Source organism: Pan troglodytes, chromosome 8, assembly GCF_028858775.2.
Source record: "Pan troglodytes isolate AG18354 chromosome 8, NHGRI_mPanTro3-v2.0_pri, whole genome shotgun sequence".
In the NCBI taxonomy this organism is placed as follows: Eukaryota; Metazoa; Chordata; class Mammalia; order Primates; family Hominidae; genus Pan; species Pan troglodytes.
In genome coordinates, this window is record NC_072406.2 from 142,569,095 (window position 1) to 142,713,273 (window position 144,179).

Genomic DNA, 144,179 nt, shown 5'->3' on the forward strand with positions numbered 1-144,179 from the left:
CTAGCAGTTGTTTTCATCAGGATAGAACACAGGGCACCTGTGAACTAGGATGGGGAAAAATCACGTCTTTACGCTCATTAGCCTCTAACTGAAATTTAACATTTTCTTCCCTGTGAATGCAGATCTCAAAGCCCAGTGCTATGAGCAGTGACCTGGGATGGGACTTTGTCCCCAGAGCAGGCTGGCTTCTGGGGGGCGCTGTTGTACCTTTGATCTTACTGAACATTTGAAGCCTTGAACGTCATTAAAATCCATGGGAACAATACAGACCTCTTCCATATCACTTTAGAGTTGTTGCAGATATCTAGAAATCCATTCATGTTCACCAGTGCTTGGAAGTCCTGTGGTTATTGGACCTGCTGCCTGAGAGCTTATTTAGCATATTCATAAAGGAGCTCATATGTTTCCATATCACAAATTTGTTTTCCAAAACATTTGAAAACCATAGTTCATTATAATGGATTTCTATTGCAATCGCGTGTGTGTTTTTCTGCCTTAAAAACTCATTCTTCTGAGAGGGGGGCCTCAGGACGTGGTAAGACCCTTGTCCCCGCTGGGAATAGCTTCTCTGTCTTCTTCTTCAGCCACTTTGATTCAGCCTCATACGATTGCTCTTTAATCTTCCCAAAGCACAATGAGGTGATGCCACCTGCTCTCCCGGTGACCACAGTCTGCAGGATTCAAGCAAGGATCCGCAGCCCAGCATCCCTGGCACTGCCTCCCTGCCATCCCGTCAGCCTCGGCCTTGCACGTGTCCTGTGCTTTATCCACATTGTGCCACTTAGGGCTTCCTATGCGCCCTGCATTTTCCCACCCTCCTGCATTCACACGGCTCCTTCTTCTGAACACTCTCCTCTTTACTTGAGGACAACTTCAAGTAATGTCTCTTCTGCAAGGCCCTGGGAGAAGTCAGTGTGGTCTCCCCTCCTCTCATGATGATGGCTGCCCAGGGTTGTGCAATTCAGATGAACACCTGCCCTGGGCCGAGTCTCATGGAAGGCAGGCAACAGGTGGGGTGGGTGGCATTCTGGGTTAATCCTGGTGCCCACACCAATGCCTTCTGGAATGAAGGCCATCTTCAGGGATGCGAAACTCACTGCCACGAAGCCATTCCTGCCTGGAAGAACCAGAAGCTCCAGTGAGCTTTTGAATAGGAAGCATTCAGAGGCATCGCCACCACACATCTGAAAGGGACCAACAGGGATGCAGTCGGGGCTTGGGGGCTGCAGAAGGCAGAGCTCTGTGCCCTGACGCGCAGTTGATTGAACTGCCCTAGAGCAGGTGATGACGTTGCTGCCCTCATAGCATGGGGACAGCTGTGGCTTTGGCCCACTCGGTTGGAAACTGCAAGCCTTGCTGCCTGTACTGGGCTGGACAGCAGCATGCCCCAAAGTTCAAGTCTGCCAGAACCTTAGAACGTGCCTCACTTAGAAACGGGGTCTTGGCAGATGTACTTAGTTAAACTGAGGTCCTCCCGGATTAGGGTGGGTGGACCTAAAATCCACTGACTGGTGTTCCCGTAGGAAGGCTGTGTGAAGACACCAAAACCCTAGGAAGAAGGTCATGTGAGGATGGAGACAGAGGCTGGAGTGACGTTGCTGCAGGACACACGGATGGCCTGAAGTCCCTGGAAGCTGGGGGAGGGCCTGGAACACATTCTCCCCCTACCCCGGCCTCCAGAAGGAACCAGCCCTGCTGACACCTTGATCTTGAAAGTCTGGTCTCCAAAACATTGAGGGAATAAATTTCCATTGCTTTAAACCATCCAGTTTGTGATAATTTGCTACGGCAGCCGCAGGAACCAACGCGCTTCCAGCCTCTCCTCAGGCCGCACACTGGTGAGCTTCCCGCTTCCTCCTGGCCTTCTGGCTCCCAGCTGCCCTACCCTGCACTTCCTCCACATGGATGAATGTATAAGGCCTCTATCAAGATAGGACAAAACTTTTAGGAGGGTCGATGTGTCAGCCTATGGGCCCAGGCAGGATTAATGACAACCTACAATTTAAAGATTTTTAACCAGCCATGTGCTTGTGTTAGTGTGCCTTTTACTTTTAATTGTTTGGCACATAGCATGTTTCCTGATGCTTTCAATTATCACATATAATTCTTTAGATATACATTTTAGAAATGTCAAATGACTAGTTTCTTGGCAGAAGTAGCTGGAAAAATATAAACCTCTCACATTTAGTGCTCTGTTCCCCAAAGCCTGAGCCTGTCAGATCAGAGCAGCCATGCCCCTGGGTGGTCTGCAGGGCAGGTGAGGGGCCATGGGACCAACACGCATGACTGATTTGACCAATGAGCAGTAACTGAAATCATGCAGAATTCCTGTGGATTTTCATACAGGTCAAGACTTGTACCAGTGTCCTGTGGGGATGTATTTAAGGGAAACATTGAAAACGTCTTTTCTACCTGTGGTAGGGTCATCCCTCATTTCTTGGCCTTTCCTTGGGCATCTTCCATATGCCAGGCGGGGCACCAGGACTGAAGAGCCTGAGTGATTTTGTGTCTCCAGGACTCAGGGAGCTGACCATTGTCTGCAAGGTGTTCCTGCATGGCTGGGTGGCTGGTTGGGGAGGATTCTTATCTGCCCATCGATGGAGATGGTCAGGACAAAAGTTCTGAACTCAATACATCCTTCCTCATCCATTTTTCTGAGACCATCTTGAGGATAAATGATATATAAAAGTCAGTAAAATGAGGTAAAACAATACAAATCCTTCCACTTGAGAATTCGAGAGAGAATTTTGATCATCAGTAGCCACAGATCATATTCTAACTATTCAATGAGATGAGTGTTTCTTTCTTCAGTGGGGTTGAGGCAGGACAAGAAGCCTGGAGCCACGTGAGCTGCCTGTGGTCCTGCCCCTGGCCAGCTGTCAGTGTGGTAGGGTCACAGAGGGGGATGTGGACAAGTCTGTGGCCTTTACTGGTGGATGGAGGAAAGGAGAAGGGGGAAGAATACTCTCGCTGTGAATCAGATGGAGGGTGTAATGGGGAGAGGGCACCTGGGGGAGGGTCACTGCAGGTGCAGCAGCACGAGATCACACAAGGTCAAATGTGCTCCGGTGTTCCTAGACCCTCCTGCTCACTGCAGGGCCCCCTGATGCTCTTCTCAAGACTGAAGCCCAGACAAGGGTCGGAGGCTTCCTGAAAACACTCTCCTCATTTCCCATTGTTCCTGAAAAATTCACCTTTAAAGAACAGGTGGCAGTCCTCAAGGTCACACCTGGGGCCCTGACCTCAGGAAGCAGATGAAGTCCAGGCCTGTGCCCAGGACGGGGACACTGGCCTGTGGCCTGACGTGCTGTGGGCCCTTGACCTCACATCACCCCAGGGCTCCCTTGGGCAGATGTGTCCTGGAGCAAATGTCATTCCCTGAGGCCCAAATCACAAGCCGAAATGCAGTGTCCCCTCAGCACCTATCATTTTAAAGAACAATACTTTAAGATTCTCTCACACATCAGGTTTTAAGTTGTTTTTAGGTTGTGTAGAATGTAAACAATGCTTTCTTGGTGACTGAGGAAACTAGAATGGCCATCTCCCCATGCCATGTGGGAACAGCTCCCACCATGCCATGTGGGGACAGCTCTGAAGCCGTTCAGATGTGCAAAGCCATTCACCTCCACGAAATGGCCCCAGACCATGAGGGCTTTTTTCTCTGCCTAGTTTGTACTTTTCCTAGTGGCATCTGTGGAACAGTGAGAAGAATGTGGAAGAGGATTTGTCTGCTACCAGTGGCAGTTTCTCCACTGGGGAAAATCCCAGTGGGCAAGGACCTGGGTGAAGGGCAGTTCTCTATGGAGTAACCCAGGGCCAGGTGTGTGGGAGATGTTCAGTAAATCTCAGGAATGAATGGAGTGGATACCACCACCATTGAATTTGGCCATTAGAGAAATAGATGTTTGCATACTCTATTCAAGGGAATACAATAAATATTTTCCCTCTTTGTTTTTCTATAAATTATGGCATTCTTTAGTAAGTGCTAGTCCTTGGGCAATGTCTTATATTTTGTACCTGTTGTTTATTTGATTTTGTGCTACATTCCAGAGCTGGTGAATCCACATAGTCCCACTTGAACCTGACTGGAATTTAATTCAAGCAGTAATTATACATTTGTGTTGAAGGCCTGCTTAGTTCAGGGGCCTGTGGTCTCCATCTCTGCTGGCAGATGGAGAGAAGAGGAAGGGAGGAAGAAGGCTCTCCACAGGAATGGGACGGGCAGCACAGTGGCGAAAGGATCCTGTGGGAGGAACGCCATAGTGTGCAGCAGCACCAGGTCACTCACATCAGATAGGAGTGGACATGGTGCTCTCAAATCTCAAAGGGGAGAAGCTGATCTGGGAAGATGGTACCCACAGAATCAAGGATGACTTCAAGGAGGTGGCATTTGGATTGACCCAGGGAGGATGGGTGCCTTTGGAGCAGGTGGAGGGTGGGGCCGCATAGAGAAGGTGGGCTGGCGATGGGGAAAAGCACATGTTTTGGTTCTGTTGGAGTTTGTGCTCTGCTGAGTAGAATCGGGGAGAGACAGAATCAGGCATTGAAGGCCTGACACACAGTCCTGTTCCCTTGGGGAAAGGGTGCTGAATAGGGCAGAGGCTGTGTCACAGAAGCCCTCAGGAGAAGTCATCCAGAATCCAGGTCCAGAGAGGCCTGGATGGGGAGTGACAGGAAGCAAGGTCAGATGTGGTCTCCAGAGAGGGGATGGGGGAGCCAGGGCTGGCATTTAGGGTGGGAAGGTGGGAAGAGGTGCTGAACCCATGGTGGGGGCAGATCAAGAGGTATCCCCGACTACTAAGTGGGTGCTCCTATCAAGTGCAGATAACCGAGGAAACCATAGCTTTCTTGTTCAAAATGCTCCTGTGTTTCTATGCAGTGGGTTTAGGCCTTGGATAAAACTTAATCTCAGGACATCAGGGCCATGACACAATGGCTAAAAAAAGTAACCATTGAGAGTTACTACTCAACTTTCATCTTAGTAAAGCCTTCGGGTGTCAATTGCCCAAGCTGCTGGTGCCTCTGAATATTTGTAGAGGTCTTGCTAAGTCTACTGAATTGGAATTATTCCTGTCCCTCACCAAGCTGTGGTCTCCTGGAGGGAGGGGCCCCTGTCCTGGCCACCCATTGTTCTCTGCCACCCACACAGTCCCGGGCACTGAAGGGTTAGGTGCTCACACACTGTTGGTGGATGAGTGCGATTCATGAGACATCCTGCTTGGGAATCTGCTCCAAAATAAGCTCATGGAAAAAAAAAATCTGAAGAATAGTAATATTGACACTGTTTCGTATCTTCTGTGCTTCACAACATTGGGCAATGTTGTGTGTCCTACTGTAGGAAAAATAGACATTTATTCAAGGTATTGACTTCCTGCAAAATCCAGTTCCATCATTTTATGTAATGAATGAGATCACACTCCGTATCCTCCAAAATATTACATATTACAGCCTTACCGTGCTGATAACTGTAATCAGGGGTGAAAGCGGCTTAATAATCTATTGTGTGCACAGCCAGTGGATAAAAAGCTGTGATTCCAATATTGTTGATGTGTGTGGAAAAGCTTTTCCAGCCAGGTTTGAAGGTTCATCAGCTGAGGAAAGAGAGTATTAGCTGGAAGGAAGAATGAGAAGGCAGCGGTGTTCCCACTAAAGCCCAAAGGCTTCCTGTATCTGCAGCCCCGGTAGAAACCTACACAGAGTATCAGGCAACTAGAGGTCTGAGGAGGGCAGAATGTTTACGGAGGCAACTTAGAAACAGGCCTCAGCTTTCTTGAAAAGCCCTGAACAGTGATGCCCAAAGTTGTGCCATGCTCTGCCTTCCAGAGTCTTTTTTGCCCTCCTGCATCATTCCTGTGTCCAAATAGGCAAGTTTTCCAGGGAGCTGAGCTCTGGGTAGGTGATCACAGAAACTGAGAACTGAATGCTTGGGGGATTCAGAGAAAAGTCAACATGAGCTGGTAAGGAAGGTGGACATAACATGTCACCCACATTCGGAAGTTTCATCTCAGCAGTACGAAACTGCAGGCTAAAAAAGATAGGAAAAGAATTAAACCCTCTCAATAATTTAAACAGTTTTTAATCTTTGTTTAAAAGTTCACTTCTAGGCCTGAGCCTGAGAAGCTTACTATCTAAGGAATCCCCCCAGAAGGCCTTCACCTTGAGGAATGTTTACTTCCAGCACCGTCGGGTCTTCCCAGCCAAAGACCCTGCGGCCTCTGCAGCTGATTTTGCTGCTGGACTACCCGCTGCCTCTTTGTTGGCCAAGTGCTCAGGGTGTTGTGTGCTTGAGCTGTAGAGTCCAAATATCTGAAGACAAAATAACTTTCCACTTTTTCTGTCTATTTTCATACATAAACAAACTGCCCTTTAATGAGTGACACTTCAGGGGTCAAATGAAAAACTATTTCAGATATGTTAGAAAAGGGTTGCATGCAAATCAGAACCTAAATTGCAGCGTTCACAGATGCAACGTGGTCGTGATTGGAAATCTTGACTACACTCGATTCGTTAAGCAGAGGTGATGCCCAATATTTATCTGCACGTTATTTGTAGAACTGCAATAGATGTTTACAATGCGATGAAAATGTGATTTTTTAAAAATTTTTGTTAATGGGTAAGTATGTCACCCACGGTGTGTGCTTACACTGTGATCTATAGAATTTAAAAAGTGCAGTTTGCCTTCTTTGGATGCCTCAGGCTGCTCTTCTGTGCACCCAGCGTGCTATGTGAACACCTCTGTGTGTCTGGGTGGAGAGAGGACATGGGTGAGGAGAGGCAGGGACGACAATGCCAGGAGCCCTGTGTCTGGAGTCAGAGTCTGTACAAAGAGCCCTGCACCTGCTTCTCTCCTTGAGCTGAACAGGTGAGGAGGATCTCATAGAGCACAGATTCCTTGTGTTTGAGAATGAAAATCGCTTCGCTAGAACTTCCATGCACGATGGGTGAGGAGGCCCCTGCTGTATTTTGAGTGGAAGTGGGAGCATGAGCTGGAGGCTGGGGATGTGGGAAGACCTGAAGCCCACAGCCCACGGGCTCTGTGATCACTGCCACATCCTTCATCTCTGAGTCTGGCTAGGACAGGGGCATTGAGTTTTGTTCCCCTAGCCTCTCTGTGTTTGTTTTGGTCATCTGGGGCAGGGATGAAGGCCATTTCCTGAGGCAGGTGTTTCAGGCAGGAGGATTAAATGAGCTCCGCTCATCTCTGCAGAACGCTGAGCACCGCGTCCAGCACGTTGTAGGTGCTCATTAAGTGTTAGCTATTACCTTTACCAGAACTTAAAGGCCATTGGAGTTTTCAATGCCACAGTGAGACATAAAGACAGTGACATGCGGATCCTGTCCCTGCACACCCTGGCTGAGATCAGGCATCTCTTCCAGTGTGGCCTCCTGGGCCTGGGAATTTGGTTAAAGAGGGTGGCTTTTTCAGACACAGGGCTCTTTCTTCCAGCAATGGTCTTTAGTTCAGTTTAAGACCACCCATTTAAGCTGGCACTGCCAGCGGGTCATGCCAATCTGTCTCTGCCAACCCTTTTGGTTGTAGATGATGGCAAGTTTGGAAATAAGCCAAGGACCCTGTGCACTGGCCCTGCTCAAGGCAGCTCAGCTGCACTGGCCCGGTCATGTGAGAGCAGAGGATGGCTCTAGAAAAGGTGGCCACGGGCTGGTGGCCTCAGTGGAACCAGGGCACCAGCCATGGGGAAGGGAAGCAAGAGTGGGTGAGGGGATTGGGGTCACCCAATCTGGTTACACCTCTCCTACCGATCGTGGCCCCAGGCCCTTTCCTATTCTCTGCCCCATTTCATCACCACGTTTCTCTAAGGAGGCACCTCTACTCCCTGCCTTCACATTCTCTTTCCCATCCTGTGAAAGAAAGCATGGGTTCTCCCTGCCCAACTGACTGCCTGCCCAAGGCGCCCTCCACAGAGCTGACCCATCACAGCCTCTCCACATGGTTGGCTTCTTGGCTGCTTCTGTGTTGATGACCCCTAACCTGTGCTCTCAGTAAATGCCAGACCTGTGCCAGCGCCGACAATATCAGCTCCTAGTTACCCACACTGAGGACCTCTAATGCTCACTTTGCCCTTGAGACACCAATACCTTCTCTCCATGTTTGGGATGGGATCCCTGAGGCTGAAGGGTGGCATGGCAGAGTGGCAGCCCAGACCGACGCGGAGACCAAGGTTCTTTCGTGCACTACCAGGTGTCCACCTTGCTGCCACCTGCAGCTGACATCGCTGCCTGCTCTGATCTTGACTGACACGCCACGTCTAAGACTAAACTCACCCAGCTTCCCCCGAGCCCACTGCATCCTGAATTTGCTGCATGTGTCCAGGCTTCCCCTAGCCACTCTCTACTCATTCCATGCAATCATTATCCAAATACTTTGGGTTTCACCTCTGCCCGTTCCAGCATTTCACTTTCACCCCTCCACTCTAGTTGAGGCCTTCTTTACCCTTCTCCCTCTTTCTTTCTTTTAATTCAAACGCCAAGTCTGACGTTGATGCCAGTGGGAATGCATTTGACCTCTGTCTACAGCGTGGCCAGTATCAGCTGCACTGGCTGTTTCAAGAACTGCCACATCACACCTCTGCTCCACTCTGTATCCTCAGCCAACCCCGACTGGACCCTCTGAACAGGCGGGATCTCTGTACCCAGTATCTTTACATCTCAAGGTAAGCTGGAAATCCCCGAAACTTCATGGACTCTCACAAAAGATAAGGTTCCTTAAAGGTAAACATCGTGAACCTGCCTCTCACCTTACCTGTTAACCTTATTGGGACACAAGGAGGCAGAATTGGGAGGAGACTGGACAGGAAATCATACTATGAGGACCTACAAAATATTTATGGATGTTAAAATGCTTAGGATCGGCCCGGTGCGGTGGCTCATGCTTGTAATCCCAGGACTTTGAAAGGCCGGGGTGGGCGGATCACCTGAGGTCAGGAGTTCGAGACCAGCCTGGCCAACATGGTGAAACCCAGTCTCTACTAATAATACAAAAAATTAGCCAGGCGTGCTGGCAGGCACCTGTAATCCCAGCTACTTGGGAGGCTGAGGCAGGAGGATTGCTTGAACCTGGGAGGCCGAGGTTTCAGTGTGCAGAGATCACGCCATTGCACTTCAGCCTGGGCAACAGGAGTGAGACTTCATCTCAAAAAAAAAAAAATGCTTAGGATCCATGCTGGTCACAGTTGTTCATATGGTATGACCCATGTGTCACAAGGCTGAGGAAATCTCTTTTATGTTTTTATAAACAACCTCAATCTCATTGTTTATAAACCTAAGTGGTCAGATCAAAAGTTTCCAATGATTTCCAGGTTTCTAAAGAGAGTTTTTCCTCCATGTGGAATCCAGCTTCTCCTTGTCCTCTCTATCTCATTTGGTTTCCACTTTGACCTCTTTAAGTCCAGCCTCATGCTGCCTTCTACGAAGCTCTCCCTGACGCCCCTCCACCAGAAACTCATGGGGAAACTCCCGTTTTGCTTGGGAGCCCCCATTGCAGCCTTTCCCACAGAAGCCTGTACCCCTCCTACGCCTGGGAGGTAAGTCCACATCCACCTTTGGATCTGCAGCCCCTGGACACTGTGCCTGGCAGAGTCTGTGCTGTAGGAGAGCATTTGCAGGTGGAGAGGGGCTGGTTGGTGTCTAAACAATGTCCACAGAGACCCGGGCTGGCTAGAGAAGAGTTTCGTGCTCTCTGTATGCCCTCAGGATCTTGTGTAGATGGTTCTTTTTCTTGTTAATCCCTAGATGTTAGATGAGTAGAAATATGCAGCACAATGCAAATAAAGCGAGAAGCATCTTTCTTAATTAAATTTGAAATGCCGGTAATTATCCATATTATTAAAGCAAATCGAATCTACCTTATATTGCTGACAGGATTAGTGTTTGGAGGTTGGTACTTCCTGACTTACAATGGTTTAAAGCACATAAAAATTTCAGCCCAAACAACATCAAATGTCTTCTGAGCTTTCACTGCCCAGAAGTGTCTACTTCAAAGCAGGGGCTGAGAAATTTTTTACCGATTTGACACATGTGTGCCAACTTGCAGGCACTGCAGATGTCCTGGTTGGAGCTCAAGGGAGCTGTGGAGCTGTGGTTTTGGTCAGAAGCAGATGGAAGTCTGCAGGGTCTATATAGTACTAGCGAGAGCTGCCTGCCTGCATGGTGGGGCGTTTCACCTCTTGGCAAAGCTGCAGCAGACGTTGGCTTCAGAGCAGGTGGGCCAGGAGAGGAGCTGTGGCCAGAAAGCCATTGCCAAGGAAGGGTCTGGGGCTCATAGGGTGCCACAGATACCCACACCTGGTCAGTTTGTCACAAAGAAGCAGGTGTGAGTGATGCAAAGCCTTGTAACTTTAGAGGTCAAGCCCCAGGGAGAAGTCAACCGTGGATATTTGGAAATGCTAGTGTTTGCTCATTCATGCCTTTTCTGAAGGGAATTGGAAAACAGATTATTCTGATAGTTTAGGCCTGTATTAATCTGTTTTCACACTGCTATAAAGAACTATCTGAGACTGGATAATTTATTAAAAAAGAGGTGCAATTGACTCTCAGTTCTGAAAGCTTAAGAGGAAGCATGACTGGGAGGCCTCAGGAAACTTACAATCATGGCGGAAGGCGAAGGGGAAGCAAGGACCTTCTTCACATGGTGTCAGGAGAGAGAGAGAGCAAGTGAAGGGGGAAGTGCCACACACTTTTAAACCATCAGCCTTGGTGAGAACTCACTCACTATCACAAGAACAGCAAGGGGGAAATCCACCCCATGATCCAATCACCTCCCACCAGGCTCCTCCTCCAATTTGACGTGAGATTTGGGCGGGGACAGAAAACCAAACCATATCAAGGCTCAAAGTGAAATAAAGATGCCTACCTGTAGAAAATTAAACAAATATAACAGTTTTTTGAAACTTGGATTCTCTGGATCATCTCTTCATTTTGTTCAGTGTGTCGGGGGGGGGGTGTGTGTGTGTGTGAAGTGTCTACAATTATCTAATCAACCTTTAAAAACCAATATATTTCTGGTAAAATATTTCTAAAATCTTTTTATTGTCAGTAAATTATATAAGTTTTTTATATGTAAAAATCTGGCACATTCCAGATTTAAATTAAATGATTTATATATTGACATAGTCTTAGTTTTTAGAAATTTTCTCAGGGCAAAGCAGTATTTGAGTGGGAAAACTCAATGTCTGGCAAAATAAAAAAAATAAAGCTTACACAGTTTTTAAGCATACAGATTGAAATAGCACTTTGAGTGCAATAAATTAATTTCAATGTGTTATAACAGCATGCGACTCTTGCCAGCTAATGGATAAAGTGGTTCAGTCCACAGTTTGGCCCAGCTCTCTAAGGACCCGGGTGTGCTCAAAGGCATGGCCAGCACTTTGTGGATTCTTCCATCTCAGCTGCCCGTCTTCTTTGTGACTCTCTGTATCTACAGAAATCTTGGAGAACAAGGTGCTCTCGAGAAAAAACTTGACCCCATTCTGATTAGGTGGTGGCCTTGCCTTTGCCCTCACCCTTGCTTTGGCCCTTCCCTGCAGACAGTCAGGCAACTGGGTCCAGGCTTGGTTCTTTTGGGGGAGGAGAGGTGAAAAGAAGGGACAAGGGAGTATGGAGGCTTTGTGGGCTTTGGTGTAGCTCCAGCCCAAATGAGGGGAAGAGTTGTAGAAGGAGGAAGTGCAACTCAGGGAGTGGGACAAGAGGAGCTTCTCCTAGACCAGCTCATGAGATGTCCCTGGGAGGGAGAAAACTGGGTGCTCCTGGGAGGCATGGCCTGGATTTGGCTTCCCAGAAAGTCTGCATGGAGGGTTGAAGACGTAGAGAGGGATGGCTCTGGGTGCTCCTTGGGAGATGACAGAAGGCCACTGGGAGCCCCAGCAGAAGGTGCTGCATCCCACACAAGACATGGGAGCGACAGGAGTTGCCTGCCTCGAAGGGGCCTTGATGATAGGAAGAGTCAACTCTGGGTGATGCCCTGGTGGGCGGGTTGAACTGTGTTTCCTCCACTCTCTGCCGTCTCTCCCCTCCACTCCCCCTCTCCGTTCCTGACTGTGAAATGTTAGAATGTGACTTTGTTTCAAAACAGGGTCTTTGCAGATGTAGTTAGTTAAGATGAGGTCAAATGGCATTGGCGTGGACTGTAAATCTGGAGTCCTTATGAGAAGAAGAGATGGCACACCAAAAACAAGCTCCTGTGGCCATGGAGGCAGAGACTGCAGTGACGCGGCTACAAGCCCAGGAACCCTGGGAGCCACCAGATGCTGGAAGAGGCCAGAAAGTATCGGTCCCCAGAGCTTCTGGTGGGAACATGGCCCTGCTGATACCATGATGCTGTAAGAGAACAAATTTCTGATTTAAGTCACACAGTGTGTGGTACTTTGTTACAGAGGCCACAGGAAGCTGGTACACCTGCCATACCAGGTGCTAACATACTTCCTGAAACCGTAATGACAGGTGTTTGGTAGAAAGAAAAAGTTCCCAGCAATGACTGAGGTGGAATTGTGATAGGGTGGGGCTGGGCTGGGCCTCAGAATTCATATTGATGCATCTTGTACATCTGAGTTTGTCCAATCTGATTTGTGATTGGTTGGAAGTTCTTCCACTCGTTTTTGTTTTCTTTTTTTTTTTAATTTTCAAAATACTTATTTTTTTTTTAGAACAGTTTAGGTTCACAGCAAAATTGAGAGGAAAGTAGAGATATTGCCCGTGTGCCCCCTACCCCTAAACATCCACAGCCTCTCCTATTATTAACATGCCCCGCCTGAGTGATACCTTTGTTTTTTTTTGTTTTGTTTTTTCATTTTTTTTTAAATTTTACTTTTAAGTTCTGGGATACATGTGCTGAACATGAAGGTTTGTTACATAGGTATACATGTGCCATGGTGGTTTGCTGCACCTATCAACCTGTCATCTAGGTTTTAAGCACCTCATGCATTAGGTATTTGTCCTAATACTCTCCCTCCCCTTTCCCTCCACCCCCAGACAGGCCCTGGTGTGTGATGTTCCCTTCCCTGTGTCTATAGTTCTCATTGTTCAACTCCCACTTATGAGTGAGAACATGTGGTGTTTGGTTTTCTGTTCCCGTGTTAGTTTACTGAGAATGATGGTTTCCAGCTTCATCCGTGTCCCTCCAAAGGACATGAACTCATGCTTTTTTATGGCTGCATAGTATTCCATGGTGTAAAACACACACTGTTGATTCTGTGAGCTCATTTTCAAGGGACTGATTTTTAGTTAACGCTTATAACTTCTTTTTTATTTATTTTTATTTTTATTTTTATTATACTTTAAGTTTTAGGGTACATGTGCACATTGTGCAGGTTAGTTACATATGTATACATGTGCCATGCTGGTGCGCTGCACCCACTAACTCGTCATCTAGCATTAGGTATATCTCCCGATGCTATCCCTCCCCCCTCCCCCCACCCCACAACAGTCCCCAGAGTGTGATATTCCCCTTCCTGTGTCCATGTGATCTCATTGTTCAATTCCCACCTATGAGTGAGAATATGCGGTGTTTGGTTTTTTGTTCTTGTGATAGTTTACTGAGAATGATGGTTTCCAATTTCATCCATGTCCCTACAAAGGACATGAACTCATCATTTTTTATGGCTGCATAGTATTCCATGGTGTATATGTGCCACATTTTCTTAATCCAGTCTATCATTGTTGGACATTTGGGTTGGTTCCAAGTCTTTGCTATTGTGAATAATGCCACAATAAACATACGTGTGCATGTGTCTTTATAGCAACATGATTTATAGTCCTTTGGGTATATACCCAGTAATGGGATGGCTGGGTCAAATGGTATTTCCAGTTCTAGATCCCTGAGGAATCGCCACACTGACTTCCACAATGGTTGAACTAGTTTACAGTCCCACCAACAGTGTAAAAGTGTTCCTATTTCTCCACATCCTCTCCAGCACCTGTTGTTTCCTGACTTTTGAATGATTGCCATTCTAACTGGTGTGAGACGGTATCTCATTGTGGTTTTGATTTGCATTTCTCTGATGGCCAGTGATGGTGAGCATTTTTTCATGTGTTTTTTGGCTGCATAAATGTCTTCTTTTGAGAAGTGTCTGTTCATGTCCTTCGCCCACTTTTTGATGGGGTTGTTTGTTTTTTTCTTGTAAATTTGTTTCAGTTCATTGTAGATTCTGGATATTAGCCCTTTGTCAGATGAGTAGGTTGCGAAAATTTTCTCCCATTTTGTAGGTTGCCTGTTCACTCTGATGGTAGTTTCTTTTGCTGTGCAGAAGCTCTTTAGTTTAATTAGATCCCATTTGTCAATTTTGTCTTTTGTTGCCATTGCTTTTGGTGTTTTAGACATGAAGTCCTTGCCCATGCCTGTGTCCTGAATGGTAATGCCTAGGTTTTCTTCTAGGGTTTTTATGGTTTTAGGTCTAACGTTTAAGTCTTTAATCCATCTTGAATTGATTTTTGTATAAGGTGTAAGGAAGGGATCCAGTTTCAGCTTTCTACATATGGCTAGCCAGTTTTCCCAGCACCATTTATTAAATAGGGAATCCTTTCCCCATTGCTTGTTTTTCTCAGGTTTGTCAAAGATCAGATAGTTGTAGATATGTGGCGTTATTTCTGAGGGCTCTGTTCTGTTCCATTGATCTATATCTCTGTTTTGGTACCAGTACCATGCTGTTTTGGTTACTGTAGCCTTGTAGTATAGTTTGAAGTCAGGTAGTGTGATGCGGGCTCTTTTTTGGTTCCATATGAACTTTAAAGTAGTTTTTTCCAATTCTGTGAAGAAAGTCATTGGTAGCTTGATGGGGATGGCATTGAATCTGTAAATTACCTTGGGCAGTATGGCCATTTTCACAATATTGATTCTTCCTACCCATGAGCATGGAATGTTCTTCCATTTGTTTGTATCCTCTTTTATTTCCTTGAGCAGTGGTTTGTAGTTCTCCTTGAAGAGGTCCTTCACATCCCTTGTAAGTTGGATTCCTAGGTATTTTATTCTCTTTGAAGCAATTGTGAATGGGAGTTCACTCATGATTTGGCTCTCTGTTTGTCTGTTGTTGGTGTATAAGAATGCTTGTGATTTTTGTACATTGATTTTGTATCCTGAGACTTTGCTGAAGTTGCTTATCAGCTTAAGGAGATTTTGGGCTGAGACAATGGGGTTTTCTAGATATACAATCATGTCGTCTGCAAACAGGGACAATTTGACTTCCTCTTTTCCTAATTGAATACCCTTTATTTCCTTCTCCTGCCTAATTGCCCTGGCCAGAACTTCCAACACTATGTTGAACAGGAGTGGTGAGAGAGGGCATCCCTGTGCCAGTTTTCAAAGGGAATGCTTCCAGTTTTTGCCCATTCAGTATGATATTGGCTGTGGGTTTGTCATAGATAGCTCTTATTATTTTGAAATACATCCCATCAATACCTAATTTATTGAGAGTTTTTAGCATGAAGGGTTGTTGAATTTTGTCAAAGGCTTTTTCTGCATCTATTGAGATAATCATGTGGTTTTTGTCTTTGGCTCTGTTTATATGCTGGATTACATTTATTGATTTGCGTATATTGAACCAGCCTTGCATCCCAGGGATGAAGCCCACTTGATCATGGTGGATAAGCTTTTTGATGTGCTGCTGGATTCGGTTTGCTAGTATTTTATTGAGGATTTTTGCATCAATGTTCATCAAGGATATTGGTCTAAAATTCTCTTTTTTTGTTGTGTCTCTGCCTGGCTTTGGTATCAGAATGATGCTGGCCTCATAAAATGAGTTAGGGAGTATTCCCTCTTTTTCTATTGATTGGAATAGTTACAGAAGGAATGGTACCAGTTCCTCCTTGTACCTCTGGTAGAATTCGGCTGTGAATCCATCTGGTCCTGGACTCTTTTTGGTTGGTAAGCTATTGATTATTGCCACAATTTCAGCTCCTGTTATTGGTCTATTCAGAGATTCAACTTCTTCCTGGTTTCGTCTTAGGAGAGTGTATGTGTCCAGGAATTTATCCATTTCTTCTAGATTTTCTAGTTTATTTGCATAGAGGTGTTTGTAGTATTCTCTGATGGTAGTTTGTATTTCTGTGGGATTGGTGGTGAAATCCCCTTTATCATTTTTTATTGTGTCTATTTGATTCTTCTCTCTCTTTTTCTTTATTAGTCTTGCTAGCGGTCTATCAATTTTGTTGATCCTTTCAAAAAACCAGCTCCTGGATTCATTAATTTTTTGAAGGGTTTTTTGTGTCTCTGTTTCCTTCAGTTCTGCTCTGATTTTAGTTATTTCTTGCCTTCTGCTAGCTTTTGAATGTGTTTGCTCTTGCTTTTCTAGTTCTTTTAATTGTGATGTTAGGGTGTCAATTTTGGATCTTTCCTGCTTTCTCTTGTGGGCATTTAGTGCTATAAATTTCCCTCTACACACTGCTTTGAATGCGTCCCAGAGATTCTGGTATGTTGTGTCTTTGTTCTCATTGGTTTCAAAGAACATCTTTATTTCTGCCTTCATTTCGTTATGTACCCAGTAGTCATTCAGGAGCAGGTTGTTCAGTTTCCATGTAGTTGAGCGGTTTTTAGTGAGATTCTTAACCCTGAGTTCCAGTTTGATTGCACTGTGGTCTGAGAGATAGTTTGTGATAATTTCTGTTCTTTTACATTTGCTGAGGAGAACTTTACTTCCCAGTATGTGGTCAATTTTGGAATAGGTGTGGTGTGGTGCTGAAAAAAATGTATATTCTGTTGATTTGGGGTGCAGAGTTCTGTAGATGTCTATTAGGTCTGCTTGGTGCAGAGCTGAGTTCAATTCCTGGGTATCCTTGTTGACTTTCTGTCTTGTTGATCTGTCTAATGTTGACAGTGGGGTGTTAAAGTCTCCCATTATTAATGTGTGGGAGTCTAAGTCTCTTTGTAGGTCACTCAGGACTTGCTTTATGAATCTTGGTGCTCCTGTATTGGGTGCATATATATTTAGGATAGATAGCTCTTCTTGCTGAATTGATCCCTTTACCATTATGTAATGGCCTTCTTTGTCTCTTTTGATCTTTGTTGGTTTAAAGTCTGTTTTATCAGAGACTAGGATTGCAACCCCTGCCTTTTTTTGTTTTCCATTTGCTTGGTAGATCTTCCTCCATCCTTTTATTTTGAGCCTATGTGTGTCTCTGCACGTGAGATGGGTTTCCTGAATACAGCACACTGATGGGTCTTGACTCTTCATCCAATTTGCCAGTCTGTGTCTTTTAATTGGAGCATTTAGTCCATTTACATTTAAAGTCAATATTGTTATGTGTGAATTTGATCCTGTCATTATGATGTTAGCTGGTTATTTTGCTCGTTAGTTGATGCAGTTTCTTCCTAGTCTCGATGGTCTTTACATTTTGGCATGATTTTGCAGCAGCTGGTACCGGTTGTTCCTTTCCATGTTTAGTGCTTCCTTCAGGAGCTCTTGTAAGGCAGGCCTGGTGATGACAAAATCTCTCAGCATTTGCTTGTCTGTAAAGTATTTTATTTCTCCTTCACTTATGAAGCTTAGTTTGGCTGGATATGAAATTCTGGGTTGAAAATTCTTTTCTTTAAAAATGTTGAATATTGGCCCCCACTCTCTTCTGGCTTATAGGGTTTCTGCCAAGAGATCCGCTGTTAGTCTGATGGACTTCCCTTTGAGGGTAACCCGACCTTTCTCTCTGGCTGCCCTTAACATTTTTTCCTTCATTTCAACTTTGGTGAATCTGACAATTATGTGTCTTGGAGTTGCTCTTCTCGAGGAGTATCTTTGTGGCATTCTCTGTATTTCCTGAATCTGAATGTTGGCCTGCCTTGCTAGATTGGGGAAGTTCTCCTGGATAATATCCTGCAGAGTGTTTTCCAACTTGGTTCCATTCTCCCCGTCACTTTCAGGTACACCAATCAGACGTAGATTTGGTCTTTTCACATAGTCCCATATTTCTTGGAGGCTTTGCTCATTTCTTTTTATTCTTTTTTGTCTAAACTTCCCTTCTCACTTCATTTCATTCATTTCATCTTCCATTGCTGATACCCTTTCTTCCAGTTGATCGCATTGGCTCCTGAGGCTTCTGCATTCTTCACGTAGTTCTCAAGCCTTGGTTTTCAGCTCCATCAGCTCCTTTAAGCACTTCTCTGTATTGATTATTCTAGTTATACATTCTTCTAAATTTTTTTCAAAGTTTTCAACTTCTTTGCCTTTGGTTTGAATGTCCTCCCGTAGCTCAGAGTAATTTGATCGTCTGAAGCCTTCTTCTCTCAGCTCGTCAGTCATTCTCCATCCAGCTTTGTTCCGTTGCTGGTGAGGAACTGCGTTCCTTTGGAGGAGGAGAGGTGCTCTGCTTTTTAGAGTTTCCAGTTTTTCTGTTCTGTTTTTTCCCCATCTTTGTGGTTTTATCTACTTTTGGTCTTTGATGATGGTGATGTACAGATGGGTTTTTGGTGTGGATGTCCTTTCTGTTTGTTAGTTTTCCTTCTAACAGACAGGACCCTCAGCTGCAGGTCTGTTGGAGTACCCTGCCGTGTGAGGCGTCAGTGTGCCCCTGCTGGGGGGTGCTTCCCAGTTAGGCTGCTCAGGGGTCAGGGGTCAGGGACCCATTTGAGGAGGCAGTCTGCCCGTTCTCAGATCTCCAGCTGCGTGCTCGGAGAACCACTGCTCTCTTCAAAGCTGTCAGACAGGGACATTTAAGTCTGCAGAGGTTACTGCTGTCTTTTTGTTTGTCTGTGCCCTGCCCCCAGAGGTGGAGCCTACAGAGGCAGGCAGGCCTCCTTGAGCTGTGGTGGGCTCCACCCAGTTGGAGCTTCCAGGCTACTTTGTTTACCTAATCAAGCCTGGGCAATGGCGGGCACCCCTCCCCCAGCCTCGCTGCCTCCTTGCAGTTTGATCTCAGACTGCTGTGCTAGCAATCAGCGAGATTCCGTGGGCGTAGGACCCTCCGAGCCAGGTGTGGGATATAGTCTCGTGGTGCGCCGTTTTTTAAGCCCGTCGGAAAAGCGCAGTATTCGGGTGGGAGTGACCCAATTTTCCAGGTGCTGTCCGTCACCCCTTTCTTTGACTCAGAAAGGGAACTCCCTGACCCCTTGCGCTTCCCAAGTGAGGCAATGCCTCGCCCTGCTTCGGCTCGCGCACGGTGCACGCACCCACTGACCTGCGCCCACTGTCTGGCACTCCCTAGTGAGATGCACCCGGTACCTCAGATGGAAATGCAGAAATCACCCGTCTTGTGCATCGCTCACGCCGGGAGCTGTAGACCGGAGCTGTTCCTATTCGGCCATCTTCGATACCTTTGTTATGACTGATGAGCCTACATTGACACATCATTATCATCCAAGGTCCAAGGTTGTCTTAGTCCCTTTTCTGCTGCTACAACAAGCTATCACAGGCTAGATAGGTGATAAAGACAGGAAATTTCTTTCTCATAGATCTGGAAGCTGGGAAGTCCAAGAGCATGATGCTGGCCTCTGGCAAGGGTTGTCCCATGGTGGGAGGAGAGAAGGCAGAAGCAAGCATGAGACAGAGAGAGCACCAGGGAGTGACTACCTTTTATAACCAATTGCTCTTGTCATAACGAACTCACTCCTATGATAACAACATTAATCCATTCACGAGGCTCCACCCTCAGGACATAGTCACCTCTTAATAGGCCCCACCTCCCAACACTGTTTCTTAAAAAAGTTTGCAATGTATGAATTTGGGGAACACATTGAAACCATGGCAGTAGTTTATGTTTGGGCTCACTTCTGATGCTGCACACACTGTGGGCTTTGAAACCTGTCTAATGACATGCAGCCATCACTACAGTATCACACAGAGTAGCTATCTATTTATCTTCCCTCTACCTCCCCAACTCCTGGCAACCACTGATTTTATCGTAGTCTTCATTGTTTTATCTTTTCCAGTGTCATATCATCACAGTCATACAGTACATAGCCTTTTCAGTTTGACTTCTCTCGCTTAGTAATATGCATTTAAGATTCCTCCATGTCTTTTGTTGGTCTCACAACTCATTTCTGTTGAGCGCTGAATAATATTCCATTGTCTTTAGGTATCACTGTTTATTTATCCATTCACCTACTGAAGGACATTTGGTTACTTCCAAGTTTTGGCGATAATGAATAAAACTTCTATAAACGTGTGTGTAGGTTTTTGTGTGGATATAAGTTTCCAACTTTTTTGGATAAATAGTGATATGGTTTGGATCTGTGTCTCCACCAAGTCTCAAGTCCAATTGTCATCTCCAATGTTGGAGGTGGAGCCTGGTGGGAGGTGGTTGGATCATGGGAGTGAATCCTTCGTGAATAGTTTAGCACCATCCACTTGATGCTGTTCTCATGATGGTGAGTTCGTCCTCACAAGATCTGGTTGTTTAAAACTGTGTGGCCCCTCCCCTCTCTCTCTCTCTCTTGCTGCTCTAGCCACTTGATATGCCGGCTCCCCCTTCACCTTCTGCCATGATTGCAAGTTTCCTAAGACCTCCGCAGAAGCAGATGCCACCATGCTTCCTGTACAGCTTGCAGAACTGTGAGCCAATTAAACCCCTTTTCTTTATAAATCACCCAATCTCGGGTATTTCGTTATAACAAAGGAAGAACAGCCTAACACAAATACCAACCAGTGCAATTGTTGTATGGTATAAGAGTATGTTTAGCTTTGTAGGAGACCACCAAAGTGTTTTCCAAAGTGGCTGTACCATTTTGCATTTCCACCAGCAGTGAATGAGAGGTTCTGTTGCTCCACAACCTCATCAGCATTTGGTGTTGTCAGAGTCCTGGATTTTGGCCATTCTAATAATAGTGTGTAGTGGTCTCTTATTGTTTTAATTTGCGTTTCCTCCTCCCTCTTTCAAAATAGTGTTTTTTCTTTTTCCTTCTGTATGCATCCCTTTAAATCTCTGTGACTTCCCTCTGCTGTTTCTGCTCACTCTCCTCACTGACTGTCCACCAGGGAGATGATGCTGCACAGTGAGCCTTGCCCCTGCCCCTAGACTGCCCTTGCGGCACAGCCTACCCATCATCACTGCAGGGACTGTCAGAAAACTAAACCTGTTGCCATTCCAGCTTGGTAAGGTGAATGTGCCAAGAGCAGGTGAATTTAGAATAAGATTCCTTCTTACCATCTTTAAGAGCCAGGGCTGTTTCCCGTGGGCTCCTGCATAATGAGTTCTCTTCCATGCCCTTCTTACATCCCTTTTCCCCATCTTCAACTGCACATCTTCTGCTGTTCACCTAAAATCTGAGGATGCTCCCCTCTGCTCTGGTATTCTGAAGTTACCTCTGCCTGCCCTGCTACTCCAGGGAGCCTGATAGGGGTCACAGCCTTGACATACCTCCTTAAATGCTTCAGATCAGAGAAGTAAAAAAAAAAGAAAAACAAGACTAAATTGCAAGTCATTTGTTCTTGGCTTGGAGGACTTGCATCTGTGCTAGGCAATGAGGCTTAATAGGATTGCCCCTTGCAGAGGGTGAATGGTTGACTTTGGGTATTCAGAGGTGCTTAGGTGAAGGTCATCATGGTGCTTTCCCTCCTAATAACAGTCTCTTCTTTTCAAAATGTTGAAGAGGCAGCTCTCGAGGACAACCTCCCCGGTTGACCATGGCCTTCCTTCCACAGCCACTTTACTGCAAAACACAGCATGGTGGTGATCATGGGGCATTGGAAGCACTTGTAAAGTAACTGCTGATGGGCAGTAGGGCTGTGGGGTTTGTCTAAGTGCCCCGCCCCAAACCTCTCAGGTTCCGGAACTCAAAGGTCATTGAGGATTCATGGCTTGGGGGTCAGCAGTTTGTATCATTGTCAAGGGAACACCTGGAAAAAGGGGAATGAAGACCACATCTCCCTCCCTTTTGAGGTTCAATGTCATTAGAGTATCTTAGAGCTCAGGACTGAGATCTTTGGGCAGAGATGATCCTCCAAGGGGAAACTGGCTCTGAGAGTGGAGAGGGTCGGGGCAGACACTTACCCTGGGAAAGGGCTGGTTCTGGAACTTCCTCCAGCCCCACCTTGTGCGAGGGCTTCAAATCAATAGCTAAATGTGTAGATGTGAAGTCGAGATGAGATTGGGAAGCCCAGCTGGGCTCTTTGACTTGAATGACCATGTAAATCTGAGAGCAATTGGCAGGGGAGCAAGAGATCTACTGTCCTTCCTGCCCCTTCCCATGCACCCCCATCCCTCTGTGAGTCTGCAGTTTTTCCTGAGATTTCTGGGGGGCTCATATGAGCCTTAAGTATAAGGTTGTGAGTGTTGTGAGTGAGCATTCTGGAAGGGTGAAGTAACCTCTGAGGCAAGATCCCACGGGCATAGTCTATTAGGTTTCTGCTAAGGTGGCCACGTGGAGTAGACCTTTGTACTCTGGGGCAAGGTTTGGGTTAGAGGCTGTGTCAAAACCCTAAACTGCGGTATAGGTCCATTGCTCACAAACATATGGGTTCAAATGACCACTGCACCCCCCTGCACCCCACCACACCATGCTTCCTGCTTTCTTGCTTATAGTAACCATGATGCTGGCTCGCAAGATGGCCGAGATGGAAAGAGCCGGGCTTGGAAACCAGAGACCTGGCTGAGCATGCGGACGCTACCCTCTCCCAGCTGCAGGGCCTGAGCCCTTCTCCAGGCTCAGGTTTGCTTACCTGGTGGGCTCACACCTGTCCTGCCTGCTTCATGAGGTGAGAACATACCTATAAAGCACACTTTCTGAAACTGCAAATCCCCTGCGCGTGGTTTATCATCACCATCCCCCCTCCCGCTGCCTGTTTTGTGGGTGCTGACAAGCAGTGGGAATTTGTGCCTTGTGCAGTTTGGGTCTGGCCTATTCATGAGCCCTTGTGAGGTTTATTTCCCCTGACAACTGGGTCAAGCAGTCCCCAGGGAGGCCTTCTTGGGAGCACGTGAATTGGCTGCTGAGGCACCTTCCTCCATCCCTGCGGCAGCCTTCTACCAAATTTCTTCTTCATGCCTCACGAGTTCAGCTGTAGACAGGGATGCATTTATCTTGCTCATGCCTCTCTTGGTGACAGTATTTAATGAAGAGACATTTCAAGGCATCTTCTGAACTTGTGAATTTTGAGACAAGAATAATAGCTTTACAAAATCATTTTCTAAAACAAATTCTGAACTGCAATTTACTTTACTTAATGAAAAGAAACAGAAAAGCATGGCCTTGCTGCTTGGCCAGATATTTTCTTTCAACACGTCTCAGCTTGTACCCTTAGCGAGTCCCAGGTCTCTAAGCCGAGAGTTCTTACTTTTCAATAAGCTGACTCTTATGTATGTAAAGCCATCCAGCAGGCTTTTGTTATTTCCTTCCAAAATAGGGAGTCCAGACTTGGCATCTCAGTGAATCCCTGCACCGAGTTTAGAAACTGCGCTAGCCAGTCCCTCCCAACTCCTGACAGCATGTTATGCTGCTGGTTATTTGTGGCCTGGTTAGAATTTTCCAACAGATGCAGTGCCTGACATGTGACATCACAGTGCAGAGTGTGCCCCGAAACTGTCTGGTTTCTAGAAGCCCGCTGGACCCGTGCCTGTCACTGTGTGGTGTCTGTGAAGGAGAATGGTTTAGGGGCACATAGTTGAGGGATGTGACTTCAGTTCTAGCCAGGGAGTGTCTCCTTGGAAATGGGTGCGTGCCCTCTGGTGTGAAGGGGTGATGGGAGGGGGCTCAGCCCTTGCTGGGTGCCTGGCTCCTGGGGAGTCCCAAGTCTTCGCATCTGCTCAGCGGTGCCTCCCGGAAATCCAGAGCCACTCCTTGGGGTGAAGCTTTGCCTTGTCACCTGACGGTTCAGGTTGGTGCGTCTGGCCTTGTATCCAACAGCTCACTTAAATATCGACTTCCCTTTCTCACGTCTTGGTCTTCATTTTGTGCTGATGCTCTTGTGTAATTGCCTGTGGCCTGGGTAATTAATTGTTGGTGCTGACTGCGTCCGTTTAGTCCTCATGAGCTTGGGAGACCCCAGTGTTGGGAAGGTCTCTGAATTGGATTTCCATCCATTTGGCACCGTCATTGTTAATTATGGGAGTTGAGGTGAGGCTATTTTGGAAATAAAAACACATTACCCTGACTTCCAGGCATACTGGATCCCATTAAATGTCTCTTTCAGCTGTCATGAAGATACATGAAGACAATGGCTTCAGATTCCATCTTGGGATCTACTCAGAGATAGGATTATGCCCTTGGAGGCTCCTGCCAAGGGTACACATGAGAGATGCCTGGCACTTCTGCCCTGGAAAACAGAAAAGAGAGGCAGGCCCTGGCAGGCTCGGCATGGCCACATCATTGTAGGTAGGGGTTGTGGTGGTGAGAGGCACCTGTGAGATGGACTGTTTGAGGGTCTCTCCCAGGCCCTTCTATGCACAGCGTCTCTCTGTGCTCCCTGAGCACACCTGGCTCATGGGTGCTGTAAGCACGGTTTCTGGACTGTGTTGATTTCCCTGCCTGACACCACCTCCTGGAAGGACAGGAATCCCATTTCGACTTTAAATCCCCCATGTCACGCACGGTACCTCCAGTAGACAGGAAAAGGACTCCCCAAATGTTCATGTCCTAATCTCTGAAAACTGACTCTATTGCCTTACGTGGTAGAGGGGACTTTGCAGATGCAGTGACATGAAATATCCTGAGAGGGAGAGATCATCCTGAATTACCTGGCTGGGCCAATGTCATCACAAGAAGAGTCCTTACAAGATAGAGGCAGACCCAAGGCAGAAGAGGAGACACGGCGCTAGAGCACAGGCTTCTTCCGCCAGCCGGAGGGATGCGCCCTGAGGTGGAGGGGAGGAGTCTCGAGCCAGGGAGTGCAGATGCTCCTGGGATCTGGGGAAAGTCAGGAAACAGACGCTCCCTTAAAGCCTCCAGACGGAACTTAGCCCTACTCGCGCCATGATCAAGTGTCTGACCTCCAGCGCTGGAAGGGAGAATCTTCAGAAGAGTATCTATTTTCTAAAGCCACTGAGCTTGTGGTAATTGTTTACAGCTGGAATAGGAAACGGATCCAGCACCTGATCCTCCCAGCATGAGGAAGCGTTTATAGAGAAAGAGAGAGCTGCAGCAGGCAAAGCCCCCGAAATGCGGTTTTCATGTGAAATCAATTTCAGAATGAGTGCTGGTCAGCTCTCCCAAGTCTCCTCCTCACCGCACTCCAGTGAAGACCATTGATGGTGTTTTGCTGCAGGAAGTGGAATATGCATATGCACGGAACGATTCTGGCTAAAAGCAGCCTATGCCTCCCAATTGCAGCACCGCGTAAAACGCCCATTAAACGGAAACCTACGGGTTCCTTTCATGAAGTTTTCATGATGTGTTTAAAGTAAAAATTGTGAGAATGTCACCCTATCATCTTTTTCAAAGGTGCAGGGAAAAGGTAAGAAAAAAGGAGGAGTAAAGTGATGTTTCCAACTTTTGAAGGCGTCATTTTTCTGAGCACTCAAATTCTCCATGGAAGACGTAACACACAGCTTTGGTCTAAAAGGATGCTTTGTAGTTTTACGTTTCTTTTGTCCTCTCTATTTTATATCTCAGCATGTCCTTTCTTTGTGTTCAGCGTGTTGTCTTCATTTCAATTAACTAGATGCCAAATATATCTTCAGAGAGGTTTCCGAGGGGGAGGGACGTATCCTGAGTGAGGGTCCTGGAGAGCCACGAGTATTCTGTGACCTGGGTACATCAGTGCCCTGTCTGCATCTCAGTTTCCTCTACTGTAAAATGATGGGTCGGATGAGATAGTCCCTAGGGACACTTCCCTCTGAATTCTGGTACTTCCCCTGCCATCTTGAGAACGGATTCAGTGGGACTCACCTCAGTTCCATTCAGCTAGAGATTTCCAACCAGAAAGTCTTTAGAGGCGTGCTGACCTTCTGGGATTTTTTTTTTCTTTCAATAAAAAAACCCACTCAAACAAATAAGTTTCTAAATATGTTAATAAGCTACCCAAAGACCACCATTCATCATTCTGATTGAAACCTTTTAAACTGCATAATTGTGCTCTGCTTTTCTCGGTTACCATAATGAAGTAGCTTTTGGGGCAACAGTGATTAACTACGGGCTTGATAGAGTATGAGGCATTTGTGTTTAGGTGTCTGCTTTTTTTGGTTTTACATTTATCTTAACTCTCTATATACAGTGAATTGGATAGGCTGCTAGTGCTGCCGCAGGAATGACAATTATTGCCTCCTTAATTACATCTAAAATTAGCAAATGATGATGAAGCTCATATTTTCCCTCCAAATGTGCTGAATTTCCCCTCTTCTTTACTTATGCAAAAGCTCATGGTCGTGCCGCTCTTCATTGATCTGTGCTTTGAAATGAAGTCTGCAACCTTATAAATACCATTTTTTTAAAAGGTTTAAAGTATGACTTCTTTAAAGATTTATGAGGTTCTGTAACTAGATTTTGTATAAAGAAAGTACAGATCCTAAATTTGGTGTTTGTAATAAGATCAGAGGGACTGATTCATGGGTTTTTTGTACTTTATAGGAAGTCGATAAATACAGTTCTTCAACCCCTGTGAGACGTGGTCCTCCATCAAGTGAAAATGTACATTAAGGGTAAGATTTCTTGTTGAAATGGTTCAGAAAATGCGTAATTCAATAACCTTAACTGGCAGTCCCTGAGATAACTCACTGTCTCTGATGTGCACAATATGTAACCCCCATTCGAATTCCCAGACTGAGAATATGGTTTGCAATTCCACAGGTCAAAGAAGCGTTCTGAGTCCCTTAATGGTAAGTCATAAAGGGAGAGATATGTAGAAACAATTGCTTATGGTTTGGGAGGCAGTCAGGGAAAGCACGCTGATCCAAATGAAATAAATAGGTTATGAGATCTAAGAATTATCTGCTCTAGCAAACATGAAGTGGGCGTAACTCACCGTGTGATAGCACCCCCCATGTGGAGAATAAACCAGTGAGTCAGACAGTAAAAAGGCAGGCAGATGAAGGGCCTGCCAATGTAGGTGGCAATAAAAAGGGCTTTTTTCGCTCTTTGCCATAAAACTGACACTGTGCTTAACAACATGACCTCGGAGCCAGCCTGTCATCCTATGGTTGTTCCCGTCCTGCTTGAGAGGACTTGTGTTGAGAGCAATGATGAGGGAAAGGCAGAGAGCTGGACTGCAGGTGACACAGGACGTCCTGCTCTTCTGCACCCAGGCGAGACCTGCTGACCTAGGGCCACACACACCATGTGCTCTGCAATCCCAAGGCAGCCATCAGCCACGTGGGATCCTCACAACGAGCTATGGTTCCTTCTAAGCAACATTTAGGCATCAGTCCTAGAGTTAATTTTCTTACACCTGCAGAGGAGCAGGGAGGCACCCTGCACCCGGACTGACTTCATGCTCTTCTCTCAGTATGATCAAAAGCATTGCAGATCTTTTATGAGCCATTAACATTTTTCATGAAAATCACACAAGTGATTTGAGTTTTTCATAGAATGTAAGAATACAAGAATATATAGATATTTAAAAAATGAATACAGATCACCTATATTCCTAGCACCTAAAATCAACCAAGTATCAGTGTTTTGACGGATATTCTTCTAGACTTTTTATGTATGTGTGCATGTATGATAGTGGATTGCACCTTACCTCCTTTCTTTTCAACTAAGCTGCATTTATATATGCTTAAGTACACTAACCTGAAGCATATAGTTTGACACAACTTTCCATAGGTGTACTCCCACATAACCACCACCCACCTCACTTAATGGTGAAGTTTTAAGCGAACAAAGTTCTCAATGTTAATATGTTGAATTTATCAAGTTTTTGCTTCTGTTAATGCTGTTGTGATAAGAAATATTTTCCTACTCAAGATGATGAAAATACATTTCTGTGTTTTCTTTTGGAAACTTTTTTGTTTTACCTTTCGCACTTATATCTAAAATAAATCTTGAATTAATTCTTGGTTATACCTTGAAGCAGATATAGAAGTTTATGGTGTTTTTTCCCTCCACGTGGATATTGATTTGCTTTATTACCATGTATTAAAGAGACTGTTCTATCCCCACTGAATTTAGGTAACTTTTTTCATAAAGCAAATGACTGCATAGGTGTGTCTGTTTTTGGTCTATTTATCCATCACTGCAGAAACACCTCAGGTCTTGATTACTGTAGCTGTATAGTGTGTCTTAGGTCTGAGAGTTTAAGTGATTACTGTAGCTGTATAGTGTGTCTTAGGTCTGAGAGTTTAAGTGATTACTGTAGCTGTATAGTGTGTCTTAGGTCTGAGAGTTTAAGTGATTACTGTAGCTGTATAGTGTGTCTTAGGTCTGAGAGTTTAAGTGATTACTGTAGCTGTATAGTGTGTCTTAGGTCTGAGAGTTTAAGTGATTACTGTAGCTGTATAGTGTGTCTTAGGTCTGAGAGTTTAAGTGATTACTGTAGCTGTATAGTGTGTCTTAGGTCTGAGAGTTTAAGTGATTACTGTAGCTGTATAGTGTGTCTTAGGTCTGAGAGTTTAAGTGATTACTGTAGCTGTATAGTGTGTCTTAGGTCAGAGGGTTTAAGTCTTCCCACTTCCTGTTCTTCAAAATGGTCCTGAGTCTTCCAGGTCCTTTGCATTTCCATACAAATTTTATAATTGGCTTGTCAGCGTGCACAAAAATTCCTGCTGGGATTATGATTGGAATCGCGTTAAATCTGGTGATCAATGTGGAAAGGGTTGACATTTTAAAAATAATGAATTTTCTAATCTGCAAACAAGGACCATCTCCCCACTTACTCATGTCTTCTTTAATTTATTTCAGTAATGTTTCATAGTTTTTCATGAAGAGGTCTTGCATTTGAAAAAAATAAATGTATCCATAAGTATTGAATTTTTTGATGCTATATGAATCAGAATTTATTTATTTTTCTAATTTTTGTTGCTATTACATAGAAACAAAGTGGACTTGTTATATTAACCATGTTTCCAGTGACCCTTCTAAATTCATCTGTTAATTCTAATTTGTTGATTATTTGAATTTTCTATCTATGCAATTGTCCTTTGTGAATCCTGACAGTTGTATTTATTCCTTTCCAATCTTTATGTATTTATTTATTTTTGCTTATTGCTCTGGCTCAATATTTCCAGCTCAGCATCTAATAGACGTGATGATGATGTGTGATCCTAACCTGCTGGGGGAGTCTGGCTATTTTACTACTAGCTGTAGGCGTTTGAAAATAGACTGTTCATCGTATTTTAGAAGAGCTTTTCTAATCCCAGTTTTCTGAGCATTTTAGTCATGAATGGGTATTGAATGTTAAGAAATGTTTTCCTTCATCTGTTGAGACAATTCTATGGTCTTATGTTTTACACTGTTATTGTGAATAAACATTTACTTATATTTAAATTTAATCCTGCGTTCCTAGAATAAACCCCAATTGGTCATGATATATTATGCTTTCACAGTCCCTAGATTAAAATTGCTAATATTTGGTTTAGGATTTTTGCATCTGTGTTCATGAAAGATACTGGACTATGATTTTCTTTTTCTAGCATCTTTGTCATGCTTTAGTACTGAGGTTATGTTTTGTCCGTGGAATTCATTGGGAAGTAGCCCTCTTTCTTTTCTTCTCTGAAGGTATATTTTCAGATGGGTATTATTTTCAAAGGCTCAGAGAAATTAACCAGTGACTACCTGAGTCTAGAGTTTTCTTTATGGGAAAGTTTCTCACTATTGACTGAATTTTTAAAAACAGATATACAACGACTTACATTTTCTAATTTTCTTCATGCCAGTTTTTTAAGGTTTTGTTCTTTAAGAGGTTTTTTTCTTTTCATCTAAGTTTCCAAATTCCTTAGGGTATAAAATGTTTCATAATACCCTCTATTTTCTTTTTAATGTCTGTAGAATCTTAGTAATGTCCCTTTTTCCCTGAAGATAGTGGTAATTTCCCCCTTTTTGCTTCATGGTTCTTGCCAGGGGTTTTTCAGCTTTATTACTATTTCAAAATAATATAACTTAGCTTTGCCTTGCTATATTGTCTATCTGCTTTTAATTTCACTATCTGCTGTTATCTTTATTATTTATTTTCTTCACTTCAATTTGCTGTTCTTTTAGATTTGGGGGATGGAAGTTTAGAGAATGGATTTCAATAATTTCTTCCTGTCGTCTTTCAATATATACATTTTGGGCTATCCATCAATATCTGTCGAAGCACATTTTAGTGTCATGCCACAATTTTTAATATTTATATTTTCATTATTATTCATGCCAAAATATTTTTCCTTGTAATTTACTTAATCTTCCCCCTTGGGTTATTGTTAAGTTTCCAAACATTTGTGCGCTTTCCTACTATCCCTCTGTTATTTATTTTTATTTTTAGTTCACTGTCATTAGAGAATATTCTCTGTAAAATTTTAATGTTTTGAATTTGCTGAGGATTGCTTTACAGCCCAGCAGATTGATTTATTTGGGTAAATGTTCCATGTACATCTAAAAAGCATGTGTATTTTGTTACAGCTGTGTGCAGAGTTCTGAATATGCCAGTTAGGTCCTATTCATTAATCATGTTCAAATCTTAATTCAAATCTTAATTTTTGTCTATTTAATCAATAACAGAAAATGGTGTACTAAAGTCTCCAATTGTGATTGTAGATTTGCTTTTTTATCCTTTTAGTTTTACCAGTTTTTTGTTTCCTGTATTTTGAAGCTGTGTTTATTAATAATTATGCAGATACATTTAAATTGCTTTGCCTTTACTCCTTCATCAACATGAAATATTCCAAATTTCCTCTAGTAATATAGAGAGTGTTACAGAATCTGACATTACATGTAAACAATCTGACATTAATAGACTCAAATCAGCTTTTTTTGGTTGGTGTTTGCATGGTGTATATTTTCCGATGCTTTTACTTTCACCTAACTCTGTCTTCTATTTAAAGTGTGTCTTATAAAAGGCATGCAACTGGGCTTAAGCTTCTTATCTAGTTTGACAATTTTTGCCTTTTAATTGAAGTGTTTATTCTATTTATATTTAATGTAGGTACTGATATTGTTGTCGGTTGGGTTTAAGCCTATTATCTCACCATTGGTTTTCAATTTGTTCCACCTTTTTCCCTCTTCTTTCTTGCTTTGCTTTGGGTTAATCAAGTATTTTTTTATTCCAGTTTGTCTTCTACAGTCTCATTTTTCTTGGTATTGTTTTAATGGTTACTTTGGAGATTGTAAAATGCCTCATTCACTCATGACGGCCTACCTCAATACGTCTAACCATTCCCTATTAATATTTGAGTGCTGTGGCAGTTTTAATTCTATTTACCCTTTTCCCACGATTGGTGCTATTGTTTTCATGTATTTTACTTCTACATATGCTATCAATTCAGACATTGCTGTTAGTGTTGTGTGAAGCAGGACGTATTCTTGTATATTTACTCACATGTTTACTCTGTGGTGCTCTTTGATGCTTCATGCATTTCCGTACCTGCATCTAGAATCATTTTCTTTCTGCCATTAGAAACTCCCTTTACTATTTCTTGCAGTGTGGATCTTCTAGCACCAAATACTCTCAGTTTTTATTGGTTTGAAAACATCCTTATTTCACCTTCATTTCTAAAGGATTTTTCCCTAGTTACAGAATTTTTAGTTGGGATTATTTGTTTCTGTTAGCATTTTACCATTGCATTCCATTGTCTAAAAAATGTTTGTTCTTATCATCTGAGTTTTCAAATTCCTTGGCATACAATTTTAAAAAACGTCCTTTAGCTTTTAAGATTTGCAGGATTGTAGTAATGTCTTCATTCACGATAGTGGTACTTTTCTCTTCTTTTTTGGCTTTGTTGTTCTTGCTTGGGATCTAGCTGTTAGTCTTGTTATTATCCATTGAAAATTATATATATTTAAGGCATGCAACGTGGTGTTTTGAGATACATATGCATAATGAAATGATAACTACAGTTAAGCAAATTAACATATCCCTTTCTTCACAGTTACTTTTTTTTGTGATAAGAGTACCCGAAATCCACTCTCTTAGAAGATTTTCAGGATACAACGAAATACTATGAACTACAGTCCTCTTGCTCTATGTTAGCTCTCTAAACTTACTCATCTTACGTAAATGCAAGTCTGGACCCTTCAGTCTACATTCCCCCATTTCCCTGACTCTAGTAATCACCTTTCTACTCTCTGTTGACATGTTTTTGACTTTTATGGATTCCACATATAAGTAAGATCCTGAAGTATTTTTCTCTCTCTGCTTTCACTGAGCAGAATGTCCTCCAGGTTCATCCATGTTGTCACAAATGGCAGAGTCTCTTTTTAAAGGCTGAATAATAGTCCACTGTGTGTGTATCTATCTTATCTGTCTATCTATTATCTATCTACCTATATATTATCTATCAATTATCCATCTACCTATCTATTGATTATCTGTCTACCTATCTATATCTATCATCTCATGTTTTCCTTATTCATTCATCCACTGACAGACACTTAGGTTGTTTCCATATCTTGGCTATCATGAGTAATGCTCCAATGAACATGGGAACATATGTAGATATCTCGCTGGGGTGTTGATTTCAATTCCTTTGTGGATATACCCAGAAGGAGAATTGCTGGATCTTATGGTAGTTCTATTTTTAATTTTCTCAGAAAGTTTCATACCATTTTCCATAAAGGCTGTATGAATTTACATTTCCACCAACAGTGTAGAGAGAGTGTAGAGAGTTATCTTTTCTCCATGCCCTTGCCAACACTTATCTCACCTTTTTTTTTATCACAGCCATCCTAACAAATGTGAGGTGCTATGTCATTGTAGTTTTGATTGCACTTTCCTGATGATTAGTGATGCTAGGCACTTTTTCATGTACTTGCTGGCCATTTGCATATCTTCTTTGGAAAAATGTCTATTCAGATCCTTTGTCCATTTTTAAATTGGGCCTTTTTTTTTTGCTATTGAGTTGTTTGAGTTCCTTATATATTTTAGATATTAATCCCTTATCAAATACATGGTTTGCAAATATTTTCTCCCAATCCATGGGCTGCCTTTTAATTTTGTTGATTGCTTCCTTTGTTGTGCAGAAGCTTTTTAATTTAATGTAGTTCCACCTGTTCATTTTTGTTTTTGTAGCCTGAGCTTTTGATGTGATATTGAAAAAATCATTGCCAATGCCAGTGTCGAAGAGTTTGTCATTGACCTATGTTTTTAAAGGATTTTTATGGTTTCAGCTCTTGCATTTAGGTATTTTATCCAACTTTTTTCTGTTTTCTCTAGATTGCTTTGGCTAGTCAGGGTCATTTGTGGTTTCACAGAAATTTTAGATATTGTATTTTTTTTATTTTTGTAAAAAAACCATTGGAAATTTGATAAAGATTGTGTTGAATCTGTTTATTGGGTAGTAAGAACATTTTAACAAGCTTAATTTTTCTAATTCATGTTCTTTTGAAGGTATAAGACTGTTTCCTCTGGCCAATGATAATTTTCTTTTTTTAAAAAAAATCTTTGGTTTTAAGAAGTTTGACTATAACATAGTTTTCTTTGCATGTGTCTCTCTGGTTCTTGCTTCATTGAGGTTTTGAATCTGCGTGTTATTGGCTTTCATCAGTTCTATATAATTCTCAGCCATTGTATTTTCAAATATTGTTTCTGCCCCATTATTTCTCTCCTATCTCTTGGGACTCTCATTACATGCATGTTAGACCATTTGACATGTGGCAGTATTCCACATGTCTCCAATGCTCTGTTCTCTTTTGATTTTTGTTTTGTTTTGTTTTCCCTCTAAAATTTTTAGTTGACATTTCCACGAGTTCCTCAATTTTCTTCTCTGTATGGTCTGTCTTTAAGGCATCCAGTACATTCTAATTTCAAATACCTTATTTTCAGCTCTAGAATATCTATTTGATTTGTGTCTTTTCATAGATGAAATATTTCTCGGCCTTTTCACTCTTTTGTTGACTTTTTAAATTTTCTTTAACGCATTAATTATAGTTATCTAGAAGTCTTTGCATGTGAACTCCAATATCTGGACAATCTGTGGATCTGTATCTATGTTTTTCTTTTCTGAATTCTCGTTTTTCTTTTCTGAATTGTTGGTTACTTTATTCTGCCTCTTCATAATTTTTGAGCGTATTCCAGGCATCATAAATAAAAGAACCATAGAAGCTGAAGCTGACGTTAATTTCCTCTGGGAAAAATTATCTTTTTGTTCTTTTTATTTATTTATTTATTTTCTTCAGGTTGAGCGGCTCATCAGTCAGGAATTGAGCTGAGTTGTTGTTGCAGTAAGACTAACTCCATTCTGCCTCTTTTCCTTGGGCGTGGTCCTCTTGGGCTATTGTTCTGGAGGCTGACAGGTGTCCATCACCTCAGCTCTGGTGCAATGCAGGGCATTCCCTCTGTCTTCTGAGGTTTGATCTTGGGTCTTTAGTGAGTAGGATACTGGCTCTGTGTTTTAGCCAGTTCCTCTTTTTCTAGTGGAAATTCGTCTGTCAGTGCTCTGTAACTGCAGGCTATTTCAGTCTGCCTGGCAAAGGCTTCTGACCCTGGGCCCCTGCCTCTAGTGTTGCCCCAGAACTTAACAAATGCCCTGAAGATTTAAATTGACAGTAGTTTTTTTCCCCTTTTCTAGATTTTGATCATCTTGCTGGCTTGCGTGACTGTCAACAGCTCTGCTGGTATTTCTTTTTCCCACTAGAGTCTGTCTGTGGAGACCAAACGAAATCCTCAGCCTGTACCCCAAATGTGCACATGCCCCTCTGGAGAAGGCATCTGGCAGTCATCAGCCCTTTGAAGGACAAGGCCTGCTCTTGGATAGTTGCTCATCTAGACGTTATTTCTACCATGAGTCTGTGGTATTTTAAGAATATGGATTTTTAAAATGTATTCATTTTTATTCCTGTTGTTACAGAGGGACCCCTGGCTGGTGGCGACCTACTACATCCTACTTGGAATGAAGGCTCAACATCTTGCTTTATAAGCTGTTTTTCCTATTAATATATCAGAAACATTTTCCTTTTAACAAATTTGTGCAAGTAAGTTACACCTCTCTAACATTATTTTAAAAACTGCATGGATTTGAACTAATCTCCTATAGTTGGATCTTTAGGTGGTCTCCTAAACACATTTTAGCCAATCTTACATCCTTGGGATAACTCCTTAGAGATGCAATAACAAAATTAATACTTTGACATGCTTTTCTCAGACAGTGTTGGGTTAGCTGGCACCATCCTTCTGGAGCCCTTTGCCTGAATTTACCAGACAAGGCTTGGGTATTTTTCTTTATAACAAGTTTGCTTCCCTGTCTTGCAAAACCTGTAATGGTTGACACCACTTATGACTGTGAACAATGCCTACGTGAGTAAATATTGTGAATGTACTCACTGGTGTTCAACAGTCCTTCCATTTCCACAGAAATTGCTATGGGCACCACACCACAGAGTGGAAGGTGCATTTCTGTTTACTGTGGGTTGGCTGGCTGCTTCCATTGCCCACCAAACAATGCTTGAGATGACCTTAAACATTCTTCTTTCTTATCCTTGCTCTCGCCTCCCCACTTTCACTGACAGATAAGACTTAGAGGGCTGATCATTGAGAGACAGAGAGGGAGAGAGAGAGAAAGGTCAAGGTAGAGAGAGAGAAAAAGACTCTAAAGCAGTTTGTCTTCAAACCCAGGTGACTGTTGAACTCCCCGGATACCTTGTTTCAAATAAAGATTTCCTGAGTGTGTTCACCTGGAAAATGGGATGGGCAAAGGACTTAGAATCATGCTAGTGGTTGGCACATAGGACATGATCAAGCAGTGCTGGCTGTTGTCCTTGTCATTGCCACCACCTCTACTATGGAATCAGAATCTTCAGGGATGGGGCTAGGAATCGATGCTTTGAATTTAAGCCTCAAGCAGTTCTCGCAATGTCACTGGTCCTTAATCAGTATTTGGAAATAAGCACTGGCCTTGAAGGGGACTGAGTCCCCTCTTCCTCTGGTATTGGTTGATGCCTGTCTTTGCTTTATCAGACAACCTGAAAGATGGGATGTTTTTGGTATTGTGGCTTTGCTTCCTGCAGGAGCTCCTTGAAACATTTCCATGCTGTGTCCTCCCCATTGCTCTAGGACTGAGATGGGAATGGCCATTCGGAACATCCTGGCATCATTTGGAAATGCTGTGAGTGACATACCTGCTCTTGAGCCTCATGTAAAAGGGCTGCACGGAAAGGGTGGAATCTTGAGTGTGTTTTTCCCTCGTCTATATTTCAGGGCTTCTGTAGCACTGCTGTTTAAATTTCATAACAAATTTCTTAATAAAAACAACAGGCATGCAATAAACTGTTCTCAGTCTTCAAGGCTGAGGAGGTATTAGGCAGATAGATACGCTTGCAAGCAGATAACGAGCTTTTCTTGGTTGTTTTGGCGTCCAGGAACCGGAGGGTTCAATGTCATGCTCCAGTTTCCTCAGTTTGTTTGTTTTGAGACAGAGTCTTGCTCTGTTGCCCAGGCTGGAGTGCAATGGCACGGTCTTGGCTCATTGCAACCTCTGCCTCTCTGGTTCAAGCAATTCTGCCTCAGCCTCCCGAGAAGCTGGGATTACAGGTGGATCATGCCTGGCTAATTTTTGTATTATTAGTAGAGATGGGGTTTCACCATGCTGGCCAGGCTGGTCTCAAACTCCTGACCTCAAGTGATCTACCTGCCTTGGCTCTCAAAATGCTGGGATTACAGACGTGAGCCACCATGCCCCGCCTCCTCCATTTGTTGATACAGCCCTCTCCCTCTCACCCCTCACCCGCTTATGCTTGTAAATCTCAACTGGATTTGTGCCTTTGATTGTGAGCTGTTTCAAATGTTTTATGGGATTGGTGGTAGTGTAAGTAATAAATTCATTATAAATTCCAGACCTCTAACTGCAGCTGGGCCAGGGGAGCTGCCTAATAATGTCATTACAATTCTCTGGCCAGTTTATTCTCTTCTCCTGCAATGGCTGTTTCAAATCTGTCCCATTCTCCTGAAATCTCTGGCCGGTCCAGCTTCCACACTCACTCTGAGCTCAACTATCACCCCCCCCCCCGCACTTATGACAGGAAAGAGAACTTGCCTTCTGGAACCTCTTCTTTTTTCGACACCTCTGTGCACCACTCATATCCCTTCTCCTTCCTTCTGTCACAGCACGGGAGGAGCCTGGCCTGGGAGGCTGGTCTGGATTCATCCCACCTGCTTCGGCTCTCTTTTCTCTATGCCACACCTTGGCCTTCTGTCTTTCTTCATGATATTCCATCGAAATGAAAGATGCTCCCTGGCTCCACTTCTACCCAATTTCATGCTTCCTCGTCATTGTCAACTTTCTTGGAAGGGTTTCTGTGCTCCTTTCTTTATCTCTCCACTTCCATGAGCCCCTCGGCCCAGTTCCATCTGCCCCCTGCTCTGCCAGGGTCCCTGGTGACCATCACGTCTCCATTTGAGGGCTGTTTGAATCTTTGCCCTGAACAGAGGCTACACAGCACAGTGACGAAGAAATCACAGTGAGTCTGGACCTGGACCCCTTTGGCTCAGATTCTGGGACTGGCAGGTACAAGGTGGATGATGTTGGGCCAGCCAGCCTCTGCAAGCTTTGCTCTCCTGATCTGCAGTGTGGCAACCTAAGTCATTCTTATCCCAGGGCTGCCATGAGCAAAAAACGAGATAGACACCTCAGGCAGCTGGTTCGCTCACGGGCACGTGGTCGTCCCGCAAGGTCTGTGCTAAAGCTGCTGTTCTCGCCTTTGCTGCGGTGGTCATTGTCACCGGGCCTCTGAGTGGCATTTGACCTTGCTTGCCGCTGTGCCCTGCCGACATGTTCTCTTGGATCTCTCCCTTTGGCTTTGGCTGCAAGGGGGCTCTTGTGCTCTGCACGCCCTCCAGTGCTCCTCGTCTGCACCTTCAGCTGCTCCATGAACGGCCGTGCGCTTTCATCTGTGCTCACATGTTGCTGACCCACCATACCCCCTGTAGGTGAGCAGTGCTCGCTGAGTCTTCGTGACAGCGTTGTCTGCCCTGCAGAGGGGCTGTGACCCTGGGGGTGCCTGAGCCAGTCTGTCCCATTGGAGGTTGCTCAGCACAACCACAGTGCGATGGCCCCGGGCTTTGCCAGCCCTTGCGGGACTCAGTGGTCCCTCTGCTCTGCTTCCGCTGAGATAGTCATGTCTTCCAGAAGTGACACATGCCAGTGAATTCTGTGTGCAAGGCTGGCTCTAGAATCCTCAAGGCTTGGCTCCCTGGGGGCCAGGGGTGTTGGGATCCTCAGCTGCCATGCCCTGGGCTCCTTCCACCCAAGGGCTGTGTCATGGTGAGACTGGGTGTCTGCAAGGCATCCACTGCAAATATCAGAGTCTGGTGTGTGGGAATTCATGTACATGCACAAAAGGTGCAGGGCCTTGCTCCCTGAGGGCAGCTTGGCCCCTTCCAGGGGGAAAGGCAGGCAGCCCTGCCAGCCCGGGCAGCCCCGAAAGCTGTGCCCACCTGAAATGACCTGCAGAATGCCCCAGTATTAGTAACACTCACCCTTGGGTCCAAATCCATGCTGGATTTGTCCAGCAGTGGTGGCAGGGCAGCGTCAAACCCCACACTGAGGCCCCGTTTTCTTCCTGTGATTCTATCAGGTACCACAGTGGCTGCTGTGAAGTCACTTCCTGAGTGACTTTCTGTAGCTGAAGGGGCCCTGTGGGGAGGGTGGTGCTTTATGCTCAGAGCCCTGGGGCTGCTCTGTCTGCCTGGGAGGGGGGGTTCCTCAGCCACAGGGCAAGGCGGTGGCTCCAGAGCTGACCCCGCTCTGCCCCAGACACTTGCAGACCCTGTCCAACTGAAGGGCTGCTGCCACCCCTACCGGATGCTGACTGACGGAGCTCACCCGTGCAATCGATGAGTCTGGTCTCTCCGCTCTCGGTTCTGGAGCCTGAGCCTTGTTCTTCTTTACGTTATATTCAGGGAGCCCTTGGTTGGCTGAGAGTGGGGAAATCGGGTGGATGAAGCCACAATGAGTGGATACTTGCTGTGAAGGGTGCTGCTAGTCATACCCCTGCTGGTCATCCCCCAGGCCATCTCAGGTATCGGCCACACTGCCACGTGTGGTTCTAGGAGAGCTCAGACCTGCCTGATTCTGGCCGTGATGCGGCCAGAGTGTGTGCTGGGTATCCACTGGGCTCCGTTCTGCTCCTGGGGCCTTCTGGATGCTGTGGGAGGCCAAGCGTACCCTGGGGTTGTGGGGAGGTCCCAGTGGGGAAAATGGGTAAATGCTGGGGCCACTGTGCTGCAGATGGGTAGTTCTGGGAGGTTCTGGGGAGCTCTCCCTGCTGCTGGTGGCAGGGACCTTGAGTGTGACCTCTGGGCTTGTCTACCTTCCCTGTCCACGCTTCCCTCTGCCCACTCCTGCTTCCTGGGAGCAGCTCCTGAGGGCCTGTCTCTGTCTCTGCTTTTCCCAACTGAGATAATGACCCACGTGAATATCTGAAATGGAATGTGGCTGTTTCAGAAACTAGTGGAATTTGGGGGAATTTTCTGAAGGGCATGGGGGCTCCAAGTTCAAAAGTAGGTGGGATGTCCTTAGTAGCTGGGGAATTCTTACAAGTCGAGCAGGGTCCTGTCTGAGAGGTTTGGCCTCAAGGTTCTGCTGCACAGTAGCATCTGAGAAAGGGGCTCTGGGACATCCCTCTGCTGGTCCACCCAGAGCCAAGACACATGTGGTTTCCTCGACTTTCTGGAGAGAGGCCCCTGGGCTGGCTCCCTGTGGCAAGAGAGCCCCCAACGCCTCTCCCCCCTGTCACCGGACCTCCCAGATGGCCGTCTCCCTCTTGAGGTCCCTAGGTTCCCACTGCACAGACCTTGAGTGAAAAGTGTATGTGTGTCCCAGGATTCAAGTCCGTGAATAATACATCAGAGAAGACAGCCCTTAGGAAGTCACCTTTGCCTTCCCTCTGACTGTGGCCCCATCGTGAGCCCCGCATCACCAGCCTGATGTCTGAGGGGGTCCTTGCAGGATGATTACAGCTGCGATTCTAGAGGTGCCTGGGGTTTGTGGTGCTTTTTGTTTTCACTCCTACATAAAGCCCTGATTGCTGAATAATGGAGCATCGTGGGCTTCAGTGCATACCTTCATATGCACGTCGCCATGGGGCTCCTGAATGCCAAGTTGATATTTTTGTGCAGTGGCAAGTGAACAAAGCAATGTTAAATTCTAAGATGTTTGCAAAAAAAATGCCATAGGGTTTGTTATGCTGTCGTTGCCTTAACATTTTTGTTGCCTGAGTGCACCTAAAGAAAATATAATGTGTTGGCAGGGTAGGGGGAAGATAAAGACAGTTCATACCGTGTGCAACCAAAGCAGACCAAGCCCGCCCGACTGTGCCTGTCTGCCATGGCGGCTGCTCTGTGTTGACCTCCTGGGTTGGGGTTGTCCATCGAGGGCTGCCCTTTTGGGAGCTTCCTAGAGAGCAAGATGAACAATTAGCAGACGGGATTTGAGATTGACTTTGTCTCTCTTACCTCTGGAAGGGCTCCTTGCACTCAACGCTGAATCGGCCAGTGTGGGCAAGAGACAGTCCTGGAGGGCACATGCTTCTCCATGAGAATGGGATGGGTTTTGGAGACCTTCTTCTTGGGAAATACACATTCCTATATACATAGCATGCTGAGAATGATTGCAGGGTGGGGGATCATGCCCCCACTGAACCTCCCCATGAGTCCCAGATGAAACAAACCCCCAATCTGTGGGAAAGGAGCCTACTGGCTGGACTGTTTTGGGAAAGCAGGGCAGTAGAACCAAGGCCTTGTATAAGCCCACAGATAATTGAAGTCAGTGCAGATTGCGGGCCCCATTGAAAATATTGGCTGATGAGAGACAGAGCGGGCAGATTCACTGCAGCTTCAAGACATAGATTGGCAGAGTGTGGGATTAGTGTGTGCTTTCTGGTTAAACTGCTTTTTATAAATTTCCTATGCAAATAAAATCAGGGCCATTCTATACCATTAAGAGCTGCAATGAAAAGAAAAAGCAAGATAACACCAGCCATCTCCTATTTTTTAAAGGAGACAGAGGCATCTAACTGAGGTCTTTATGAGGTAGCCTGCCCTCCCTTAGAGCAGCACCTGCACCATCAAGAGGGAAGATGACATGGAGGATGGTCAAGGCTGAACCATAACAGATGGCCAAGGGCCAGAAGGAATGGCCTCAGGTTAGGACCAGAACCCAGCTGTCCTTGCTGGGGGAGGGCAGTACTGACCCCCAAGGTGGCAACATTCAGGATAGGGAGAACCATCCAGACAGGTGCTGGATGATCCTGCAGAAGCCACAGACCTGCCCAGGTTTGTAAACGAGAACTGGTGCAGCCAGCTGCTGAGAAGATGACTGCTCTCACAGGCCAGTTGCTCCCTGTGTGATATAAAAAGAGGTATGCCCGTGGAATACTCTGCAGCCATCAAAAGGAATGAGATCATGTCCTTTGCAGGGACATGGATGGAGCTGGAAGCCATTATCCTCAGCAAACTAATGCAGGAACAGAAAACCAAACACTGCATGTTCTCACTCATAAGTGGAAGCTGAACAATGAGAACACATGGACACAGGGAGGGGAACAACACACATGGGGCCTGTCGGTGGTGGGGTAGGGGGAAGGAGAGCATCAGGATAAATAGCTAATGCATGCTGGGCTTAATACCTAGGTGAGGGGTTGATAGGTGCAGCAAATCACCATGGCACATGTTTATCTATGTAGTAAACCTGCATGTCCTGCACACGTATACTGGAACTTAAAATAAAATAAAGAAAAAGAAAAAAAGACAAATAAGCAGGTAGGACAATATAAAGTGGTTAATGAAAAAGAGATGTGCAACTTGGGGGAAAAACAGAGTTTCGTGCATGCCAGTTAATCTCTGTTTTTTATAAAACAGGCTCAGTTTTGCAGCTCCATGATTGGTACAAGTAAATTGAGTTTGTTTTTCTTTTAATAGTGATCAGAGTAAAGGGCCTTGAAAATAATTTTCTTTTTGGAAAAGTTCCCTTATAAGAGACAAATTAAAAATATCCCATGAAACATCCAATCTTGTTTTTTCTTATTTTGAAAACAGTGTGTTTTTGTTTTGTTTTGTTTTGTTTTGTTTTGTTTTGTTTTGTTTTTGACAGAGTCTCACATTGTTGCCTGGCCTGGAGTGCAGTGGTGCGATCTTGGCTCACTGCAGGCTCTGCCTCCCGGGTTCAAGTGATTCTCCTGCCTCCACTTCTTGAGTAGCTGGGATAACAGGTGCACGTCACCATGCCTGGCTAATTTTTTGTATTTTTAGTAGAGACGGGGTTTCACTATGTTGGCCAGGCTGGTCTCGAACTCCTGACCTCGTGATCTGCCCGCTTCAGCCTCCCAAAGTGCTGGGATTACAGGCGTGATTTGTTTGAAAGGTAAATACGAACATGCAGCTTGTTCAAGCAGAATTTTTGAATGTCATCTAATTATAAGAGCTGTTAACAATGTATATTTTATTATTCCTAAGATAATGCACAGTTCCCTAAGATACTGAACTGAAATGGTCCTGAGAAAATTTGAAGAGTGTTACCCCACTTGCATGTTTCCAGAATAATGTTTTCTGGAAAAGTCATCCTTGCTTGACTGGAGCCACATGAAGTAAAGAGGGCTGGCTGTGCTCCCAGCCCAGGAAACTGTCCCAAGTTTCTGGCACACCCAGGAATCCGGGGAAGGGGTCTCTGGGTCACTGCCTCGCCTCCCTCCTTTGTTCTCTGAACAACTTGCTTTGCAGTTACTCATGATTTCTGTGGTTTCTGAGCGGAGAAAAAAGGCTGACCAGCTCTCATTCCTTTTGTATAATTAAAAAAAATTAAAGATTGTTGCACTTAAAAGTTGAAAACATTTGAAAATGCAGAGAAATATCATTAAAAAAAGAGGTATGAATTTTAATCTGAAAAAGGGGAGTTAAGGAAAAGAGGCCAGATGCACAGATGAATGGATAAATAAAATGTGGTCTATCCATACGATGGACTATTATTCAGCCTTAAAAAGGAAGGAAATCCCACTGTTTGCAACAATGTGGATGAACCAGGACCTGGTGCTAGGTGAAATAAGCCAGGCACAGAAGGACAGATACGACAGGACCCCACTAATGTGAGGGACCTAAAACAGTCACACTCAGAGAATCAGAGGGTGGAAGTCAGGAGTCAGTGTGTACTAAGGGTCAGGTAGCAAGATGAGTAAGTCCTGGAGCCCGACTGTGCAGCACAGTGCCTACTGCTAGCAGTGCTGTGTTGTGCACATAAACATTTGCTCCTAGGTGAGATCTGATGTGAAATTATCATATACAATAATAAATAAAAAGGAGCCTTCTGGAGGTGATGGATATGCTTACAGCATAGACTGGGAGGATGGTTTCACAGGTGTGTACCTACCTCTGAACCCATCAAGTTGTACACATTAAATATGCACAGCTTTTTGTATGTCAATCAGACCTCACTAAAGTGGTTAAAAAATTGAAAAGAGACTTGTGAGAAGTTACAAGTCTCTGAGCTCTGGGAGAGAGGGGAGTTTCCTGCCTCTTGGTGCGGCCCAGCAGCTGGACAGGCAGGGTCAGGTGGAGGAGCAGGCGAAGGCTCCCTCAGAGCTGGGGGAGCCAAGCCCAGGGGCCCTTGCTGGTGCTTGTCCCCGCATCCCCAAAGTAAAGGGGCGTGAAACTCCCACCCTGACACAATCCAGACCCAACCAAGCCCAGGGAAGTCAGAGGGGTGGAGGCAGGAGAAGGTGAAAAGGGAGGGGTAGAGGCAGGAGAAGGTGAAGAGGGAGGGTTAGAGGCAGGAGAAGGTGAAGAGGGAGGAGTGTCATCCAAGGTGAAGAGGGAAGGGTGGAGGCAAGAGAAGGTGAAGAGGGAGGGGTGTTCCCCAAGGTGAAGAGGGAGGGGTGTTCCCCAAGGTGAAGAGTGAGGGGTGTTCCCCAAGGTGAAGAGGGAGGGGGGTTCTCCAAGGTGAAGAGTGAGGGGTGTTCCCCAAGGTGAAGGCGGAGGGGTGTCATCCAAGGTGAAGAGTGAGGGGTGTTCCCCAAGGTGAAGGCGGAGGGGTGTCATCCAAGGTGAAGAGGGAGGGGCGTTCCCCAAGTGAAGAGGGAGGGGTGTCATCCAAGGTGAAGAGCGAGGGGTGTTCCCCAAGGTGAAGAGGGAGACGTATTCTCCAAGATGAAGAGGGAGGGGTGTCATCCAAGGTGAAGAGGGAGGGGTGTTCCCCAAGGTGAAGAGGGAGGGTTGTTCCCCAAGGTGAAGAGGGAGGGGAGTTCTCCAAGGTGAAGAGCGAGGGGTGTTCCCCAAGGTGAAGAGGGAGGGGTGTCATCCAAGGTGAAGAGGGAGGGGTGTTCCCCAAGGTGAAGAGGGAGGGGAGTTCTCCAAGGTGAAGAGCGAGGGGTGTTCCCCAAGGTGAAGAGGGAGGGGTGTCATCCAAGGTGAAGAGCGAGGGGTGTTCCCCAAGGTGAAGAGGGAGATGTATTCTCCAAGATGAAGAGGGAGGGGTGTCATCCAAGGTGAACAGGGAGGGGTGTTCCCCAAGGTGAAGAGGGAGGGGTGTCATCCAAGGTGAAGAGCGAGGGGTGTCATCCAAGGTGAAGAGGGAGGGGTGTCATCCAAGGTGAAGAGCGAGGGGTGTCATCCAAGGTGAAGAGGGAGGGGTGTCATCCAAGGTGAAGAGGGAGGGGCGTTCCCCAAGTGAAGAGGGAGGGGTGTCATCCAAGGTGAAGAGCGAGGGGTGTTCCCCAAGGTGAAGAGGGAGACGTATTCTCCAAGATGAAGAGGGAGGGGTGTCATCCAAGGTGAAGAGGGAGGGGTGTTCCCCAAGGTGAAGAGGGAGGGTTGTCATCCAAGGTGAAGAGGGAGGGGTGTTCCCCAAGGTGAAGAGGGAGGGGTGTCATCCAAGGTGAAGAGGGAGGGTTGTCATCCAAGGTGAAGAGGGAGGGGTGTTCCCCAAGGTGAAGAGGGAGGGTTGTCATCCAAGGTGAAGAGGGAGGGGTGTTCCCCAAGGTGAAGAGGGAGGGTTGTTCCCCAAGGTGAAGAGGGAGGGGAGTTCTCCAAGGTGAAGAGCGAGGGGTGTTCCCCAAGGTGAAGAGGGAGGGGTGTCATCCAAGGTGAAGAGGGAGGGGTGTTCCCCAAGGTGAAGAGGGAGGGTTGTCATCCAAGGTGAAGAGGGAGGGGTGTTCCCCAAGGTGAAGAGGGAGGGGTGTCATCCAAGGTGAAGAGGGAGGGTTGTCATCCAAGGTGAAGAGGGAGGGGTGTTCCCCAAGGTGAAGAGGGAGGGTTGTCATCCAAGGTGAAGAGGGAGGGGTGTTCCCCAAGGTGAAGAGGGAGGGTTGTTCCCCAAGGTGAAGAGGGAGGGGAGTTCTCCAAGGTGAAGAGCGAGGGGTGTTCCCCAAGGTGAAGAGGGAGGGGTGTCATCCAAGGTGAAGAGGGAGGGGTGTTCTCCAAGATGAAGAGGGAGGGGTGTCATCCAAGGTGAAGAGGGAGGGGTGTTCCCCAAGGTGAAGAGGGAGGGGTGTTCTCCAACTCTCACGAGAGGGAGGTGTGGGCTCTGAGGGGAACTGCTCTGTGGGGAGCTCACTTCCAAAGTAGAGCCTTCTGACCCCTTCCCGAGGCAGCCAGAGCCTTCCACACTCCCAGTCCTCTCCTGCCTAAATGCATTTTAGGTGTGAACGTGCTCAGCAGGTGGTCACTGCCCCAGGAACATCTCATCATCTAGCATTTATCTGATACACAGAATGGGGCCGTTCAGTGTTGCCAGCCCCAAGTGACAGCTTGTAGGAAGCAGCTACATCCTGGGGGAGCCACAAGGACCAGAAGCAGCAGCACATGGGAAGTCAGGACACCCCAGCTCCCTGGCCCCATCTAGATCCAAGAGGAAATCTCAGCGCCTGGGGGGCTGCGTTGGATTTTGGCAGGACTGCACCCATAATTGGTATTTTATTGCCTTCTATCTACCAATTTACCCAGATAAATTTTATTTCTGTTATGCAAAATTAGGGATATAGATTGGTATATTTCATTCCATTCAATTATTTGGATGTTTTATGCAGTAATTTTCCAAGACTGTAACGTTACAAAGTTCCTATGTCAGCTTCTGTGAGAAACAACAAACTATACCTCTAACTTGGTTGGTGGCCGAAGTTATATGGATATAATCTAAACAAAAATTAAAGACCGGGTGGGGTGGCTCATGCCTGTAATCCCAGCACTTTGGGAGGCCGAGGTGGGCGGATCACGAGGTCAGGAGATCAAGACCATCCTGGCTAACACGGTGAAACCCCGTCTCTACTAAACATACAAAAAATTAGCCAGACGTGGTGGCGGGCGCCTGTAGTCCCAGCTACTTGGGAGGCTGAGGCAGAAGAATGGCATGAACCCGGGACGCGGAGCTTGCAGTGAGCCGAGATCACGCCACTGCACTCCAGCCTGGGCAACAGAGCGAGACTGCGTCTACAAAAAAAAAAAAAAAATTAAAATTGAAAAATATAATGAAAATAATTTGGGATATCTTTTGTAATCTGGTTCTTCTAGAACCCCAATATAATTGTGCAAATGATATGGTCCTACAAAGGTAATCTTAAATTTTTTTTGGTGAAGTTTTAAAAATTGCGACAGATTCATGACCATTACCCTGGTGTATTTTCTGACAGTGCTATTTTTTTGTGATGATGGACTGGTAAAGTATTTGTATTTATCCAACAGCTAAAAGAAACTGGAATGCACACCAACCCACATGAGATAACAGACAAGCAATGATATCACGGCTCATGAGAATGAAGAGTTCAAGGGCGCTGAGTTTATAGTTTTCCTTTCTTTACCATAGCTTCAGAAGTTTTTCTCAATACCCTGTGCCCTGAAGAGGATGGAATTTCATTTTCTTTTAGTTGAAGCTTGAGAAGTGATGACGGGAGGTTGTCTAGACTTTATACTTTGAAGTCCACTCCGGGATGCTTGACCTACGGGTCAGAGACAAGAAAGTGAAGTCTTGCACAGTTTTTGGCATCACAGTAGTTTAAGCCCTTCTTGATGTGAGGCTCTGTAACAGTGTGTCCGAGGCAATGGACAAAGACCAGGGAGTCTAATCAGAAGGAGGAACGAGCATGCTCTCCGATGTGCTTGGTAAACACAGAGATAAGTGGAAAATATCAACATGAACCTGTAGCCTTTTAAAAAGGGAAGCTTGTTCTGCTCCGATGTGACCCAGTCTACTGTGCCCTCCTGGGGCTCAGATGTGGGCTTCTCGTGCCATTCTCTGCTAAAAGGAACCAGGGCTACTTCGAGAGTTATTGACTCCCACATTTGGAGGAAGAGAACTGAAGACAGGCCTAGAACATCTATTCTGAGAAAACAAGGATGCATTCAAATGTGGGGAGGTGGTGACGGTGGAGTCAGATTTGAGGGGACATCACCAGGTCACATGTGGCAATTTCAACTTCAGAAACAAAACCATGACAGGCCCTGGTGATTACAGCTGAATCTGTAAATATCTGTAGGTCCAAGGTGATATTCAAAAGGAGTGAAAAATATAATACATACTAGAAAAAGAATAGAGAAACTTAATGGGAGCCACTGATCAGTTTCAAATTATAGAAACTATACATACATAACCCACAGTTTCTTGACAAATGCCCACTCATCAGATCCTGGGGGATGAAATGAAGGTCTTGGTACCAGCTCAACAGCAAAGCTTGCCAGCTAAGAGAGGCTTAAGTGAGGCACGGGACCCATGGGGAAGGGGGCTTTCTGGGATGCCAGGAAGTTGGAGGTGCTATTTAAAGACGCCCCAGGCCTGACTCTGCTCCCTGGAGTTAGAGGAATGATGCAGGCCTGATGAGTTTTGAGAACTGTGACATTGTTTGAGATCTGCAAGAATTTCCATTAAGGGCAAGATGATTTGCATAAGTCCTTCATAATTAGCGGTACAGACTTCCCAGCATCAAGGAAGCTTGATACAAGAAGAGTTAGGTTCTTCGGTCTATTAAGACCCTAATTTACTAATTTGTGGTGATATCAACAGCAACTGTGTGCCCCTCCCCTAGCCCGCATTAGGGATTTCAGAAACTAAGGAAGCTTGTGCATCTGTTTGTGCACTGGGTGGCTTGATCACCTTCGCATTTCTGTGTCAGGAGCCCCATCTAAATTGAATGCCCATGCATGTGTGTGTGTGCATGTGTGTGTGTGTGGTCCCCTCTCACCAATGCAAAGCCCACCTCCAACATCACAAGATGTAGCTACCTTTGAGCGTGGAGACCCTGTTGAAGTGGACACAGGTGGAAGGCTCCGGTGATGGGCCATGAGGGGTGATGGAGATGCACACTGCAGTGGTGGGGGTGGGGTGGGGTGGGCAGATATTTCTAGAGTAGCCTCAAGGACATAGGGAGGGACAGGGGTGGGGTGGGGTGACTGTGGGTCCTGGCTGGGATGGCTGATGAGAGTGAATGTGTGAACTTGGGGGAATAAGGTGGGTTACTTTTAACGAAGCTAAGGTTCAGGCACCTGTTGGGCATCCCATACATGGTTAGAAATATGGGCCTGGGATTCTGGGAAAGGTCAGGATTAAAGGTGGCAAGATTAAAGATCAGGATCCTTTGGAGGTAATGGTGTGGCAATGGCTAAAACCCAAGGACAGATGAGGTCGCCTGGAGCAGCTGACAGAAGAGGGCCAAGGTCAGACCTCCATGCAAGCCCAACAGCCTAGGACAGGGACACTCAGAGAGATGAACTCATGTGCCCAAGTTCAACTGGGGTCGGTGTCTGTAGATGGTGCCAAGGGCTCCACTCCCCTGTACTGTGCAATGCTCTGGCTGAATGGCTTCATACTCAGGGCCCTAGATTTAGGAGGGACTGTGGAAGTCACCTGGTCAGAACCCTGGCTCTGGTAGGTACCAGCTGAGTAACATCAGGCAGGGAACTTCACCCCTTTAAACCTCAGTTTCCCTATCTTTGTCATGAAGACAATGCCAGTGCCCTCCTCCCACACAACTGGGCAGTCAGGAGCTGGTGCATGGGAAGTGCTGAGCACAGTGCCTGGCCCACAGTAAGTATCTGAAAGTAAGAGTTAGTCAGGTTCCAGCCCCAGCTGAGGTCCGAGGGGAGTGGGTGGACAGAGTGCAGGGAGCTGGAAGAATACTCAAGAGACAGCAGGTAAATGAGATGTGGCTTTATTCAGCAGCTCTCTCATCAGCAGCTTACTCACTAGCAGCTCTCTCATCAGCAGCTCTCTTACACTGTCTGCCTTTATCTTGGCTGTCTGCTCCAGTTCTGTGGCTTCTCTCAGCAGCCGGCTCCCATGCACAGCTGCACGGCCAGCTCTCCCTTGCCTTCAGGGTCAGCAGCTTAACTCTTTCTCTCTCTGGGCATGAGCGCAAGCTATGTCGAGCCATGCCGAGCCATGTCGATCCATGCGGAGCCATGCTGAGCCATGCTGTTCTCTGGCTCCCCTTGGTCCATCTGCAAGATGGACAGCTCTGGTTCTCTCTCTCTTTCTCTGGGTGCCAGCAGCAAGAGCCATGTGGAGTCATGCCCAAGAGCTGAGCTGAGCCCAAGAGCATCTGTATGGCGCAAGCAGGGCAGTTATACCTTTTACAGACAATAGTGGCTTAGAGCCAAGTGATGGCCTTCCGTGTTATGGCTACATGGCTGTGATAACAAGTGGAGTTACACACCTGTGCTCGAAACTCGCTGAGTACACAGGATGTTTACCTTGGCCTATGCCCACTTGGCTGCAGTGCAGCCATGTTCCTTACAGGGTTGTTTTATATTCATCAGTATGCCTTCTGTCTACTTTCTGGAACATTCACGACTGATGGATTTGGCTTAAGTAATTCCCTCTCCTGGACTCCTCAGATCCTCAGTGCAGCACTTTTGGGCAGTCATTTGAGCAAAGCTCATGCTAAGCCATTCTTGCTACCTGTCTGTGTCTTCCTAGGGTCCCCCATGGAGGCTGGGCTGCCCTGGCAGGTGCCTCTTCCTGTGCTGACATCCACTCTCTCTTTATGCTGCCTGGAGGGGTGGGGCCTTTCCTCTGGTGGAGTGGGTAGAGAGACAATGAGGAAAGAATTTTCGCTTGTTTTGAAGAAAACATCCCATCTGCTCTTCATCTGTGTTGACAAACCCAGGCCACACAGGCCTGGGCCGGCAGACAGCACAGAGCTCACTGGAGCCTCCTGCCAGGCCACTGAAGATGCTCTTTCTGGTTCTAAAGTTCTCAGGGAAAAACGCACTGAGTTTACTGTTGAGCTCTACACACAGTATGGTCGGAGCTATCTTCAGGGACACATTAGGACACCGTAATGCAATGAGAATACAAGGAGAACCCTGATCTTGGATGTAGGACAAGGCCATAAACAAAGATTTCCCACACATGTTTATGAAAAATACAACCTAGCATTCTGTGTGTGTCTAAATGATCAATGTTCAATATCCTTTGTTACTTCAGACTATTTGGCAGTTTCTTCCTCCAAAAATGGGTATGATCCCCTTTAAATTAAAATCCTAATCTCTGTGTCTTAGAATGAAGGCATACTGTTCCTTTCTTTTGCCCTGCTAGTCTGAAAGCCATTCTCATTTCCACCTCGTCCAGGGCAGCAAGGGATGGGGGTGGTGTTGGGTTTGCTTACTGACTTCTAGGATTGAATTCTTCCTGCTGACACCAGGAGGCGTGTCCACACGGAGAGCACCTCCATCTCCCCTTTGGTACCTTCTGCCCCTCCTAACTCCAATCCACAGAGGGCACAGTGGGGTGAGGGAGACCTGAGGGGTCTCTTTGAACCATGTCCTGGGGGTTTTCTGTGGAGTAGGGAAGTGGAGCGCTCTGAGCTCAAGGCTCAGGGCCTGAGTGGGTTTAGGGTCTGTGTCTATGGCGTGGCCACATCCCCCAAACGTCTGGCTTCTATTTTATTACTTGAAGAGTACGCCATTACATCAAGGAGTTGATTTCTTGGCTATATGCATGTATTTTAACTACAAAACAGTGTGTTCAAATATGTAATTTTCAGTTTCCATTGTGATCCAGATAGACTCCAGCAGGTTCAAGAATGCTCTGTTGACATTTCTCTCTAAACCGGAAAACATTGCTTTAGCTCCTGCTTGGCTCACAGAAATGCAAATGAACACCTAGTTTCTTCCTCGCTATTAGAGGGAACAGACACACGAAGATGTCAGAGGAGGCTGGGGACAGATGAGCCAGTGGGACTCCAGCTCTTCTCCTTGCCCACGGAGGCATCTCTGGAAGTTTGGGTCCCCTGAAGTTGGCTTTTCTTCCGTGGATGTGCCCTTGACATGGGATAAAATGAAGGTCGTTGTAGGTTAGGTAGTAGGGGCTCTTAGCGAAGGAGTTTCACTTTCAACAGATAGATCCAGTCAATGACAGACACCTATGTACAAGCTAGTCGAAGGTGAAAATAACTAACTTTGGACCAAATAAAGCTTTCTTTAGATTAGATGGTTCTTTGCTTTCCTTTTCTATTCAGTTTTTTTTGTTTTGTTTTGTTTTGTTTTTTGTTTTTGAGACAGGGTCTCGTTCTGTTGCCCAGCCTGGAGTGCAGAGCCACAATCTCAGCTCACTGCAGCCTCACACCTCCTGGGTTCAAGTAATTCTTGTTCCTCAGCTTCCCGAGTAGCTGGGATTACAGTTGTGCACCACCACACCTGGCTAATTTTTGTATTTATAGTAGAGACGGGGTTTCACCATGTTGGCCAGGCTGGTCTCCAACTCCTGAGCTCAAGCGATCTGCCCTCCTCTGCCTCCCAAAGTGCTGGGATTACAGGTGTGAGCCACTGCGCTCAGCCTCTATTCAGTTTTTTTAAAAATGCCTTTCCCCTGTGAGCTATTTTTGGTTATTGATAACTTAGACACAGGTTTCCATTCTTGGGTCCTGTGAAGTCATCGTGATATACCAGCTGCACCAGGGCGTGGGCCGTAGCCTGCAAGCTGGGCTCTGTAGATATTAATACATCCTAGGGCCTGGGTCAAGGCTGCTGTGTGGGCCTAACAGCACCCAGACTGCCAGTCCCTCCCTGCCAACACCTACATGAAAATAACCAATTTAGTCTAACTGCCTCTCCACCATCAAAATCAACAAACTGTAACAAGCAAGCAAAAAGAAACCCTTGATCATTCAATTAAATAGTCAGTTTAACTCAGTTAAAAAAGAAAAACGAAAGCAACTCCAAAACCAAGCTGCCGCTTTGGGTAGAAACATCCCATGTGTTTGCGTGTGCATCCACCCATATGGCATGGCGAGACGCCTCCTGCAGGCCTGCCCCCAGCCCTCCTGAGTCAGCAGCTCTGGGACCTTAGACTTGACATTTTCAAATGTGATGTCATTCTATGTTGCCTTTTTACACCCAAGGTCTTAGCATGGTATGAAGTAAATGACTGAAAACTACTTTTTGGTTTCTTTAACGGGAGTTGCTGCATTGTGGCTTACTGATGGGCACTATGTATTGGATTTAAGAAAACATATCAGTTACTGTTTACAGGTGCATTTCTCCTAAGTATCTGAGTGGAAACGTTTGGCAGTGTTTTTTGCAGTGCAGTTTAGGCATCATCCATCCCTGCATTTGGAGTGGGCTCCTTCCCGTTTCAATCCTGTTCATCCTATTAAACACTGAATCATGTGCCCTTGGTCAGATTTGCCTTCAGGAGATCCTGGAGGCTGCAGTCTGAGCTGGTGGCTGGATTGGGGCATCTTTTAGGAGGCCATTGACTACTGGGAGTTAGAAGGTAAAGGCTTGAAACAGAGTGTTATGTATAGAGATGGAGAGGAAGGGGAGTTTTAGGGAGATACAATTAATAGGATTTGGTACCTGTGTGGATGTGAAGGTTGGTGAGAGAGAAGAAAAGGACAACCTGCAGGATTTGGGCTTGGGTGAGTGATAGGGGAGTGGTGCTGGGAACCCAGGAAGAGGAGCCAGCTGGGGAGAAAGGTGATGAGTGCACGTGAGGGACCTGTTGGTTCTGTTCAAGGGAAGCAGCTGGGCTGGAAGCCCAGCTTTGGGTCTTGAGGTCCTGAGAGTATACAGTGAAAAGAACAGTGATCTCTCTTGCCATCATTTTTCTGTTTTCAAACTATAATTTTTGTGCTTCTCTTTATTACTTTATACCTTCTCCTTCCTTGCACTTGTTCTTTTTCTATTTTCTAGTGGTGGAAGATTAGACGATTGATTGAGACTTTTTCTTTTCTATGTGACCTTATTGTTAAAGCATTGACCTGGCTTCATCCTGCACATTTGATAACATTGTGTTTTTATTTCCATTCAATTAAAGATATTTTCAAATTTTCCTTGTGACTTCCTCTTTGGCCCATATATTATTTAGAAGTGTGTTATTTAATTTAGCATTTTGAGGCATTTTCCAGATATCTTTCTGTTATTGATTTCTAGTTTAACTTAATTTGGATTAGAGAACATACTTTGTATGATGTTTTTTTCCTTTATGTTTGTTGAGGTTTTAAGGTCAAGAATATGGCCTATCTTAATGAATATTTAATTTAATCTGGAAAAGAATGTGATTCCACTGTCATTGTGTGGAACATCCTATAAGTGCCAGTTAGGTTAAGTTGGCTGACGGTGTTATTCAGATATTCCATATTCTTGCTGGTTTTCTGTCCACTTGTTTTCTCAATTACTCAAAGGGAACCAGTGATGTTTCCAACTCTCTTTATAGATCTGTATACTTTTGCCTTTCAGTCCTCTCAGATTTTGCTTCATGTACATTGAAGCTTTGTTGTCAGGTGCATAGACAGTTAGGATTGTTATGTCTTCTTGGGGAGTTGACTTTATTCTCATATAATGTCCTTCTTTGTCTCTGGTAATTGTCCCCATTCTGTAGTCTATTTTTTATGGCATTAATATAAGCAGGACAAGTCTCTTTCTTTTTATTAGTGTTTATACAGTATATATTTCCCCATCCTTTTGCACTTAACATGTGTATGTATCATATAATTTTATACATATATGTATGCTTGTCTATATTCAAAGTGAGTTTCTTGCAGATTGCATATATTTTGATCATACTTCTTTATTGTCTGATCATCTCTGTCTTTTAGTTGTTTTTTAGACCATTTCTACTTAATATAATTATTGATAATGCTGGATTTAAAACTACCCTATTGCTAGTAGTTTATTGTTCTCCTCTGGTTATCTTTGTGTGCCATTTCCTTAAATAATTCACCTCCCTTCCTTTACAAACTCACCAAATTCCAACCCGCTGTGTGTGTGTGTGTGTGTGTGTGTGTGTGTGTTTTCTTTCTGAAAAGTTTAGACATGAATCCAGAATTTCCATGCTCTGTTATCAATATATTTCATGTGTGTAAGTCTTGTCTCCTATTAGATGGTGGGTCCTTGACACTGGAGGCCATGCTTTTGTGTCCCTCACAGCACCTAGAAGAGTAGATGCCTACGGATGGAGTTGACTGCCCAGCTAGGGTGACCCAATCATCTGGTCCCTTTATCATGGAAGATGCTGAATGATATTGGAGGGACAACTGTGTCATTACCATACAGGGGCACTTATCCAGCTGCTATCTACCTTCAGCTAGACCCTTGGTGCATCATGTGTTTCTGATGAGACTTTTTTAGTTTTCTCACCATCTCAGCCCACCCTTCCCCTCTCTCTCACACACTGTGGGTGTGGGAGCTGCATAGATCTCCATTTGTGGTCCACTTCTACCTGAACACCTCTCATCCACTGATCCCAGTGATTTACACCCACACCAGGTGCAGTTCCAACAGAGATCTGTCTTCTGGGCTCCTGGTTGACGTACCTGTCCATACCCTAATGACACCTCAAATGCCACATTTCTCATACTGACCTTTCTCTTTGACTTTCTGTCTTGGATGAGGAATCATATTCCTATAAGACCCAACCTCAACGTCATCTTTGAATTCTCCTTCTCACCCATTCCTTCTCTTCCCATCTAATCAGTCACCAAGTCTTCTCTTTTTCCCAACTTTGTCTTTGCTGTCTGCTCCACCACCATCAATGCTACTCTCTGGGATTAGAACAGTGGCTTGTGTCTGATCTCTCCAGACCTGTGGGCTCCTTTCCTCATCCCTGCTGGTCCCCTGCCTTAAACCACTGCCATCTCCACTCCCTCTGGACCTGCGGGGATTCTTCTTGTCCTTCCTCTAACTTAAGTTAGACAATAACTGCCCGGCCATGTCTTTCCCATCCTGGTCTCTCCATTCTCATCTCAGCGCTTACACCATCTGTCTCACATGGCGCTGGTTTGTCTCCTCCCTTCGAATGGAGGCTTTTTGTGGGTGGAGTCCATGTCATATTCCTCTTGGTAACTCCGATGCCTGGTGCACAGTTGCTTCTCAGCAAATGCTTACACTGAGCAAATCTTTTGTTCTAAACATTTCAGCTTCCCTTGATAATGGGAGTCTTACTACAAATGGCAGAATGACACGTTTGCATTTCTTTTCTGCTCCGGGTTGCTCTGAGGATTCAAGAGTTTCACCTTTTCGATTTGACTTTCTTTCAACTCTCTAAAAGTGGGAACAGAGTTATTCCCTATCCTCTAGAAGAACTGGGTGAAGTCTGAAATCAGAAACAAGAGAAATTCACAAGAGACACCTGCAGCTGTTGGGAGCTCCATCAGTGCACTCGCCTGTGTGTTATTTACACCCCAATCTCAACTTGGAAAAGCAATGCAACCAAATAATGGGAAAGAAATTAGGACAAGAGTTTGGTCGCCACAGGGCTGAAGCAGAGTTTGACCCCATGGAGTTGTTTTAAAGCTATTTCACCACAAAGACTTTTTTCCCCTCTGAAAATGTGTCTCACCACCAAAGACAAGGTTTGTTTTACCCTGTTTAATACTTAATTTCCAGTGGACTGACTTATGCAGTGGAGTCAAGTCTCTTGCGTCTGCCCAGCCACTGACTGGGGGAGAGAAATAGCCTTGTCACATCGCATTAACAGCGATGGAGCAGGCCGCCTGGCGGCCACTCAGCCCCGCCACCATGCTGATCCGTGTGCAGGAAATCATCGCTGACTCCCCAAAGTGCTCTTGATTTCTTGATTTGGCCATTTGTCAGGTTTCCATTGCTTGCACCCCTGGGCACCTGTCTCTGAGGACAAGCAGAGCCTTTAAGGAAAAAGACTGTTTATTCATCTCTGGGAAACATGAGTAGCTGCATTGCAAAATGAAAATGTAAGATTGGAAGTGAAAACGTATGAGGGCTACTCCTTGCAGAAGCCCTAGCCCTAGGTGCTGTCAGCTTCCTGGGAGAAGTGACATGAGACGGGGCTGTCCTTGTGCTGATTAAAGACATGGAGTGTAGGGGCGACGACCTCGGGTCTGTTTGAATATTTAGATCCCAGCTTCTGTGGAAAACATTAATAATTTTATACTAGATGTGAATTTTCTGACCTGTTTTCAACCAAATGTAGAAAAGAAACGTACTTGTAGAGCAGGTTCTGCAATAGGCTCTGCAGTAGGCACTTTATGTGCACTGTCTTAGATCATGGAATTATCTTAATGGTCCTTTTTTCATGAAAAGCCTATGAACAGGTAGCTGTTTTTGTTCTTGAGCTTTCTAGGTTTAAGTGTGTTTCGTGTGTGTGTGTGTGCACGTGTGTGTTTATGTGTGTTTGTGTGTGCACACATGCATGTGTGTAAATGTGTGTTTGCATGTGTACAAATGTATGTGTGTGCATGTTTGCGTGTGTGTGTGTGTGTGTGTGTGTGCTGGGAAGATCCAGTGGCCCGTTGAGCAAGACTGATTGCCTTCTGGTTTGGTGCTATCTGGGTGCTAAGGGACTCTTTGGGGCATAGAGGGACCTTTACTGATCTGCAGTGAACCCCAGGAGTCCAGTGTGAATTTGCTCATACAGTTCATGGGCTTCTGTCACATGGTTTGTGCTGCCCATAGGAAAATGCTGGTAAATGAAGAGGAGTCAGGCTCAGCTGCCACAGAATCTTGGGTGACTTTCCTGCGGTTAACATATCAGTATGTATAAGCTCTCAGAGGCAAACACGAGGTTGGTGTTTCTCTTGGAAACAGAAATTGTTGGGGATCCATCCCCTGTCCACAAGCGAGCCATGGTGGCTGTGTCAGCCTGGGTGCCACTCACAGCTTCCCTGGAGAAGTCGTCAGCCAGAGAGGCAGCAAGTCTCTCCCTGAGTTCTTGGTGTCGGCTGGAGAACTGGGGATAAATGGCGATTTTGAAGGGCTGGGTCTGGGGGCAGGACCAGAGCTTTCTCTGGCTGTTTCCAAGCGTGAAGCAGCTTCCCCAAGGAGATAGTGACCTAAATGGGGAGAATTAGGCTGGATTAAACGACTCATTAAATGTCACCTCCATAAAAGCAGGAGGGACGAGAGCTTGGAGTGCAGAGCCACGCGGGGATCAGCGTGAGGGGTGCAGGTGGAAACAGAGCTTGAAGCTGTCGCTTTCTGCCAGCCACCCCCATCTGGGCTGCTTAACAACAGCCTGGATCGGAGCATGACAGAGGCAGAAGTAGGTCCTCAGAAGGTATTTGTTGAATAAAATGAATGAGGGAGGTGGTGGCCCACCAGGTAACAGGTAACATGCCCATCTGGCTCAGCCTCAAGGTCTCGGCTGGCTCTCCTGGGGGCACAGCCTGCATCCATCCGAAGGGCCCCTGTGGATAATTCTTTTTATTTCCTTTGTACTGTCAGCACAACAAAAATTGTCATCGTTGATAACATCTTATGCTATATGAAAATACAAAGCCCTAAAAATATGTGCAATTTGGAAAAATTAAGGTGAATTCAAACACTTAAAAGGCCCGCTTCAGCTCCATCGTCCAACAGTAACAGCGCTGTGTCTGCACCTCCCCACCACCTGTGCAACCTCCTGCTCCAGCTTGTGGTTCCTGGTGTTATTTTCCAATAACTGCAACCAGGACTCCTTGCAGGGCAACTGATGTCTTTCAACCTTGAGGCAGGAAAAGATGAGGGTGGCTTGGAGCGTCCTTCTCTCTGAACACACCCTTCCTGTTGCCAGAAAGAGACAATCCTTTCCTTAAGGGCAAGGACAGAGTGGAAAGGATGAAGGAGCCAGCTGGTAGGGCATTGCGAGCCAATATGATGGGAAGACGAGAAAGCTGAAGGTTAAGGGACAGAAATGAGTCTGCAAATGCCATGAGCTCACCATGAAGCACAAGAGGAAAAGGTTAACATGGAGTGTGTATAAAGGGGTTTCTCCTAGCAGACAGGAGTGAACAGAGCAGGACATGCTTCAGAAGTGGTGGATTTATGGCGTGTTCAGTCCCTTCTCAGTTATGTTCCTGTCTCTGACGTGTGGAGATGGACTTGTTTTTGTGCAAGCAGGAAAGAAACTTCGTAGGAAAGTGGGAGAGAGTCCAGCAGTCCCGGGCCGGGTAGGAACCATCCGAGGACAAGAGAGATCCATCCAGAGTGGAGGCCATGTGTCATCCCCAGGGGGAAATGGCAAGGGACGTCCACAGCTGCTCACCCCCAGTGGCCACACACAGAAACCACATGGAAGAGAGTTTATGGTATTCTAGGATGGCAAATTATCCCAGTGGACTAGGGAACAGAGCCAACCACTCAGAGCCAGTTCCTTCCTTCTAGACCAGAGGACTCCACACTTCCTTGACCAGATCCATCATTAACAATGCCTTTGACATCAGGATCTGATCACATGTGTGTGCAAATGCACACACACAACATACACTTACTAGAAGAGTGGGTGAGTAGAACCTATGATGGGTAATAGATACACAGAGTGTGCATTTATTCTTTATCTACCTGTCTGGGAAGACAAGGCCCACTGGCCCTCCTGTGAATGTGGCCACCACAGACAGAGGACCCCTCACTGCCTGAGTAGCTGGCGAGTGACCAGTGGGGAAAGGAGGACGAACATGCCATCCCATCTCGGTGCCACCTCTGGTCCCAGAACCAGCCTTCTCGGGACCCACAGAATCAGGGTCTTGGGTGTTACTTTGGGGTTCAGGCTTGGGACGTTTTAGTGAATGTTCTTTGTGGGGGCACCAGACAGGCCAGGGAATGCCAGCGAGGGAGTTTTCCTTTTGAGAAGAGAAGTCTTTGAGGCAAACTCAGTTATCTTGGAAGAGGGGCAGCTTCTCTGACAAGAGAAGATAGGAAGCCACTGTCATCTTTTAAGAGAAACGCAGACTCCGGTACAAGATGTCAAATGGACGGTTGCTGTTCTGTGTAAACAGGAGATAATGTCTCCCTCTTGTCATGAGTGCTTCCTCGGTGCTGGGCTGAGTGCTGAAGACTCAAATCCTCCGTCTTGGGGTCTCGTCATTATTTGCTTCCCTGGTGCTGGGCTGAGTGCTGAAGACTCAAATCCTCCGTCTTGGGGTCTCGTCATTATTTGAGTGCTTCCTCGGTGCTGGGCTGAGTGCTGAAGACTCAAATCCTCCGTCTTGGGGTCTCGTCATTATTTGAGTGCTTCCTCGGTGCTGGGCTGTGTGCTGAAGACTCAAATCCTCCGTCTTGGGGTCTCGTCATTATTTGAGTGCTTCCCTGGTGCTGGGCTGAGTGCTGAAGACTCAAATCCTCCGTCCTGGGGTCTCGTCATTATTTGAGTGCTTCCTCGGTGCTGGGCTGAGTGCTGAAGACTCAAATCCTCCGTCTTGGGGTCTCGTCATTATTTGAGTGCTTCCTCGGTGCTGGGCTGTGTGCTGAAGACTCAAATCCTCCGTCTTGGGGTCTCGTCATTATTTGAGTGCTTCCCTGGTGCTGGGCTGTGTGCTGAAGACTCAAATCCTCCGTCTTGGGGGTCTCGTCATTATTTGAGTGCTTCCCTGGTGCTGGGCTGTGTGCTGAAGACTCAAATCCTCCATCTTGGGGTCTCGTCATTATTTGAGTGCATCCTCGGTGCTGGGCTGAGTGCTGAAGCCTCAAATCCTCCGTCTTGGGGTCTCGTCATTATTTGAGTGCTTCCTTGGTGCTGGGCTGTGTGCTGAAGACTCAAATCCTCCGTCTTGGGGTCTTGTCATTATTTGAGTGCTTCCCTCGTGCTGGGCTCTGTGCTGAAGACTCAAATCCTCCATCCTGAGGGCCCTTCTGCATAGAGGCTTGTCCCTGTCCTGTGGCAGAGGTAGCTCAGGTCGGCCTAGCTGAAGACCCAACTCCTAGTTAGTGGTGGGGTCTGGATTCCATCCAAATGTCTAACTGCAAACACATTATGTTCTCATAATGGCTTCTGTATTGAATCTTCCGACATTTCTTAGGCAGCACGGAGGAGGTGGGGAAACGCATTTCATTCCCAGGGAATAGTAGCTTGATTATTTTGTGCTGCTTAATATTTATAAATACTTTCCAATCTAAGATGTAACTTTTGGTGAAATAATACATGACCTCATGCAGTGAAGGCTCAATTGGCCTTTCTCTACTAAATTATGGTAGATACAATGGTTATTTCGAAATATATCTGCACTTGGCACACAGTCAGTAAACATGTCATCTTAATTCATTATGTTTCCACCCCTGTATCTGGACCTGTCTGACTCATAAATGATCAATTTTTGGTTTCTGAAATGCATAAACATAGAATACTCAGAGGGTGATATTGAAATGAGCACTTAACAGGGAAATAGTCATTATTTTTTATCATTATCATTTAGCTGTTGGTTCCTTCGTGGTTTAGGAGAATGTGATGAAGTCTTGGTTATTGTTCTCGGGGAGGCAGGGAGCCGCTGATGACCCCAAACCTCATTAGCGCCTTTTCTTTCAAGCTCTTCCATGCAATTTTTATGGCAGGTACAAGGAGTAATCTGCATGGTCAGTTTTGCATCTCGGCCTTTTCTCCAGCTTTCTTCCTTCTGTCTGTGCTACAAGTAATGGACGGGTAAGAAAAGCAAAGAAAGAATTGCAGAGCTTGGAAAATTCAGCTGCAAATTCTAAATTCCATTGTCATAAACAGGGCCGTTTGGAAAGGCAACCCCTTTCTCTCCAGGCTCCTCCAGCCCATAGGGGAGATATGCTTCCACGATAATGCCTTAAGAATGCATCTCCAGGCCTGGACCAGTGGCTCACGCCTGTAACCCCAGCACTTTGGGAGGCTGAGGTGGGCAGATCACCTGAGGTCAGGAGTTCGAGACCAGCCTGGTCAACATGGTGAAACCCCGTCTCTACTAAACATACAAAACTGAGCCCGGCATGGTGGTGGGTGCCTGTAATCCCAGCTACTCAGGAGGCTGAGGCAGGAGAATTGCTTGAACCCATGGAGGTTGTAGTGAGCTGAGATTGTGCCACTGCACTCCAGCCTGGGCAATCGAGTGAGACTCCATCTCAAAAAAAAAAAAAAAAGAAAAAAAGAATGCATTTCCACAAAATGTGCCCACCCCAGCCAGTGCAGAACCCACCCACGACTGTGCTCCCCTCACTTGGAGACTTGAAGACTTGGCCTCCACCAAGTCCCCTGCTGGAAGGACCACAGAGTTCATCTTCCGTCTCCATCCACAGGGGCTTCTTCACATGTGAACGGACACAGAAACATCGGCACAGGCTTCCTTTGATTGAAACTCCTACCTGGTGGGTTGGATGTTGGAGGTAACCTCCACCTTCTGTTGTGTCTCAGGCCTCCTTTGGAGGTCATTGTAGCAGGAAACTGTCGACGTTATGCCGTGCTGGGATGTGACGCTCAGCCCCACACTTTTGTAGGGATGACATGGGACATTCCACATACTCGAAGGGTCCCTGCTGTCTCGCTGATACCCCTGTTCACTGTGGGTTAAAAGGAGGCGGCAAGTTCCTTTAGCCCCTGATAGAAGCTCAGACTAGGTTTCTATTTTTTGTGATAATAAACATGTTTCCAAAGTTGTAGGAATGTATCAACATTGTTATCAATTATTCCACTACATTATTTTCTGACCTGCTTCCAGTGGGGGTTGGTGTGTCCGTTCTCTCATGTGCTTCAAAGGGAGGAGCCTGAGGATGTGTTGTTGGCATTCCTGTGGGAGCCTCGGCCCGGATGAAGGCTCTGCAGATGCCTGGCATCCTGGGCCGACACTGGGGAAGTGGCCTCCATCCCTGGCTGTGTGGTGGCATCCCTGCGTCAGCTTGGCAGCTGTGGTGTGGCCACAACTGCGGTGCAGGCCTGGACCTGGCTGTGCTCACCTCATGCTGTGTTAGCCAATTGGATTTCCAGATCTTAAAGGAAAAAAGGAATTGATTAGAAGTAACACAGTCAAGCTCTGAGCAAATATGTGCATGTATTTAACAATGATTAGCCGGCAAACTAGAATCCGGCATGGAGCCCTTAGGGAGGCCTTTGTTCCCCACCACTTCCCCCACCATTGAGACAGCACGCCCCAGCCAGCCTCGGCAGCCCTCTTGCCTCTCCCCTGCTGAGACAGCACGCCCCAGCCAGCCTCGGCAGCCCTCTTGCCTCTCCCCTGCTGAGACAGCACGCCCCAGCCAGCCTCGGCAGCCCTCTTGCCTCTCCCCTGCTGCTTCCCCGTGTCCTCCCAGCTCCTGTGTCCCCTTTTTGATGACCCTCCTGGGCCGTCTGGCCTCAGTCTCTCGTGTTTTCTCTTTGGGGCCAATGGAAGGTTGTGTTATTAGGGCACCAGGACTTGCCCCCATCAGTCCTGCTGGGCTGCTACAACAAAGTCTCACGGACTGAGGGCTTATCAGCCACCAGTGTCACCGTCTCACCGTTTTGGAGCCTGGAGGTCTGAGCTCAGGGTGCCAGCAGGGTCGGCCTCCTCCAGGCTGCAGATGGTCGCCTTCTCCTGGGTCCTTGCTTGGAGAAAAGAGCACAAGAGAGCCCTCTGTGTGCCTGTTATAAGGCACTGATCCTATCCGTAGGGCTCCACTTTCATGACCTGGTCTTCTCCCCAAACCCCCACCTCCTGACACCATCACCTTGGGGGTTGGGTTTCAACCTATGAATTTTAGGGACACAGCATATGGCCTGTGTCGCCCCTAACTGCACCGAGCTCCTCTCTGCAGCTGCAGTCCTTACTCTTATCTCAGGTTCCTTTTTCTTGCCTCTGCCATTTGCTCACGGCAACGACAGTAAGCCAGCCCACCCTGACTGCTAAGCAGGAGGCTCTGTCTCTCTGGGGAGGAAGCCATCATCCCTCTTCCCAGGTAGAGGGGCCACGGTCAGCTCCTGGGAGGGAGGGGCTCTGCCTTTTTGATTGGCATCCTGTAGAAGGCTGGTTTTGCCTGGAAACCTGAACAGACTATGCTCTACAGCAGAATCAAAGGAGGTGTCCACTCCAGGGTGCCCCAGGGCATAGCAGGCACAAGGCAGCCGAAGTTCCTCCCACAATCCTCAGCCTTAGAACCCAAGAACAAAAGTGCAGGACAAAACCCGTGGCCAGGCTGCTGGGGAAGAGGGCCATCACCTGCACATAGCCAGACCCGAGTTAGGGGACGGGGACTGCGTCAGGGCCTCCGATCACCCCCACATGCAGAGATTCACTGGGACTCATGGTTAGGATGGATGATGGCAGCACAGAAGCACACAGGACACACAGCCCGTCAGGAGGGAGGGACACAGGCGGGGCTGGAGGAGTCCACCTGCTGGCTTCCTTCTCCTCTCTTCCTGCCATGCGGGCCACATGGAGCTCCCTCCTCCCTGCAACAACAATGCAGCAGCCTGTGGGGGAGGTTTCTACCAGGGGCTGGTCAGGTAGGCGCCCTCTTCTCAGCAGGCACTTGAATTCCAGACTTCCAGGAGGAAAGCTGATGTCCAGCACCAACCTCATTGTACATGCAGTTTTGGCACAGAGAGTGGTGGGAACCCACCCGAAACCCAAGTGCCCAGATGCAGCTGAAAGCTGACCTTGCAAATGGACCTTTCTCCAGAGAGCAGTCAGGTGCTATGCAGCCCTCTCTGCACTGAGACATTCACTGTTTCCCAGAGAACTTCATTTCCACGGAAAACAGCTTTTTTCAAAAACAAAAAAAAGGCATCATCAGCATCCTTATTTTTCTAACAATGTTTTTCTTTTTTTTTTAATTATACTTTAAGTTTTAGGGTACATGTGCACAACGTGCAGGTTAGTTACATATGTATACATGTGCCATGTTGCTGTGCTGCCAATGTTTTTCTAAACTGCCCTCCAATGTCTGTCTTGATTTCTAGTTCAAAAAGCATGACGAGTTGGAAATACTGAACATTTGCACTAGTGTGCATGAAATTCCAGTGGTTAAGACTTGTGTGCATCCTAAAATTTTATTCACAAACACTGATAAAGCCGCAGAGCATTAAAAGTCAAAAGTAATCCCTTAACCTTGGAATCAATACGATTATTGTGAAATGATGGGTATTGATGATCTGTTTGAGAGATTGTGAGCTTCTGAAGTTGAAAATAATCAGGTGCTGGAAGTATTTGTAACTGCGCATAGATAAGCCTTTAACAGCTCATTAAACCCATTTTTCCCTCATAAGTGAAACTGGCCCCAGTCAGCAATGTTTAATTGAGAGAAAAACAATGAAACTGAATAATGCCATTGGTTAGATACAGAGTTGGGTTTGCTACAACATGTGAAGTTAGTGCCTGCTGAGTATTTTAAGGAAAATGCCAAATTTACCATACACATTTATTTTCTTCATTATAGACCCTGTTTCAATGACAGTTTTTTCCTCAAGTGACCCTCTGAGTCACTTCTCAGGGACAGCCACACTGATGCCATTATTGCCACATGGGGTCTTCCGTCTAAGACTAGAGCCAAGGACATTCCCCAAGCTCAGTGGGACCACAGTGCCTGGAAACACAGCGCTTTTCCCAGGAGTGCTAAGTGGCGGTTTTTGGGCAGCGCAGCATTAAACTTGAGCTCCTTTCAGGGATCATCTTGCAAGAGTCATCCTGCTGCTACCCTGATGATACCAGTCCTCGGAAGACAGTTTAGTTGGAAACTGAAGGGACTTGGGGTGGGAATTCGCTGCTAGGGCCTGAAATGCCTGCCTGTAGGACTTGGCCCGCAGAGCTTTGTCCTCTTGCCTGCCTGTGCCTTTGTGCTCTAACAATAGAGTGGTTGGGGAAGAAATCGGAGAAGGCACTGCCTCGTTCAAGGCGGGGCCTGGGCAGCGGTCTATGGATAGGGTCTGACTGCTCCCAGTTTTCAGAGGCACGTTCAAGCAGTGACTCCCGGTTCCCCCTAGAATGCCGTCTCCATTTAACATGGGAGAGTGAGGGATTGTTTTTAATAGGGGGTAACTTTGCCTATTCCTGCCCTGGCAGATCTACTAGGGCACCTACCTGGCCAGCCCCTAGTAAAAACCTCAGGTAGAAACCTCACTCACTGGCTGGGGCAAAGTGAGCTCCAGGTGGCCCATTGTGGGAGGAAAAGAGGATGAGGAAGCCAGTACGTGGACTCCTCCGGGCCTCGCCTGTGACCCTCCCTCCTGATTGGTTGTGACCCTCCCTCCTGATTGGCTGTGACCCTCCCTCCTGATTGGCTGTGACCCTCCCTCCTGATTGGCTGTGACCCTCCCTCCTGACTGGCTGTGACCCTCCCTCCTGACTGGCTGTCTTCCTGGAATACGCTGCGGCACAACAGAGCTCCCAGGGCATTGGGGGAAGGCAGGTTCTTCCCTGCGTGGGGTGGGATTCACAGGCAGGCAGAGAGATGGCTTGACGTGGTGACTCCTGGTTCACATGGCAGCTTGAGGGAGGCGCTGGCAGGTGGGTGCAGCCTCCCTGGGTGATGTGATTTGAGCCGCTGTCACTGTGTTCCTGAAATCCATATTCTCCTCAGTGCCATCTGGGAATTCCTGACACCAGCTACAGTAAGGACAGCATTTAAAATTGGAGCTGCTTAAGAATAACTGGGGGAGCAGGTTGAGTTGTATCAGAAAATCCATTAAGTGCTTAAAAGATTAGTTTTCATTATGACTGCTAGATAGTAAATATTATCTTTTATATCATTCTGAAAAATGATATGAGTAATGGGAACTATTTAACTTATTTTGGCATAATTTTAAAACTTTAATTATGGTAATACTTTGCATTTTTATTAGTTTTACAAGAGGATTGAAGCAAATGAATCTAGGGGGTTGATTTGTTGAAACAGGTTCTTTTCTGGATCTCAAGAAGTGGATGGTTGTCAGCTCTTGGGAGCAGATGCGGGTGCAGGAGAGGAGTCGCATTTCCTGGGGGTTCCAGCGGACTTAGTTCAGGTGAAATCTCTGTGTCGTGACAAAGGAGATGACATTCTTCCATCTGTGCATGCACTCAGCCAATAAATGTTTACTGAGGCTGAATTTAGAGCAAAGCATTGCCTTGGCCAATTTCCTTGAGCTCCGCGTCAGCTCACACCGTCTGTCCATTGTGCATCCTCTGAATAGAATCACAGCTGTCAGGACAGATCTATGTAGACATAACCTGACATGGGGAGAAGAGCTAGGGTTTGGCCTTGGAGTGGCCTGGAATTCAATCCGGGCTCTAGTGCTTCTAAAGCTGTGTGACTATGAGCAAGTGACCAGACGTCTCTGAGCTTCAGAGTCCTCAGCTATGAAGTGGCGGTAAATAGACCACCCCCTTAAGGGACAGTCATAAGAATTAAATCACCTAAGGGGTGAACAGGGTTTGCCAGCAGCTGGCCCACGGTGGGTGCTCAGCTAGTGCTGCACTCTGTCATTCCCTAGGAGTTGGCTGTGAAGAGCTTTTCCCTGCTCTACGGAGAGACAGAGAGACCCGCACACCATCACACACTGGCCACACATCTCCGTGGCGAGCAGCGCCTCTGCACCCATCTAGTGTCCCAACGCGTGGGCCTGAACCCCCTGAGGCCTGAGCAGGGAGCCAGTATCGCCCTCCTGTCTGATTGGTTTTGCGGGGGAATCGCAGGGCCCCCCAGTCCTCCCCGCTCAGTGCGCCTTTGTGGAATGGGAGGCCAGGAGGCAAAGGGAGGCGCCCAGGTGATCCAGGTACTGGGCATGGGCCCCCACATTCTCCGACTCCCTGTCCGGCTTCCCATTCTGGCACCGGAAGGCACTTTCTGCATTTTGTTTCTGCCTTTGTCACAAATGTGGTGTCCTTGAGAGCTGGAGGTATGTGGCCCCCCTATCGTCCTCGGAAGATGTGACTCCAGCATGGAGGCCAGGCCCCTGACTCATCCCTGGAGACACTAAAAATGCCTCATAGAAATAGGCATCTGTCTTTTAGAAATAGTGACCAAAGTGGAAAAAATAAAATATTTTGGGAGAAAAGAGGAAAAGGTTCTAACCACTGTCTGAAAGTCTGCGGCTAGTGCAGACTCCCAGGAGGTGCAATGAGGGCAGACTTGTTTCCCTGGGAACAATGGGGTTTGTCAGCAGGTCCCCCACACCCACCGGCGGGGTCTCAGCCAGCAGCCAGGGCCACCCCCATGCCATCTTCCTGGGGGCATCGTCTCTGCTGCCCTCCACAGCCCTGCCAGATGTTTCTGCTTCAGGCTCAGCCTGTTTCTCCCCTTCGGGACTTGCGGAGCCTCCCACGACTGTTCAAAGCTCTGCACTGAACACATTTGGGCCCCGTGGTCCCCAGTGCTGCTGAGTCAGGGGTGGCCCTGCCACCAGGGCCCCAGCAGTGCCAAGCTCAGAGAACTCCGCCTGACCAGCACCAGGGAGAGCGCATTAAAAGGACTCATGAGGTTTGGAGAAAATGAACGCCACTGTCTCTGCGCTGCCAGGCACAGGGCCAGGTGTCTCCGGGGCCCTCATCTGCTGGAAGCCGCCCTCTCTGCCAGTGTGCTTGTGGCTGGAACAGGCTTGCTTCTGCTGCGCATCACTGTCTGTGTGGGAACCATTGGTACTGGCCGGCAATGGTCGCACTGAGAACCGGTAAACTGGGGCCAGAGCTTGAATGGAGGCTCAGCCTGCATGGGAACCAAGCACCGTGCCTGGGTGTCTAGGCAGGTGCAGGTCCAGGTTTGCTCGCCTGCAGAGGGACCAGTCCCTGACTTCCTCCTGGCTGCCTGTGTGAGTGGACATCCAATCACCTCTGACTCAGTGTCCCAGCTGGAGAAGCAGAACGGCCAGACTTAGGCTGACTCCACTGCCTCCTCCTTTAAGGGGCCATAAAGCGTAATCATGGTGCAGGAACCATCCAGACCCAGTGCCAGACACTGCTGCCCTAGAGAGAACGTGGCAGGAGGGCACCTCTTGGTCAGGAGTCATTTGGTTATAAGGGACAGAAACCCATTGCGGTAGCTCATGAAAAGGAGGGTTTATGCTGGGGATTCTGCTATGTATGGAATCCTAGGACAAGCCGGGCCAAGAGGACAGGAGCTGGCTTCGCTCCAAAGGGAAACCTCAGCCGGCAGCTTTGCAGGCTCGATCCGGAGCTCGCTCTCCAACACGCCATGTCTCGCTCATCTCAGCCTCCCTGGGATCCCTCAGGCCCTTTTCCCATCCCAAATCCAAATTCTAGGAGGGAAGTCTGTTTGGCGGAGCTCGAGTCAGGGATCCCTCAGGTCCAATCAGCGGATCCAGAAGAGTTGGACACAATTCCTGATGTGTAATGGGACCTGGAGCCTGGTGACACTCAGCTGGCAAATGCAGCGACATTTATTCACCGGTGCAGACTGACAAAATGCCCATGTGCATGCACGTTCACGACAGGTGCCACTCGGCTCACACCCCAGATTGCGTAGACTCTGGCCTGGTTCACGACAGGTGCCACTCAGCTCACATCCCAGATTGACGTAGACTCTAATCTGGGACTAAGCATTTGTTCACAGGCCTTGGGAGGGCAGGGGCCACAGGGCATATGGAGCTGACCAGCAGCTGAGCACCAAGGAGGTACGGACACTGCATAAAGGGGAGGTGTGAAAGGTGGTCCCAAGGCCTTCGGACCCATTGCCGTTTCGAAAAGGCCCTGGGTATTGACAGCGTATGCTACAAGAGAAGGGATGATGAGCTCAGGGCACCAGGTGGGAGTCCCGGGGAGGGGGAGGCACTCTTCCGCCTCTGAGATGTTTGATGCAGTCACCTAGTTCAAAGCTTCTCTGACAAGCTCGCCTCTGATCACTTTTACCTTTTTTGCAGGTGGCATGATGTCATTTTGTTATTAGGCACCACCGTGGGGACTGCATGTTGTCAATGGACCCACTATGCTCATGATGCTCCTTATCGAGTTCTCCCCTGTGCAGCTCCCAGGCCCTGCTCCTGGGGCAGTCGCGTGGGGCCCCTCACCATCTGACGGCTGTCACCGCAGGCTAGGATGTGCATTTTCAACAGCCCAGGCTTCGAGGGCTGCTCCTGGAGTATGATGGATACTGTAGCTGTTTGCTTTTGAAAAAGAAAGACCTGTGGCGAGAGCATTTCCTTCTCTAAGTAAACACCTGACTGGGTCCTGTTCATTGGATTCTGCAATTCTGCACGTGAAAATGTCAAAACACGAAGTCCTCTCATATTCTGAATAGCTGAGAAACAGCCTAACGTGCAGGTCAGTTGCACTGCACTGTGTGTGATAGTGAGGCTGGGACCACTCAGCACAGAGCTGCCCCTTCTTATGCTGAGACCCTCGCTGGGGTCTGGTCACCCCAACCTGCTGGAGCAGCCCTGACATGAGGTTTGTGTGTCTGTGGTCAGGCAGGGTCCTCTGTGTGTGGGGTGACATTGGGGAGGGAGACCAGGGGCTTTTGTCCAGGCAGGTCCCAGTCTCGGGGCAATGCAGTGTCCCCTGCCTCCTGACCATGGTCACTTGCTCCAGCCTCATGGGACGGGGGCCACTTCCATCCCATTAGCTCGCCATTGCGGGGAATACCCTGCCCAGCCCCCATCTCTATCCCCTTCCCCCTGGTGTTTTGGGGGATGCTGCTGCTGTTCTTTTCTTACAGCTCCTGCTGTCCACAGGGGGAGCAGAGTTCCTGGGCTTCGGGAAACACAGCAGGACTTCCAGCCCAGGAGCTTGGCAGAAGGGTGCCCTTTACCTGATAACTTCCGAGGGCTGCGGTGACATAAAGCTCCCCAGCCCAGTGAGCTGAGGTCTGCACGATGGGCCGGTGATGGGGAGTAATGGGCTGGAAAGGCGGGCGCCATTTGGACAGCATATTGTAGGCTCCTAAAGGAGAATCCCGAGCTCTTAGCATGTAGTTGATTTTCTTTGGCATCTTTCCACGGCACTTCAGAGGCTTGTTCCGTTTGGCTTTATTTTAACCTGCTTCATGGTGTTAAGGGAAATGCCACCAAGAAGGTTCTAGGGCAGAAGAGCCCTGTTCAAAGGGGGCAGGGAGTGAGGGGCCTTCTTGGTGAGGGGCTGAGCATAGCTGGACCCTCCGGTGTAGAGGAAACCCTCAGCACCCTTCAGTCCTTAACCCAGACAGGCTAATGGGGAGCAAGCCAGGTGCTAACAGGAAGCCTATGAAAGCCTAGACTCTTCTTCCCTGAACCAAGGGTGAGACACAGGGAGGGTGGGTGCCTCCAGCTCGGGGTTGCTGACTTGCAGGGGGGCCATGTCTGCAGCCCCTTTCCAGGCTGGGCATCAGGAATAAGGTGATCTGGAGGTACAAGGGGAGGGGAGGGGCTGGGAGTCCATGGAGTCCTTGGTCTTATCGAGATCCATGGCAGTGAGGAACTGTCTTTCCCCTTCCAACCTGCGAGGGAAGACTGGGCTCCCAAGCCCCACCCTGGAAGCCAGGAAGTGGCCTGGGGAGGTGTCCTAGAGAAGGACCAGCAGTGGGGCTTGTGTCCCCGCCAGCCCCAGCAGGAGGAGCTCGCTGGCTGCACCTGAGCTGCTCTGGAAGACTTGGACCTGGGACCAGGGGAGACCCTGCAGGTTCCTGTGGCTCCTGTGAGGAACAGGAGCTGGAGAGACTGGCCCAGGCTGCTGAGGGAGGGTCTTGTGTGGTCCCCGCTGCAGGGGCTAAAGACAGCCACCCTGAGCCTCTCGGAGATGATGCTAGACAGGCAGGGGAGTGTTAGTAACCCTGAAACAAAGTACCGTGACTGGGGGCTCGGAACAACAGGAATTTATTGTCTCATGGTTCTCGAGGCCACACGTGGGAAATCAAGGTGTCATGGGGCCATGCTCCCTCCGAAGGCCCTGGGAAGGATCTCCCTCGTGTCTCTCTCCCAGCTTTGGTGGCCCCTGGCGTCCCTCAGAGTAGAGGCATCCCTGTAACCCTCCACCACTGTGTGGCCTTCTCCTGGTGTCTCCGCAGTCCTTCCTCCGTGCCTGCCTTTCTCTCTGTCCCATTTCCTCTTTTTACTGGGACACCAGGCACGTTGGATTAAGGCCCACTCTAATGGCCGCATCTTAATTACCTCCACAAAGACCTGTCTTCGAAGGTCACATGTTGTTATCGAGGGTTAGGGTTCCAACTATTTTTTTTTTTTAATAAATACAATTCAACCAACAATAATGGGTCGGAGAAAAGCTAGATGCCACCCTAGGATGCCACACACCCCAGGTGCACGGCCACACCCACGAGGCAGCAGAGACTGCAGAAAGCCACGCACAAAACCTCCAGCCTGAGACCGGAGAGCCGACCTCACCTGTGCGGTCTCCCTCCAGACCCCAGCCCAGCAGGGTGGGATTGGAGGAACTGGTCAGGGTGTCTTCACCTCCTCCTCCCTTCCATGGAAAGAAGGCCCTAAAGGGCACACCACCCCCACCCTGGCCTGCCAGCCGGCCTGGGAAGGGAGTTGGGGCCCCGCAAAGGTGTGAGATGGAAGCTTTGCGCCGGTGCAGGCAGTTTTCATCACGAAAGACGGTCCCATCGATGGGGCGTGGGCGTGCTCTGTGTTGGTCCCAGCTGGTCCCAGCAAGCAAGGCATTGTTGAGGGGAGCAGTGGGTTCAGGGTGACACTGAAGGCCGGGAAAGGGAGAGTCCGACAGAAAGGGCTGGGAGAAAGGGGGTCTTGCCTCCCAGCTGGGGCCAGGCTGCAATGGGGTGGCGCGGGGGCATGCGTGGGTAGCCATGGTAGCTCTGAAACAGCATAGACGGGGCGGGGTGAAGTTTTGAGAGCTGGGCGCGACTGGAAAGCTGTGGATGCTGCTGGAGAAGTGTGGGCGGCAGTGTCGACAGCGCGGCAGCCGTGGAGAGGAAGGGCTGACTCCCGCTGGCTCCGCTGCCCCCGACTCCCCCAGCCGCAGGCCCTGAGACGCTCCTAGGGAACCTTTCTCTCCACACGTCCTCCCCATGGGGTCTTTCCCTAGGTCTGCCTTCACACAGTGTCACAAGCGAGTGGATTAGAACAACAGACACTTGTTGCCTCACAGCTCTGGGGCGGCATTCCAAATCAGGGTGTGGGTGGGCCGTGCTCCCGCTGGCGGCTGCACCTGGGCCCCTTCTGCCTCTCCGCTCCGGGCGGTGGCCAGCAGTCCATGGCATTTCTCGGCTGGCAGCGGCATCCCCACCCCATCTCTGCCATCACGTGGCCTTCCTGTAAAGACACCAGTCATTGGATTTAGGGCTCACCCTAATACAGTATGGCCTCATCTTAACTCAAAACATCTGTTAAGACCCTATTTTCAAATATCCCATACTGAGGTTCCAGGTGGGCACGAACTTTCCGGGGGTGCCATTCAACCCAGTCCAGGGGAGATAGTTCAGAATGTGCGAATGGGACTGAGCTCTGCTTAGCATCCCAGGCCAAAGGGGCTTCCACCTCTGGCTCGGCTCTTGGTGGCCCCCGGGACTCAGGTCTCCCTCAGTTTTACTGCTTTTCAGCCACTAAGCCACCCTGGGGGCCATGTCTTGTTCTCCAGATGGCCTCACCCCACCTCTGTCATAGCGTTCCTGCCTCAGGCATGAAAGCCGCCACGTGGCAAAGGGTGGACGGCGATCGGGAAAGCAGAGTGTCCCCTCCCCGGGCGTGACAGTGTTCCCTGATCAAATGGAGGGTTGGGCTGCTTATTCTTGAGGCCCAATAATGCGATGCAGATGAACTGGGAAAGGAGGGAGTGTTTATTTCTGTAACTGGTTATAGGGAGAAGGCCTGGAAAATATTGCTAGACCAACTCAAAATTACAAAGTTTTCCAGAGCTTGTATATGTTCGAAGCTATATGTCTGCGTGTAAGTGTGCATTCGTCTAAAGCCGTAAGTGATTAACTTCTTCTAATCTATAACTGGGGTCTGAGGCCTGAAGACCTTCCTCTGGAGCCTCAGTAAGTTTACTTATGCTAAATGGGTCCAGGTGCTGAGGTGATTACCCTTATCTTGTCTCCTGCTAACTCACGGAGGTTTGGGGAGTGTCAGGCCTCTGAGCCGAAGCTCAGCCATTATAACCTCTGTCACCTGCGCATACACATCCAGGTGGCTTGCAGGAGCCAAGAAGCCTGGAGCAGCCAAAGAAAAAATCTACAAAGAAGTAAAACAGCCAGTTCCTGCCTTAACTGATTAACTAAAATTACAACATTTTACTATTGTGACTTGTCCCTGCCCTACCTTAGCTGATCAATCGACTTTGTGACATTCTTCTTCTGGACAATGAGTCTTATGATCTCTCCACCATGCACCTTGCAACCCCCTCCTTTGCTAACAATAGATAACCCCCTTGTACTGTAATTTTCCATTACCTACCCAACTCCTGTAAAGCAACCCCTTCCCCATCTCCCTTCGCTGACTCTCTTTTTGGACTCAGCCCATTTGCACCCAAGCGAATAAACAGCTTTATTGCTCACACAAAGCCTGTTTGGTGGTCTCTTCACACAGACGCACTTGACAGGGAGTTCCTTCAGACCCCCAATCAACTTGCTTGTGGAGGCCTGGGGAGTTTCTTCAGACCCACAATAAAGCTTGTTTAATCCTAAATGGGTCCTGTTAAGAATTCCTTCGTTATTTTGTAACGCTTTAAGGCCCAGGAAAGGCCTAGTAGGCACAGCTCTAGGTGGGCTTTGTTACATTCCGGGCTTTGTTACATTCCAGCCTTTGAATAAGAACACTGGCTCTTTCAGCTTTTAATATTTAACTTAACCACTCAGTCAGTGCTGAAACAGTCGTTATGGAGGCCTGCATTAGTGAGACCTGGCCTGCCACACCAGCCTGCCGCTGGAGGAGCTGACCGCGCGAGGCCCCACTCCAGACTCTAGCGCTTGCGTTTCCAGGGCCCCGTGGCACCTTCCTTAGCCTCAGATCCTTCCAGAACTGTGTTCTGAGGTTGTGCTCTGGTCCAGACAACTGGGAGATCTTCCCAGGATGCAGCCAGACCTGTGAAACCCCCGATCTGATCACAATTAGGCTGCACCAAATATCACTTGGGGAAAAGACCCAAGTCAGGTTGCAGGGCCTTGCTGTGAGCAGACGCAGGTGTGGCCTGTGCTCCCTTGCCCCTCATTTGCCCCTCATTTGCCCCCTTCTGGTCTTCCTGCTACTTGGGTCCATCTTTTCTGAGAAACGGCAGGACCCTTGGGCTCACAGACACATTTTTTTCCATTGTTTAACTATTGAAAACTTTCCCTCTATTTATAGAAAATAAGCTCTTAGTAAATATTTACTGTATCAATTTTGTATTTTAAATATTATGAGAAAATAATTTTGGCTGCACTGTGATATTCACGGGCATACAGTTCATAAGTCACCTTATACTTTTTAATTGACTTTCACTAAAGCATGTACCAGGCACCAGTCACTCTTCTAGGTTTTTGGAGACAGAGGTGCCACCTCCATTCCTGGGGAGTGTACAGATTAGTGAAGGAAAGGGGGTGGATTCCACCAACCAGCCTGTATTCAATCGGTCTGGGGAGGTCAAGTTTCCATAGTCCTAGACCCCACAAGACTCGCTGTCTGAGGGCAGAGGCAGGGGTGCAGACTGATGGGAGAGGCAGTGGGGCCCAAGGGGATTGAGGAAGAGGCAGGACAAGGGCTCCACTTGGAGGTAAATGAAGCCACAGTGGGCAATTTGGGCAACTGGGACTCTATAGGTTTTGTCTAGTGGAAAAAGTTTTATCTTTCGGACTTGACTGTATTTGGAATAATGATCTATTCTTTTCCCTTTTTTTTGAGATGGAGTCTTGCTTTATTACCCAGGCTGGAGTACAGTGGTGTGATCTCAGCTCACTGCAACCTCTGCCTCCCAGATTCAAGCGATTATTCTGCCTCAGCCTCCCAAGTAGCTGGGATTACAGGTGTGCGCCACCACGCCCAGCTAATTTTTGTATTTTCAGTAGAGACAGGGTTTCACCATGTTGGCCAGGCTGGTCTTGAACTCCTGACCTCAGGTGATCCACCCACCTCGGCCTCCCAAAGTCCTGCGATTATAAGCATCAGCCACTGTGCCTAGCCAGATATATTCTCTCTAAAAAGCTAAGCAATAAAGAAAGATATGCATAACAAGGTTAAAAAAGGCGCTCACTCGCTTGCCCATTACCTGTAGTTACTTGGGTGACATTTGGTGAACCCATCCACTGCGCACGGGAGCAGGGAAGCTGGCATAGGTCACTTGCAGTAAATGACGACATGAGATGATTTGATATGTGCCATCTTCCAGCATAGGTACCCATTCAATTTTACATGAAGACAACAACAGAAAGCAAAGCTGAAGTGACTGCTGGATTTCCAGTGCATGTTTCTAATTAGAAGAGATATTAGTAATGCAATGATCCCTCCCAGGTTCTGAAAATAATTGTGAGAGATGGTAAGGGTGGAGGCATACGGTTTTAACCACGTGTTTTCATTTTCCCATTCTCTACTAAGAAAGACACAGGAATGGATGTAGCCACAGTCCCTTTCTCCTTCCCCCACCTTCAATGTTTTGTCAGCCTTGATTCGAATGTTATCAAAGCTGATAGCCCACACAATCACTTTGTAACTTGACTTCCCGTAGATGTTTAGTCTTAGCTCTGTATTTTGTGGACTTGCCCCACCTCACCAGGGCTTTAATGAAGACATCTCCATTCCTAGGTCGTTTTTATTCATTTCATGGTTGGCTAGATTTGTTGCCAGTGATTTTTTCTTAGAAGAACGCAGTGACCATACTCCCCGAGGCCCTGGGAGCGTGGGAACGCTCTCTTCCCATATGCACTCTGCACCTGAGGTGGGCCTTCCGTCCTCATCTCAGCCCTCTCTAGAGCCTCGCCACGGTTTTCTGGCATCCAGCGTGAAGTCCTAGGAAGACCCTTCTGCCGGCTTTCTCATCTCCTGAACTTTCTGACTAAGCAGGTCTTCTGAGAAGGGCCCATGGATATTACCCGGTTCCTGAGTTCTGGAGTTCAGGCAGCTTTGAGAGTGCCTGCTCATTGTCTTTGACGTTGAACGACCTTAGCTGGAGCAAATATCCTGGTGTCTCATGCTCCCTTCCCGGGCGCTTTGCAGCCTTTGCCCTGTTGCCTCCCACAGACTGAGTAGACTTTGGCTGAGGAGAACTCTGAGCCAGTCTGATTGTTTTCAGCCTTGTTGGTGAATTCTTTATCTACCTGGATGGCTCAAGAATCATTTCTTTCAACTTGAAAATCAGGACCTTAACTAGGATATGTCTGGTAGATTGTTCTGTATAATTTTATGCTGATGTCTGGTAGATTGTTCTGTATAATTTTATGCTGAAACGTGATATAAGCTATAGAATCACAAGGCATTTCTTCTATGAATCATTCCTTTTCTCTTGCACGGCCTTGCTTCCACAGGTTGGGCTATTTTGGGGGGAGCCAGTTTTCCTTATGCTTGACTAGCGCTGTCTCTGAGGTCAATTCTCTCTCTTTGCTTCACTCCCTGCTATGTCTGCACTGGCCTCCACTGTGGTGATCACAGCCTTTTCTCTGTGTCACTAATTTGGTGTTGGTTGCGGGTATCCTCTTTCTCAATGTTTTGACTTTCTGTAGGATTCCTGTAATGATGGTGTTTTGGGTCAACTTGTTTCCTGGGGTCTGCAATTTCTGTTTTCATCTTATTTCCTTGTTTGATAATCTTGCCTTTGAGTGACTATTTTTATTGCATTTCTGTTCCTATTATATCCTTCTCAAGCATGAAGTACGCCTGGGAAATTTTCCTCTGATCCTCAGGGGATTTGGTTTAGGCCACTGATCCATCTTTTGCAAGGTGTATTTCTCCCTCTCTCTCCTCCTTCCTGCTCTCCTTCCAGGCGCTCACCTTTGGCCGGCATTGGTAATCACAGATTCCTTTAACAAGGGATTTCTTGGCTGTTGCTGCACATTTGAATTGGGATGCTGCAGCCGGGTGTACTCTAGACCAACTAAATCAGAGCCTCTGTGGGTGACAGCCAGGCCTCTATGTTTCTTAATCTCTCCAGCTATTTCCAGTGTGCAGCTATTGTTGAGAACTGTGGGTCTAATGTCTCAAATTATGTAGGAAAATAAGAAAATTTAACTCCTGACTTAGAAAAGGGGTGACCCTGTAGGAGTATGTTTTGAGTTGGGACATTGCCCTACAGGGCCTTGTAAGTGTCCTACAGCCCAGAGCTTGGTGACTGGGCCCAGAGAGTCCATTGCCTGGGGGCCACTCCCTGTTGGTGGTCCTGGCTACATGCCGTGCCCGTGGCCGAGGCTTGCTTTTTGATTTGGACCTTCCCAGGGGCCTCCTCCTGCTGCCTGGAGGCTTGCATTGGAAGGAGCCTTCCTTTGCCTACCACCTCACTTGCTTTCAAACAATTATTTATTTGGAGGGAAAAAAAAGTCTTTTCTCAAAGGGCCCAGTCTGCATTTTCCAGCTTCTGCCAAAGCTGGAGTCTGAGCCATTACTTTGAAACCAAGCTGTGAATTGCTCATTCCTCACTAATTCCCACATGGGAATCTCAGTGTTTGTTTACTTTCTTAAAAAATTCACATTTAGCCTGAGGCTCAGCTGAAGGAATTTTAAACATTCTTTAAGAGCTCTAAAGATGAGTTGGGAATGAAATGACCACTCAACTTTAACTAGAGCCATCATTTTTTTTCAAAGCATGTCATTAAGTACAGGCAACGCAGTTGTGACTGAGGAATGATCTCCAGTCGCAGGGAGAATGTTAATTTCATTGGACATGTCTCTTGAAATGAATTTGTGGTTAAGGAACCATTTTTGAGCCAGGTAAAGCCCTACGAGAATGAATGGCATTAGAATTCTGTGCACGCAGTGTTTCCTGAATGTTTGATTTGGTCAGGGAATCGTGCTAAGTGCTGGGCGCTGGCTCACCCTGTAAAACCAGCTACTGCTGTGTGGGGACAGATGTCTGGAGAGCCAGGGCTCAGTGGATCCAGTTGCAATGCATTTTCTAAGGTAAATACATTCAGAACAATAAATGCTTCCCCAGCTCACACTGGAAAAACACTCACTCTAGGGCTGGAGATACCGAATTAGGATGTGCTTTATTGAATCCAGGAGCACTGACTTCCTTGAGCATCCTCTCAAACCATGTCCCAGCCCCTCCAGAGTAATTCATAAACCACTCGCAAGAACAAACATCATAAAACGTTTGAGCTTGGAGGAGGAAGAGCAGGACAGCATGGGGTACAGCATAGCCGCTGGGGTTCAGATATCGCCGCCCAGGAGTGTGCTGGTCTCTCCCTCGTTGTCTGGCTGTGGGGCCCTGGGTGCGGACCCTGGGTATGGACAGGGGTGTGGGACACTGTGAATCTTGCATGTGGACACCAGGCGTGGACACTGGGTGTGGACCCTGGGTGTGGTGGATACTGGGTGTAAACCCTGGGTGTGGACCTTAGATGTGAGTTACTGGGTGTGGACCCTGGGTTTGGACACTGGGTATGGACCCTGGGTGTGGTGGACTCTGGGTTTGGACTCTGGGTGTGGACACTGGTTGTAAACCCTGGGTGTAGACCCTCGGTATGGTGGAGCCTGGGTGTGGACACTGGGTATGGACCTTGGGTGTGGGTCACTGCATGTGGACAGTGGGTGTGGTGGACACTGGGTGTGGTAGACACTGGGTGTAAACCCTGGTTGTGATTCTTGGATGTGGTGGACACTGGGTATGGGTGTGGATCCTGGGTGTGGACTCTGGCTATGGGTCACTGAGTGTGGGTCACTGGGTGTGGACCCTGGGTGTGGGTCACTGGGTGTGGACCCTGGGTGTGGACCCTGGGTGTGGGTCACTGAGTGTGGACCCTGGGTATGGACACTGGTTGAGGACTCTGGGTGTGGACACTGGGTGTGGACCCTGCGTGTGGTGGACTCTGGGTTTGGACACTGGGTGTGGGTCACTGAGTGTGGACTCTGGGTGTGGACACTGGTTGTAAACCCTGGGTGTAGACCCTTGGTATGGTGGACACTGGGTGTGAAGCCTGGGTGTGGACACTGGGTATGGACCTTGGGTGTGGGTCACTGCAGGTGGACAGTGGGTGTGGTGGACACTGGGTGTGGACACTGGGTGTAAACCCTGGTTGTGATTCTTGGATGTGGTGGACACTGGGTATGGGTGTGAACACTGGGTGTGGATCCTGGGTGTGGACTCTGGCTATGGGTCACTGAGTGTGGGTCACTGGGTGTGGACCCTGGGTGTGGACACTGGTTGAGGACTCTGGGTGTGGACACTGGGTATGGACCCTGGGCATGGGATGCAGGTCTGGGGCCCCGTGTGGCTCAGCGCTGGCTGGTGTGCTCCAGGCTCAGATCTGCTCTGTGAGTTGGGAAGCCTCTCCTTGCCTCCCCAAGTAGCCTCCTGAGGACTGAGGTCCTGGTTGGCTCCCGTGCTGAGGACTCTAGGATGCTTGATTTTGTTTAATTCTCTTGTGAATCTCTGGATTCCTCCTTCCCTTGTCTGCGGTGAGGAGGCCTCATGTGTGGGTTGATCCCTCTTCCCGCTGCAGCCTGGGGACAGCTCTGGGCTGCTCTGAGCCCGAGGAGCAGGTCGTCAAGTCCACCAGGATGGAATGCTCAGTAGGAGAAATTGCGCTGTGGGGCCATTTGAGGCGCCTGTCCATGCGGGGCCGTCCTGGCCCTTCTGAAGATAAGCCCTCCTCCTTGCACACGCTTGCAGACACTCAGGCAGCCAGTGAGGAAGGAAGGTGGGCAGGGATCCCTCCGCTCATTGGAAGATGGTCCGGGCTTTCGCAACCATGACTGGGCCCAGAGCGCTGAGAAAGGAACGCTTCCTTGAGAGTTAAAAACTGAGTTAAACAAATTTTGTTTGGAAGCTGAGGCTTGCACACTTCATGGAAGGTACCTTTGAGGCATTTGCTAAACTCACGAAAATGATGCCTCAAGAACGCGTCTGTTTTTCAGCGTAATGTTTTGGCGTTAAAATACACACGGCTCTGTTTCTCAGGCTTCTACTGAGTCCAAGGTGCCTCAGGGCCTGAAGACAAAGCTGCGTCCTCCCGCTCAGGAGGGCCCGAGGAGCGGACGGCAGAATCTTGGGGCCCAGCCCATCTGTCCCTCATGGATCTGTGACCTTGGGCTAGCTCCTCAGCTGTCTGTGCTGTAGTGTTTGGAAGTACAGCTAACAATACAATTGCTAATTTTAACTACTGTTCATGAAATGCTTATAAGGTGCCAGACACCGCATGAAGCCTTGTGTGCATTTTAAAATTTAATCCTCAAACGGCCCTGGGAGTGGACATTGTCATCTGGATTACAGGGGAGAAGCGATCTCAGCTCAGCAGCTGGCTGGCCTGACCTCACGGCTTATGTGAGGCCAAGCCAGGACATAGCCCCGGGGCTGGAGAGGACTGCCCGCCTCCACCTTGTACATCTGCTGGCTCTCCGCTTGCCTCAACGGATAGCAGGGGAGAGAGAATAGGAGCGTGGATGTGGGGCGGGGCTGGATCCGGAGTGATGGATGCGAGGGGCTGAGTTGATGCTTTTCTCTACTTTCATGCATGTTAGAACATTTCTATAAGAAGCAAAGTTGAGGCATATTATCATATAGATGGAGAAATAAAGACTGAACTAGGGATAACACACAAAAAGTATAGAAGTATTTTCTGGTTTGAATCAACCTTTGGACGCCTCCCTTTCTGGGGTGTAGAGGGGTGGAGCCTGGCTACAGGGCTGTGCTGGAACACAGAGGGTCAGCATTTCCTCAGGGGTCCCTATATTGTCTGGCTGAGGCATGAGACTTTTCTGACACGGAGGCAGTATCAATTTAGACCCAGAGAAATCTTAGCAATCACGCCACAAGCAGCTGCTTTTCCCCAGAGCCTTGTCTGTATGTGTAGGTATGTGTATTTGTGTGTACCTGTGTTTAAGTGTGCACATACACATGCATGCATGGATTTGTGTGTGCTTGCGTGCCTGTATGTGTTCAGGTGCCTGTGTGTGTGAACATGTGAATTTATGTGTGTACACACATTTGTGTACGTGTGAACATGCACGTGCATACTGTGTGAGCAAAAATGCATTTACTGTGTATATATGTGCACATGCGTTTATGTGTGTGTAAGAAAATAATCATTCTCCAGTGCTAACAAAGAGCAAGCCCAGGGTTTGTTATGGTATGTGGTATGTGATGGTGCTCTGTTCCATAAATACAAGCAACTAATTGTAACATTGGATGGAGGGGCTCATCTGAAAAATAGAGACGGAAGCCTTGTTTCAGCCCTGTAGGTGATGGTTTATGGCTGCCATTCTTCTCTTTACATTTCATTGCCTTTGTTTTGTTTTACATATGATTGCATTTACATTTCATTGCCTTTGTTTTGTTTTACATATGATTGCAGTAAAGAATTAAACAAAAAGTAAAACATGGCCAGGCATGCTTCTGGTATTGCCATAGCCCGAGTTAGGTGACGTTTTGCACAGTTCATGTTTCTTGAGCACCTCCTAGGTGCTGGCCCAGGACAGGGCGCTCTCAATGCTGTAGTGAACCAGCCACGCGGCATCAACCCCGAGAGCACAGTGCTTCAAAATGGCGAACCCAAGTGTGGTAGAGACTGAGCTTGTCTTCTTGGGGCTACTGGCCCATTTAGAAGCCTCCTTCCATGGGGCGATCTGGGGGAGCTGCACCCCTTCCCCCATGAGGACCAGTGAGAAGGCAGTTTGTGGGGAAACCAGCCAGGTGACACAGGGATGCTCAGGGCAGGTGGCAGTGACTCAGTCTGGTGGGGCTTCACTGCTGGTGCTTTCCCAGACACTTGCCCCAGGTGTCTGGCCATGCCCCCTGCATGTGAGCTCAGACATGCCCCGCGGCTGTTTCTTCTCTAGGAGAGGAGCCCAGGCTCTTCAGCCCAGCACTCTAGGAAAGGTGATTGAGTTGGCCATGGTTTGCACGGAGGCCTTTCAGGAAAGTGAAACTGAAGGAAGGATGAACTTCTCCTTCACCTTGGAAATTCATAGTCCAGATTGCCAGCTTTCAGGAACCCCGTGGGCACAGGGTGGAAGCGTGCATTCACACTGTTCCCAGCTGTAGGGAGAAATGCACGGATAGGGAAGGAATGGCAGGGGCAGGAGGGGAGGCTGACTCACACTGGGCCTGTGAGCATCTGTGTCCTTGCCCGAGGTCCCTGCCCAGTCCCCCATGGGCCAGGGTCAGAGGGGTGAGCTGGGTGCATTGCTCAGGGAAAAAGGCTCAAAATTGCAGCCTTGGGGTGGCGGAGCTGGCCTCAGAGTGCCAGCCTGGCCCTGTCTGTGGCTCCTGCAGCCCACACTCTGGTTGGGCGCTTCCAAACGAATAATGGAAAGGAAGGGTGGAAGAAGACTTCTGTCTACCCCTGAATATGCTGTGCACAGCAGCTGCCAGACCCCAGATAATTTATTGGGGTCTGAATTTGGAAATTTTTTGATGAAATGGGTAATGGCCATTTAGCTCTGTTTCTCTTCTCCTCCCAAATCCACAGTTTCCAGGACACGGTTGGGGCAGCCAAGCTAAGGAGCTGCTGGACCTACAGAACTGTGAGCCCCACCATTTCCCCGTGGATTCTGAGTGACACGGTGGCCCTGGCCTGAACTGGCCCCAACATTTCCCCATGGACTCTGAGTGACATGACAGCCCTAGCCTGAGCCGGCAGGACAGTCGCTGGCTGCCTGTGCTCCTGTGAACCCAGGGCCTGTCTCAAGGCCTGCCTGCTCTCAGTCAAGCCTGCTGGTGGGTGTGGGGCCCTTTCCCTACACACGGTCCAATCGTGATCAAAGGAGGATGAGGATGGAGAAAAGTGTCCTTCCAGTTCATTCAGACAGTAACCTTCTGCATGATGACTTACTAGTACACGGGATGGAGGTAACCTTCTGCATGATGATTTCACTAGTACACGGGATGGAGGTAACCTTCTGCATGATGACTTACTAGTACACGGGATGGAGGTAACCTTCTGCATGATGATTTCACTAGTACACGGGATGGAGGTAACCTTCTGCATGATGACTTCGCTAGTACACGGGATGGAGGTAACCTTCTGCATGATGACTTCACTAGTACACGGGATGGAGGTAACCTTCTGCATGATGACTTCACTAGTACACGGGATGGAGGTAACCTTCTGCATGATGACTTACTAGTACACGGGATGGAGGTAACCTTCTGCATGATGACTTCACTAGTACACGGGATGGAGGTAACCTTCTGCATGATGACTTACTAGTACACGGGATGGAGGTAACCTTCTGCATGATGACTTCGCTAGTACACGGGGTGGAGGTAACCTTCTGCATGATGACTTCGCTAGTACACGGGATGGAAGTAACCTTCTCAGTGATGCCTTCATTAGTACACGGGATGGAAGGGAAGGGTTTCCTCTTAAGCCATTTGCAGCATTTCACCCTGTGCCTTTTCTGCATGAATCTAGAATCCCCACACTTGTGGAACATCCAACGAGCTTCCCTCCAAGTTCCTTAGATTCGGGTCTAGGAATTAGATACATTTTATGTATTATCGATGGCATCTTATATAAGTAAACTGCATCACTCATGCAGTCTTGCAATCCGACAGTTTCAGTCTATTAGGGTTTTGTTGCTGGAGGGGACAGCTGGCGGGTTGTTTGAACCCTAGGGCAGAAAAGCACACTGAAAAGGCAGAACATTTAGCTTTCAGTAAACCCGTTACCTCGTTACACTTTATTTATGGTGGTGGTTCCCTCAGACTCTAAAGTTATTTTCTTATTTATTTTGCAGAACATTCTGATGTCTCCATGGATTTTACAGTGTGCTGCACAGACCCATGGCACAGCGAGTAGAAAGTCATCTAAGTGTCTAGTCTTCCTGGGTCAGCAGTATAGAATGCGTTCAGGAGTGTGTGACTCTTGTACACTTCAAAAGCCTGGAGACAAGTGCTTCCCAGCTGTGCTGCAGAAGTGGGCCCTGGGTGCAGAGCCGGAAGCTTCCAGATTCTCTGCATGGCTGACCCAGAGCTGCCTCCACATCCCTGGCTGCTCAGAGAGGCCTGAAGGCCCCAAGAGCAGGTGTCGGGGAGCGGGCGGCTCTGGCCGTATTGAGGCAGGGCTGCTGGCTCCTGTTTCAACCTCTCTGCCTCTGAGCTGGCTGTCCTGGGATGGGTGGGTGTGGGCATGGGCATAGGGGCATGGAAGGGGACCATGTCCTGCAGATGGACGTCTAGCTAATGAGGACGCTATGGGAGCATGTCCTGGGGTCACTCCCTGCTATCTGGCTTTTCTAAGTACAAGCATTCAAAACATTCTGGGATTACAGCAGAGGCATGGCCTCTGACAGGCAAGGATGACATGTGGCCAGACACACCTGGACGTTGTGGGGAGTAGGTCGCTTTAGGAACCCTGTGGCCAGGCTCAGCTTAGAGCTGGGAAGAGGTCCAGGAAAGGTCTGTGGTATGCCTGGCACTAGCCCTGTGCAACCAGGCCCGTGTGGATGGTCCAGGCCATGGCCAAAGTGAGGCTTTTGTCTATTTATCTTAGAAACACAGAGGATATTTCCATTTTTATGCACCATTTTCTGAATCAGCCACATAATCATTGGTTCCTACAGCAAGAATTTCACCAGATTCCGGGTTTTATTAATTCAGTGGGAAACACTCGCTGCCTCCTCTGTGCCGAGACCTGTTCCAGGTTCCGGAGATGCATAAATAATGAGCTGTGGTTCGTGCTCTCTGGAGGTACCTGTGCTGTAGAAGACAAAAAGGTACACGTGCTCAGAGCATGGTGAGATGGTTCATCGGCGAAGGTCTACACCCAGAGATGGGGAGGCTGGTCCCAGATCTCAAGGGATGGTCCCTTCTTGGAATCAGAATCGTCTGCATGAAGTGGTGGTGGGATGCAGAAACCCGGGGTGAGGCAGCGGCCCTGGGGGCTGGATCCAGGAAGGTCCTGAGATGCTTCTGGTCAGGACTCAAACTCCAGGAAGGGATGCCTCAATGTGAGACACTGGTGCCTCCTTGGTGAGGTAGTGATGGGGGCACCACTGCCGTGCCGGCTCTGGGGATAATTCCCCCCAGGGGGTTTGGGCTCAGAGGCAGGGCCCCACCGCATGTTGGAAAGACAGGGTGTGGTGTTTCAGGAGATTGGTCACATAGAGTGAGGACTAGACCTGTGAGCTCACAGAGCAAAGGGCCACAGTCAGGTCCTGGCTCTGCCTCCTTGAGCAGCTGCTCGGTCTTGACCTGCCTCAGTTTCCTCATCCATGAAATGGGAATGTTGGTATTATCTGCCTTGTGGCTTTCTCATGAGGGTTAATGAGGATGTGCAGTGCCTGTCCCACCGTAAATGCTCAATGCCTTGTTTCCGTGGTTGTTCTTAGAGTCTTCCAAACTTAATCTACGGGAAGAAATTATCATTTAACAAGTAGAATTAATCTCTGGGGACATAATTTTCATTTTTGTAAACAATTATGTCTCTTCTTTACTTGACGTAGGTCAAAATCAGAATATGTAGTAAATTTAGCCTCCAAAGTATAGCTAAATACGGTAATACCTGATTACCTAACACAGGCTAATTTTGCTTTGGGGTCAGCTAAAGGGACGGTTCAGATGCAGTCATTCATCACTGCTAAAATCCTCACAAATATTTGTGTGTGGTTATTGTTCAGTAACAGCAACCCCTTCAACTCCAAATACAAGCTTCCAACAGGTTCAATGATGGGAGCTGCCCGAGAGACCCAGGTCATCTGGTTTACTCCCAGGAGAAAAGTCACAGCAGACACAATTCGTCACTTTTGGCTGGGAAGCTGCTTCTCTCATGAGATGAAGTCGTGGCCGTCAGTAACTCTTTCCTAAACTCTTCCCCATCAAACTGAGTGCACTCCCTGGCCTCTGTTAATGAACAGCGACTTCATGTCCAGGAATTGCACTGCTTGTTGTGAGGCAGATGACGTGGATCCAGGCCAGGTGTCCAGGTGGGAATCCTGACATGTGAGGTCCGGGAGAGGACCTCTTGCTCTGTGGAGTCAGGGCCCAGGTCAGGCAAGTGCTGGACCCGAGATTGGCCTCGGTTCTCTCCCAAGGAGTGTCCGGACAAGGGAGCAATTGACGTGTGTGTGTGTGTGTGTGTGTGTGTGTGTTTGTGTAAGATCATTGACTTGCTGGTCAAAATAAATGACAAATGACAAAAATAGAATCCTTTAGTGTAATTCCCTACCCTGGACACCCAAGATCCCAAAGCAGGATGCCATCATTTTCATATTATAAACTGTGCCCCCCAGGCAGAGCAGAGGTGGTCGCGGCCAGTACTCCTGCACTGGTTGGTCCTGCTGCCATCCTGCTCTTCTCCGCCAGAGCCCCAGAAACTCCCTGTCCATCCTATGTCTAATTTCACTGGAAGTCCCCCATGGGTGGTTTGCTGGTATTTTCTGACCTGATATTTAATCTCAGCTCTTCAGTGTCCCCATCTCCTAGCAGATCTCACTGGCTGGGGTTTGAACTGGTGATGCCAGTTCAGTCTCTCTGAGGACATGGTATCTGGGAGGCAGAGCAGACTGCAGTCCTGGGACACACAGATTGGGCTGAGCCTCACTGCCTGGCTGGGCCTTGCTCTCCTGGTTAAGATGAGTAGGTTAGGGGGCCTGAATGGGCATCCTGGCAGCCTGTCCACTCCCCTTTCTCAGAGCCCACTGCTCCTTCTCACTGCCCATGTGATCTCTGACCAGGAGCTTGTTCTCTAAGTTCTGGCCTGTGGTATCCTGAGGCCCTGCCCGGGGGTAAGTGCATCCTGGTGCCCCATTGGCTTGGAAGATTGGAAGGGTGGTGAGATCCCACTGTGTGCCCTCCTGGGGAACATCGCAGGTGCTGGGCCAGCCTGAGTCCTTGTGGGAAACAGATGCATCCTCAGTTTGTGGAATTTAAGGAGAGTTTAATAAGAGGATAATATGAAGGCGGGCAGAGTGTGGGGATGGCACAGTGCTTTGTGCTGGACATGGGATCGTGGGGCATGTACCATGCTGTGGATTGAAGAGAGAAGTGGGAAGAAGAGCTGGTGGAAATGAGGGGCATGGGGAATCTTGCAGGAGCCGTGTCCATCACCCAAGGAAGGCACCCAGTCTGCGGGAGCCCTGCAGGCAGAGAGCAAGGATGGGTTGTGGATAAATACTCCCCCTTCTCTCTCCTCCCCACCTTCCTCCCTTCCATCTCCTGACAGGGCTTCCCAATGGCTGAGCCCACCTGGAAGCCAGGCAGGGAGCCTGGTGGAGCCTTGCGGGTGGGCTGCTATGCAGCGCCTGGTGGGGAAGGGTGAGGAGTGCTTTTGCAGAAACAGAAGCTCTCTGTGCTGCACGAGGAGGTGGAGGCAGCTGTGGCATCCTGGGCTTGCTGCAGTGTCCCTGTCCACAAGCGAGCCAGTCATTTGCTCTCACTGTCTTTGGGACACAGGTTTGAGGTGTGTTGGCCTCTCTGGCTCATCCTAATAACTGTGCATGGGCTGACCAAACCTGGGAGACAAGGGTGTGAGCAAAGGAGAAACCCGGAGCCCGGGACCTCACATGCTGGCCATGAGAATCCACAGACAGTGCTGGGAACCATCTGCAATGGGTGCTTGTGGTTCATGGGATGGGAAATACCATGGCTGAGCGGTGAACACCAGCATCTCAGAGATGGAGGCAGACACAAACCGGGAGGGCAGTCACGGGGCGGGGGATGAGCGGGCAATTTGGAAATGGAAGATGGAAGGCAGACTGGGCACTGCCAAGAACTGCAGCCTGCTGGCTCCAGGCTGCATCCACAGGGTGCTCCAGGGGCCGTTGGCATCTGATGTGCATTGGGAGTCTCACCTGGCTTGGCTGTTGCCTTGTAGAGTTTTGCTGACATTCATTTACTTATTCATTCGCTCAGCAGCATTGATTGAGCACTGTTGTTTGATTGACACTGGTCTAGATCTAGACACTGGGGTATGAACATTGCATAAGTCTTGATTGGTGTTTTCAAGGATATTTACATCTGGCAAGGAAGATTAGAAGCATTTACTTACATATGCACAAGAAGCCAAAATAGGAGACTTTCAAACACGCGCTGCAGACCTACTCCAGGGGAGGGGTCATGGGTGGTGGGAGGGGTGGTGTGTGAGCTGCTGCCTGGAAGGAAGAGGGGGGGGTGTCAAAATTTTTCTTTCTATTTTAAAATATATTATGCAACCAAAACAGGGTATAAAAATATGTGCAGTCAGTGAATTGGTTCACTGTGGCTGCCACAAAAGATTACTATGAACCTGGTGGGTTAAAACAAAAGAGATTGATTCTGTTATGGTTCTGGAGGCCACAGGTCCAAAATTGAGGTGTCAGTAGAGCCATGCTCCCTCTGGAGGCTCTAGGGGAGAAGGCTTCCCTGCCCCTTCCAGCTTCTGGGGGCTCCAGGTGCCCCTGGGCTTGTGGCCACATTGCTCCAGGCTCTGCCTCCGTCTTCACACGGCTCTGTCCTCCTCTCTGTGTCTTCTCCACTTCTGCCTCTTATAAGGATACTTATTTTTTATTTAGGACTCACTTGGTTAACCAAATGATCTCATCTTCAGAATAGTCATATAATTTCATCTGCAAAGACACTTTTATTTTCAAATAAGGTCACTTCGCAGTGTAACGGGGGTTAAGATGTGAATATATCTTTGGGGGGGGGACACCATTTCATCTGCTACATCTAGTTTACAAATAATGGTAAAATAAAGAGCCACAGGGCCAAATCAGAATGTTCTGGAAACTTAGACACTTTCGGTGTAGGGTAGCCAATAGTTCCACTTTGCCCAAGACTGTCCTGGTTGTAGCACTGAAATTTCTAAACCTTAGGAAATTTCTCATTTCTAAATCTTAGGGAATTTCTCATTTCTTGGCAAAATTGGGCAATTGGTCATCCTACCTCCCAGTGTTCCACCCTGATCACCTTTCCCTCTGTCTCTCTCTCCAACTCTCTACCTGCCAAAGACTGCCCTCAAAGTCAACTGAATCCCTTGCCTTTCCTTATGGTTGCCCTACCTCTATGTGTGTCTCTAAACAATAGACTGCTTAGTTTCTCTTTTTGAAGTTACACACAGGTAACTGCACAGTCTGGAAGTTTGTTTGCTTCTTTTGCTTGATGTGGTGATTTTGAGATTCATCCATGCCTTGTGCATATGGCGAATCTATTTTCACTGCTGGAGAACATCCTCTCGTCTGAGTATACTGCTTATTGTTGGTAGGTGGGCATTGGGTGTATTCTGCCTGTATTACCTGTGAATTGCACTGCTCCAGACATTCTCCTACTTATCTTCTGGTGCACTGGGCAGCAGCTTTTCAAGGGCCTATGCCTAGTTGCCTTTGCTTGCTGGGGCTTTGATAGGGACACATTTATTAGGTGATGTCAAACTTTCAGCAAAAAGGATGCAGCTGTTTGCCTTCCCCCAGTGTGGACAAGAGCCTGTTGATCCATGTCATCTTCACGCTGCGGCCGTCAAGTTTTCCTGCCTTCTCTAAAGGCATGCAATGCTTCAGGATCACAGTAAGTCTTGATATCTGTTCAAGGAATTACCCTGCCCACGACAGATCACCATGGTATCCTTTTGCAGAAGTGTGTTGGCTATTCTTGGCCATTTATTTCTCCATGTATGATTTACAATAATCTTTTCAAGTTCCATATGGAAAACAAGTCTCCTGGGATTTGGGTTAAATTTGCATTGGATGGCAGATCAAGGTGAGGAGAAACGAGCTCTGTGTAACCTTGAGGTTTTCTGTCTAGTACCCTGTTTTTATCTCTCCTCTGGGTCTTCTTTAGCTCTTTTAAATAAAGTTTTGTAACTTTCTCTGAGAGAGACTTGTGGATATTTGGTTATGTTTATTTCTGGATACTTCGTATTTATATCGCTGTCACAAGTAACATCGTGATGGTCCTAAATTATATCAACAGATTATTCGATACTTCTCCTTTCCAGAGGTGCAGCTTAACTCCCCATCCCTTGGAAGTGAACTGGATTTATCTGTTTGCTTCTGATGAAAAGATTAAAGCTGAACCGACAGTGTGTGAATCCAGAGACAAGCTTGTAAAGTGCACCATAGCTTGGGGCTCTCTCTCTCTCTTTTCTCCCCTTTCCCTCCTTCTCCCCTTCCTCCTCTTCCTCTTCTCTTTCTCTCTCTGATTACTTATTCTGGGGGAAGCCAGACTGTAAGAACATTCATTTGTTCTTCGAGTTGTAAGAACATTTAGAGAATTTTGAGGAGAGGCCCATGTGTTTTTGAATGTTTTTATACACTGTTGTATTTACTTTGGTAATATTCTGTAGGATTTTGCATCTATGTTCACAAGTGAAATCAGCCTGCAATTTTCCTTTCTGGTCCTTGTCTGCTTTCCATATTGAGATTCTGCTAGCCCCATAATATGACTTAGATGATTTTTCTGGATCTCTCTTCTAGTTCACTAATTTTTCCTTCATCTGCATTTAATCCACCAATTAATCCAATTATTGAGTATTTTTAATTAACCTTTTTATTCTGAGATGATTGTAGGTTCATATGTGGTTGGAAAAAAAGAATACAGGGAAATCCTGCATATTCTTTACCTAGTTTCCCCCAGTGGTAACATCTTGAAAGACCATAGCACAATGTCAGAGCCAGGATATCGGCATTGATACAGTCATTTCCGTCCCACCGGATCCCTCAGGTTTCCCTTTTAGGCCCATGCCTACTTCTATCCCCAACCTCATACCTGATCACTTTTGATCACTGGCAACCACTAATCTGTTCTCCAGTTCTATAATTTTGTCATTTGGAGAATTCTATAAACGAGATAGTATAATGCATGACCTTTTGAGATTGCCTTTCTTCCCGGAGCATAATTCTCTGGAGATTCATCCAGGTTCTTCCTTGTTATCAATAGTTTATTCCTTCTTATTGCTGAGTAGTATTCCACGGTATGGATGGATGCACCACAGCCTGCCTATCCATTCACCTGCTGAAGGACATCTGGGTTGTTTCCGTTTGGGGCTGTTACAAACAAAGTTGCAGTAAACGTTTGTGGATGTGTTTTTGTGTGAAGTTAAAATTTCAATGGATTATTCTATACTTCTCCCTTTACTATACTTTTCTGGGATAAATGCCCAGGAATGCAATTCCTGGATCGGAAGATTTCTTTTTTTTTTTTTTTTGAGGGGGGTGATTTTTTAAATTATAAATTCAATTTTCTAAACAGACACAGAGCTATTCAAATGATCTATTTCATATTGGGTGAGCTGTGGTAGTTTGTGTTTTTTGAGGAATTGGTCCATTTTGTCTAAGATTTCAAATTTATGTTGTAGAGTTTTCTTTATTATTTTTTGAAGTCTGCAAGGTCTTCTGTGATATTCCGGATATTGGTAATTTGTGTCTTCTCTCATTTCTCTTTGTCAGTCTTTTAGAAATTGTGTCAATTGTATTGATCTCTTCAAAGAACAAACTCTTTGCTTCATTAATTTTCTCTATTATTTTTCTGTTTTCAATTTCATTAATTTCTGCTCTTACCTTTATTGTTACCTTTCTTCCTTCTGCTTGCTTTCATTTATTTTGCTCTTCTTTATCACAGGGCTTGAGATGTAGGCTTAGGTTACTGATTTGAGACTTTTCATCTTTTCTAATGTAAGCATCTAATACTGTGAATTTCCCTCTCTGCATGGCATTAGCTGTGTCCTGCAAATTTTGGTATGTTGTATTTTCATTTTTATTCAGTTCAGCGTAAATTTTTATTTTATTTGAGAATGTTCTTTTGAACCATGAATTATTTAGAAGGGTGTCATTTCATTTTCAAGTGTTTCTATATCTTTGTGCTATTTTTCTGCTATTGATTTCTAATTTGATTCCATTGTGGCTGAAGAACACAGTCTTTTAAATCTGTCGAGGTCTGTTTTATGGCCCACGATGTGTCCTATTATGGTACACTTATATCCCATGGACACATAATAAAGGTGTGTATTCTGTTGGTCTGATGGTAACAGGCCATCAGAACGTATTAACATTAGTGTCACTAAAGTTGGTATACAACCATCCTGCTGTTAAATCTGACTGGCTTAAAAAATGTGTTTTCTGCTGTTGTTTGGCAGAATGTTCTATAAATATTATGTATGTTATATTGCTTGGTGGTATTTTAAACTTTTCTGTATTATTGCTGATTTTATGTTCAGTTTTTCTATCATTGTTGAGAGAGGGGTACTGAAATTGCCAACTATAATGTTGATTTGTTTATTTCTCCTTTCAGTTCTATCAGTTTTTAACTTCACGGATTTTGCAGTTCTGCTGTTTGATGCATACACACTTAGGATTGCTACGTCTTCTTGGTGAGTTGTTTTATCATTACATAATATTCCTTTTTGTCTCTGGTAATTTTCTTTGCTCTGAAGTATTCTTTGTCTGAAATTAACATAGCCGCTCCTTTCTTTTGATTGATACTTGTGTGAAATGTCTTTTCCCATCTGTTTACTTTTAGTCTGCTTATTTCTTTATATTTGAAGTAAGTTTCTTTTAGACAATATATAGTTGGAGCATGTTTTTAAATATATTTTGCCAATCTCTCTCTTCTAATTGGTGTATTTTGACCACTTACATTTAATGTAAATATTGAAATGTTAGGATTTCAATGTCATTTTAATTTTTGTTTTCTGTTTGTTCTTTTTGTTTATTTCTCTGTTTGCTATTTTTTTCTGTCTTCTTGTGGCTTCCATGAGAATATTTTAGAATTCTATTTTTGGTTTATCTATAGTATTTTTGGTTGTATCCCTTTGTATAGCTTTTTAAGTTGGTTTATCTAGGTATTATATAAGCTGTCACAGTCCACTGGTGTGGGCCATTTATCAGTTTGAGTAAAGTATAAGAAACCTCACCTCTCCTTTTATCCCTTTACCCTCGCTCATTTATAATATACTTTTCTTAAAATTTTCTCTACATGTATATTCAGAACCACGTTAGGCAGAGTTATCATTTTTAGTTCAACCCTCAAACACAACTTACAAGACTCGAGAGGAAAATAAAATATATTATATTTGCCTATGCTTTTGCATGCTGAGTGCTTTCTTCCATCCTGATGTTCCAAGTCCCCTGATTCTCTTCTTTCCTGTTTAGAAAATTTCCTCCAGTCATTCTTTTCAATAGGTCTTCTGACAACAACATTCTCTTATTTCTGTTCTCCAAGAAGGTCTTATTTCCCCATCATTCTGGAAAAATATTTTCACTGGATACAGAATTTTTGTTACTGAACAATGCGTGATGCTTCTTTTCTCCTCTTCATAGTTTCTGCTGTGAAATCCACTGTCATTCCAACAGTTTTTCCCTGGAGGTAAGGTGCCGTTTCTCTTCTCTGCTTTCAAGATATTTCCCTTCTCATTAGTTTTCGGAAGCTTGACTATAATGTGGCTTTGTATGGATTTCTTTGGCTTTATCTTTTAGGGTTTGCTTAGCACTGGAAGTTTTAGGTTTACGTCTTTTGCCAAATGTGGGAAGTTTTCATCGATTATGACTTCCAGTTCTGTTTCCACCTGCCCCTGGTGGCACCGATGTTAGGACGTTTGCTACAACCCTGCAGGTCCCCGAGGCTCTGCTCACCTTTTTTAGTCTATTTTCTCTCTGTTGGTCAGATTGGGCAGTTTCTTTCGTTCTGCTAATTCTTTCCTTTGTCCCCTGCATTCTCTTGGTAAGCCCATCCTTTGGGCTTTTAACATTTTAACCACTGTATATTTTTTCAGTTCTAAAATGTTCACTTGGCTTTTATTTACATCTTCTATTTGTGAAGACTTTTGATTTATTATATGAGACTCTATTTCCAGCATATCTGAAACATTTTTTGATGGTTGCTTTAGAAAGTCTTTTGTCAGGTAATTCTAGCATCTCTATCACCTCAGTGTTAAACATGGATTGATTGTCTTCGCTTCATTCACTTTGAGAGCTTCCTGGTTCTTGTTATCACAAACGATTTTAAAGAAATGGAATCCTGAACATTTTAGGTACTATGTTGTAAGACTCTGAATGTTATTTGAAAGAGGAGTCACAGCTGGCTTTCTCTGACGCCATTCTGGCAGGAAAAGGGGCTGCTGTCCTGTTATTGCCAGGTAAGGCTGGAACTCCAGGCTTCCTATTTGAGCTCCATTGGCTTCTAAGGGGCTGCGCCTCATGACTGTGGGTTGGGGGTGGAAGTTCCAAATCCCCACTAGGCACCCACTGATGACTGCTTAGTTGGGGTGTGGAGTGTGGGAGTTCCTCATTACTTCTCCCCATGTGGCCCCAGAGGAGGAGGGCCAGCCTTGCTTCCACGGGATGCTGGTAAAATTCTTGACTTTCTACTAGGTGTCCTCTGACACCACCCTAGCAAGGAGAAGGAGAGGGCGGGGAAGGCCTTTCTCATTCCTGGATCCTTCGGGCTTGCCAAATCCCAAATAGCAAGGAGGGGAGGGTGCCTTTTTCCTGCTGAGTGGGGTGAAGGTTGAGGCCCCCCTTATGGGCTCCACTGATATCCTGAAGGGGTCCCTCTTCTGCCTCTGGATATAAATGTCCCAGATCCCTAAGAGGCCTTCTCTGACACCATCTTGCAGTGGGGAGGTTGAGGCACCTCCATCAAACCACGTGAAAGTGGAAGTCCAGGCTCCCCACTTGGCCTTGGTTAGTATCAATGGCTGGGGGAGGGGGTGGTGACACAGATTTTTTTCTGTGGTAGTCAGCTAGAGTAGAGCTCCTAAAAGTTTTCTGTCTTCCAGGCTGCCTCTGTCCTGATCCACTGCCTGCAGGGAGCAAACTTTGGTTGGGGTTTTCTTTGTCTGCACCTGTGAGTATTTCCAGATTGCTGGCTGCTTCCACCTGAAGTCTGAGATATGTGTAAGGTGAAAGAAAGCCCTGAGAACTCACTACTGTGTTGTTCTTCAGGTCCCAGGGTCCCTCATCCATCTGTCTTTTCTGCACCCTTCAGAAACTCTGTGTATGTTTCCATGAACAACGTCCAGGGTCTTTAGTTACACTCGGCAGGTGGAATTATGCCTCCGTTCCATCTTCCTGGACCTGGAGATCACTGAGCTTTTTATTTTAAACATCATATTTTTCATCTTTAGAAATTCTTTTTTAAAAATCATTTGTGCTCCTTGTTTACAGCTTTCTTCTATTTCTTTAAAATATCAATCATAATAAACATTTGCATGTCTGCTTCTGTTGCTTTGCAATCACGTGATTTATTTTCTTACCTGGGAGATAGGTTGCTGTTTTCCCTCAACGCTACCCACGGACTTCTTTGAGAGGTGGGTTGAGATTTATTTCCTCCAGAGGCTGCACACTTACTTCTTCCTGTCATCCGGGGCATTTCCACTAGGCACCGATGTAATTAAAATTTCCTGTTTGAAGTGTTTTGATCTATACTACAGTGAATTCAGACAGCAGACCTGGAAGAGGACTGGCTTCTGGTTTTCTGGGAAAGTTTTTCTCCTTCCCCCATGTGAGAGTTGAGGCAAACACATTTCTTTGTTTTCTGTGTGCAAGGGTTATCGCTTGCTGTATGTAAAGGTGGACACAAGCCCTCTGAGTTCTATCTTAATATGGAAAACTCCCTTGGGATTCCCCAGTGGTCCTTGGGTTTTGTCTGCTGCCCTCGCATGTGTCCCGTGCAGCCACCAAAGGAGAAGCTCCAGGCTCCCAAGGCTCTGCAGAAACCCCAGGGCAAGACCAGCCTTGGTCTTACCTCCCTGGGCTCCTATTTACATATTGTTTTTGTCTTCACAGAATACTGTATGCAGCTGGCACTAAAATGACAGGGTTCTCATACACCATTGTAAGTATTTCCCATGAGAGGGCCACTCAAGGAATCTGTTCTGCACCATTGTAAGTATTTTCCATGAGAGGGCCACTCAAGGAATCTGTTCTGCTCCAATGTAAGTATTTCCCATGAGAGGGCCACCCAAGGAATCTGTTCTTCCATCCTGCTGGTCACAGGAGGTGGGTAGGATTTACACGTGGGGGCTGCCAGAGCTGGAGATCTCCTTGAGACTGTACTGAGATAAGGCTCTGCTGGGACTGGCAGGAGGAGGCTGGGAAGGCTGGAGATTTTTCACAGGAAAGGGGGCCTGATGAGATGATAATCATAAAACATCAGGAAGCTCTGGCAGGTGTGGGCCGGATGCAGTGAAGGGAAACGTGCACCTGGGAGTGTCATTATGGTAGGGGGAGCAGGTGAGCTGCCGAAATTGGGGATGGAAGGTAGGAGCAGGTGCAGCACTTGGCAAACCCCTGCATATGTGCATAAGGCTGGTAGAGGAGTAGGGGCAGCTCTGGGAGTCTGACAGGGCCCGAGGTGGAGGGTGACATCCTACAGAATGGGGAAACCATGAGCTGCCAAAGAAGGCAGAGGGGAGAGGCAGCGCTTGGGAATGGCAGGCAGTGAACATCGTGGACGTGCCCCTGGGTGTGAGGCAGTAGGTGGGATGATGCATCAGAGCTGGGAGAGGGCAGAGGGCTGGAGGCCTGGGTCCGAGAGTCATCTCAGGGACTCTCTGTCTCCGGGAAGGGCTGTGGCAGCTGACAGTATCCTCAGGCTTAGTTAAGCCTTAGGCTCTAAGTGGAGGTATTCCTCGGAGTTCGTGCACATGGAGTTCGCACACACGCTCCTCCCACCTCTGAGCAGGGGCAGGTGTGGGTCAGCAGAGGCTGAGGCCTGGGCAGCACACCCTGCCCCACCTCTGTTTGGTGGGAGGGGTTGGCCCCCAGGTGTTTTATTTCTCCCTAGCCTCATATTCAAGGCTTCCAGGTTAGGCCTGAAATTTGGCAAACCTGAGGGATGCAGGAATGTGAAAGCCCTTCCCCACCCTCTCCTGCTCCTCATCAGACCCTGGGGCCAGTGTTTCCTCTGGCTTTCCTGTCTCCTGCGTGGGAATCCAGTCCCACTAAGCAAGCTGAAGCTCTTCTTCTCTTCCCCTTTGCAAGATGTTAGGAAACCAGAAATCAGGTGAGGTCGGGAATGGTTGAATCCCTCGGGACTTGCTCGGGTTGAAGGGGACTGGTCGTCCGTGGGGCAGGGTGTGTGGTCTTGCCCTCTCTGTGACTGTGGGGACATGGAGAGGACTTGGAGCAGGTGCTGATGAGCCTGTCCCCGGGGGCCATGCCTGGATGCCCCGGAGGCCTCTGTGGTGGTGAGATGGGGTCTTTCTTTCCTCAGCACTCATCACATTGAGCCGGGGAGAGGGCTTTGTAAATGCCGGGCAGGTGCCCAGTGTCCACTGGTAGGAGGGGCAGACCCACATAGACGGTTTGTAAAAGCACTTCGGGCCCCGCTGGGACAAAGTCCTCTTGCTGTGACTCCAGTTAACCCAGCTCTCCGCTGTGCATGTGTGTTTGTCCATCGGGCCGTGTGGGCGTCTGCTCCTGGCCTGGGCGTCTGCAGGGGAGTAGCCGACTGTGACTGCAGCGGCTGCCCACACCACAGTGACTACTCAGCAGACCCCGTTCCCAGACAACGCCCCATCCACTTCACTTCCTTCCTGGAATGGTGGATGCTGGGGACACATTTCCACTCAAAATTTTGGCTAACATTTCACAATAACGGGTCATTTTCAAAGTCACTGAGGAAATCAGTTCCCAGGTCTCTATGAAATAGTGGAAAAACTACTTGGATTCTGTGGCCAAAACAGCATTTTCTGTCAGAGAGGCGGCCGTTTGCTCCATTTTCCTGAAGCCTCAGATTCGAGCCTCCTCCATCATGTTCTAGGGTCCTGCCCTCGCAGCGGGAAGGGGAGACAAGCACAGAGAGAGGTTCTGTCTCTCCCGGCGTGTGCCTGTTGACAGGTGCTCAGAGACATTTATTCAGGCAGGAATGAGCGGACTCCTCGTGTGAGTGCTGGGCCAGGGTTGCTTTCTCCACGCTCTGTGTTCCCCATGCTCCCCTTTGTGTTCGGTCCCCTCTGTGGCCCACAGCATGCTAAATGGGTTTGAAGAACCGAGTCTTTGCAGGTCACTTTTATTTCCTTATCTGTCAGTCACTGGGGGCAAATCACGTTCATGTCTGGAGGGGCAAATGCCTTTGACAGGAAGAAAAATAGTCATTCAGGGCTCACTCACAGTCTGCAGGCACCAGGAAGAGATGCTTTCCCTGTGTTTCTTTTCTTTTTGGAGACAGAGTCTCACTCTGTCGCCCATGCTGGAGTGCAGTGGCATGATCTTGGCTCACTGCAACCTCCACCTCCTGGGTTCAAGTGATCCTCCTGTCTCAACCTCCCAAGTAGCTGGGACTACAGGAGCCCACCACTATGCCCGGCTAATTTTTGTATTTTTTGTAGAGACGGGGTTTTACCATGGTGGCCAGGCTGGTCTAGAACTCCTGACCTCAGGTGATCCCCATGCCTTGGCCTCCCAAAGTGCTGGGATTACAGGCATGAGCCATCGCACCTGTGGTTATTTTCTAAAGAGCTTTCTGATCCTCACTCATTTCCCTCCTTGCTCTGGCTTTCAGGACATTCGGAGTCCAGTTAGATTCACAATCATGGAGAGAGACTGGGCCTCCCTGGTTAGGATGGTGGCGTCTCTCTCCTCTTCCAAATTATGACCTCCTCAAATCTGCATTACTGTCAGTATATTATCTGATTGAATTACTTTGCCTTGTTTTGGGAAAGAAGAGATTGAGGAGGGGACTAATACATGGGTAAAAGAAAAGAAATGATATTTGTAAGTGAGCCGACTTTATCCATGGTGCTGTGAGTGAGGGCAGCTGCTGTGTGTCCCTGAGCGTGATTCCTTCCAGCCAGAGACGGACGAACAGCAGCCTCCGCGGAGCAGAGGCAGACGCAGACCCAGCCGGAAAATATCAGTGTGGTTTCTCAGTTCACTTGGGCTGCTGTAACGAAGTCCTGCTGACTGGGTGGTTTCAGCATCAGAGATGTATTTCTCACAGTTCTGGAGGCAGGAGGTCTGTGGTCAGGCTGCCAGCATGTTTGGGTTCTGGGGAGGGCTCTTCTGGGTTGCAGGCGGCCACCTTCTTGCTGCGTCCCCACAGGCGGGGAGAGAGCTCCCTGGGGCTCCTTTTATAAGGCGCTGTCCCATCCCTGAGGCCCCACCCTTATGACCTAATCACCTCCCAAAGACCCCACCATGTAACCCCATCACCTTAGGGGTTAGGTTTCAACATATGAATCTGGTGGGGACACAGACATTCAGCCCCTTGCACCTGCTCCTGGGGCCATGAAGTACTGTGGGAAGAGGGCAGCTTTGGGCCAGCATTCACATCTCGGCTTGTGTGCTGCTCAGCCATGTGACCCGGGGCTGGGCAGCCTGTCTGAGTCCTGGCCTCCTCGTCTGTCAACACTGGATGTGTGGTGCTCCCTGGCAGAGCTGTTGTTGGGACTGGAGAAGGGATGTGCAGAAATGGACTTAGTATGACGTTGGGATCCTACTGTGGACTTAACTCTGTGGGCACAGGTGGAGTTAGGGCAGAAGCCGCACTGATTCCCTGAAGTATAATGTGAGACAGTCTCTCAGGGGTTCCTGCTGCCCAGTGAGCTCCCGTGCACTGTCCGGGCTGGGCCACCCAGCAGTCTGTGGGAATGGGTACACACACACTCTGCCAATCCAGGCCCCATCCCTAATTGCAGATGCCCTGAGCAGGCAAGTGTGGATGCAGGCTTGGTGCAAGCAATCCTTAGGACTAGAGCCACAGCTGCTCGCATGGCTCCTGGTGGCACTAGGGCCCAGAGTCTGGCTTGTGGAGGGCGAGGCCATCCTGTTGGGAAGAGGAGGCAGGTGGGGCTGCTTAATAGCAGTGCTCAGCGTATCCTTGGCACCTCTGGCAACTCTCAGTTCAAGAGACACCTACAGACCACAGCACAGCAGTGATGGTGCTGACAGCATTCAGGGTCTAGCGTGTGCTGTGTGCAGTGCAGACAGGCTTTGGCTCAAAAGCACCTGCTGTTCTTCTCTCTGCCTGCTGGTGCCCAGGGTTGAGGTGGGAAGGAAAAATGGGGCATGGCCAGTGAGAAGAGCACAGACTCTTTGTCTGCAAATGCCACTTGTTGTCCCTGTGCCAGAGCATAGCTCTCTGGACCCTGAGGTTCTGTTGTCCTGAGTTCTCTGTCACAGTGGGGAGTTCATGGCAGCAGGGAGGCCAAGCCTACAACCTGTGACTAGCAGACTCCTGCTGCCACTGAGCCCCTTGGTCTGAACTAGCTGGCACCCTGGTATGAGCAAGGGCTCACAGCACCCATGAGGCTGCTGGGGGAGAAAAGCCATCAGGATTCCTCCCTGGTCTGGGACCTGGCACCTGGTTGGTACCTGCTAAGTGTCCAGGTCTGTGTAGCTGAATGAATGATGGTGTGAGCCAGGGCACCCACTGGAAGTCCTCAGGCTGGGTTCTGTTCTCAGGCAGTTTCCACCCACTAGAGCAGAAGCATTCTGTCCAGAGTCAGCATAGGGAGGTCGAAAGCTCCTTAGCTCTGTATTTAAGTGGGGCATCTGCCAGAATGTAGATTTCTGGGCTGGGGGATTCCACTGGCTGCCACGGATCAGAACTGGGGGTGCTGGGGCACTCTAGCATGGGGTTCTAAGCTGCACCTCAGGTGATTCTGTGCACACTGGAGTTTGAGATTCCACTGCCTTGGAGACGCTGATGCTGGCTGGTCCAGTCTCTGCTTCAAGCTGAAGCTTGCAGAGATGCTAAGCTTGGTGTCATCACAAGCAGGAATGGGCACTCCTGTGCCATGTGCGGGACGGGGGAGGCTGTAAGACTGTTGGTGGGATTCTTAAACTCACTAAGTATTGAAATCAAAGCTTTGGAGCTTTGAAACAATACAGATGGCTGGGCTCCACCCTGAAATTTGGAACTGGTTGACCTGGGAGGGGTCTGGGCATGTGTTTCGTGAAAGCTTCCCCCATGCTATTATTGAGTGGTTAGCATTGAGAACTCAAATGTCTCAAATGCCAGGTTTTTATGACCCATAATTGGGAAAGATGGCAGCAACTGGTGTGCAATTATGAGTGTTCCCCAATATAACCAGGGTGCCCTCCTTTGGGGTGCTCAGCAGAACTGAGCTTCCCCAGCCCTTGAAGTTGATTTGGCCAGGAGACCAGCTCTGGCCATCGGGTTGGTAAAAGTGACGTCCAGGCCCCACGCCCACAGCTCCTGCTGCTCTGCTGACCACACTGGGTGTGCGGCGAGTGAGGAACACACTGCACTGTTGGAAGCCGCTGTGCTTTCGAGCTTATTTGTCTCCACGTTGTTCCCTAGCCTCTCCTGACAGACATGTTGGGACGGGTTTTATCAGAAAGTGTTACAACTAACAAGAGTTCTGTATTATAAAATGCCTCCTTCATTACCTTAATAGAATAAGTGAACTGGGTTTTTCTTTTTTGAGCAAACACAGCTTTCTGAGTCCTCCAGTTTTGCTTTTAAGGTGTCACTTGTTGAGGGATGAAGCCAGCCTTTTGGTGCAAAAATGTTTTCTGTTGCCTTGTCAAGGTAATGTGCTGCGAAATGTATTCAGTTCGTGGAACTTGGTTATTTAGTTTGTCCCTGGGAAACGAGTGTTATGACAAGGCAAAAAAATCCAAAATGACTGCAGCAAATGGGGGTATTTTCTCATGGAGAAAAATGCCTCCAGAAAGTCGATTGATCCATTGATCCATGATGGATGGGCAGGTTGGGCTCTATTCTCCTGAGTTTTACTGAGGGAAATTTCAAGTTAGGGAGAAGGAAGAAAATACACCACTTACTTTATTTTATTTTCTATTTTTTATTTTTTTGAGATGGAGTCTTGCTCTGTCACCCAGGCTGGAGTGCAGTGGCATGATTTCAGCTCACTGAAACCTCTGCTTCCTGGGTTTAAGTGATTCTCCTGCCTCAGCCTCCCCAGTAGCTAGGATTACAGGCATCTGCCACCATGCCAGGCTAATTTTTGTATTTTTAGTAGATATGGGTTTTCACCATGTTGGCCAGGTTGGTCTCGAACTCCTGACCTCAAGTGATCCACCTGCCTCGGCCTCCCTGAGTGTGGGATTACAGGTGTGAGCCACCGCACTTGGCCCCACTTACTTTAAAACGCATTTTTTCCCTTCAGGGGAAAATTTAGCAGCTGTTATGATTTGCTGCTTTTTGTAAGAATTTTTTTTTCAACTTCTAATGCATTAGAATTACCATAAGCTTCCTGCCAAGGTGAGAGCTTGCATTTAGTGAGTGATGAGCCTTACTTTATTTAATTATTAACTACAGTGATGGCTAGGCTGAGGGAAGGAAGTAGAGAATGTTAGGGTAATAGAAAAGAATTCATAGAGTTCAGATGTCCTGACATTTGCATTTTATAAAATTTCTATTCATGCTTCGGGGAGAAATAACTTTAAAATACTAGTGAGAGTAAGCAGCCCTTCCAAAAATTCAGTACGTATTTTAAAGTTATTTTTCCTAGCTCTGTAGTGATACTTAGGTTTGAATAATTATATGACTCTTTTCTAAAAGTCAAAATTCACTTGACAAGGGCCAATTCGATTTTTCTGAAATATTTTATATGAAATTAAAAGTCCTGTAGATACTAAAAACTTGGGAGAGTATCGGAAGAGAGAATGCTGGTAATGGCTCGCACTTTCTCCAGCGCCAGTTAGAGAAGGGTTTGGAATGTTCTCTCCTGTTCTGCAGGTGTGGTCCACATCCCCAGCCATTCAGGTCCCCAGAATGCGACAGGACCTGGAGGGCAGCGAGCTCGTCATCCTTGGTGTTTGAATGCTATCTATCTGTCCCAACCTGGTAGGCCACCTTCCTCCTGGGAAAACTGGAAAACCAAAGAATTGCTTCTGATCAGATCCCTGGGAAGATGTTCGCCAGGTTGTAAAACTTGTCTAAAGAGGTGGGGGGTTCAGGCTGGCACTGTGGAGGCCGTGTTCATGCATTCATCCCAGAAGCGGCTCCCCTGAGAGCAGGCTTGGGGTGTGGAGACTAGACCAGCATGGGGATGATCATGGCCCCTCCTGTCCTGCAAACCCCTGTCCTGCGACTTCTCCTCTTCTTCCTGGGACTGCACTTTCTAGGAGGAGGACATGGCATCCAGGATGCAGGAACAGCTGGACAGGTGCTTGTCTTGGAGAGAGGCTGGTGCCAAGGTGCAGTTGTGGGTTCTCTCGCTGGCTGGCATTCTGGGTGGGTGCCAGCCTGGCCCATGGGTACAAATTGGACTCTCTGGGGCTGAGGAAGATGAAGGTGAAATCCTGCTTAGCTCCCAGGCCACTTTCGTGTTTAGACTGCCCTGAGCTGCCTGCTATTTTTGTGGAAGCTGTGGGCATTGCTAATAAACACAGATTTGTACACCTGTGGGGTTAAAAGTAAGTTGACATAGCTTGTGCATCAGTTTGGGCCCACGGGTCAGGAGCAGCCCTCAGTTTTCTCCATGAGTCAGGTGAGGAGAGAGTCCAAGGGTGAGGAGCAAATTCATTCCAATGGGGGGAGGAGTCAGCGTTCCCTCCAGGAAGCCACCAGGGCTCTCCTTCCTCCCCTCCATGAAAGAAGGAAGGGAAGGATCCAGAGGACAGAGTGGGGAGAAGGGAGGCAGGTGACATGGGAGGGACAGGAGGTGGGACAAAGAGAAGCAGGACTTTCTGGACCAAAGCCTTCTGATATCTCTTGGCACAGTCTCGGAGCTCAGCTCTGGGGACCGGGTGGCACCCAGGGCTGCAGGTCACTGTATCTGCAGTTCCCAGGTATCCGCTCCCTCCTCCTTGGAAGTCGGCTTCTTAGACACAAGGGAAGCACCTCAGAGACCCTCCTCCTATGAAATTGAGCCCTTGCCCTTGCGTCCTTGCGTGGCCTCAGAGCAAGGAGAGCAGCTCTTCCCACTGCACACAAGGGGAGGTGGGTGCCGCCGCTTGCATTGGCCACCATCGTCCTAGTCACGTAGCAGTTTCCCTGAGTGTTGTTTAAAACAAAAGCCAACTTTTAGCCTGGAAGGCGGTGGAGAAGCACTGCTCTCTGACCATACTGGATGAAATCTCTTCTTAAAATAGTCTTCTAAGGGCCTACTGAAAATGAACAATTATAACAGGAATAAAGTGTGAAAAACGGCCCATTTTATTTTCTGGGTGCAAGTGGACTTCTTTTTTGTTGCTTTCTCTTAAACAGCTGCTTAATTGTGTTGGCGATCTTGCTTGGCTGCATTGGAGGATAAAAAACACACCAGCGTTTGCTTAAATCTAGACTCCTACGCTGATTATTCTCATTTCTGGTTTCAATGCAGCACGTCTTTTATTTGAACAGCAGCACCACGTTCTGTTCTTAGCTGAGGGCAGCACATAGCAGGTGATGGAATAACCCTGCCCGCCATGGTAGGAACAGAGGCACAGGAACTATTAGCAATTCAAATGGCCGAGCTCCCGCGAACCTCCAAGTTTTACATGTGTATCCGGAATAACTATGGGTGTTTGTACAAGAACAAACATCAGGACTGGGGCATAATTTTCCCAAAGTAGTCACTCAAACTACCGTGGGTCAGAGATAGGAGAACAGGAAGCTCTCGTGGATGTCAACAAAATAAGGGAAATTAAATGTGTGCCGAATGCAAGTGGGTGTGCCAATGATGCGTCCTTGAAATCATCTCTCCTTGTGACCTGTTCCTTTTCTCTACCCCAGAGACAATGTGCCCAGATCATGGTGAATTTTAGATTCTTCCTGAAGGCGGGCTCCTAGGTTGTGGGGAGTTGGCTCTGCTGGTGGGGGAGGCCAGGACTTAGTTGGTGAGGGAGGCCGGGACTTAGTTGGTGGGGGAGGCCGGGGCTTGGCTGGTCAGGGACGCCAGGACTTAATTGGTGGGGGAGGCCGGGGCTCGGCTTGTCTCCTTGCTGGGTTCCCTGCGGCTGCAGGCTTCCCCCAGGAGGCAGTAATATATCACTACGCTATTGTCGCAGGAGCTCGGGCAGCTGAAAAGTGGCCAAGGGACTCGGCCATCTGTATTTTCTATGGAAACATAATAGAATTCATTTTCCAATTGTTCATTGAGGTAAAAATGTTGAACTCAGTCTCCATGTATGACACTTCCAGGGCAATTGGAAACGGGGACGTTCGGGATGGCTGTGGGGGTTTCCTTGCTAATGCCATTTTGCAGACTCACTGGTCTTACCCCCTCCTTGGTACCTGAGGCATTTCAGAGATGTGCGAACCTGGAAGATGAGGAGCAGGTCTCTCCTGCACTGAAACGGGTTCCTGCTGGCACAGTGCGTCGCTCCTCTGCACACAGGTTTATATTCAAGGCTGAAGAAGAGATAGCTGCCCAGCCTCGGGAGTGTTAGAAAGGAAAATGATTTGGGGCTGCTTTTCATTAAAAGGAAAGCCTTACCCAGGACTTCCCTACCGCCACTATCTGCCTAAGTAATTTCTTCTTAACTCCTGTATCATTGCTCTCATCCATTACCCAAGAAGGAGGAAAAAGAGTCACAGGATGAGGGGGAGCCACCAGGAAGTCCGCTGCTGGTGGTCGTCCATGGGAAGACAGCCCACAGGCATCTGCCACGTGACCGTGGTGGCCTTGCTGGCTGAGGGGGCACAGCGTGCCAGATGTTGTACAGGCTTTGCCTTTGCTCCCTGTCCTTCCTGCTGGCTCCCCCTCATCCTGTGACTCTTTTTCCTCCTTCTTGGGTAATGGATGAGAGCAATGATACAGGAGTTAAGAAGAAATTACTTAGGCAGATAGTGAGGGTAGGAAAGTCCTGGGTAAGGCTTTCCTTTTAATGAAAAGCAGCCCCAAATCATTTTCCTTTCTAACAAAGAGCAGCGCGTAAAATCAAGCTGCAGCATAGACGCGGGCAGTTGTGCCCATCATGTTCAAAATGGCGGCTCCATCTTCCCTTCTGCCAGCCACCTGTACAGTAAGGAGCGGCAAGATGGCGCTGGTCAAAGTAAGGAGCGGCAAGATGGCGCTGGTCAAAGTAAGGAGCGGCAAGATGGCGCTGGTCAAAGTAAGGAGCAGACAAGATGGCGCTGGTCAAAGTAAGGAGCAGACAAGATGGCGCTGGTCAAAGTAAGGAGCAGACAAGATGGCGCTGGTCAAAGTAAGGAGCGGCAAGATGGCGCTGGTCAAAGTAAGGAGCGGCAAGATGGCGCTGGTCAAAGTAAGGAGCGGCAAGATGGCGCTGGTCAAAGTAAGGAGCGGCAAGATGGCGCTGGTCAAAGTAAGGAGCGGCAAGATGGCGCTGGTCAAAGTAAGGAGCGGCAAGATGGCGCTGGTCAAAGTAAGGAGCGGCAAGATGGCGCTGGTCAAAGTAAGGAGCAGACAAGATGGCGCTGGTCAAAGTAAGGAGCGGCAAGATGGCGCTGGTCAAAGTAAGGAGCGGCAAGATGGCGCTGGTCAAAGTAAGGAGCGGCAAGATGGCGCTGGTCAAAGTAAGGAGCAGACAAGATGGCGCTGGTCAAAGTAAGGAGCAGACAAGATGGCGCTGGTCAAGGGGAAAGTTCATTTGCGTAATAAGATTAGGGTGGGGCGGGCAGCCTTCCCTGAGCGCTATGTAAACGTCAAGCCTGATCAAACCAATCTGTGAGCCCCACGTAAATCAGACACCACCTCCTCAAGCTGGACTAGAAAATCCAGCGCATCCACCTGCTGGCCTTTTCCTCTGGGAAGTTCCCTCTCTCGCTCTCGAGAGAGAGCTGTTTTCCTTTCTCTTTTTCTTGCTCCTGAACTCCTCGTGTATGTCCGTGTCCTAAATTTTCCTGGCATGAGAGGATGAACCCCAGGTGTTTACCCCAGACAAGGTAGCCACCTGGGTAACAGTCTGTCAAGTTTACCCCAAGGCCATGCAGTTTTGTTGTTGGCGGGATTTGCCTGTTTCTTTTGTAAAAATGTTGTTACAACTAAACCCAGATGAGTAAAGTGTGCCCATGGAACCCCTCAGTGGCATTTCTATAATTTGGAGTTTTAGCACAGTTAGAAAAAGCTCGTTCATATTAAAGTCTTTATTGCTCCAGTTTGAGGCTACTCAGAATGCACTTCCTCTCCCCGCGTTCTGGCTCTTCCTCTCGACAGGTGCATATGTTCAAGTCTCCTAACCACACATTACCACCCACTTCTCCCCTTATCACTCTAGAATCCGCGGTTTTTCAAAAATGCTTAACCATTTCCCAGTAAACTGGCGTAGGGGCTAAGAGACGCCACTGTAAGGTCAGGCTCAGGCTTTGCAGGCTCACCTGCCCCTTCACGGCTGTGGCCCTGGCCTCTGTCAGGCTTTGCTTTGATTGGCCTCTGTGCTTTCGATTTCTTTCCTGGCAACTGAAGTTCTAACAATGGCCCAACTCAAAGGCCAATCATGAGGATTAAGTGAAACAGCACATGTAAGTACTAGACCAATGTTGAGCACACAGCGAGAACTTCATAAATCATCGACGTTGTTAGGCAGGTCCAAAGTCCCAGTGATACATATTCTCTATTGTGTTTGAAAGCTCAAAAAATTGGAGACAAACCAAACAACAATCAAATAACTACCAGGTTTCTACACCTGTTAATTTATGCTAGTTTGGACCAGCCCTCCCACTGAGAACACATGAAAAAGCTGGACAAAGAACTTAAAAAATCTGTTGGAAAGTATTAGAGAGTTATCAAGATGTAGGAAAGGAGAGGAGCATATAGAGGAGCTTGTTATTTGGGGTAGGTTTCACCCTAGAGATGTTTGCAGTTTTTGAAAACGATGGCCCAGAGGCTGAGAAGCAAAGCAAGTTCTCTGCAGGCACAGAGGACTAGGAAGACAGAACTTGAAGTAAAATTTTGATAACTAAAGGATGCACTTCGTAATCTCTAGGAGAAGCATAAAAAGAGTAGTAAAAGCATGTGCAACTGTCAAGCTGATAGAGATAGCAAATGGAAGAATAAAAAAAATCTAAAAGATGGCAAGAAAAGAGATAAAAGAGCATAGAAGAGTTAGGCAAGATAGAAAGTAAATAATAAGATTGTATGTTAACTTTCAAATACACCAGCAATCCTCACGCTTTGGTTTGGGACTTTAAAGATTTATAATTCAAGAAAAAAAAAGAAATGGATAAACAAGAAATGGAGGCACCAATACAGACTAGCTTAAAATCACCTCAATTCGTGACTGGATTAAGGTGATCAGGGATGACTTCTTCCCCTTGTTCCCCTAGTTTAGCTAACTAAAAGAAAAGATGAATACTTTCTGAAGGAAGATACACCACTCAAATCCTCAAATTATCCCCACTGTTTTTCACATGAAAGTTTTCCATTTCATTAAAAGAAAACAGCTAGACATATGAGGAAACAAAGCATAACCAAAAATCAAAAGAACATAAGCAAGCAAAACAGATCTACACAGTATCCAGAAGATAGGATTATTGACGTGAAACTGTGGAGTTCTCTGACAAAAACTTTGTAATAGCAATGCCTAATATATTTATGTAAATAAAAATTAAGATCGAAGAAATTGACAAAGAATCGGAAGCTATAAAAAACCCAAAATGCTAATTCTGTAACTGAAAAGTACAATAATAGAAATTAACCATTCAGTAGCTGAGTTTAATGACAGATCAGATAAGTCAAAGGGAGAATCGGTAACCCTGAAGACATGTCAGAAGAACATATCCAAAATTCAGTCACTGAGCGATAAATGGATTAAAAAATGAAAAACAGAAAAGTAATATTAGGATGAGTGATGTGAATTTTGTAAGAAGCAATGAATGAGTACTGATAATTCCTCATAGCCCAGCTGAACACATAAAATTGGAGCTCAGAAGGCAAAAAGTGAGAAGAATAAAAGACATTAAATGACAAATTCAAGGAGTGCTATAAAACCTGGGGTAAATATTGAGAAAATTGCAGTAAGCAAATTATAGCAAAACAGCTGAAATCAAAGACAAAGAGAAATTCTTAAAAGGAGACAAAACAACAAACGAACAAAAACAACCCACTTCTTATGTTCAGAGAAACAAGATTGATAGCTGACATTTTAACGAAAATGGTGAAACACAGGCAGCAACAAAAAAGATACGTTTAAAGTGTTGAAGGAAAGTAACTACTTATCTAGAATTCTGCATGCTGTAACAATATTTTTCAAAAATGAAGACAAAGATTTTGAGACAAAGAAAAATATCAGCACAGACAACAGTAATAGAAACAAACTATTATTATGCAGGCAGAATAATAATAATCCCAGATGGAAGTTGAGTGATACAGAGAGGAATTAAGAACAAAGAGAATGGTAACTATGTGGGTATATTTAAAATAATATAATAATAATGTTTAATGGGTTTTAACAAGTATAGAGTCTTAAAATACATAAACTTAATAGTATACAAGTTGGAGGGTGGTTAATGGAGCTAATGTGTCCTAATTAGAAGGAAATAAATACACATATTAGGAAAAAGGCTAATAATTAATCATTAAGAAATCTACCTACAGAAGCAAATTAAACCCTAAGAAAGTAGAAGGATGGAAATAATTATAAGAGTATAAATTAAAGTAATAGAAAATAAATATACAATACAGAGATTTAATGAAGCCAAAGTGGAATCTTTGAAAAGGGGCAAAGCCCTGCCTGGTACCACGAGAATTCAGGACTGCAAAGGGGTTAGTGCCACAGACCTGCAGCCACCACACGGATCACAGGTGACCAATCCCTGGGAGAAATTTCACAGAGATAAATTTGAACATTGGGATAAAATTATTAAATTCCTGGAAACAAATAGAAAAACAGACCCATGGGAAAATAAAAACTTTGAGTATTCTTTGCAGAATTAAATATGCTGAACTTATATTTTTATATACACACACACACACCACACACACACACGATACACTTCATTTTCAAAAGGTTTCAACAGCAGATCCTATCAAACTCTGATGGAAAAAATTATTCCAATCCACATGAGAGAACAAAAAAAGAAGCTACAGATTCCAATTTCTTTCATAAGAGTCAAATAATGTGGAAGTGGAAATTTGACAAAGACATTACAAGAAAATAAAAATTGAGTTCGATGTCACTCACAAATGTAGACTTTAAAATCCTCAGCAAAACATTAGCTAACCAAGTCTAGCAATGAATAAAATGATCATACATGATGTCCAACTCACATTTATTTTGGAATACAAGTTTGATTTAACATTTGAAAGTCAATCAGTGTAAGTCACCAAGGGACGAGAAGAAAAAAGACAACTCACGACATTTCAGTAGATGAGGGAAAAAGCCTTTGATAAAAACTCTTAGAATATAAGGAAGTAAATATATAGAATTTAACCTGATGGTCACACACAACGTCATATCAAGTGGTGAAATATTCAAATATTTTCCCATAAAACTGGAAGCAAACAAGAATGTCCTTTTTTTAAAATACCATTTCCATTTAACATTATGTTAGAATTCATAGCCAGTGCAATAGCGAAAAATTAAAAAATAACATTTATTATAGTTGCAAGAAATACAACTGATATTATTTGAATATTATTTGGAGTGTATAAAAAATACTTCAAGGAATCTATAGGGAAATTATTAAATTTAAGATAGTGTGATCGTTAATGTTGAGTGTCAACTTGATTGGATTGAAGGATGCCAAGTATTGTTCCTGGGTGTGTCTGTGAGCGTGTTGCCAGAGGAGATTCACATTTGAGTCAGTGGACTGGGAGAGGCAGATCCACCCTCAATCTGGGTGGACACCATCTAATCAGCTGCCAGCGTGGCTGGAATAAAGCCGGCAGGAGAAGCTCGAAGGAACAGACTTGCTGAGTCTTCTGGGCTTCATCTTTCTCCCATGCTGGATGCTTCGTGCCCTTGAACATCAGATTCCAAGTTCTTCAGCTTTTGGACTCTTCGACTCACACCAATGATCTGTCAGAAGCTCTCAGGCCTTCGGCCACAGACTGAAGGTGCACTGTCGGCTTCCCCACTTTTGAGGTTTTGGGGCAAACTGGCCTCCTGGCTCTTCAGCTTGCAGACAGCCTGTTGTGGGACTTCACCTTGTGATCATGTGAGTCAATACTCCTTAATGAACTCCCCTTCATATATACGTCCATCCTATTTGTCCTGTCCCTCTAGAGAACCTTGACTAATACAGATAGTGTTCAGTAAGGACACTGAATTCAATGTTAATTGTTTTTCAGATACTACCAACAAATATTAGAAAATAAAATGAAAAAATCTTTGCCATTTACAATAGTGTTAGATAGATGAAAGGAACAGAATGAAATCCAGGAGTAGACCCACACGTATGTGGACATTTGATTTTAATGGTGGAGCAGGTACAGATTTTTTTTTTCAACAAACAATGCTGAATCCTCTGAATATCCATGTGGGAAAAAGTCAGCCTTGCCTCACCACATAAACAAATGCCAGCCACACAGTGAGCTTCAACATGAAAGGCAAAAGGAAAAAATTAAAGTTCTATCCATCAAGGACAAGATTTGCAAGTTAGATTGTGCTGTAATTGAGAACTTCTGGTCATCAAAGGAGACCACTATGAGGGTAAAATGCAAGCCACAGAGGGAGAGAAGGTATTAGCGACACAAATCATATACATGTGGCTCACTGTGGAGAGTCTCTATTGAAAGAGAGAGATGCTAAAATCTCAGTCCAGCTATGGTGATGGTTGCCTTTTTTTTTTTTTTTTTTTTTTTGGTGTTCTGCTATCAAAATCCACCATGATCTATAGACAGGCTCAGATGTGACATCCCGAGTCTGCACCCTAGCTTTCCCTGTGCACCTTGCTAAGTTTGTGAGCAGGGCGCAGCTCCCTCGATTAGGTGCATGCAGACCCACCGCTGGAGTGGAGCTCTCCTAGGTGATGGTGGCGCCTCCTGGGACCTCCTCTGTCCCCCTTTCTTTGAACACCTTTAATGCAATGCATGAGGAATGAAACCGCTGTTTGTTTGTAGAGGTGAGATGCCCACGAGTTTCCCCAGATACCAGCCAGTTGTCATGCCAACCCTTGTCTTTTATGGGTGATTGAGCTAACCTTTGCCCTCAGTCCTTCAGCTTGGTGAGGGGCACTCAGCTCCATTTCTTTGCCCAATTACAGAGGACATCCACATAAGTCTTACTGAGGATGCACCTGGCAGCGTGGTGGGTGCCCCCTGGCTTGGCAGAGGGCCTCGTGGGAGCCAGCCATCCATGTGAGATGGCGTGAGTGCTGTCACCCACACGTGCCTGCTTCAGAGGGTCTGTTTCTTGTTTTGAGAGCCCTTCTGTTTCCCCACGGGTCTGACGTCCTATGGCATCCTGATGGTGTCTCTCAAACACACCTGGGCTGTGACCCCTTCAAGCTGGTCTTTGGCCCCAGCTCAGGTGCCAGATCCTGGAACTCTGTGAAGGTTTAAGATTGACGAGTGGAACCCCAGAGGGAACAATGAAGGAATTACCTGTGTCAAGCCCATGAACAGCTTGCCTGTCCCCTGTTTTGTGAGATCCAGAGATGGCATTCAAGAGGAGCACAAGTGCACGGAACAGATCCTCAAAAAGGTAAGTGAAGGCTCGGGCTCCGGGAGGAGGTGCCGCCTGAGCACTGGGCTCTGCGACTGGACTGGGAAGCACAGGCAGCAGCTTGTAAACCCTATTTGATGGCAGTGATGATTGGATTTGAATTCACGTGAGTTGGGTTGGAAACATGCAACCTAAAGCTTAAGAGGCAAATGGGACTTCATGAATTTAATGATGCTTCAGCTCTTCTGTTTTTTCCTGCTTTTGGTTTCATCAACCCCTCTCCACCGTCACGTGAATGACTGTGCTGGTCACAAGTGCCCTTCAGAGCAGCTCCTGGAAGCCTCTTTGTGGGGAGGGTAACAGGTTCTAGGTAATTTCCATTTTTTCCTTAGGTCCTGTTATCCTTACAGGGCATCCCTGAAGGTGTCAAGCCTCAGGCAAATCCCTCTCGTTTCTACGAAAAGGGTTCTGTAAACATGTGAAATACATGTATTATTATAGGTAAGGTGATCTTTCATCTTATTCTATACTTAAAGTATGGTGCCAGTTACAGGGAAAACTCCCACATCAGCCACTGAAAGGGAAGAAGGAAACAAAATGAATCCTGTTTTTTCTTTCCAGTGGAAGTCCCATTTCTTTGGTCCCTGACTCTTCTCCCTTGCCAAGCCATCTCTCAAGTCATCAGAAACTTCTGGATAAGAAGTGTCTGTGGCATCAAGTGAGCTGGGTCCCTCATCCTGGGGGCCCCAGGTGTAGGATGCTGGCACAGGAGGCGATGCTGCCTATCCATGGGCCTCATGCCTGCCCACCGGGCTCCATTTGCACACCTCTGCAGGTGTACCAGGTGCACCTGGCTCCCTGACAGAAAGACGGTGGTCCCCATAAACAGCAGAGTCGCAGGCACAGGGACTCGGCAAAGGGAAGAAGCTGAGAGCTTCACAGAGGCAGGTGGGGATTTGCACCTGCTGGTCTGGAAGACTGATCTGGGGGCACAGCCTAGTCCGGGCTTCCTCTCCGTCACCTCCTGGGTGAGGGACTGGGCACAGGCTGGCTCAGACCCCATCCAGCTCTGACATTCTGGGGTTCTACCTGCACAACATAGTGTCTCTGTGGCCAGAATGTCTGCACTGGGCCCCAAAGTCAGCTGCCCATAGGTGTTCTCAAAAGGGGCTTTGAAGTATCTCCCCATGATCAGATGCTGGTAAGCATAGGGGAACTTGCATTGCAACGAGCCTTTTTGCTTTCACTCAGTCCATCCCTAATGCTCACAAGCTTTCCTGAGCTCACAGTAGGTCAGCCCACCTTGAGTCAAAGATGACTCCATTTCCAGGTTGTCTGTGGATAGGATGTCCTGGCCAGGCTGACATGTGTGGCATGGCCTGTGGCAGAGCCCTTGCCTTCAGCATCATTTCCAGTAGTGGGAATGACTCCCCATCTTCTTCCCTATCTTCTCTGACATTCTATCACCTTATCTGAAAAAGAGTTATTGAGTTTCTACTAAGATTAATGTGCTAGAAGTTTGGAAAAATCCAGAACCACTGGTAGAAGTGAGGCCATCCTCTTAGGATGGTGACATCACTTATACTTGTCATCTTGAGCATTTATCAGTATTCACTTCTTCCTGATGGCCCAGAGCAGCAGGAAATAAAATGATTTTGTATATAATGTAGGTCAATTTTATGAAATGTTAATTAAACCTCCATAAAGCTATTAAAAAATAAGCATCTGACAGGATTAAAACCAAACATATCAGTTTTGTCAATACAGATAAATGAGTTTCATTCATTGCGTGAAAGAAAATGCTTTCCAATTCACTTCAGAAAGAAAGTCCCACGTGTATGCTGTATGCAAGAGACTCATCTAGAGTAAAATTATTTGAGAATGATGGAAATAAAGAAATTTACAAAGATGTACTATACAATTGGAGACAGGAAAATCAGGGTAGCAATACTTGCTTCAGACCTAGTAGAGTTCCAAATACAAAGATTTTGGAAATAACAAAGCATTTAGAAATAGACAAAAAAATTGCAAATAACAAAGGACACATTTTACTGCTGAAAGCCATAATTTATAACAAAGTGATAATAATTATGAATATTTATTTACCAAACAACAAGTAACTTGAAAAGGCAGAATTTAGAAGAGATGCAAGGAATCCTAAATAGGACAGGAAGACTTTAAGACATCACTCTCAGTACAAGACAGACAAAGGTACAAACAATAAATCAGAATATAGAAGACCTAAAAAATACAAGCCTTAAGGTAGATTTTTGTATGTATCGTATTCTACACCCTGATAATTGTCAATACATATTTACATACAACACACATGAAACATTAGTAAGGGCTGATCACATATTAGGTCACAAAGAAAACAGTAAGATTCATGGAGTAAGAATTCTATAAACAACACTCTCTGATTAAAATGCAATACAAGTAGAAAATATTAACCAAAATTAAAATGGTCCTTTCATTAGAAAATTTAAAATCCTATTACACTTGAATGAAAGAGGAATACAAACCAAAATTAAAGAATTCACAAACAATAGAATGAAAACACTGCATATTAGAATTTATAGTATATATTCAGAAAGAGGAAAACGTATAGCCTTAAATTTTTATAAACAAAAGTGAAAGAAAAGAAATGAGTTAATTTTCCTTTTCAAAGAGCTAGAAAAAAATCAAGCAAACCAAAAGACATCACTAGGAAGGAAACATTAAAATATTAAAGATAAAAACAAAAATAAGCAAGCAGAGTCTAATGCTGTGGCTGTAGGTTTTTTCTTACTGCAAGGTCATTTAATATTAGGGAAACCATTAATACAATGCAGTCTATGTTAATCTAAAAAGAAGACGCATGGCCGGGCGAGGTGGCTCACGCCTGTAATCCCAGCATTTTGGGAGGTTGAGGCAGGCAGATGACTTGAGGTCATGAGTTCAAAACCAGCCTGGCCAACATGGTGAAACCCCGCCTCTACTAAACAATACAAAAATTAGCCGAATGTGGTGGTGGGTGCCTGTAATCCCAGCTACTCGGGAGGCTGAGGCAGGAGAATTGCTTTAACCTGGGAAGCAGAGGTTGCAGTGAGCCGAGATCATGCCACTGCATTCCAGCCTGGGCGAGACTCTGTCTCAAACAAACAAATAACCCCCCCCCCCGTGATTTTTCTCCCTACATGCTGAAAAAGTCTCTATCAAAATGCAACAACCAGTCCTGGTGGAAATATTCATGAAAATAATAATTGGTGGATATTTTATCAACATGAAAATATACATGTACAATGCTTCTACAACCAGTGTCTTACAAAATGGGGAAACATTTTTCAAAAGGATCAGGAACAAGTCAAAGATACATATCATCTCTACTGCTCTTCCACATCGGGCTGGAGGTGGAGGTACAATTGTTGCTCTTAAACACACACAAATATTTCAATCTTATGAGATGAATGCAAATTAAAACTACACCGAAATGACATTTCTCACTTAACTGATCTGCAAACATTTTTGAATAAATGTCTCCCACTCTGTCGGTGAGGCTGTGTAGGAACAGGCACACTCATACATTGCTGATGGGAATGAGAATTGTTATAACACCTTATGGAAGGGAACTTAGCAAGAGCTAGAAAAATGACATTTGCATTCTCCTTTTGGTTTATAAATTTTAATTCTAGAAATTTACTCATTTTAGATGATGTCCTTCTATAAAATAAAAAATCTAGTTTACAAAGTAATTATTGCAGCATTGTTTGTAATTACAAAACATTGAAACAACCTGAATGGCCATTCATAGGAGAGCAGCCGAACATCCCTGACACATCCAGCCCATGAAGTACTTCTCATGTGGCTTTAACAAGTAATTAGGAAGGGTAGGGCGTGGTGGCTCACGCCTGTAATCCCAGCACTTTGGGAGGCTGAGGTGGGGAGATCACTTGAGGTCAGGAATTTGAGACCAGCCTGGCCAACATGGTGAAACCCCATCTCTACTAAAAATGCAAAAATTTAGCCAGGTGTGGTGGGACGTGCCTGTAATCACAGCTACCCAGGAAGCTGAGGCAGGAGAATTGCAGGAACCTGGGAGGTGGAGGCTGCAGTGAGCTGAGATTGCGCCACTGCACTCCAGCCTGGGCGACAGAGCAAGACTCTGTCTCAAACAAACAAACAAACAAAACAAAACAAAACAAAAAAAAACTAATGAGGAAGACCTAGGAAGAATAAGGAGTGATTCATGAGGACATATTACGTAGAAAAAAAGTAAGCAAAGTGCAGAAGAATGCAGTATGCTATTTTTTTGTGTAAGAAAAAAGGGAACTAAAAATTTGCATCCATTTGTTCATTTATGAAAAAACAGAAAACCCAATTATTCACACGCAAAGAAGTATAAACCAGAGACCCATACAATAAAATTGGTGCTGACTTGGGGTGGGTGGGATTGAGTCGAAAGAAAAAAAAAATAGAAAAAATGGGGGGTAGGTGGTGACACTTCTTGTCGTCAGTCCTATTGTGCAGTCTGACTTCTGGAACCATGTCAATATTTTACTTACTCCAAAAAGAAAATCAATGAAATCAACCAGAATGGGTGTGTAAACAATCTACGATGGAATACAAAAAGAAAATAAATGAAGTGACTTGTTCTCCAAAATGAGTAAGATGACCATACCAAAGTGGGGTGGGAGGCGGTGGAGAACTAACCCAAATAACCGCTGAACAAAGAACAGTTGTCTCAGTGTTTATGGGTGATTGGTTCCAGGAGCCCTCACGGATACCAAAATCCATGGATGCTTGTGTCCCTTATGTTAAATGGCACAGAACTTGCGTATAACCTATGCACATCCTCCCATATACTTTAAATAATCTCCAGATTATGTATAATCCATAATATAAGGTAAGTGCTATGTAAATGGCTGTTGTACTGTATTATTTAGGGAATAATGACAACAAAGTATCTGTACATGTTCAGTGCTAACACAATTATCCATTTTTTCCCAGATATTTTTGGTCTGTGGCTGGTTGAATCCGTGGGTGTAGAATCCATGGATATGAAGGGCCGACTGTATTTGGATTCTATGTCCTCAGGCTAAAGATAAAAATAACTCTAAACAAACTTCCAGCTTTAGTTAAGGGGCTTTTTTTTTTTTTTTTTTATCACAGAGACATGGGTTAGCAATTCTGAAACTTTTTTTTTGATTATTTAGGGACAAGCAAATCAGTAAACATGTTGTAGGAGATGGCAGCAGGAAAAGGAGCTATGATTATGGAAAGAAGAGAGGATGAGAGGAACCCTGTGATACTGGATAGCAATTGGAGAGATCAGGTGAAAGCCGAGATGATTTTTGAGTGGTGAAGCTGTTATCTGCCCTTTGCGATCTGTGGCTGATGTATTGCACAACGTTTTGCTGGATGACAGGGGAGGTGACCCGATCCTGATGCACATTTCAACAGGGTGAAGGCACTGGCTTGTGGTGTCCATGGCTTCGGCCACGTTGATAGCCACTGAGTGTTTTTGGAAGGATGCAAATGTAGGAGGCGGCTCCCAGAGTTCAAGTCCTAGCTGCCCCCCTTGTTACTGCTGAGAGCATTCACACTTTCGTGCCTTGGTTTTTCTGTTTGTCTTCTGGGTACCGACCTAGCAAATTGTGAGGATACATGATTTAACATGTGTGAAGCTCTTAGTGTGGTGTCTTAGTGTGGTGTCTGGCCCAGGGTGAAGTTCTTTATCCATTAGCTCTTCTTAGTGATTTTACTTTTGTTGAAAATCTGTATGGCTTAATAATTCAATCACAAAAATAAGTGCTTGAGTTGCTTGGTGGGAAACTAGGCTTGGAACTGCGGGGGATACTTTGGGTTGGCTTTCCTTTACACGCTGCTGCCTCTTCGAACTTAACTGGGCCCCTTTTTAGGATTCTAGGAAAACTCATCAGAGATGCTTGCAGAAGTCTGAAATCCCATCTGGACTTGATTGTCTTTTTGAAGGGCAAAACCCTATTTTTCTTGGAGGCATCAATCTCTCAAAATGCTAGATGAGAAGGTAAATTTGAAGCCACAAGCCTAGTAACAGTCTGAGACCCACACCTGGAAGCCAACAAGTGAATTATGGTGGTGTGTTCGGGTTGTATCCCAGAGACGGTGGTGGGCTAAGAAGGGTCAGTGGTGGCAGCCCACCTGGGGTGTGGAGAGTGAGGCTGGGTTTTGAGGTGTGGAGGAAACCGAGGACCCGGCCACAGCACCCCGCGGTTGCTTTCTGCTGTTCACCTCTGCACAGACCCTGCGGTCCTGGCTTAAGACACAGAAACACCCCACCCCCTCTCCTGACAAGCACCACAGGCACATTAAAATAGCAGTAAATAGGCCGGGTGTGGTGGCTCATGCCTGTAATCCCAGCACTTTGGGAGGCCATGGTGGGTGGATTATCTGAGATCAGAAGTTCGAGACCAGCCTGGCCAACATGGTGAAACCCTGGTTCTACTAAAAATATAAAAAATTAGCTGGGCGTGGTGGCACACACCTGTAATCCCAGCTACTGGGGAGGCTGAGGCAGGAGAATTGCTTGAGCCCAGGAGACAGAGGTTGCAGTGAGCTGAGATCGTGCCACCGCACTCCAGTCTGGCTGACAGAATGATACTCTGTCTCAAAATAAAACAAAACAACAACAACAACAAAAAAAGCCGAAACAACAAGAACAACAACAAAAAACCAGCAGTAAATAAGTGATCAGCATTTAGGGAAATATCCCCACAGCCCACCACTCAGATCCAAGCACTGCCCGCATATTTGAATGTTCCCGTTTTTTTTTTTTCTACATAATGCTTTTTTACTTTTTCTTACAAAAAAATAACCAAACTGTTTTTTTGACTTAAAAACTTCAATTTCAAATTCAGGAATACAAGTGCAGGTTTGTTACATAGGTAAACTTGTATTATGGGGATATATTGTATAGATTATTTCATCATGCAGGTATTAAGCTTAGCACCTGTATTAGTCCCTTCTCACACTGCTATAAAGAACTACCTGAGACTGGGTAATTTATGAAGAAAAGAGGTTTAATTGACTCACTGTTCCACAGGCTGTACAGGAAGCATGGCTGGGAGGCCTCAGGAGACTTACAATCATGGGGGAAGGTGAAGGGAAGGCTGGGAAGCTTCAGGAGACTTACATGGCAGAAGGTGAAGGGAAGCCTGGGAGGCCTCAGGAGACTTACAGTCATGGCGGACAGCAAAGGGAAACTGAGCACCTTCCTCACATGGCAGAGTGGGAGAGAGAGCGACCCACTTTTAAACAACTGGATCTCATGAGAACTCACTCACTGTCATCAGAACAGCAAGGGGGAAATCCATCTTATGATCTAAACACCTCCCACCAGGTCCCTCCCCTGACATTGGGAATTACAACTCAACATGAGATTTGGGTGGGGACACAGAGCCAAACTATATCAATACCCATTAGTTATTTTTCCTGATGATCTTCTCCCTCCTTCCACATTTCACCCTCCAAAAGGCCCCACTGTGTGTTTTTCCCCAATATGGGTCCGTGTGTTCTCATCATTTAGCTCCCACTTAAAAGTGAGAACATGTGGTTATTTGGTTTTCTGTTCCTGTGTTAGTTTGCTGAGGATAATGGCCTCCAGCTCCAACCAAGTCCCTGCAAAAGACATGGTCTCATTCTTTTTATGGCTTCAGGGTATTCCATGGTGTATATATACCACATTTTCTTAATCCAGTCTATCACTGAGGGGCATTTAGGTTGAATTCATGTCTTTGCTATTGTGAATAGTGCTGCAATGAACATATGCATGCATTTGTCTTTATGATAGAATGATTTATATTCCTTTGGTTATATACCCAGTAATGGGATTGCTGGGTTGAATGGTGTTTTTGTCTTTAGGTCTTTTTTGTTTTGTTTTGTGTTTGTTTTTGTTTTTGAGGTGGAGTCTTGCTCTGTTTCCCAGGCTGGAGGGCAGTGGCGTGACCTCGATTCACTGCAACCTCCACCTCCCATGCTCAAGTGATTATCTTGCCTCAGCCTCCCGAGTACCTGAGACTACATGCATGTGCCACAATGCCCAACTAATTTTTGTATTTCTAGTAGAGACAGGGTTTCACCATGTTGGCCAGGCTGGTATCGAATGCCTGACTTCAAGTGATCTGCCTGCCTTGACCTCCCAAAGTGCTGGGATTATAGGTATTCACCACTGCACCCTGACTGTCTTTAGATCTTTGAGGAATAACCACACTGTTTTCCACAGTGGCTGAACTAATTTACACTCCCATCAACAGTGTATAAGCATTCCCTCCACAACCTCACCAGCATCTGAAAATATTCCTATTATTATCTCTTAGCATTTTATCATAAGCACTTTACAATGCTATTGAACAGTTTACAGGATGTTTATTTTAAAAATAATACTATTTTCACAAGCATCACTTTGACATCTTTATTGAGGTATAATTGATATATGTTAAACTCACATATTAAAAGTGTGCAATTTGATAAGTTTTGACACATGTCTGCACCTGTGAAGCCATTACCACAATTGAGTGAATGACAGTTCCCTCATTCTCAAAGCTCCCTCAGGCCCCTTTGAAATCCTCCCCACCATCTCCCCAGCCTCCTCTTGCTCCCCAACAAACACTTGCATACTCTGGGTCATTATATATTAATTTGTATTTTCTAGAGTGTCGTACAAATGGAACTAGAGAGTACATACTCTTGCTTGTCTGGCTTTTTTACTCAGGATAATGATTTGGAGATTCATTCATGCTGCTGAGTGTATCTATAGTTAATTCCTTTTTGTTGCTGAGTAATATTCTATGGAATTGATGCGCCGTGGTTTATTTACTCACTCGGCAACTGAGGGACATCCAGCTTGTTTCCAGTTTTGGGCTATTGCAGATAAAGCTGCTATGAACATTTAGGTACAAGTATTTATGAGGACATTTCCTGTAAAAAAAAAAACCCACAGGAAATACCCTTGTTTCTTATGAGAAATACCTATGAGTGGAATGACTGAATCCTATAATGGGTGATATTTCACCTTCTAAGAAACTGCCAAACTGTTTTCCAAAATGGTTGCACCATCTTATGTTCTCATCCGCAGCGTAGGAGAGTTCCAAGTTCCCCAGAGCCTCTCCAGGGCTTGGCATGGTCAGTCTCAATTTTAGCCATCCAAGTAAGTGCAGAATGGTTCTCACTGTGGCTTTATATTTAATGTGGTCACATATTTAATGACTAATGATATTGAGCATGTTTTCATGTGCTAATTTGCCATCTGTAAATGTCCTGCGGTGAAGTATCTGTGTATCTTTTGCTCAGTTTTCCCCCTTACTTTTTTGTCATTGTTGAGTTTTGAGAGTTCTTTGTATATTCTGGATATGAGTACTGGTTTTAGATGTATGCTTTGCAATGGTTTTCTCCCAGCTGTGCCTTGTCTTTCATTTTCTTAACAGTGTCTATTGAAGAGCAGAAGTTTTAGATTTTGATGAGGTCCCACTTACTAATTTATTATTTCATAGATTGTGCTTAGATGGTCATATTAAAAATATTTGCCTAATCAAAGGTCACAAAGATTTTATGTTATGTTTTCTTTTGAAGTTTTATAATTTTAGGTTATATATTTAGGTCTATTATCTAGTTTGAATTAATTTCTGTATATGATATAAGGCATGGTTGATTTTTTTTTGCATAGAGACAGGTAGTTGTTCTAGAATTATTTGTTGAAAAGACTCATCATTTTCTACTTAATTGCTTTTGTATATTTGTCGAAACTCAGTTGTCCATATATATGTATTTCTGGAGTCTATTTTGTTCAACTGACCTGTCCTTATGCCAGTATCACACTGTTTTGATTATTATAGCTTCATAAGGTCTTGAAATCAGGTAGTGATAATCCTCCAATTTTGTTCTTTTCCTTAGCTCTTCTTGTTGTTCTAGGTTCTTTCCATTTCCATGTGGATTTAAAAACCAGTTTGTCACTTTCTGCAAATAAGCCATTGGGATTGTTATAAAAATTATGTTGCATCTATGAATCAATTGGGGGATGAGTGGTGGCTAACCATGTTGTTTTCTAACCCATATGATGAGGCACATCTCTTAATTTATTTGGGCATTTAAAAAATTTCTCTCAGAACTGTTTTGTGGTTTTCAATGTGCAGATCTCTCACATCTTTTGTCAGATTTATATCACATTTTTTATGCTATTGCAAATGTGTTATTATTTTTGAATTTCAATTTTCTGTTGTTTGTGGCTAGTGTATAGAAGTGCATTTGAATTTTTATGATTTTGTATCTGACAATCTTGTTAAACTCACGTTAGTTGTAGTAGCCTTTGTAGATTATAATATCTTTTCAATTAATTGAACCCTTTATCATTATGAAGTGTCCTTTATCTCTGGCAATAGAATCTGCTCTGAAATTTACTTCATGCAATATTAGTGTAGCCACTCCATCTGTTTTGACTGATGCTAATGTGATACATCTTTTTTCACTCCTTTACTTTTAATTTATGTCTTTATATTTAAGTAAGTTTCTTCCCCTCATCTTCTAGTTGTATCTTGCTTTTTAAAATCCAATTTGTCAAAAGCTGCTTTTTGCTGTTTAGATTATATTTACTATATTAGTTAATTTTCACACTGCTATGGAGAATGGCCCAAGAGTGGGTAACTTATAAAGAAAAAAGGTTTAATTGACTCACAGTTCTGCATGGCTGGGGAGGCCTCAGGAAACTTACAACCATGGTGGAAGGTGAAGGGGAAGCAAAGACCTTCTTCACATGGTGGGAGGAGACAGAAGTGCTAGCAGGTGAAATGCCAGATGCTTATAAAACCATCAGATCTTGGGAGAACTCCCTCACTATCACGAGAACAGCATGGAGGAAACTGCCCCCATGATCCAATCATCTCCCTCAACATGTGGGAATTAAAATTCAAGACGAGATTTGGGTAAGGACACAGAGACAAACCATATCAATATATTTAATGTGTTTATTGATGTGGTTAGATTTAAGACTATCTTCTTGCTATTTGTATTGTCTGTCTTTTGTTCTCCTTTTTTCCCCATTTTGTTTGAATTGTGTGTTTTTTTAAGTTCCATCGTATACCTTTTGTTGGATCATTAACTGTAATGCTTTGTTTTGTTGTGTTAGTGGTTGCTTTAGGGTTTATAGTATATACTTCATTAATGAATCCCTGTCTTCAAGTGTTATTACACCACTTCACAGAGAGTGTAAGCACCTACAATTACATACTTCAATTTCTTCCTTCCTGCCTTTATGCTATTTTGCCATACATTTTATTGTTATACATGGTATAAACAGTTAAAACAGTTGTCTTTTAAAGAGATTTAAATAACAACAAACACATATACTTACTCTGGTAGTTACCATTTCCAGAGCTTTTTATTCTTTTCTGTGGATCCGTATTTGTCTGCTATCATTTTTCTTCTGCCTGAAGGACTTCTTTCAGAATTTCTAGATTTGATGCTGTCCCCAACAAGCTACCACTGACTTTCTTCACAGAATTGGAAAAAACTACTTTAAACTTCATATGGAAACAAAAAAGAGCCTGCATAGCCAAGACAATCCTGGGCAAGAAGAACAAAGCTGGAGGCATCACGCTACCTGACTTCAAACTATACTACAATGCTTCAGTAACCAAAACATCATGGTACTGGTACCAAAACAGATATATAGACCAATGGAACAGAATGCAGACCTCAGAAATAACACCACACAGCTACAACCATCTGATCTGTGACAAACCTGACACACACAAGTAAGAGGGAAAAGATTCCCTATTTAAAAAATGGTGTTGGGAAAACTGGCTAGCCATATGCAGAAAACTGAAACTGAACCCCTTCCTTACACCTGTTATGAAAATCAACTAAGATGGATCAAAGACTTACACATAAGACCTAGGACCATAAAAATCCTAGAAGAAAACCTGGGCAATACCATTCAGGACATAGACATGGGCAAAGATTTCATATCTAAAACACCAAAAGCAATGGCTACAAAAGCCAAAGTTGACAAATGGGATCTAATTAAACTAAAGAGTTTCTGCACAGCAAAAGAAACGATCATCAGAGTGTACAGGCAACCTACAGAATGGGATAAAATTTTTGCAACCTATCCATCTGACAAAGGGCTAATATCCAGAATCTACAAAGAACTTAAATAAATTTACAGGAAAAAAAAAATCCCATCAAAAAATGGGCAAAGGACATGAACAGACACTTGTCAAAAGAAAACATTTATGCAGCCAACAGACAGAAGAAAAAATGCTCATCATCACTGGTCATCAGAGAAATGCAAATCAAAACCACAATGAGATACCATCTCACGCCAGTTAGAATGGCGATCATTAAAAAGTCAAGAAACAACAGATGCTGGAGAGGTTGTGGAAAAATAGGAATGCTTTTACACTGTTCATGGGAGTGTAAATTAGTTCAACCATTGTGGAAGACAGTGTGGTGATTCCTCAAGGATCTAGAACTGGAAATACCATTTGACCCAGCAATCCCATTACTGGGTATATACCCAAAGGATTATAAATCATTCCATGATAAAGACACATTCACACGCATGTTTATTGTGGCACTATTCACAATAGCAAAGACTTGGAACCAACCCACATGTCCATCAGTGATAGACTGGATTAAGAAAATGTGGCACATATACACCATGGAATACTATGCAGCCATAAAAAGGATGAGTTCATGTCCTTTGCAGGGACATGGATGAAGCTGGAAATCATCATTCTCAGCAAACTATCACAAGGTCAGAAAACCAAACACCACACGTTCTCACTCATAAGTGGGAGTTGAACAATAAGAACACATGGACACAGGGAGGGGAACATCACACACGGGGGCCTGTTGGGAGGTGGGGGTCTAGGGGAGGGATAACATTAGGAGAAATACCTAATGTAGGTGACAGTTTTATGGGTGCAGCAAACCACCAGGGCACACGTATACCTATGTCACAAACCTGTACGTTCTGCACATGTAACCCAGAACTTAAAGTACAATTAAAAAAAAAAATTTCTAGTAGCATGGCTCTGCTGACGATGATGAATTCTTTCTGCTTCTTTATGTCTAGAAACCTTTTATTTTGCCTTTGTTTTTGCGATTTTTTTTCCAAGGCATAGAATTCTTGGTTCGTAGCTTTTTTATTTTCCCCTTTCTGCTCTTTCTAGATGTTGCTTTGCTGTCTTCCCTCTTGCATTCTTTTTGACAAGAAGTCATTATCCTTATATGCCTGATAAAGCCCTATGGTTGCTTTTAAAATCTTCTCTTTATCACTGGTTTTGAGTAATTTGATCATCATGCGTCTTAGTGTAGTTTTCTTCATGTTACTTTTGATTGTGGTTCAATAGTTCTTAAATTTGTAGGCTTATAGTTTTTGTCTAATTAGGAAAAATTTCAGCCATTATTTATTCACATTTTTTGCTGTTATCCTGCTCAATCTACTTAGGGGACTTCATATATTGGGCTGCTTTAAATCGCTTTACAGCTTGTTGATCTTTTATTGATTTTTTTCTTTATTTATAATCAACATCATTTCTAATAGATGCAAAATATTTCCTCTTATGTTTTCTAATTTGTTTAATTGTTTACCTTTTAGTTGGGCATATAGTTCATTATAGTGTTTTATTTTTCTACTGTAAATATGGCTGGGAAAAATATTTTGGGAGGAATGTGTTCTGATTTTTCAAAAATATAAATTATCAGATAATTGGTTTTAAAATTCCCTTTACATACTCACAGATTATTTTATAAAGGTGTTTGCTTATTTACCTTTCCATGCAATGTATGAGAATGCCCATCTCACATAGCCATTACTAGCATTGAGGGCTTCAAAAATTATTTTATTTGAACATAATTTTCCTATGGGAATGTGTGTGTGTGTGTGTGTGTGTGTGTGTGCACCTGTGCATACATGCTTGTGTATGAATGCATGTACATATTATCAGAATGAATAATTTTTTGCTTATTATATTTTTAAAAATGTAAGTTAAGCATGAAAAATGTAATGAAATGCTTGAATAAGAGTAACATTTTATTGCCTCTTGTGTTCCAAATTTATTGATTTTTGACTTGCATTATTTGGCACATGTACCACTGTTTAAATGACACCTATGTGACACTGTTGTAGAATATAAACTTTTTTTTTGAGATGGAGTTTCACTCTTGTTACCCAGGATGGAGTGCAATGGTGCAATCTTGGCTCACTGCAACCTCCGCCTCCCGGGTTCAAGCAATTCTCCTGCCTCAGCCTCCCAAGTAGCTGCGATTACAGGCACCGTCACCATGCCTGGCTAGTTTTTGTATTTTTAGTAGAGACAGGGTTTCACCATGTTGGCCAGGCTATTCTTGAACTCCTGAGCTCAGGTGATGTACCCGCCTCGGCCTTGAAAGTGCTGGGATTACAGGCGTAAGCCCCCGCGCCCAGCCAGAGTATAAACTTTTAATATTTTAGGTAGAACATTAGCAACCACTAAATTGACAATTCTACTTATTAAGCTACCCTACACATAAGCAGCAGCACAGTTCACAGGCTACTGAAATATGAGGGACTTCTGTTTATCAGATCTCTGTCTGCCACTGCCACGTGGCACCAAGCTCACATGCCATTTATAATCTTTGAATTGTGCTATTTTAACCAAAAATTGGACTTTTAAATTATAGCAAATTTAGACAAAAGGTGAGACTTCATTAATGTTTTATTACGTTATTTTAAATTATTCAAATGTATGTAAAACGAAACGATCCCCTTATGTAAATTTTGTTTCTCTGTCAATATTTAATTCTCTAATTCCTGCTTCATGCCTTATTTCAATGGGTAGAGCTTGTGAGTAAATACTGAATAATGGCAGTGATAGAAGGTGTCTCCATTTGGGCTCCTGTAACAGAATACCATAGACTTGGAGGCTTATAAACAGCAGAAGTTTCTTTCTCACAGTTCTAGAGACTGAAAGTTCAAGATCAAGGTGTCTACAGATTCAATGTCTGCTGAGGACTTGCATTCTGGTTCATAGATGGCCATCTTCTCACTGTGACCTCATGTGGTGGAAGGGGCAATAAATTTCTTCAGGGTCTCTTTTATAAGGGCATTAGCCCCATTCATGAGGAATCCACCCTCATGACTTAATCACCCCCCAACGCCCCACCTCCGAATATCATCATCTTGAGGGTTAGGTTTCCATATTTAAATATTGGAGGGACACAAACATTTAGTCTGTAGCAGAAGGCCTCCTAATTTAGTTTCCAATTTTATTGAGAATGCCTGTAGTTTTTAGATATTGGGAATAGATCCTTGCTTTTCTGGACAGAAATATAATTTATATAACTTTATTGACTTGATACATTTATTAATAGGTTTTCTAGTGTTAAAGTGTCTACATTCCTGAGTAAAACTAGTTGGTTTTACAAGATCATTTGGTTACTACCCTGCTGATATTTTTTTTGCTAGTGTTTTCTAATGACATTTAGCTTTATTTTTAAATACGTTATTCCCCTTTTTCTTTGTTAGTTTTTGACAGTAGGGTTGTATTATCTTTCTCTAATAAATCCAGCAGTCTCCCAGATTTTTCTATGCTGTGCATTAGCGTTTTTACATTTAAAATTATCATTTCCTTGAAAGTTTGCAACCATTGAAGGCACCGTTAGTGCATTTTCTCCTTACTTCTTAGTTTTGGGCTTATTGGTGTATTCAAAATTTCATCTCTTTGATATGCTGTTGTTTAACAATTGTTCTCACTGAGGGGTTGGGCAAACTTCTCCACCCCACAAGCCATGGGCTTTGTTGTGAACCTTGCTTTGGCCATTGGAATGGGAAGAATATTACATATGCCATGTCTACAGAGAGGCTTTGAACATACTTAGGACTTTTAGGTTCACTCTGTGCACATATATTCTTTCCAGGCGAGGAAAAGTTTCCAGGAAATTGTTACTATTTCAACCTGGAGCCTGGAAGGACAGATGCACAGAGAAGCTGTGAACCCAACCTCTACACCTTGAGCCAACCCCAGCTGTATCTTGCCAAGGTCAGCCAACTACAAACCCATGAGAAAGAAACAAATGCTTGACATTGTGAGCCACTGAAATTTTGTAATTATTTCATGTGCAGCACTAACACAGAAAAAGCTGATTAATGCATATACCAAGATATTGCTGGCTGATAATTTCACTGAAATCAATTTATTTCCCTCCCCTCTTTTTCTTCTCCTTTCTTCCCTTTCTTCCTTCCTCCTTCCCTCTCTTCTTTCCTTCTCATCTCTCTTTCTTTTCACTTATTCCCTCTCACCTTTCCTTCCTGGAAGCATTTAAAGCTATGGATTGTTTAAAGTGATATTTTGATTTCTTTGTATTCTAAATTGTTTGTTATGGTATTTCATTTTCTTTTCTCTTTATCGTAATAATTATGAGGTTTTTTTCTCCAAGAGTTTACATTTTTTTGATGGCAGAAGCTTCATTATTAATGTTAAGCTTTAGTATGTTGTGGTCAGAAAATATAATCTCTATATTTTTTCTTAAATTAAATTTTATTAAACTTTCTTTAGTCAAATTTTATTGAGGTTTTCTTTAGCACTTGAATATGGTTGATTTTTGTAAATACTGCATGACTTTTGGAAAGGCTTATGTGTAAGTTTCTTGTTCAAGTCTCTGACATGCTAGTTTTCCATTTACTCTCTCATGGAATAGGGAAGATGCGTGGAGTCTCCCAGTTGAGGTGTGTTTCTGTCCATTTCAGCTAGACCTACAGCATGGTTTGCTTTTTAATTGCTAGGATATTTTCAGCACCACACGTTTGTACTGCTATACTGTAACTTTTATCAACATAAAATCATCCTCTTCATGCAGTGAGAAACTTCCTGACTGAAATTATTCTTTGTTCGTAAAATTGTCATTTCTGCATTCATTTTCCCCATCTGTCTCACAGGTGCCTATCCATCTTTTTTATTTTAAACATTCTTTTTCATTTGTTTTAGGTATGTTGGTTGGAGTTTTTTTGTTTTTAATTTATCTTTTAAATAATGCAACAGTTTACAATTACTCATTTCTATTCTATAACATGTTTGTCATTTGTATTTCTATTTGTATTTCTGTTCATTATGTCTGTTTGTTCTTTCTTGTTTTTTTTAAAAGATATCGACAGTATGTCTTATTTGCCTTGATTTCCTCAAATGATTTGTAAATTTAAAATTGTGCTAATTTAAAACTTTTTGTTTAACATAGTTTTATAATATGATTTCTTAATATACTTACTCGAAGGCCCTAATAGAACTTATAATACCTTATATATAAAAGCCAAACATTGAGCACCTTTACTTTTCCTGCTGCATTTGCCAAATTTCATTAATTTAACATGGATTATAATTTCTTAGAATATAACATTCCTTATTTAACAAAGCCTCTTTGCATACATTTTTATAAAATAATTACAAAAACAATTACAAAGACATTAATTAATTTTGATATTTACCACTTATTTTTTAATCTAATAACTCTCTCTTTTTACGTCCTTAATTTTGATTTGTCTCTTGGTTGTCTACATGGCAGAGTCGTGTTTGTAGGTGAAGCACAGTTTCTGGGGGTTCCGCGTGTTCAGTGTGTTGCTCTGAGCCTCCCCTGAGAACGGCAGCCTGATCCTTGGAGCAGCATCAGCAGGTGTGGCATCGGCAGGTGTGGTGTCCACAGGTGCGGTGTCAGCAGTGCCACCTTCCCACCCTCGCCAGCGCTGTGCTCACCCTGCTTTTGCTACTGTTCTGTTTTCTTCTTGGAGATACCCATTTTGTGAGTTTGAAAATCTGTGGTCAGTTTTTGTGTTCTGTCCTATTGTTTTGGTTCCCCTTTTCTTATCCCAATTCTGGAATATTTTATCAGTTTCTTCCCCCACCCCCTCAATGATTTCTTTTTGCACCATGGAGCATGCTCTCAGCCGCATCCAGCGTGGACTTTCATTTGCCATTTTGGTTTTCCTTGCAGTTTCTTCATACTTGTACCTGTTCTGTCTGGTTTATTGTAACATGCTCTTGAATCTATGGGAAACCTGCAGTTGCTGTTCTATGACATATTCTACCTTCCTCTGTTGAAAACATAGTTCAGCAGACTTTTTCTTCCAGATGCCTAAGACATTATTCTCACACTTCCTGGCTACAGAATTTCACCCTGAGCCACATGTTAAATTTTTGTTTTGTTTTGTTTTTGTTTTTTCAAAGACAAAGGGACTGACCCAGGCTCAGGCTAGAAAATCCCGGGGCTGCCAGTTGCTGCTGTGTAGCGTCTTTGACTCACAGGCAGCACTGGCAGGCCTGGTGCCCATGCCCGCTCCACCTCAGGACTCTCACAGACGGTGGCTTTCAAACTGGATCTGTAGCTCCATGGGGGTTCCAGAGGGCTTTTTAGGAACATACAGAAGCATTCTAAGCTAGAGGATCCTCACCATCCCATTCTACATACAGCTGTGCCTGTTACGTAGTAGCTTGTACTTGAAACTTTGCTGAAAATGTTTGAGACCCACTGCTTCAGGAAACCCACTGCTTCAGGAAACCCACTGCTTCAGGAAACCCACTGCTTCAGGAAACCCACTGCTTCAGGAAACACACTGCTTCAGGAAACACACTGCTTCAGGAAACACACTGAGGCTCCTTAGGTGTGCCCATGTGGGGACATTGCCTTTTGCACAGTCAGCAGGATTGCAAGAGGGGACGCCACCCTCTGTACAGCCGGCAGAATTGCAAGAAAGGACACCGCCCTCTGCACAGTCAGCAGACTTGCAAGACAGGACATCACCTTTTGCACAGCCGGCAGGATTGCAAGAGGGAACATCACCTTTTGCACAGTCAGCAGGACTGCAACAGGGACATCACCCCCTGTACAGCCGGCAGGGTTGCAAGAGGGGACATTGCCCTTTGCACAGCTGGCTGAATTGCAAACCTCCTGCAACATGGACATGGGGGCCCCATGCAGCCATGCTTCTGATTTCACTCCATTCTCTCTGCCTGGCTCCCCGGTGAGCACAGCTCCATGGGCGGAGGCTCCCTTCAGCTGCTGGGGAACGAAAGCATGGACTCGGGGGTGAGAGGAGGTCAGAGGGGACGGGAGTGCTCTGACATGAGAATCCTAAGAGCCACCATTTCTTGACTGGCACGCTTTGCTGGTTTGTGTGTGATGGGATTCTTGGCAGGGAAGCAGTGGCAGTGAGGGGCTCTTTTTGCTTTCCAGTGAAGGTGGCATGTCATGGACACTGATGTTACTCCTTCAGGTGTCCGTTGACCTTCTCCTTTTAAACAATACTTGAATCATAACTGAGGGTCATAATAGAAATGATGTCCTCCTGTTAGTAGCCTCCCGGTTCCTACTCCAACGCCTGGGTTCTTTTCACTAAGTGCCTCCTTGGTTCTAGGGTAGATGCAGATTTTTTTCCGCATTTGTGTGTTTTTGTGGTTATTTAAAGGAAGTTAAGAAATATTCCAATGCATTTGCTCAGATATCCTTCCCATGGATTTTTTAAAAATCAGGGTGAATTTTAGGTCATTTGAATGTTTTTAAGCATCTTGTGATATCTCTTGGGGATGGAGGATTCTTGGAGTGTGTGACCTCAGGCTGAGAGGTTGGCCATTCTCCGTGAGGCTGACCTGCAAGGTCACACACATGATGGGATGCCTGACCTGGGTCAGACCTGTGCTCGGCTCTAGAGGGACATGGACATGTGTGAGGACAATGGGGCCCCTCTGTGGGAGGTGACAGGTGCCACTCAGCACAGCCCGTCAGGAATTCCCAAGACAGAGCATCTCCTCCTTCTGTGCAGTGTGGTCCTGGAGGCTTTGGTGTCCCTTGCCCGTGGTGGTGGAGGGAGTGGGCTGGGTGGTCAGTAGGATGGGGAGTGACTCTGAGGATGTACACTAGGTGGAGGGAGTGGGGCTTCGGAGTGGCTGGACCAGGAGGTCCTGTGACCTGCCCAGAGGTATCTCCTGAGTGTGCCCTCCATGAAACAACAGCAACACTTACTGGGCATAATTTGCTGCTCCCAGCACCCCTGGAGGCCGGTGCCATGCCCTCCTCACTTTTGGGATAAGGAAACTGAAGCTACCCAAAGCCACACAGCTGGTCAGCAGGGGGCTGAATGCAGACGAGGCGTCCAGCTCCAGGCCCTGAGCTATTGAGGGCGTTACCGCAGAGGCTTAAGGAACGAGGCCTGGGCTGAGCAGCCGTTTCCATTACTGAAAATCAGGGAAACCGAGAGACCATGCACTGTTCTTCAAGCAAAATGATTAAAAACCACTTTTGATTTATTCATGGAAAGAGACACAATTTTGTTCTAAGTAGAGGCAATGGGGACTAGAGATTTTCTGTGTGGCCAAAATAACCTCATTTCTTCATCAAAATGTGTCTCTTCCATTCACTTCCAGATGTGATAATGTTATTACCACCCCTTTAATTTCTCTTACATTTGTCCTTTAAAAAAGGTTTCACTTTTATTCAGAGTAAAATGAGATGTGCATTTTATTTTGAGAAGCCAGCCACCTAGGGTTTAAGCAAGTGCTTGGGAGTGAGGCAAACACTGGCACCTGGGCAATTATGCCCACAGCAGAGAGTGCGCCGGCTTTCCTGCAGAAGGCATAATTGGAGAGGTGAGTTTTTACCTATAGTCTTTGCCGCGGTGGTGCGACGTTATTACATCTTAGATGGGGCCCCCTGCTGTCTTTGATTAGAATTAGAAGACCATCTTATTTAAGAAGAGGTTGCCTTTTGCATCTTCTCTATGTTGAAATAAACTCCAGCTTCTTTTTTGCATAAATGGGCTTTTACTTTGGAACCCATGTGGAAAAGCACTGGACTTTTCCTGGAGAATATTTGGGATATCAGCTTTGTGAGGCCGCTGAGCTGGACTGTGGAAAAATGCATAGTATGAAATGTTATGTCAGGGCTTGCTTTAAATAATTACTGCTATCAAGGTCAAATGGGATTTCACCTGAATTAATTAAAGCTACAGGGTCAACACTAGATGTGCTGAAATTATTATTTTCTCACCTTTATCATTCTCTATGGGCATGGAGAGACTCCAATTAGAGCCTCAGTGAATGGAGGGATTTGTGTCTGTTAAAATTAAGATTGCACAGAACTGGGCAAAACATCTGTTAAATTGTGATTAGCCAAATTTCCCAAATTTCATTTGGACTGTTGCTAAAAGGACACATTTGCCAAATAATGATCAGGACAGATGCTCCAATTACATGATCATATTTGCAAAAACAGTTTATGTAAAGTCAGGACGTCATTAGACAAAATGAAAACTAAGTGACACGTGGCCCCGTTTCTCACCGTAGTGAGCAGCAGAAGATTGCTGTAACTTGCCTGGGTCCCTAGAAAGCATGTTGTATTTTCTGTTCTGAAAACAATATTTTCATTGACCATTGTGGTTTTGATCGAAATCTCCTCAAGAAATTACTACAGATCTGACTGGCATTGTGAAATAAATGCACAGAAACAAACAGAAATCTCATAACGTTTGAACTATGGGCTCAGCGTCCAAGTCTCATGAAATGGGCATCAGGAGAGGCTAATAGCTCATGTCAGTGATGCATAACGCCAAATTGCATTTTAACTCAAAACGTTAGCGTGTGCTGGGGCCAACCTACCTACAGACATTGGAGCTTCCTCCAGTGACACCTTCCAGGGGTCTCAGAAAGGAGGTATTTCAGTGGGGTGGTTGATTTGATGCCATTTGTTTCTCAACCCCACCATCACCACAGTGGGAGTGGGAGGCGGTCGTGAGAGGCTGTGCATGGTCTCAGGCTCAGGTACCCACTCCAGCACTCAGAGGAGGCCCTGGGGCTGCTCCCCTAGGCCTTGGGAGCCTTGATCTCTGTCTCCGCCCTGGGACTGAGGATGCACCCCTGTCACCCAGGGTTGTTCAGCGTTGAAAGGACCCCGAGGGAGGATCTCCTGCAGTTGTGCGGGGTCATGGTGGATCCTTCTGTGGGAAAATGTAAACCACCTGGAAAAGACAAATGCGCTACCAAGTTGACTGCAGAGAAGTGTCTCAGCCTGTCTCCATGACAGGTGTGACGCTCAGCCACTGTCTCCTGCCACCTGTCAATTTTGCCACAGTCATGGGCGGTTCTGGCAGAGGAAGAAGAGGCCCCCAGTGCTGGCCCTGAGACCCACTCTCTTTCCCCAGTGCCCATGTGCCTGCCATCACTAAACACTGCAGCTCCTTTCTGGGAGACTTCTTCTCCTTGGTAATGCCAATCGGCTCTTGTGACCTGTTCTCATGGTCATCTTCTAATGGGCTGGAAAAATGGATCCATATGTCCCAACACCTGCCATCCCAGCTTACAGCACTGTGGGGTGATAGTCGCATCCGTTATTCTATCAGGGGTATTAAACAGTGCTGTTTCAGGAGGACAGAGTCCTGGAAGCAAAGGGGAACTGGTATAGTAATTGTGACTGGGGAAGAACAGGAAGGCTTCCTGGAAGAAGTGCCACCTGAGGCTGTTTTTGTTGTTTTGTTGTTGTTGTTTTAGAGATGGAGTCTTGTTCTGTTGCCCAGGCTGGAGGCTGGAGTGCAGTGGCGCAATCTTGGCTCGCTGCAGCCTGAGGCTGGGCTTAAGGGACATCAAGTCCTTCTGCAGCCTTTACCCATACCCCGCTCAAGATGCATCAGAGTTGTGGTTTTCCTTCCCTCGGCGATATCAGAATTAGATTCTGGCTCACGTTTGATTTTTTAAAAAATAATTTATGCTAAACCAATTTCAAGGGATATGTTTTAATTAAAGGCATTTGACTACTTTTCAGAAAATGAGAATTAAAGTAAATGTTCAATCCTGAGCTCAGTTGGCTAAGCTAGCCAATTCGGTTTCATGCACTGTTTCCACAAAGTGCTTAAATTATGATTTAGCTTTACTCGGTGGGCTTTAGGGCTTCTGTGTTAATAAGAATGAAGTCTCGGCTGTGTTTGGAGGTAATTAGATGGAGAGAAATTACCCGGGCTGTTTTGGCATTGGCCAGATATTTTGAATATGTGTTAAACAATGATAACTTCATCTTGATTTCTGCATTAAGTTAACAGGTGATTAATATTATGGATATAAGATTTTGCTTAGTGAAAGAGCGTGGCAACGAGAATTTAGGAAATTCTGAGTCAGGAAGGAAGGAAGGAAGGAGGAAGGAGGAAGGAAGCGAGGGAGGGAGGGAGGGAGGAACCCAGAAGAACTGCATCGTAGGCGGTTTCTTCCAGGTTGTGGTGGCCTCTGAGGCGCTTGTAAAGTGTTAATCCTTATTTTGTCCCTGATTTCAGAAGCTTCCTTGACATCTGTGCCTGGGGTTCTGAGAAGCATTCTCATGGGGGCTCCTTCCATTCCATTTGCCCCACCCCAGCCAGGATGAGTGCCCTGCCCCTCTCCTCCACTCCACGTGTGCCCCAACACCACCAAATCACTGTAACCCACCTGCCCCAAATTCCCAACTTTGTTATTCCACTCATAGCTCCTACACAAATTAAATCATACTGCTCTGCTCTATTCGGGGGATTCCCTGGGTCATGAGTTTGTGGGGATACCAGGGGGGCCTTCATTTTGCGGCAGCAAAGTGATAAGGAATGACTCCGCCCACTGTGGAATGAGAATTAAACGTGACTATGAAAGACTGGTATGAACATCAGTATGCACACATGTGACCTCGATGCACAAATGATTCTGGAATTTGTTTTGCTGCCTCCTGACGGAGAAAGGGTGGACTGTGCAGCCCGTCCTGCGTCATGGAAAGCCCTGCCCAGGCCCATCATACATCCTGGGCTCTGGGTACCCTTGTTTTGCAGCAGGCTCCCTGCCCCCACCCCGCATGCCTTATGCAATTCTGAGTGGGAGGAGAGCTACATTGGAGTGGGACTTCACACCGATTGCTGAGAATTTCACAATTTCTTTGCCTGCAGGATTTCGTATTTAAAGACGGAGAGTTAATCAAAGATCGATTTGTAGATCTGCCTCCTGGCTGGGCGGATCTCCACCAGGCTGGAAGTTCGTCTGTGGAAAGCCTAACCTGCCTGTTCTCATTTACTATGGTCTAATGCTTATGTGTCTCCACAATTCATGTATTGAAATCCTAATACCCAAAGTGATAGTATTAGTAGGTGGAAAGTGAATTAAGTCAGGATGGCAGACTAATCCGTAGGGTTAGTGCCCTTATAAACTAGGCACAAGGGAGCCCCACCGTGTGAGGACACACCATCAGTCCTAGGAGCCAGGAAGAGGGTCTCCCAGGACCCTGAATCTGCCAACACCTGGGTTTTGGACTTCCCAGCCTAGAGAACTGTGAGAAATAAATTTCTGTTGTTTATAAGCCACCCAGTCTACGGTATTTTGTTGATAACCTGAACAGACTAAGATACCATTTTCATAGGAATGATGTTTAGAAATGGGGAAAGGATCATCTCATTAGTAAATGGTGCAGGAAAAACTTGATATCTACATGCAAAAGAATGAAGTCAAACCCTTATCCTACACCAAATACAAAAATCAAATCAAAATGGACCAAAGATGTAAACATAAAACCTGAATGGTCAAGCTTTTAGAGGAAAAAATAGAGGAGAGGCTCCTTGACATGAGTTTTGGTAATGATATTTCGGATTCACAAAAAAATCAGGCAACAAAAGCAAAAATAAATAAGTGGGACTGTGTCAAATTTAGAACTTCTGTATGGCAAAGGAAACCATCACCAGTGGAAAGGCAGCCTATGAATTAGGAGAAAATGTTCGCAAACTGTATATCTGGTAAAGGGCTAATAGCTAAAATATAGGTAACTCCTTAGCAAAGAACATACAACTCCATAGAAAACAAAATCAAAACAACAACAAACCAGACAAACAAACTGATTCAAAAATGGGCAAAATACTTCAATAGACATAGTGCTGGTGAGGATGTGGAAGAAAGGGAACCTTTGTATACTACTGGTGGAGTCTACATTTGTAGCTATTACAGAAATCAGTGTGGGGGCTCCTGAAGAAACTACAATGGGATCTGCTCCATGATGCAGCAGCTCCACTTTTGGGTACATATCCCAGGAAAATAAAATCAGTATGTCAAAATATGTCTGCACTTCCAACTTCACTGAAGCATGATTCGTAATAGTCAAGACAGATAGGGAATCCACCTCCGTGTTCATTGACAGAGGGATAGATACAAATGATGGTATATACATACAATGAAATATTGGTACCCTTAGAAAGAAGGAGATCCTGCTGTTGGTGACAATATGGATGGACCTGGAGGACATTATACTAAAGCAAATAAACCAGGCACAGGAAGAAAAATGCTGCAGAATCTCATTTATGGGCGGAATCTTAAAAAAAAAAAAAAAAAAAAGCTGACTGCATAGAAGCAGAGAGTGGAGTGGTTGGGGGTCCAGGGGAATGGCAGAGGAAATTCATGGAAGGTGAGAAGTCTAGGGTCTAACATGCAGCCTGAGGACTGTAGCTAATAACATGGTATTGCAGACTGGAAATTTGCTGAAAGAGTAGATTTCAGGTGCTCTTACTCCAAAGAAAAAAAAAAAGGTAACTGTGGAAGGTGATGAATATGTTAATTTTCCTGACTGTAGTAGTCATTTACTCTGTATGTATAAGAGAACATCGTTAAATACCTTAAATACACAAAGTACATACATGGATGAATGAATAAGAACATGTAAAAGTCTCTGATGTGAGATCAGCACCCCCTTTGGCCTGCGCCGACCCCTGCTCCCACAGTGCAGTGTGCATCTGCCTTCCCCAGGAAACCCTACCTCCCTGGAGACAGGCTTGTCTAGTTTGCTCCCCGCTGGCTCTGGGCCTCAGCCCCTCCCCTGACACATGGCAGTCTTCCTGTAGAAACTATTCCATAAGGACCAGCCATCCTTGTGCCCCTGCCACCCAGGCCCCCAGACCCTTTCCAGGCTGCAGAGGGCACGGGCAGTCCTCCGGCCAGAGGGGCTCGGTCCACAGACGTACGGCCACCGATGGAGAAGATGGGGAGGTCCGTGGAAGTGAGGACATGAGAACCCCGTCTCACGCCTGCTGGAAGATGGAACCCTTGGAAGTCCCCCGCCCCACCCCTTTCCTCCTTGTGTGAAAGGAAGGATCTACGTCAAGTTCCAAGGCTCACCAGGCTGGCTCCACTTCTGTGAAAACATGTCCTCCTGCGACAGGGACATCCTCAGTGTCCTGGGTCTGCCTCCCTGTTGTGTGCTCAGCCTGCCCGTTTTCTCCAGTTCCTTACGCTTCCAGGACAGCTGCGCCTACACCTTTAGGCAGGGCCCTGCCAGGAGCAAGTGTTGCCACTGGGTGCTTTGTGCCAAGATGTGGTGGTGATGCCAGCCTGGCCTGATCAGCTCATTGGTGCTTGAGAGAAAGTGGAGCCAGGACAAGACCCCCTGGTCATGGGTCACTGGCAAATTCTGACATCTGAAGAAAGCCTGGCATTGTGCTTTGGAGCTTCAGGGGCCAATTAGTCATCATCCTCCAGAGAAACAGAAACCATATGATGGGCAGGAGGTGGGATAGAGGAACTGGTGACAGGTCAGAGGAGATGTGTTGGGGAGCTGGCTCACAGGATGATGGAGGCTGAGAGGTCCTGCACTCTGCCATCTGCAAGCCCGAGAGCCAGGGAAGCCAGCATGTAATTAGGGCTGAGAGGCGAGGCTGGGTCCTGAGGGAGCCCAGGACACACCTCTCCTTCTGGGACAGAGGCCAGGGCACTGCGCGGTGTGGTGTGTCTGAGGTCTCTAGGAGAAAGAGCCCTTCCTGCACATTTCATTCTCTCCGGGACTTGAGGATTGGTTGAGGCCACACACTTTGGTGAGAGTGTATCTTTCTTACTCAGTCCACAATTCAAATCGGCATCTCTTCCAGAAGTGCCCTCACAGACGCACCCAGAAATAACATTTTACCAGCTGTCCAGGCATCCTTCAGCCCAGTCCAATTGACACCTACAATTCACCCTCACAGGCAACACAGGGGCTCCGCTGTGGGCTGGGGAGGTGGAGGGTGAGGAGCTCATTCCCCAGGTGACTTGGAGCCAGGAGGGTGCCCACGTGAGGGGACAGGGGACGGGCAGTTTGGAGAAGTCACATCTTGGCCTCGTGCTCAAGACACATGAGTAGGAACTCGGGCTGTTGCAAAGTCACGTCGGTTTCCTGCACTGCGTTCCCATCACCCTGTCACCATCCCAAAAGACCCACGTGAGCTGTGCTGATTTGCATTTCGAGACATGGCCAGATCTGCAAGGTCAGAGACCAGAAGGTCAACTATGGACACCTCTTGTGGCAAAGCAACAGACAGGCCACGTCACTTTAGTTTTCACCTTTCTGTGTTTCAGATGAGGAGAAGAAAACGTTAGGCTCCTTTCGGTTAAAAAATAAGCAACAAACAAAAACCTTGCATCTAGCCTGGCAGCCTGGTTAGCCTGTGCTCCTGCTCCTGTCCACAGGGCTCCCGGGCGGCTTCCACACTAGGGGCCATGTTGCTTCAAGAGTCCTGATGGTCAACGCCTTCTCCCTCCACTAAATTACCCGCAGACGTGGAGCAGAGTTTGCTGCCAATTAATTCATAAAATGAAATATTTTGTATGCAAATCTAATTTCTTAGCTGTCAGCTTGTATTTGCCAATGTGGCAAGATTTTATTTGTTTCTATTATAAAACCAAATCCCTAAAACTCTAAGTTCTTAATATTTTGGAATTTCAATTATCCACCGTGATTGTATCTCTATTTATGGTCGCATTTGCATGCAGTGAGAGCTGGCGGTAAACAAAAGTGACGTTTGAAGTGGGAAGAGCTGTTTGAACCTCCAGCGAGAGCTTGATACTGTTATTTGCCCGAGAAAAGTCATTTTCCGTAAGTGAGGCAGAGGAGGGTCGGTTAGAATGCAAAGGAACCTTGAGAGCCGGGTTGTAAGTGTGGGCAAAAGCCCTGCTGGGATAATGACCTTGGGTTGGGTGGTGGTGTTCTGAGAGTGCTTGAAGACCACACACGGCCCCCAGGGATGGCCGCATTTGTCAGCCCTAAAAGGTGGTACTTGCCAGATCCCAGGGCTAATCAGTGTCTCACCAGATCTTCCAAGTGGTGACATTTGTATTGTTGTGGTTTAGAAAACACGTGGTGTCTTAGCATGCAATGAAAGAAAGTGGGGAGGTCTATGCTGCTGTAAACAAAGGGTTTGCACTGCCTCCGTTTAAAGCAAACCAAGAATGAATATTTTAAATCCTCCCTGTTCAGCATACAGCCACCGAGTGAGTGCTTACTTGCTGCCTGCTTCATTCACTCCACCAACATTTGTTGAGCACTGCTTTGGGGGCTGAGGGTCTGGGAAGAGCACTGCAGCCCCCGAGAGCAGAGGTCCCCAACCTTTTTGGCACCAGGGACCAGTTTTGTGGAAGACAGTTTTTCCATGGATCGGGAGAGGGAATGGCTTCAGGATGATTTAAGTGCGTGATATGTATCGTGCACTTTATTTCTATTATTATTACATTGTAATATATAATAAAATAATTGTATACAACTCACCATAATGTAGAATCAGTGGGAGCCCTGAGCTTGTTTTCCTGCAATTAGACGGTCCCACCTGGGGGTGATGGGAGACAGTGACAGATCATTAGGCATGAGATTCTCATGAGCATGCAACCTAGATCCCTCGCATGCACAGTTCACAATAAGGTTTGTGCTCCTATGAAAATCTAATGCTGCCGCTGATCTGATGGGAGGCGGAGCTCAGGCAGTAACACGAGCGATGAGCAATGGGGAGTGGCTGTAAATACAGATGAAGCTTGCTTCCCTTGCTGGGCTACCGCTTACCTCCTGCTGGGCAGCCTGGTTCCTAAACACCAGTCTGTGGCCTGGGAGTTAGGGAACCCTGCCCTAGAGGAGCCCACACTTTAGTGGATGTGGCCATGCAGACCCTCATCCCGTCCTCATGTCCCATGTGGGCTGGAGTGAGGGTCTGTCATGTAAGCAGGGGCAGGTGGCCAGTGCTGGGGTGGAGACAGCTGCTATTCTGTCTACAGACTGGGTGAGGAGGCTTTGAGGATAAGGTGATTTTAGAGCATATATTTGACAGATGTTTGCCCATTTTAACTGTTGCAGTTTAAGTCCATTAAATGCACTTATCCAAATCAAATGCACTTATGGCAAAGCTATAAGAACAATCAGATATTGTTTCCAGAAGGATTGAGCATGTCTTCATAGTATATAGCCTTCATTCCTTCATGTACCCTCATCAGGACATACACGCAGGGCCAGCTCCTCTCATCTGGGAAATGAAGGTGAGGGCTCACAGTGGGATTAGCACAGGCTGTCAGTGATGAGGGTGGGAGGCTTCCCCGAGCACTGGACCTCAGTGGAGAACAGTTGTCCCAAGGCCAGACCCAGTGTCAGCAGGTGGAGCTGCAGGGGTCCCCCCAGGCCAGTCTCCCCACCCCCACCATTCCCCAGGCCATGAGCAGCAGCACTGTCTAAGGTGAGTCAAGGGTCCTTACCAGGATGACACAGCTGGGAGGTGAGGGAAGGGGCAGGGAAGGGCCATGGAGGTGTCCTGTGGGACCCAGGGGAGGGGCAGGGAAGGGCCATGGAGGTGTCCTGTGGGACCCAGGGGAGGAGAGCCCCTGGGCCAGTGGTGGGCACATCTGTCTCTGGGCCTCCCTCCAGGGGATGCAGACTGGGATAATGGCAGGGGCTAGGGCCTTGAGAGTTGGCGAGGGATGTCAGTCAAACAAGCTTCCAACCTAGAAGGCGCTGTCTCCCTACATATGAAATTTAGGAGCCCGGCCAGTTTGAAACACTGCTGCATACCCCATGAATATGTGCAATTATTATTTGTCAATTCAAAAAATAAAAATGTGGGTGCATCTAAGCATTTCTGTGTCTTATGGGAGACACTAAAATTAGATTCATCTGAAGCCAGTTCCAAAACTCTTCTTTGTGATACCCCCGTTTCATTCTTGAGAAACAACAGCAAAGCCAACTAACCATCATTTCTCCAGCTTTCTTCAACTTCCTACCTCTGCCAGGGCCATGTCATTCCTTCAGCCCGTGACGTTGCCCACACGCAGCCCCCAGCCCCTGCTGCTCTCACATGGTGAGCCGCGACACCCGACTGGAAAGGAGGAGAGAGCTCAGCAGAAGACAGAGGGCTCACAGGCAGGTGCACGGGGATGGGTACAGCACCCTGGCCTGGGCGGGTGGCTGTGATGAGACAGTGGAAGGCTGGGGTTGAGGCTTGAGAGGGGAAACAGAGTCCAGGTGAGGATGAGATTCGCCAATGTGTGGCTCTGGGAAGGACTCATCAGGGTAGAGTGGAGGAATGGATTTTCATGATTTGCCCTTAGAAGTCCATGCCACGAAGGCCGAATTCTCCCAGTGCAGGACAAGCGTTGCCAGCAGTGATGGAAGAGTCCGTGCCTTCCACTGTCAAGAGGGAGTGAATGGAGGAGGAGTGGGAGAGAGAAAGAAAGCAGAGGCGGGAGTACATGGATGAGCAGTGAAGTCTTGGATGGGCAGGTGTGTAAACGCAGAGTCTCCGAGGAGACCAACCTAATTGAGGGAGGAGTGAGGCAGCTGCTACTGAGCTCACAGGGTTCACATGCTCACCCTCTGCATCAGGGCTATTTTGATCACGTTCAGAGGCCCCTTTTATTTTAGGAGGTAGAGTGTATGTAGCGCTCATCACCTCCATTTGATGGTTGTGGAGATGTGTAGATGGGCAAACAATTTGCTAGAGGTTTCTCAGCTCACAAGTAGGAGGGGCAGGATTCCAATCCTGTTCCTGGCTCTTTATTCCTGTGCCAGAGAAACGTGAGAGCAGGAAGACCTGGCCCCTTCTCAGGTGAGGCCAGGGGAGGATGGCCAGTCCCACATCCTGTTGCCTGAGTCCCTGGGACCAGTGGTGATAGGAGTAATATCCTATCACCTGGAACAGTAGGAACCTGTGGGGTGACAGAGAGGCCCCACCTAGCACTTACTTTGCCTGAGTCCCCTGGACCAGTGGTGATAGGAGTAATATAAAGTCCTGGAGCAGTAGGAACCTGTGGGGGTGAGAGAGAACTCCCACCTTGCACTTGCCTTTTGCCCCGGCACAGGCCTGCGTTTTACATGCTTTCCGATGTGAAGGGAAACATGGTGGGGTCCACTGCGGATGACCGAGAGCACACAGAAAATTCACTCTTCCTCAGGCACTAGCCTCAACATTTGCTCCCCTTTTCAGATAATGATGGTCCTCTTTGCTTGGCTTATAGCGGTAGCTATTTGGGGGATTAGGGATAAACCAGACTTAGATCATATTAGCCCATCTTTCTCCCAGAGAACTCCTTAACAGGTAATCTGGGATGCAGAATGCAGTGTCAGTAGTTTAGCTTGTATGTTGCTTCTTCCTCTCGTCCCTAATTTTCCCATTGGTGGCAGCTTAGCTGGCGTGCACTTTCCCAGAAAAGCGTGAATTGGGAGCATAATGTGATTCCATGGCTGCCTTCTAATACAACTCTTGTGGTAACCCCAGGGGAAAGGTGAGTGGGGAATGGGCAGCATCATGGGGGCTGCATCCTTCCTGCCAGGGGAGCAGGTGATTGTGAATACAGGATTTGGGAAAGGTGCAGGGTCCTCTCCCCAGGGCCAGCGCTCTGCACCGCATTGGGCCTCCCACCACTCACCCACTGAGTCTGACTATCCGGGGCAGGATGAGTGCTGTGGTTTGAATATCTGTGCCTTCAAAAACTCACGTTGAAACTTAATTCCCAACGTGGCAGTGTTGAGAGGTGGGGCTTTAAAAAGGTGATTGGGTCTCATGAAGGATTAATTCAATCGTGGATTAATGGATTATTGGATTAATGAATTGATGG

At 46.2% G+C, this 144,179-nt stretch overlaps 2 long non-coding RNA genes across 2 annotated transcripts; both read left to right on the forward strand.

Moving 5' to 3' along the window:
• Nucleotides 1-21,719: 21,719 nt before the first annotated feature.
• Nucleotides 21,720-36,188, forward strand: LOC129136161 (uncharacterized). Its single transcript, XR_008537510.2, has 5 exons — nucleotides 21,720-21,810; nucleotides 22,453-22,625; nucleotides 26,432-26,502; nucleotides 34,780-34,903; nucleotides 35,936-36,188. It is a non-coding gene; the product is annotated as an uncharacterized LOC129136161 (long non-coding RNA).
• A 32,656-nt stretch (nucleotides 36,189-68,844) lies between these two features.
• On the forward strand, nucleotides 68,845-86,127 carry LOC134807221 (uncharacterized). The gene is made up of 3 exons (XR_010147074.1): nucleotides 68,845-69,244; nucleotides 82,461-82,840; nucleotides 83,731-86,127. It is a non-coding gene; the product is annotated as an uncharacterized LOC134807221 (long non-coding RNA).
• Nucleotides 86,128-144,179: the final 58,052 nt, after the last annotated feature.